This window comes from Boleophthalmus pectinirostris, unplaced genomic scaffold, assembly GCF_026225935.1.
Source record: "Boleophthalmus pectinirostris isolate CB_2022bp ecotype Guang Dong unplaced genomic scaffold, ASM2622593v1 HiC_scaffold_1, whole genome shotgun sequence".
NCBI classification, from domain to species: Eukaryota; Metazoa; Chordata; class Actinopteri; order Gobiiformes; family Gobiidae; genus Boleophthalmus; species Boleophthalmus pectinirostris.
In genome coordinates, this window is record NW_026570970.1 from 6,319,304 (window position 1) to 6,463,482 (window position 144,179).

At 41.3% G+C, this 144,179-nt stretch overlaps 1 protein-coding gene and 2 long non-coding RNA genes across 3 annotated transcripts; 1 reads left to right on the forward strand and 2 right to left on the reverse strand.

The window, feature by feature from the left end:
- The first annotated feature begins 61,313 nt into the window (after positions 1 to 61,313).
- gypc (glycophorin C (Gerbich blood group)) lies at positions 61,314 to 115,416 on the forward strand. The gene is made up of 4 exons (XM_055150944.1): positions 61,314 to 61,435; positions 69,938 to 70,029; positions 111,432 to 111,476; positions 114,580 to 115,416. Exons 2-4 carry the CDS (start codon positions 69,963 to 69,965, stop codon positions 114,774 to 114,776), a joined length of 309 nt encoding a protein of 102 aa, XP_055006919.1. The 5' UTR covers positions 61,314 to 61,435; positions 69,938 to 69,962; the 3' UTR covers positions 114,777 to 115,416.
- A 17,122-nt stretch (positions 115,417 to 132,538) lies between these two features.
- LOC129408365 (uncharacterized) lies at positions 132,539 to 133,124 on the reverse strand. The gene is made up of 2 exons (XR_008631913.1): positions 132,991 to 133,124; positions 132,539 to 132,953 (listed from the first exon to the last, which is right to left on the reverse strand). It is a non-coding gene; the product is annotated as an uncharacterized LOC129408365 (long non-coding RNA).
- A 93-nt stretch (positions 133,125 to 133,217) lies between these two features.
- Positions 133,218 to 134,587, reverse strand: LOC129408925 (uncharacterized). Its single transcript, XR_008632179.1, has 3 exons — positions 134,543 to 134,587; positions 133,701 to 133,850; positions 133,218 to 133,313 (listed from the first exon to the last, which is right to left on the reverse strand). It is a non-coding gene; the product is annotated as an uncharacterized LOC129408925 (long non-coding RNA).
- Between the last annotated feature and the right edge of the window lie 9,592 nt (positions 134,588 to 144,179).

Sequence of the window (144,179 nt, forward strand, 5' to 3'; positions counted from 1 at the left end):
AGTGCGTCCATATGAATCGATCTGAGGGGAAAAATAAATAAATAAAAAATTCTGCCGAGCGTGATTCAAAGCGCCGATGAAGACCGGTCGTGGTCAAAACATGCTGGATTCGTTCATTTAAATAAAGGTCTTTAATAGGGGTGTGCAAAAATATCAAAATATCGACATATCGTATCGTTTAATGTGATGATACAGTATCGATATCGAGGGCTGGTGTATCAATATATCACCAAGAGTATATTTTTGGTATTTTTTTACTAAATTATTTTGTTACAGAGCTACAGATTTGTTGTTTGTTTAGTGGAAGGAAACTCATTTATACGACACATTTGACATTTTCACTGTTTTTATTATTAAAAGGTTTGTGTTTCATATTCACTTTGCACAAGAAGTGGTTTAATAAGACTTTTAGTATCATAGCCACGATTTAGCCATTATTTTTGATTGAATCGAATCGATTTGAAATATATCGTATCAAACTGTATTGAATCGAAAGCTCACTGTATCGAGATATGTATCGTATCGTGGCCCATGTATCGAGGTATGTATCGTATCGGCAACTTCTTAATGATACTCAGCTCTAGTCTTTAAACTGTGACGTGGCGTGTCTTGTAACTTAATGTTTCTGGAGGTCAAGGTTAGGGTTGACCCGGAAGGTGAACGCTTGCGAGTAAAAACAACAAAATATTTGATCAGAAGTGCCTTTCGTTTAAACTTTGACGGCGTTTTTGGGACTTAAAAACGCAAAAATCTGAAACCACCCTCCAGAGTGGAAAAGTTGAAAACTCTCTGCCATAGCGTTTCCGTCTACACTGCCCAAGATGCAAAACACTGGTCAGATTTGCTCACGTCATGTATGCATTTACTTCACATACATCACCATCTCGCCTGGCATGCATACACAATCGAGTTCCACACACTTTTGCGAAACCGTATGCACGCAGATTTCCTCCCGAGAACTCTCGTCTAAACATGGAATAAAAAGGGAAGACGCGACGCCACTTTTGCGTCTTCTGTTCAGACCCGCATCATAAAAACGCAGTCACAGTTACTACAATATATAATCATGTCTACTTTAAACAGCGCAAACAACATAAAACTGTCCGAAATCACCAGCTCATTAGATCAGCCGTCATTAGAAAGATATAACGCTGAAGTCATCATCCTGGGTTGTGGAATAGACTATCTATCTACTCCGGACGAACCACTTTGTCATTCTAATCAACACTCGCTCTGTGCCCAACGTCCAATATCAAGATATTTATAACCACTTTATTTATTCTACATCGTCCTGCACCAACCAAGAACTGAAAAGTTACAAGGGGTTAGAGGCTTATAAATATTTTGTAGCAGGATGCGTGAGATCTTTGTTGATCACCAAACATCACATCTGATCTGATAGGGATGGGCATTGAATGAAATTGCATTAATCGATCGTTGGGAGAATTAACTATCGATTATCGATTAATCATTAATGGTTTTATGTTAAAATTATCATCATTATTATTACTACTGATCTGCATAATTAAATGAAACTTTACTACATATAAACCTTAATCACTCTAGAGCCACATCAGCCCGTTTGACATTATAATGTGTTTAATGCAGTTTTGTGCAAGTCTCACAGAAACTAAACTTAAAACCGCATGACTCATTTGCATAAACTAAGTGAAGAAAAAAACAGCCCTGTCCAAACCAGGACACCGTACGGGGGGTGGGAGGTGGGGACTCGTCATCAACATTGAGCTACTCTCACCTGGTAAAGCTTCTAATGTTTTTCTGTGTCCTGGTGCTTTGAGTTCCCTGGCACCGTCACTGGACACCGACACATATGTGCTGCTTTGCACACAGTGTGCACATGGCCTCCCACTTGTCCTGACAGAAAGTGGGGAATTTCTTATGCAAGTCATTGTTAAATGCGCATTTGTGCTTCGGCGTGTTGCAGGCTGACTGACTGTTTGTGTCTCGCTCCTTCTGATGCACAGAGCTACGAGAGACGCTCAGTTTAATGGCCCAATGAAAGATAATGAAAACCTGAACATTTGCATCACTTTATTTAAAAAAAAAAAAAAAAAAACGTGGACGGCCAGGACAAGATGTGGAAAACGGACATGTCCGGGGAAAAACTGACATTTGGTCACCCTACGCTACGCATAGTGACCTACATTTGGTTTGTTGATTAAAAATGAACATAATCGATGAAATTCTTAATGTTCAATTATCGATTAATCTACTAATCATGCCCATCACTAGTTCCTGATAACAGCCAGGGGAAGTAGAATGGGGGTGAAAATCAAAACTGTAGCGACCCCGGGCAGTGGAAATTGATAGGGAGGTTCCGTGCCGCCGGACGTGAAGACCGCACAGCGCGTCCTTCTTATTTTATCGCACACAGATAGTAGTTTGTACCTCCAGTATGGCGGTATAAACAACAGGTCACATGCTTTTGTGACGGAGACGCAAAACCTTAATTGCTGGGTTTAAAATTGTTAAAATGCTAAATTATGTTGTAATACAGTGAGTTTTAGGGTTTAGTCACATATTGACAATACCAGATTCAGCATTTGCGAGTTTATCTTTTGGATATTTTATGGCAAAGTTACACTCTAGAATCTAAAAACCACCAATACTTTTCCTCGTGTGGCTTTTACTTTTCTGGAGTGTTTGGATTTAGTTTTGTCTAAAGTTTTGATCCCTTTCCCAAGAGCGCCCTCAAACAGCCACATTTTAGTTTTTCTCTAAATTCTGCCAAGTTTTGGAATTGTATTTAAACGGTTCAAATCTGGTTTCTGTTTAAATATAAATTTTTAAACACCTCCAGGAGCATTAACCGTGATTTTGAATTTTATAGAGACCTACCTCCTGATGGACTTTAATGTTTTATTATTATTTTGAATTTAAATTTATTCATGGAAATCCCTTGAGATGCAGCGTCTCATTTTCAAGGCGGACCATTGTATTAACAACATGAAGATTTAATCTGCTGGGACATACTTTGTGGTATTTTATCTTGAAATACTGACAGGAACTTTGCCAAGTCAATAACCAGTACATTTTGTTTTGAGGTTGAACAAATTGCATAATTACAGCTTCCATGTGCATCCATCCACAGAAGCCACGCCGGTTCCTGGAGCTGAACACTACGCGCTCACATGTGACATTGAAGGTATAATCAATGTGGCTTTTTAATTGATTTTCCAGCTCATTGTTTACCTGACCAGGGCAAAGCTCTGGAGGATAGACGCCGTTGGAAGGCTTGCACAGTACATGCATGTTATGTCAACAGAAGCACTCGAGATCCTTAAGCAGCTGGGCTTTAGTCTGAGCTGAGGGAGGAGGACACTGGAGGAGCCGACAAGAAACATGGAAGTAGATGTAAGCGACGCAAGAAAAGGAATTTGAATAATACTGTGAGTCTACTGTAGAACTTTGTCTTGTTTAGCTGTAAATCCAGGATACAGTTTTTCAATACTTTGACTGGGGCAAAAATAAAAAATATGAATTGCCTTAATCGCATGAGTTTGAGTGCGATTAATCGTGATTAATCACTTGTTATACACAAAACCAATTAATGAATTAAAAAGTAGTGTGTAGTGCACTTTTATTGGAAATGTAAATGAAGGAGCCATACAACTTGGACCGATATTTCTTGGGAAACAAAGGGTTAATATATTGGAATGGAAATGGACCAATCACAGTTTTTCTTCTAATGGTATCTGGGTAAATCAGTGACTGAGTTATGGGCGAGATCATATCGCGAAATCTTCCGGGCCTTCGTGAATAATGTGATAGTAACCGAGACCGCAGCAATGAAAACCACACTGGACACCTCTATTTGGACGCCTCAGGGGCGTCTGGAAGAAGGAGAAGAAAGAACCAGAGCCCGCAACCCGGTCGGAGCTAGAAGCCCACAGAAGCTCAGAGCCCATGGCTGGTCCAGTCCGGCCGGAGCCAGAACCCGCGGCCGAGCCCGCGACCCGCGGAGTCTCAGACAGGTTGCATCTCACATGGTCAGAAAAAAGTGAAAAGAGTGTAAAGAAAAGATGTCAAATTTAAAGAAACACACTACATACAGTATCCTGTAAATTAAATATTATAAATTAAGGGCAGGATTAAATAGGATGCTCCTGTTTTGAACATTTAAAAAAACAAAAACTATAAAAAAATCAGAAACAACACTAGTTACACCCTGTGCAACTTCACTTGGGCAATTTTTGTTCAATACTTAAAACTCTACAGAAAATGAGTTTTCTGATTTTATAACATTTCTTCATTATCAGCACATCTACAGAGTCATTAGTAAACAGCGCTCTGTAACTCTTCCTCATTGGTTTTCTCCGTAAATAACTAAACCCAAACATGCTGCTGTTTTTCTTCTTTTTCCCCATGCAGTCTCCTGTCTGCTGGTGTGCGATCAATTGCCTCCCTCTGAAATGTTGCGCTGCTCGGCCTCGTGGGATACGAGGGATCAATGGCTACACGCCGCCGCCGTGCTAGGACACGGCACAGACTCACACTCCTGTCCCATTGCATCAGCCCGGCGCGCTGTGAGGACCTCGCTGCCATTTACGTCACGTCTTGTTGCCCCGTTGGTCGCCATTCATGAACTTTTGAAATACATTTAAGATCTCCTCAGGGTCCAAGATAGATCTGTCTGAAATGCCATTATAACCGAAGTCTCTGGGGCTGTATTTTCCAATGTGTAGATTTTGATACTTGAACGATTTGACCAAGTTTTATGAAGTGAAATGTGCAAGAAAAAGGTCAAATGTGGATTTTCTCTGAGGGCTGGGCACCCCTCAAAGGAACTACTCTGGTATTGGAAAGTGAAGTTTTGTGGAGGCCAATAATATAATATTGGCCAGTTTTAAATGGAAAAAGCCAATCTTGCTACAAGCTTTAAAAATGGCTTCAAATTGGTGTTCCTTTTTTGTGCCTGTTATGTTAAAGATACTAACCCTGCTGTATTTTCATATATCACTAGATGCTGTCTACGTTACTGCTGTCTGATCATGTGCCAGCTTTTGCCTGGCAGAAGAAGACTAGTTTTTAAATAGCGTATGAACACGTATTGCGTTCCTCCCCCTGTGTCCTGATTGACTAAGGGCCTCCTGGTTCCTGTACAGTACAAAATGTGTGCAGCCAAATTGACATAAATGCTGGATTGCTGCAGTGTGATTCTGGGTTTTCTCCCCGACAAAACCCACAATGTCAACGAAATGTTCTGCACCGACAAAGGCTCCAGCGCTCGCACTAAAAAGGCAGAGGAAGACGCAAAACATCGCACAAAAAGTTGGACTTCTTGGAGGTTGCACGGCTGTAGGAGAGTCCTGCGCCGAGTCGGGTACCCGCAAATAGTTGCTGAAACCGGGATTTTAAGTGCAATTGGGCGATTGCCGCGCTTACCTTCGTGAGGTGCGGAGCTGAGCCGGTCCTTTCTCCTGCGGTCACCTTCGAGCCTGTTCAGACGGTGAGTCCTGTTTCAGTTCTGGTTTAGTCCTAGTTCAGTCCTGGAATCAGTGCTCGGTTAGTCCTGGTTTAGTCTTGGTTGAGTCAGTTCAACAGTTTGATATAATCTCGGGTTAATGGGCGGGTGCGGTGTTGTACTGCGCAGGTGCAGGTCTCCAAAACTGGACCCGTGCAGGACTCTGCGCTGTAGGGCTCCATTTACGGAATAAACGGATCTTCGGTTCGTTACATAAGGAATAAAAATAAAAGGACGACAGCAGCAATAAGTTTTAAGAACTCGGTAGAAGGGTTGCACCAGTCCTGTCTGAGAAAAGTGTATAAAGTGTGTATTGAGGGGTTTTACAGCCTTAAAACAGATATAATAACTGTAAAATATAAAGTTGACTACTTTGCGGATTTCACCTATCGCGGGTTATTTTTAGAACATAACCCCCACGATAAACGAGGTACCAGTGTATAGAAAGTGACGAGGCAGTGTCACCAGAAATTACTGCTAAAAACTAGAACTTTTTTTTTTTCATTGCAGAAAATGATGACTATACATTAGCATAGTTACTGCTGCAGGCATGAGCCCAGCATTTCAAACAGTCAAGTCATTTTACATAAAACAATTTAATGGATGTCACTTTTCTTGTAAATACAATGTTTATCTTTGACCTATGCTTCTGTCCCGCGTTACGCAACAGAAACACTCTCGTTCCTTTGGGCTAGTGCAGTCTGCGGTTTGCCAAAATATTTCTAAAATTGGAACCATGCAAAGGAGATTGGCCTGGCCCAGTGCAAGGGTGACACAAACATTTGGAAAAGAGATACTCAATTTTGGGGAGAGTGGAGCAATGTGGAAAACACAATTTAACAACCTTCATGTTCACAGTTTAGTACGGCCAGACACGTAATAAAATATTTACACTGTACCTTAAATGTGTTGTGTTGTGTCTGCGAAGATGCACGGTCCGGTCACTGGAGAATCTTCCAGAATTCAGAAGGGCGTGATTGACAGGTCTTGATCAGGTAACAGAAAAACGCAGTGGACTTCTATAACATCTAAAGCACAAAACTGTTCATTTGAGGTTTGAAAAATATTCACAAAAAGCTACTGGAAAGTTTTCAAGTATGTTTCACCCTGTTGCTCTTCAGACTTGGGATCAGAGTCATTTTAATTAAAGCAAAAATGGAGACTTCATCATGGCAGGTAGTGATGTGGCGTTCCGTATCGAAGCTTCGAAGCGTGTGCCGAGTAGGGAGCAGACTTGGAGAAACTTATCCATGCGTTTGTCTCCAGTAGGTTAGATACTGTAATGTTCTGCTCACTGGTCTCTCCAAACGAGCTGTGAGACGCTGCAGAACATCCAGAACATCCAGAACATCCAGAACGCTGCAGCTCGGGTCCTTACTCGAACTAGGAAGTACAAGCACATAAGTCCTGTGCTCAGGTCTCTGCACTGGCTCCTGTGCCTCAGAGACTTTAAAGCAGCTCTGCTTGTACAAGTGTCTCCATGGCCGAGCACCAAAGTCCATCTGTGACATGTTAGTGTCATATGAACCATCTCACACTCTGAGGAGCTCAGGGACCGGCCTCCTGCTGGTGCCCAGAGTCACGACTAAAACAAGGGGAGTCAGAGTTTCAGGTTCATGCAGCTAAAACCTGGAACAGTCTGAACATGTGAGACAGACTCTTCTGTGACGCTGTTTAAATCCAGGCTCAAAACATTTCTGTTTAACTGTGCAAATAACTGAAAGGTTTTCATTCCGCACTCTTCTCTCCAATTTATGTCTCTCTTTTTTAATTTTAATCTTCATGATTATTTATGTTTTGATTTGTTTTTATTATGATTTTAATGTATTTCTTATTCTGTAAAGCACTTTGAATTACTTTGTGTACGAATTGTGTTATACAAATAAACTTGCCTTGCCTTGCCTAGGGAGGGGGTGTATCAAGGCTCGCTTCATTTAGGGGAGGAGCTGAAAATGATGATGTCCGAAGCCTCGCTGCCCGGCTGTACCACGAGACTGATTCAGGAAGTGGTTCGGATTTTGCTGCGATTTCCATTTTCATCATTTCCAAATAATAATTTTCCATACTGCCAGTACATAGATACACAGTACACTGCCATCACTACAATATACATGTTCTGCTTACATCTTTATTTTGCTGACAGTTTTATTCACAGGCTTTCTGCAAAATGCCACACACTTCAAATTTATGTCAACTGATATTTTTGTGTCCAGTAGACGTCCTGCTAGAGCAAATGAAGCTTTAAGAAGCTTTGCGCTGGAGTGAACCAATTGGATGAAAGGCTTCAACGTTTCATGAAGCTTCATCTGCCCATCACTAGTTTTCAAGTATGTTTCACCCTGGTGCTCTTCAGACTTGAGATCAGAGCCATTTTAAAGCAAAAATGGAGACTTCATCATGGCAGGTTAACAAAACAAAATGGCTTCTTCTTTTTCTTATGAGGTTTTATTGGAAGTTGGCAAATTTCTGGTGCATTACTGCCACCGACTGATAAGGAGCGTGAAGTGAAATGCGACTCGGTGATAATCAAAACAAAAATAAATAAGTAAACAGCAACAGTGATCAACTGATAATTAAAGCAAAATAATAAATCAAACCCTGTTAATCGAATTTATATCCCTGAGAAACTTGAATTAAATTTTAAAACTATTATTCCCTGGGTGCTGTTGTAATAATTCTATCAGGTCAAATTTCATTTTTTTGGTCTTCAATCCTTTTCTTCATGTTACTTCTTTCTCTTGTGTACTTCCTACATTCCATTAATACATGTTCTATTGTTTCTAGTTGTCCGCAGTTTTTATGTAATGAATAGTTTAATCCTGTGTGTCCGAATCTTAACCTTGAAATTAGTGTTTCCATTTTCCTGTTTCCTGCTGACTTGCTTATTGCTCCCGCTTTTTTCTGAATTTTATGGCACCATCGACCTCTCCTCTCAAGTATCCCATTCTTTTTGCCATTTATTCTTTATTTTCTGTTTAATTATAGTTTTTACCTCCATTTTACTTAGTTTTACTTCAATATTCACATTTGATTTCTGGCTAGATTTCTTTGCCTGTTCGTCTGCTGCTTCATTACCTTCATTACCGTCTTTCCCCTGTTTATTTTCTACACTCAATAGATCCATGTTTTACTGTTTCTGGTTGTCCACAGTTGTCACAATGCCCAGTATTATGTTTTCCTATTTTATGTAGAGTATAGTTTTGTGGGGAAGCTGGCCAAAGTGGTTACAGTAGGAGGCAGATGACACAAAAAAGGTGTCTTTACACAGACAAATTTTATTTTAGAACAGACATCTAGAGTTCACCAACAAAAGTACGAACAGACAAAAATATAAGTAACTCAAAGCAGAAACACCAAACACCTGCACAGAAGTCTCTCTCTTGCCTTGTCTTGGTGACACCTGCTTTGCTTTTACAGCCCGCCCAACAGGAAGTACCTCCCCCTAGGTGAGTATTCAGGTAACTCCCAAAGCAAAGCAAGTCCCCTTTCAAAATCAAAATGTTTAACGTAAACTAACGTGAGTTTAAAATACAGACAAAGGCCCACTTTGTCACAAGTTGAATCCTGAATGTCCAAATGTTAACAAGCAAAATGGTTGGGCTTTTTTTTTAATTTATTTATTTTTTAATAAAAGGAAGTCGATGATATGATCCATCACATGACTGAATCAAAGAGTCAACAGTGAACAAGATACTAACATCAACAAATCAACAAAGTCACGATGATTTAGATTGTATTCCTTTTTTGTGAACTGTTATATCCTGCTCTTTGTGGTTGTATCGTATGAACTTAGATCATAAACTTGTTAATTTAATGAATTTACTGATGATTTTGAGATTTCTATCTTGTTCACTGTTGACTCTTTGATTCAGTCACGTGATGGATCCTGTTATAAAAGCCCTGGCAGCCATTTTGTCCTAATGAAGGCCCAGTAATGCTGAAACTTCTGAGAAATGTGTTTTTTTTGTTTGTTTTTTTTTTGTAAATGACAAGGAACCAATGAGCTTTGTTTTAAATACTGAAATCATGTTTGTTTCTGACTCGTCAGAGGGCGAGATGACCACACTCAAGTCCATCTGTGCAAAAACACAGAGCGATATCGGTTTGGATTTGCCGTGCGACGCTGTGTGGTCTTTTACTGTAGGTTTCTCTAAGCAAGAAGGACGCCCTTGACTCAGCTCTTCTCCAACTCTTTGTTCCTGTCATTGTTTCAGCTTTTCTAACAGGTACAGTGGAGCGACGGTGGCAGAAGGGCACCGTCTCTTATGAAGGTATGTTTCCATGACAACGTCGAGCCGTAGGGAAAAAGCTGTAAGTCTGTTGGGACACTTTGCAGATCTGAGGGTCAGAGTAGCAGAAAGTGTCTCCCGGTGGAGTTGGAGGTGTTCTTTTGTCTCATTTTGTCCTGAGGCGAACAGAAAAATGCTATTAATAACTTTAAGAGTAATGATAAAAATACTGCCTTTCACACAGAGTCCACCCTACCCCAGTGATGTGATAATTGTAGTAGGCCTAATAATGTTGACTACTGGTACTAATGTTAATATCTAGGTTTTTTTAATTTGTTAAGATGTTTTCATTGTAACCGGGTGTTTAGACTATATTTTCTGATCGTAGTGCGTCCGTGAATGCGTCCGCCTGTGTGTCGCTCCTGGCATCACTGATTGACTGAGTGATTAGAAAAGGTTGCGCACGCCGTAGTGTGGGAATCGGGGGTTTTGGTGGGTTACTCATGTAGAGTAGGCCCATTCTAGAATCAAGATTACGCTGCTGCTGTTTGTTTCTGCTCGCAAATTCTCTTGATATTGTCTCGTTAAATCTCAAATTCTATCGGAAAGTACTTACTATAGTGTATATTTATTGGCTGGGGTGGTTTGTGCAATAGTGCAGTGTAGTAGCACCTTGCACTTTAAAACCTCTGAATTCGCAACACTTAGGACCACGCACCACCGCTTTGGATCTGAAGGAAATATACTACAGCACCTTTTTGAATATACTTTTTTTTAATGTGTAAAATTAACTCTTTTAATATTAACTCAAATAAAGAATTTTATTTTTTTGCCACTATTTACTGCCTTTGTCCTATGTTTTAGCCAGACTCACCTGTGTTATAAGGTGTCAGAGCAACTTGTAGGATCGACGCATGGAAATGATCCGACACGTTTGTTTCTGTGAACTGTATGTATGTGACGTAAACTCGTACGCAACGTGAGCAGATTTGACCAGAGTTTTGCGTCTTGGGCAGTGTAGACGGAAACGCTAGGGTGGAGTGTATTCAACTTTTCCACTCTGGAGGGTGGTTTCAGATTTTTGCCTATTTAAGCCCCAAAAACACCCTAACTGACTAAACCAGGGGTGTCAGATCCAGCTGTCCAAGACCTTTAATCTGGTCCTCGGATGATTTTCTACTAAAATATTTACGTTATATTTTCTATTAAAATATTGGTAATTTTCTGCGCCGCTGAGCACTGCAGCATCTCCAGCGTCTCTGTACGTGGCCCCTCCCACCAGAGCAGCACAAATGAAGACTTGTCTCTTTCCAAACGCTCTTAAAGGACGATCGTTTTGACTGTTGACCGTGACACCCTCATCAGAAAAATGTCAAAAATGAGAAAAGTGGACGCCGACTGCAGGATTTTCCAATAAAAATTGACTTATTCCTATTTGCATAGTTAAATAATATTAGATAAAGTTAAAACATTGTGTTGAAATTGCATTTTTCTTAAAGTTTCAGGTTGTTCATAATATTATAATATTTTGTAAAAGAAAGAGTTCATCAATTAAAAAAGATTTCTGGACAAATATTTGAACTTATTGCTATTTTTGGGGTTTATATGCCTTCTTTTTTTTTTCCCCCGGCCTTTTTGGGATCAAAGTATTGTTGGATACGGCCCCCGGACCAAAATGAGTTTGACGCCCCTGGTCTAAATGAAAGGCACTTCCGATAAAATATTTTGTCGTGTTTACCCACAAGCGTTCTCGTGTAAACAGGCCCTAAGACGAGGTACAGCACCTTTAAATCTCCTAAAGGTTGATTTTGCACCCTCCCCTTCAGTGCAAAACCAAATCTTCTCGAGGGATCGTCACATCTAGACCGCACCGCCCCGCTTCCCTTCTGTCGTCATTGGAGGCTGCGCATGTAACTTTCGCTCGTGTACATGTCAGCTATTATCTGCAGCGTGTCCTGGCTCGCGGTGTTTTTCGACAAGGTCAGAGCCGGCGACTGCAAGGCATGCTGGGAAGAGCAAACAGCGTGCAGTAATTGATTTAAAGTGCCGTGTTGGAGGCTCCCACACCCCGAGCTGATTTATTACCTATCTGTGCATTTGTGAACATGGCTCGCAGCTGTGGATTCATACGCGTTTGAAATATGGCGAAGCGCGTGGGGCAGGGGACCGCGGGTAAGCTCGTCTCTTGGGTGGAGCGAGGAGAGCGCGAGCATAAATACAGTTTAAGTCCTCATTAAGAGAGGTTTTAAAGGCATGCGATGGCGGCGTTATGTAAATGTATGCATCTTTAATTTGTCTGTAATTGGAGCCATTAGTAAAGGTATAAATTGACCAGGGAGACGGGCGGAGCTGCGCGGTTTGCAATAAGCCTGATTGTATTTTTTCAATACGGTTGGACGGCTGAATTTATTTGCATGTAAATTAAAGGACATAGATTACACAAAATTGACTCTTGTGACGTTTTTATCTTTTCATAAACATACACATGGAGTTGTGTTTCTGTTTCACTGTCGACATCTCCAAAGCTCAAAATGCTCTGTTTCTCCTTGTGATGTCATGTAGTGGTAGTTTTCAAGTTAACAGCTACATTTTTAGTTTTAGTTCAGTAAAGATCGGCAATTCCAGGGCTGAAATGACCCAAATGATTCCAGTGAAGGTGTATGGAGTTTAAAAACACAGTGGAGCTCTTTCCGTACTACCACTATGTCTGAATGAAGCGAAACACAACTCCAGGTCTGTTTGTGATGTGAAAACAACATTATAAACTTAACTTAAACGATAACTTTTAAAACATAAATGGAGTTGTAGTGCAATGAGGTTCGTTTGGTCTTCCGATAATATATGTTATTAGGTTCTTTTTTCAGACCGAGAGTTTTGTTTTTTCATTCCTGACAGTTCCGGCTGCTGACTGTGGTCTTCCTCAGAGTCAAGTGATGTTGTTGTGATGCGTCCCTCAGCTGATTTAAACTAGGGTGACCATACTTCCGTTTGTGAAAACTCGGACACCTTACCGGGGCTGGGGGGTGGGACCTCGACATTGAGCTACACTCACCTCGCAAACTGTGCACATGGCCTCCCGCTTGTCCCGACCAGGACGGAAACGAGGAATTTCTTGTCCAAGTCATCGTTAAATGCGCATTTGTGCTTCGGCGTGTTGCAGACTGACTGACTGTTTGTGTCTGCTCGCTCCGTCTGAGTCACAGAGAGCTACGAGAGACGCTCAATTTAATGGCCCCAGTGAAAGATCATGAAAACCCGGACATTTGCATCACTTTATGAACGCCCACCCTAATTTAAACAGGTTTTGGTGCTGTCTTCCTACCTGTGGAGCAAGGATGACACCATCTGCACTCCCACTTCCTCAGGACAGAACCAAGAAAGAAGCACGTTATGGACTGGGACAGAGGAAAACAAACATCGCTGCTGGATTAAAGAGGCAATCGGAAAACGGAAATGTGCTCACGGGACTATAAACCGGGACAAGGGGGCTTTGTTACTCTCACCCACCTGGAATACTGTCCTGAGGAAGTGGGACTGCAGATGGTGCTGTCGTCCTGCCTCCACCGGTAGGAAGACACTTAGAATTATTCGGGCCTTTCTGAATCCCGACAGGATGGTTTCGGTGTCACTGAAGTCCAGGCTTTGTCCATCCATCCAGTGACTTCAGGAAAGTTTCATGGTGCACCTCCTGCTGTCACAAGTTTCTCTCTCACTCCAAACTTTCTTTCTGCTGCTTGATTATCGTTTTCAGCTGCAGATTTCACGACTTGCAGTTTGTAATCTGCAAAATCTGATGTTCTTTTTGGGGGCATTTGTGTTCAGTCGTCTCCTCAGTCGTCTTTATAAGTTTGTTTAAACGTTAAATTTTCAGCGGTGCAGAAGTAATGGTGTGAACGACTGACATGATACAGACAGGACAGAGGCTCTTTCTGCAGGAGACATGCGCAGTAGAGCCAAGTGACAGTGGTACAGGAGGAACAGGAGCAGCAGATACTGACTCACAAGACTAGAACCTCTCCACGCTGCACTCAAACATTTTAATATATAAGTCACACCAGAGTATAAGTCACAGGAAACACCCATTCCATAAAAAAAGTGACTTATAGTCCGAAAAATACAGTAATTCAAGGCAGACAGCGCACAGTGATCTCTGTACTGAGGCAAGCTAAATGTTACATGAAAAGACTTTAATCTCACCTCTTTCACTCACTTTTTCTTTTTAGTTCAAGAATTATATAAAACTGCTTTTCATAACTATGTAGCCTCAGTTTAAATAGGCTTTTTAATATAGTTGAATCTACTGTATAGTTCTAACTTTTTATTCACATTAGAAATATATTAAACTTCAGGGTCCCTAGAGCTCTTATTGCGTTATACTGTAGAGTTACAATCACTATTACATTTGTTGTGGAAAGGAAAACTACTTTAATCTTATCTGGTTTTGCCCACTGGGATTTTGAGTCTTTATTTGACAGAAAAATGTCGAAAGAAATGTGATCAGACGAGGGCAGGGACATTATCCTGTACTCTCTACAGAACAGGCAACATCAGCCGTGGAAGAAGGAGACAATTTAAAGTCAAAAATACAGCTGAACGGACAGAAATTACTGAAGTAAATGTATCACAAGAACAATGTTTCTCATGTACACATCTTTGTTTGCTCAAGGTTGGTACTTGAACTGTGCTAAAAATACCCCAAATCAAGGACTAAATGAAAAGGACTGTTGAACTTCACTTCAAAAATGACAGTACAGATACCAAAAAGATTGACTAGAGTCCTTTTACGTTTGTACCTTATTACTTTCCACGTCTGGCAGACATTTCAAACTCATAATTATGGTGTTGCAAAGGTTGGTACTTGCCAAAATCAATCAAATCAGTTAAAAGTACTTTTTACCTTTTTAGTCCATTTTCACTTAAGTTGAAAAATTGCTTCAGTTAAGTACAGATACTAAAAAGTTGGACTTAAAAACGTCTACTTTTGTACTTTATTACTTAGCACCACTGGCTGACGTTACAAACTCAAAATGATGGTGTTGCAAAAGCTGGTACTTGAACTGTGCCAAAAATACCCCAAATCAATCAAAGGTACTTTTTACTTTTAGTACATTTTCACTTAACTTCAAAACTTACTTCAGTTAAGTACAGATGCCAAAAATTTGAACTTAAGAACTTTTACTTTTGTACTTGATTACTGTCCACCACTAGTTGACATTGGAAACTCAAAATGATGGTGTTACAAAGGCTGGTACTTGAACTGTGCCAAAAAATACCCCAAATCAAGTATTGAGTGAAAAGTACTTTTTATTCCATTTCAACTTCACTTCAAAAATGAGTGCAGTAAAGAACAGATACCAAAAAAAAAAAAAGACTTATACACTTTTACTTTTGTAATTTATTACTTTCCACCACATTGCAAACTCAGAATTGTGGTGTTGCAAAAAGCTGGTACTTGAACTGTGCCAAAAATCAATCAAATCAATCAAAAGTACTTTTTAGTTTTTAGTCCATTTTCACTTAACTTCAAAAACTACTTTACTTTAAGTCACATTTTTTGGTATCTTTACTTAAGAACTTCTACTTTTATGCTTTAATACTTTCCACCAATAGCCAGGCTGGCGCCACCTAGTGCCTCCACGCAATTCCTTTTCTCTCCAGCGACTAGGTCAGAAATCAAAATACACTAGACGGTTTGCAAGAACTCAGGAAGTTGTAGACCGTGCATCATCGAAGAGCTGAACCAACCCGAGTGATGATAGCAGACTGCATACGCTCTCCTTCTTTGGACTTCCTCTGTCAAATACAAACTTTGCATTTTTATTGTACCTTTAATTCACAAGTTCACCTCGCAGAATGATCGTTGACAGACATGTTCGCTCTCTGCTTTGTTTGTTGTTATGCCGACAATTACTTGGACACCTCTGGGTGTTCCGGCGCATTACATAAGCCTTGACCAAATAAATACCCCCGGATGAGCTGGAGGAAGTGTCTGGGGTGAGGGAAGTCTGGGAATCCATGCTTAGACTGCTGCCTCGGCAACCCGGCCCCGGATAAGCAGAAGAAAATGGATGGATGGACGACCAAACAGCAGTGATTGGTTAAATAAAAAAGTTCCCGCCCACCGTCGAGCGAACGAATCCTAATGCTGATGAATCAAGCTATTACACCACTGACAACACTGTAAACTCAAAATTATTAAGGCTGGTACTTAAATTGTGCCAAAAATACCCCAGATCAATCAAAAGTACTTTTTACTTTTTAGTCCATTTTAACTTAACTTCAAAAATGACTTTAGTTAAGTACAAATACCAAAAGTTTTGCTTTTGTACTTTATTACTTTGCACCGTTGGCTGACACTGCAAACTCAAACTGCAAAAATTACTGCAAAGGAGAAATTCAATTTGTCAACTGGACAAAAGTTTATTTGGTCGAATACATTTCGCTGCTCCTCCAAGCTACTTCTTCAGTTCTGGTCAGACGCCGGTGGATACTTCCTTATGTCTGTCTGCAGGAAGGAGCTAAATAACTACTCTGAAACTAACACAACTTCTTGTTTACAGTTAACCATTTTTTCACCCAACTCAAAATTATGAAGTTGCAAACTCAAAATGATGGTGTTGCAAAGGCTGGTATTTGAACTCTGCCAAAAATATCCCAGATCAATCAAAAGTATTGTTTATTTTTTAGTTCATTTTCACTTAACTTAAGTACAGATACCAAATAAATTGACTTAAGAAGTTTTACTTTTGTAGTTTATTACTTTCCATCACTGGCTGACATTGCAAAACTCAAAATTATGAAGTTGCAAACTCAAAATTGTTGATGTTGCAAAAGCTGGTACTTGATATGTGCCAAAAATATCCCAATTATTAGTCCATTATCGCTTAAATGTTGTATAGAAGATTTTCCAAGGAACGAGAAATCCAGCGACTGTTTGTCCTTTTTCAAATGTTGCACATGCGTGAAACCACCCCCCCCTCCCCTACAGCTCCTACGTAGAAACGCCTCCTCCCGCCTCCTCTTTACGCCAGAAACAGGTTTGTTTACAGCCGGTGAGCTGCACATGACTTGTAAACAACTAACTACAGTGTTGGTTAGGCAAGACGGAGAAGTGAGGAGCGGGGGGAGCGGGTGTGCGGACATTTCGTTCGCGGACGAGAAGTAAGGAGCAGGGAGAGAGGAGAGGGGAGCGGTGCACGGAGATTCCGTGCCCGGAGAAGTGAGGAGCAGGGGGAAGAGCGGAACGGGCAGCGGGGAGAGGAGCAGGAAAGGGGTGCAGAGAAGGTTGCGCGGAGATTCCGTGCGAATGAACTAGCTACAACACGCAGCAGCAAGCGGACTCTTTCTTTGCCTTGAAAATTACGTTTTCAGACATAGGATATCGCTTTCGTGTCCTGAAAAACGTTTCACTAGCTCTTGTAAATAAAGTACATTTTCATAATAAGCAGAAGTTTCCTGTCCAGTAGTAATTTGTCGACCAGTGCGTCAGTCTTTAGACCCTTCGTCTGCTTCAGTTGCGCCATCGCTGGAATGAATCTTCAAGAATCACCTTAGATCGGCTTCGCTGCTTTTCCCCTTGTCTTCTTCTTTCAGCGACCTCAAAAACTGACTTTCTTTTGCGGCGAACTGCTCCTGGATTCTTGTCGCCATTGCAACAAACTTTGTGCGAACTGCGAGGAAGATATAGGTCAAAAAAGCCGCTAAGAACTGTTGCGTTGGTGGAGTAAACAGCGTCTGTGCGTCTTGCGTCTGTGGACTGCGTGACAGACGTACGTAAACCACGTACCGGCGGCGCGCAGGCAAGTCAGTTACACTAGAAACATAGGGAGATTGATTGACAGCCTGTCAGCTAACAGATAACGAGGCAGTGTCATTATCTATTGGCAAATGTTTAGCCCCACCACGTCCAGAGTTGATGAATTTTTATTCTCTTTTTTTTTGGTCATCATAATTACAAGGCTACTGCACCTCTATAATCTATCATTGACAACTTGAAACAAAAAATCCTCCATACAACCTTTAACTTTAAAAATGACTTCACTTCAGTACAGATACCAAAAAACTTGGACTTAAGAACTTTTACTTTTGTACTTTATTACTTTCCACCACATTGCAAACTCAAAATTATGAAGTTTGTGTAATCCCTCAGTTGTTTCCTCTGCTACCAAAAATTATGATAATCAAAAAGTTTCTTAGATACAAAACTGAACTACTCCTTTGAGCTCTTCTAATTTCTTTCATTTGTTTTATTAAAAAAAAAAAAAAAAAAAAAAAAGTCTTCCCCCTGTCTTAATTCTCAACTTGGAGCTACTTCTGTATGTTCCGTTTTTCTTTTTTCACCTCTGTGGATAACCCAGCCGGGCGACGCGTTCAAACACCTGTCAAGGATTTCTTTTATGAATTCATGTCTTGTGTTTTTTTTCCAGGGCAGCTGCTGATGCGATCTATAGGAAACCGCGCAGCCCTCGCTCGTGTCTCCAGTGTCGGCGAGGTGTTTACTGACCTCCGGCGCTCTGTCACTCCGACTCAATACATGTATGAAGCTCGGGCGCGCTGGAAGCTGATTGGCTGCTGCTGCTGCTGGTGACCTTGAGTGAGGTGAGATGGTTTGAGATGAAGCACAGAGCAGCGCAAAGAGAATTAGCAGAGCAGAAACGGATAATGATGGAGGAAATGGTCAGGGATGGGTAAACGTCTGTATTAGCACGAACCATAGACGTATCAGAGTCCTGCACGGGTCCATTTTTGGAGACCTGCACCGGCGCAGTTCAACACCACACCCGCCCGTTAACCCGAGATTATATCAAAGTTAAATCCACACTCGCCTGGACCCGTTAACATTTCACCCGTTACACGTCCATGCCTGTGATAAATCAGGGTAAGCCCATTAGTCCAACAGCCCAATAGTCCAGGACTAAACCAGGACTAAACCAGGACTAAACCAGGAATAAACCAGGACTAAACCAGGAATAAACCAGGACTAAACCAGGACTAACCTATGCCATGTCATTCGCGGATTATAAAACCTATGCCGTGTCATTAGAGGATTATAAATATATACACGCCGCAACCGCCGAGCCGATCGCCAGGACTGGACCAGGACTAAACCAGGACTAGACCAAGACTGGACCAGGACTGGACCAGGACTAAACCAGGACTAAACCAGAACTTAACCTATGCCGTGTCATTAGAGGATTATAAATATATACACACTGCAACCACCGAGCCGATCGCCAGGACTGGACCAGGACTGGGCCAGGACTGGACCAGGACTAAACCAGGACTACACCAGGACTGAACCAGTGTCATTAACATAAATATATGCACAAAGCAACCGCCGAGCCTATCGCCAGGACTAAACCAGGACTGAACCAGGACTACACCAGGACTACACCAGGACAGGACAAGGTCTAAACCAGGTCTAAACCAGGATTTAGCCAGGACTAAACCAGGACTGAACCAGGACTGAACCTGGGACCATCAGTGCCATTAGCTAAACATATACAAGCCACAACCGCTGAACCAGGACTAGACCAGGACTGGGCAAGGTCTTAACCAGGACTACACCAGGACTGGACAAGGTCTAAACCAGGACTAAACCAGGTCTAAACTTGGACTAAACCAGGCCTAAACCAGGACTGGACAAGGTCTAAACCAGCACTAAACCAGGACTAAACCAGGATCACCGATCACCTTCGCTGATGGTTTTATGTAATAAAAACACTAAAGTCTCTCAATCTGGTCCATAGTTCCAGGAAAAGACGAGAAATGGCGTTTGTTTCCAGCGTCCTGGATGTGTGTCAAGTATTTTTCTCCCGTTCGTCGTTCATTTGACTCTCCTGACTCACCAATTCCAGAACATTAAACTGGGAACTGAACTTGGGAAATCAATCCCCATTTTTCCTGCTTTGTTGTTTATAGAATTAAAATGACCAAATGTCTATCAGTTGCTGTTGCTCAAATTGTGTCTGACCAGCGTTTATGCAGCTTCTAGTAGTTTTGCAGTTTGGTTCGTAGAATTTTAACCGGTATTTTTGGCTTTCTGGGCAGCTGTGTGTTTCGAGCGTCCGCCCACCAACCTGAAGGTCAGCGGTTCGATATAATATTGTGATTGGTGATGGTCGGGGATGAAGATGAATTCAGTTTGTCCTTTTGTAGTTGTGCCTATAGAGGTAGCCATAGGAACTAGGAAATGAGCATGGGGGCACTTCCGGCTCCATCGACTCTGGCTCCAGTTGTCTTTACATTGAAAAATTGTCACTGCTTTCTCTAACTGCTGCATTAAACCTTGTCATTTTAGTCTTAAAATGTTCATATTAAACCTCTCTTTCTCTTGCAATTTTGTCCATAAATTCCAATTCCAAATAAAGATCTAGCGCCAAATTCGCTCCTGTAATTGCTTCCATCATGAGCTTCATTTGACTGGACCAGAATGCTGTAGGTGACGTCACTCCCTTAGTCCACTTCTTTATAGTCTATGATTACAATCCAAGCCTTATTTTATATATTTTTTTCTTGTTGTTTTACTTTTAATATGTGTAAATTAAATCAATAGCAATTTATTAGTAAGAGAAAATTAATCTGCTTTTCATTGCACAAGTCTGCTGAAGATTTATGGACTTAAAAACTCGGCAGGAGACCTCTGGGGCCTTGTTTATAAATCGTGAGTTCGTTCAGAATTGTTAGACTTTTCCCATTAATGCTGTGATTTATAAAGACACAGTTTGACCGCAGAGACTGACGAGAAGTGAGGAAGTTTATGGGTTTTGTTGCTGAGGGAACAGAGTTATAACATGGTCAAATTTAGCATATGTGACCTTTTTTTTTTCTGGGGACCCATATTTTAAAAATCACAAACCTTTGCGACCCAAATCAATGGACATTATTCATAAATCAAAAAATTAAAGTGGATTTGACCATTATTGAACATTAATGAAGATATTTTATTGTTGACCGAGTGATCGTGTCGCTGAACATTTAGTTTTACTCAAGTTTTACACAATGAAAAACAGTCATTGAACCAGCAATAAAAGGATTCATAAGTTGGACATTAAGTGGCAATTTTGGGGTTTAAAAACGCAAAAATATGAAACCACCCTCTAGAGTGGAAAAGTTGAATATGCTCCGCCGTTGCATTTCCGTCTACACTGCCCAAGACGCACAACTCTGGTCAGATCTGCTCACGTCACATACATCACCACCTAAGAACGTTCATCTAAACGCGGAATAAAAAGTGAAAACGCGATGCCATTTTTGTGTTTTCTGTTCAGACTGTGATCATGTAAACTTAGCCTTAAATGTAGCCCATTTCTTTTTCTTTTCAGCATTCAATTGAAGCAGCAATATTGGAACAAAATAGTCAGAAAATAATTACAAAAAGATAAAAAATGATACAAAACATGTCTTAAAGGTTGTATGGAGGATTTTTTTGTTTTTGTTTCAAATTGTCATTGAAAGTTTAAAATATCATTACAGAGACGCAGCAGCTTTGTAATTATGATGACCCCAAAAAAAAAAAAAGAATGAAAATCTATCAACTGTGGACGTGTTGAGGCCAGATAAACATCAGCCAATAGAAAACGAGGCTCCCTCTTTATCTATTGGCTGTTAGGTTGTCAATCAAACTCCCTACATTTCTAGTGCAACTGACTCGTCGGCGCGCGGGGGTTACGTGGTTTATGCAGCGGTTCTTAGAGGCTTTTTCAAACTGTCGCTTCGTCGCAATTCACACAAAGTTTGTTGCGACGGCGGACGAGAATCCACGACCAGTTCGCCGCAAAAGAAAGTCAGTTTTTGAGGTCGCTGAAAAAAGATGAGAAGGGGAAAAGGAGGAAAGACAAACTGAGGTGATTCTTGGAGATTCCTTCCAGCGATGGCGCGACTTAAAGGTTGTATAGAGGATTTTTTTAAGGGAAGAGAAATACAGCGACAGTCCTTGTGCGCGTTCAGAATTACTGTTGAAGTTTCCTGTCTAGAAGTAATTCAGCGACCGACGCGTCAGTTTGTAGACCCTTCGTCTGCTTCGGTCGTGCCGTCGCTGGACGAGGTCTCCAAGAATCACCTCAGTTTGGCTTTGCTCCTTTTCCTCTTCTCTTCTTCTTTCAGCGACCTCAAAAACCGACTTTCTTTTGGGGCGAACCGGTCGTGGATTCTCGTCCGCCGATGCAACAAACTTTGTGCGAAATGCGAGGAAGTGACAGTTCGAAAAAGCCTCTAAGAACCGCTGCATAAACCACGTAATCCCCGCGCTCCGACGAGTCAGTTACACTAGGGAGTTTGATTGACAACCTAACAGCCAATAGAAAATGAGGGAGCCTCGTTTTCTATTGGCTGATGTTTATCTGGCCTCAACACGTCCACAGTTTATAGATTTTCGTTGTTTTTTTTTTTGGTCATCAGAATTACAAAGCTGCTACGTCTCTCTAATGGTATTTTAATCTTTGACTGACAGTTTGAAACAAAAAAAAATCCTCCATACAACCTTGAATATTTCAACATGTGTCAGAACTGTATATTGCAGAACTTCAATCCAAGGTGAACCAAAAAAAATCTCTTGCGACTCACTTGAGGATCACAACCCAGTCTTTGGGAAACAAAGTTCTTACATTACGCAAAATTGACTCTTGTGAGCTTTTCAGGCCCCGTCCACACTAGTTCGTGTTCGAGTCGTTTTCGTTGTGGATGCAGTGTTCGTTCAAACTAATCCGATGGAAAACGGCTTCAGAGACGGAACGATCTGTCACCTCCAGCTCCCACGAATTCATCTGAGTACAGATCTGATCCGGCACCGTGTGGACGCCTGAAAACGCTGATACTCTGATGTAGGAGCTCTAGTTGCTTCCTTATTGGACCACACCACTGTGACTTGCACCTTCCTGATTGGCTGGGTTCGTGACATCGGCCATGTAACACTATTGTGGAAAACAGTTTAAACAAACCAGAGACAAACGGGAAACAGCAGAGCTACAACTACCGAGCTAGAAACAACGTGTCTGGACGCAAATCGTTTCTGATACGGCGACAGAGTGATCAACTTCAGTGTAAACATAACCTTAGTCATGCCATAATGCTGTTACCACCTCAAAAATATATCCACAGTTGTGTTTTGTTTCAGTCACACATGTTTGAGTAACACTTTATTATTAATAGTCTGTGCATCTCCAAAGCTCTAAGTGTTTTGTTCCACCTTGTGATGTCATGAAGCAGTACTTTTTATGTTAACAGCAATCTAACAGCTATTCCAGAGGTTAAATCATCCAACTGACTCTAGTGAAGGTATATGGAGTAGACTTCTGCGCGGGACAGAATTTTCAGTCCCACTCCCACCAGCACCCACAAAGAATTGTAATTTTCAGTCCCTCTTCCGCCCTCATCTGTGATATTTTGCCCTGCTTCCATCTGCAAATCCTGCAAGAGGAGGAGGTTTGCTTTCTTAAGCTCTGTCAAACACGGAGAAGAGCTACGCTGGCTATAATCTTTACATATTTACATTTTAAATATTCATTAATATGTGCTGTCCCTTTATAAATAATTAAATAAGAAATAAGAAGGAACGGAATTGTCTAAAATGTGTGTGATTCACAAGTTTAGGCTGCTTAAAATGTTTTAATTAATGCCAAATAAAATCTCCAGCACAAATGATGTATGATAGACAAACATGAATCATTTGTATTTTATTTTACACTCATATTTAGTTTGAATCATTCGTTCATTCGTTTTTCAATATAAAACCAAAAATAGGAAAACGGAAAACAGTTTTCTTCATTATTTGTCTCCAAAACCAAAATAAAATAACGGATAACGATTCGTTCCGGGACCAGAGCGGGACTGAGACCGAGACCAGCGGTCCAAGGTTCCATGTCATCATCTGCGCGCTGGTTCCGTGCGGGGAAAGCAAGAATGCTCTGTGGACTACAGGTCCAGACGGGCTGCTCCAGTCCTCCACGCTCAAGAACCGCGGCTGGTTCCGAGGTGGTGCAAAGCATCCAACTGACGCTTTCACACCAATGAAAATGAATGGAACTGAGAGCTTTTGGTTCAAATGGACCAGGTCCGGGACCAGACTGGGACCAGACCGGGACCAGAACGGGCCTGAGACCGAGACAAGACCAGGACCAGACCAGACCAGAGGCTCAGAGCCCACGGCAGGGCCGGAGCTCGAAGCTGAGGCTCGGACCCTGCGGAGGCTCGGAGTCAAAGCTTGGAGTCCGCCCTGGTCCCGGTCTGGTCCGGGTCTCAGTCTGGCTCTGGTCCCGGACCTGGATCAGTCCTGGTTCAGTCCGTACGCGGTGCAAAAGTCCGGCATCGCAGTCACGGAAGTCATGTGAACGGAAAATGGTCGTTATCCGTTTTTTCCATTTTTCATTTAAACACAAAATCGAAAACTGAGAAAATGAATCATTATCCGTTTTTTCGTTTTGGTTTTGACAAATAATGAAGAAAACTGTTGTTTTTTAATTTTCTTATTTTTGATTTTATATTGAAAAACGAATGAACGAATGACACACGGATTAGTTTGTGGGAGTCTGCAGTTTATCATCAAACCCGCCCACTCCCGCATTGTGCAGTCCCGTACCTTTCAAAATGTGTCCCGCGCCGCACTGATTTGTGTCGAGTCCCATGGGTGCAGGGCTCTAGTATAGAGTTTAAAAACACAGTGGAGAGCTTCCTTTATTATCACATGATATCACAAGGTGGAACAGAAGAGCTGAGCCTAAATATACAGAGTTTGTGTTAAACGTGTGAATGAAACATATTTTTGATGAGGAAACATTATAACATAGATTAGAAAATAGAAAACAGGCCCTTTAACACACACTAACTCACAATATAAAATAAAAATATCCCATCTCTTCGGTGGCAGACGTGTTTATATTGTGTCCTGTCCCGAGAGAAGTGTCCTGTCAGCTCCAGAGCTTCAGAGCGATGGAGTGGAGCCTGTCTGGGCGGAGGACGGTTCAGTCTTGTCCGGGGGGCCGTGGAGGTCAGGTTAACGATCGAGCTCTCCTGGAGACGCTGCCTCTGTTTTCTGATCACTCAAGAATGGACCGGACAACTGCGGCGGGAGAGAGTGCAGTCTGGAGACGAGGGAGGGCTGTGCCAAAGTGTGCCCAAGTGACCTGCTGCAACGAGGACAGGAGGACAGGAGGGCAGGAGGGAAAGAGAAGAGATGAGGAGAGAAAGAAAAGAGATGAGAGGAGAGAACGGGAGAGGAGGGGACGAGGAGGCAAGGAGCGGATTCAAGGAGGGGAGGGGAGGAGAGGAGAGGAGGTGTAGACAAGAGATGAAAAGAGAGAAGGCAAGGAGGGGAAGGGAGGGGAGGAGGCAAGAAGAGGAGGCAAAGAGAGGAGACAAGATTAGGTGTGGAGAGGAGGAGGTGAAGAGGAGGTGAGGAGAGGAGGCAGGGACAGGAGGAGAAGGCGGGGAGAGGAAGAGACAAGGAGGAGACAAGAAGAGGCAAGAAGAAGCAAGGAGAGGAGGCAACGAGCAGAGGCAAAGAGGGAAGGGGAGGAGAGCATGGAGAAGAGGCAAGAAGAGGAGGAGACAAAGAGAGGAGACAAGATTAGGAGGTGAGGAGATGAGGAGTCAAGAAGAGACAGTGAGAGGAGGATGCGAGGAGATGAGGAGACAAGGAGGAGGCAAGAAGAGGCAAGGAGAGGAGGAGACGAGGAGGCAAGGAGGAGACAAAGAGCGGAGGCAAGGCGGGGAGGGGAAGGGAGGATAGGATGGAGAGGAGGCAAGAAGAGGAGGAGGCAAAGAGAGGAGATAAGATTAGGAGGTGAGGGGAGAAGGAGATGAGGAGGCAAGAAGAGACGAGGAGGAGGCGAAGAGGAGGTGAGGAGAGGAGGCAGGGCGAGGAGGAGATGAGGAGACAAGAAGAGACGGTGAGAGGAGGAGGAGAGGAGGAGAAAAGGAAGAGGCGAGGAGGAGACAAGACGACGAGGAGACAAGAAGAGATGAGGAGGTGAGGAGAGGAGGCAGGGCGAGAAGAGGAAGCAGGGAGAGGAGGAGAAGAGGAGGCAGGGCAAGGAGGTGACGAGGAGACAAGGAGAGGAGAGGGGGAGATGAGGAGGCAAGAAGAGACTAGGAGAGAAGGAGGTAAGGAGAGGAGGCAGGGGGAGGAGGAGATGAGGAGACAAGAAGAGATGAAAAGAGGAGGAGGTGAGGCGAGGAGAGGAGGAGACAAGGATGAGGCAAGGAGATGAGGAGACAAGGAGGAGACAGTGAGTGGAGGCGAGGAGGGGAGGATGGAGAGGAGGGCAAGAAGACGAGGCAAGTAAAGGAGACAAGATTAGGAAGGTGGGCAGAGGAGGAGATGAGGAAGCAAGAAGAGATGAGGAGAGGAGGCAAGGAGAGGAGGAGAGGAGGAGACAAGAAGAGATGAGGAAAGGAGGCAAGGAGATGAGGAGACAAGAAGAGACAGTGAGGGGAGGAGGAGGGGAGGAGAAAAGGAGGAGGCGAGGAGAAGGTGAGGAGGCAAGGAGAGGAGGAGACGAGGAGGCAAGAAGAGGTGAGGAGAGGAGGAGGCAAGGAGAAGAGATGAGAAGAGAGAGAGGAGGCAAAGAGGGGAGGAGAGGAGGAAAGGAGGAGGTGAGGAGAGGAGGCAGGAAGAGACTAGGAGAGGAGGAGGAAAGAAAAGAGGAGGAGAGGACGCAGGGCGAGGAAAGTAGGCAGGGAGAGGAGGAGATGAGGAGGCAAGGAGAGATGAGGAGGAGGTGAGGAGAGGAGAAGAGGAGGTGGAGAGGAGACAAGGAGGAAAGGCGAGGAGAGAAGCGCACTACATCCGTCAAGAGAAGTGTCCTAAAAAGTTGTCAACTATCCCGTATATTTCACGTGGATGTTTCACCTTCTGCTTGTCTCCACGGGAAAGTTACTGCTCCGCCTGAAACGTTCCGCAGAGTGGCATTAAATTTATGTCGCCATGGAGATAAGCTGGTGACACTCTACCAGGCTAATTTACAGCTCCCACATTTGGAGAGGCGAAGCATTTTTAACAAACAAAAACACCTGATTAAATAAATGCAATGTGTGTGTTTAATGACGTTCGGACACGTGCCGTACTGCGGAACATTCCAGACCAAGGAAAAACGTCGCCATGGAGACAAGCAGGTGGCGAAAGATAAAAAAAAAACTAAGGTGGAACAAAGTAGAGTGAATTTCTCTTTTAACTGTAAAAACGTAGATTTGATAAAAGACCTTTTCAGATCAGTTTGTGCAACTAATTTGTCTTTTTCAAAATGGATTACTTGGAATCCCCACTGCTGCCAGCCGCTGTTCCTGCCCAATTTACACTAAGAAAAACAAAAACAAACAAAAAATGAAGAGAAGCTTTTTAGAAAATTAATTGGTTGTACCTGTTTGTTTTGTTTTGCATGTAGTTCTAGTTTTGTCCTTGTGAAAACACCTCGGCGAGCTTCCTGCATCTAAATATCGAGGTATTTTATTCTCCGGGAATTAGAAAGACCACTGTTTGCATGCTAGTTGTTTTTAGCCCTGCCCACTCCGCTGCCATGACAACAAAACGCAGCGCTCTAGCCTTTTGAAAGTTGTGAAAAGTGCTTATAAACTCATCGTGATGAATAATTACCGTATTTTTTGGCCTATAAGGCGCATTTAAAATCCTTTAATATTCTCAAAAATCGACAGTGCGCCTTATAATCGTCTTATGTATTAATTCTGGTTGTGTTTACTGACCTCGAACTGATTTCATGTGGTACACGGCACTCAAAAATCTGTCAAAATGTTTTAGTACGACTTTGGTAAACTATGAAGTCGCACCGCTTGATGGACTGTCAGGGTATTACGGAAACTGTAGTCAGGAGCCTCGCGGAGTCTGACAGAAGCTGAACCGCATCAGCAGCACAAGGAGCAAACACATTATTTTATATTTGACCTCCTCGTAGGAAAAAATAAAAATAAATTAAGCTAAAGTACAGCAAGTCTGCGAGTCTGCGAGCAACGTGATATTGATCTGCATTGTTCATAATAAGTGCATATGCACATCAATGGTTACGATCAATGCGCACTAACCTGGTTACAAGAATGTAAGTTGAGTGCGAATGCATCCAAAAGATGAATACTTCTGAAATACTTTCCGGGGCACCATCTAGTTGACTGAGTTGCAACACTCCGCTGTAAACTAGACTAAAACCTTTTGACACTTTCTGCAATTATTACGCTGTTCACGACTTTCATTTTACACCTTATGAGTGGAAACAGTGCAGTGTTATGTCTTGAACACTTCTGCCTCGCTCATGGTCCGAATACACTGACCATGAATGACTCTTGTCACTAGCTAGTCCGAAAGAACACTTTCCCATAAAGCATTGCGGCCAACATAATAAGCTGCACCCAAATGTATATATAGTGCGCCATCTACTGGGAAATGCTGAAAATGCAGGAAAAATAAAACATTAACAAGGTTTATTACTATAATTTATTCAAGTTCAGCGGGCCGGATTAAAAGGTTTCAAGGACCACATACGGCCCCGGGCCGTAGTTTGCCCACTCCTGGTTTAAACAAACCAGAAACAAATGGGAAACAGCAGAGCTACATCTACTTGCACAGAACAGACTCAGCATCAGCAGAACACCCCTCTGTCACAGAAAGAACACTCATATTCCACTGAGTCGTGTCCTACAACGTGAAAAGTAAAGGAACGGAGAAGTTGGAAACATAAGTAAAAGTAATTTATTGTTTTATCATTATTCCTTTCACGTTGTAGTTCTTCTTCTTCACTTGCCGCTTGATCGGTCCGTCGGAAAATAGAGTCCTGCGGTCACTTCTGTTGTGGCTTTTTAATTTGTTGTGGCTTTTTAATGTGCTGCGACATTTACGTTTGTGTTGTGGCGTTTGTATTTGTTGCGGCGTTTGCATTAAAATAGAGTCCCGCGGTCATTTCCGTTGTGGCTTTTTTTGGTGTGTTGTGGTTTTTTGTTGTGTCGCCACATTTGTATTTGTTGCGGCGTTTGCGTTTGTTGTGACCCCACTCGGCTTCTGTAGGCTAGAGGCTTAAGAGCGCGCCTAATAGCCCGGAAAATACGGTATTTTTGAGCTGTAAAACCACCTCTAATTTAATAAATATACAGTAGAGCTATTAAAGCAGTGTGGAACATTTCAGGCAAAGCAATGATGTATCCATAGAAACATAGAAACACGCCGGTATGTTACATAGTGCACCTTTAAGGCAGTAAAAATCAGGTGCGACGCTTTTAAGATCACACACAGTACATACAATCCTACATCCAAGCAAATATGACAATGTACTTAAAGATTTTTTTTAGATTTGTTTTGTTTTGTTTTGTCATAAATTGATATCTTTGCTTCCCGAATGTTACTTAGACAAACTATATTGATCCACAAGTGAAATTATTTGGACACAGTAGCTCACACTAGGGGTGTCAAATTATCGCGTTAATTGCGATTAATTAATTACAGTCATATTTAGCGCGTTATGTTTTTTAATCGTGTTAATCTCATCTTTAATCTCTAACTTTACTGTTTCTGTATGCGAGTTTCTTTATTATAAAACCTGTTTTTATATGTTGTTGGGACAACAACACACACACACAAAAAACACATTTATACATTTTTTTATTTCGGTAATTCCACTCATTGTCGGAAACCCACACAAAACGCGCGCAGTAAGAGCGATGTAAACGTCATGTTGGCGGCGTCAGTCGCACAATGGACGAGGTCGAACAGCCAGTAGAACAGAGGCAGCAGTGCACAGGTAAAAACGCATTCGTGTTTTGGAAATTATTCTCCCGACGTGAAATATAAAAGAAAATAACAAATATAAAATCGCCTACAACAACAATGTCACTGGTGAAAACAACCTGCATAGGCTCATGATGTCTGCACTACTGTCCTATAGTGACCTGCCACATGAGGGGACACGCACACAACACACACAAACACACACAAACACACACAAACACACACACACAAACAAACACACACAAACACACACAAACACACACAAACAAACACACACCTTCATCATCGTCATCAACCTGAGAACGCGCGGACCACGTTTCCTTCCGTAGACACTGCGCGGACACCGACGTGCTCCCGTGAGCCGCGTGTGGATCGTGTTTTCTCGCGTACGCGGCGTAAACCGCGCTTCCTCCTGTGCGCCTCTAAACCAGAACTAACACCAAGACTAAAACCAGGACTAATCCAGTCCAGGACTAAACCAGGTCTAAACCAGAACTAAAACCAGAACTAAAACCAGGTCTAAACCAGGTCTAAACCAGGACTAAACCAGGACTAAACCAGGTCTAAACCAGGACTAAACCAGAACTAACACCAGGACTAAAACCAGGATTAATCCATTCCAGGACTAAACTAGGACTAAAGTAGGACTAAAGCAGGTCTAAACCAGGACTAAAACAAGGACTAAAACCAGTGATCTCATATATAAAGCATTTCTCTATCAATAATATTTTTAATATGGTTAAGGAAAGACTGGACTTTTTACTGTCTTTAAGTAGACAAAAGTTATTATGTTCAGATTTCCTCGTCTTTGCTACTTTACAGCAAACAGTTTCTAATTCATGGAGACTTGGGCTCAACAACCAAATTGGAGAGATTTGTTAAACAATAAATGACTTTATAAAGTCACTTTTTTTGTTCTATATCAGTCTTTTGATCTGCCACAATAATGTAATAATGAATTTAAATGAAAATACCTCAAATTGAAGGCTTTTCTCAGCAATTTTTAGGTGAGATTAAAATGAGATTAATTAGATTAATTAATTACAGATCATAATTAATTAATCTCTAAAATTTTTTTAATCGCATGACAGCACTAGCTCACACATCACAATATATTAAAATAACAAAGGGAAAGAATGTAAATAGTGATAATAAATTCAAAATAAGTAGTGAAAATAGCAAAAAACTGGCGTCAAATAAGGCATAATGATGTAATCGGATACAGATGAGATCATCTTGTGTTAAAATACACTTGGTGGAAAAGGTAGCAGCCTCGGATAACATCAGAGAGGACAAATGCGTCTGAAAATCTGCTTAAAATGTAGAAGCGCGTGTCGTTGTGACAGCTGATGGGAGAGTGGGCGGGGCTAACACTCAGGCGGCAATAGGAGGCGGAGCTAAGGCCTGTCGTGGATTATTGAGGGGGCAGAAAAAGAAGCATGTTAGGTGAGTTAGACGTCTGTTGTTTGAAGAGGAATGGCTAGGGGTGTCATTAGAGCCACAGCTCCCCCTAATGGTGCTCTTGTGTACTGCACGTTTGTGTACTGGAGATTCTTCTATACATTATGGTACTTTATGGATTAAATCTGTCAGCACGAGTAAATTATTTGATCTTGGATTTCGATTTTGATACGAATAGGCTCGATACTCAATACATTTTTTTTTTAAACCAACTCTTTAGACAATAGAATGTGATTTACAACATTAAATAATAGTACTTTCTTTTATATTTGTGTAATCTCTCACTGGTCCAGGTACGTTCTAGGTTTTTAGGGATGTAACAATAACCGAAATTTCGTGATATCGTATCTTCAAAAGTCTCTCGATAATATTGTGGGCCATCACAATACATCGAATTATAAGTCTCTTTGCTTAAAAATGAAAAATTATATTGGAATGACTAAAAAGCAGAGAGAACTACACAGACCATGATCCTTTGCTCTATTTTTGTCCAGACTAAATGAAGAAATAATTGTTATATACGCTTTTAAATGTTAGTTGTTTGGATTATGACAGAACCAAGGGCATTTTTAAAAGGGATTATTCACAATTTTTCGTAGTCTCCACAAAATATCATAATAAATATTGTACCGTGAGATGCAATATTGTGAAAATATCTTACCGAGAAATTCCTTACATCCCTACTAGTTTTTTATTTATTTTTTTTTATGTTTATGTATGTTTTTCAGACGAAGATTTAAAGCGGAGATGGATTTTATTTTTGTTTTTTTATGTTTAAATTTGTTGAAAAAGAGCGAGAATATGAATGAGTTGCATGAATTCTTCCTCTTCCTGAACCTAACACATGGTTATTTCTGCTGAGTCAAATAAATCTGTTTGTATATTTTAATCTTGCTGCTAAAAGACTAACTTGTAATTTTTGTCAATATAATTTTAAAGGGTCTCAACAGTCCAGATTGTGGAGGTTTGCTTTTAACATTTATCTGATTGTTTTATTTTGATTGATGTAATTTTTATATTAACTGCACCATTTTTCAAGCTCAGAGCTGGTTGCCCGTTTTTTGGGATTTTAGTATGAGTTAGACTATTGCCCAGCGGTGGGACTTGCAAGTTGTGACCTGGACTCGAATCGGACTTGAGTCGCAATTTTTAGGACTTGAGACTTGACTTGATAAAATGGACTAAGACTTGGGAATCGACTTGGACTTGAAGGTCAATGACTTGGGAATTTAGGCCTGTGACTTGAGAAGATGTGATGGTTCGCCTTCAAAATATTTTTCTAGAAAATACTTTTCTCTTTACAGTTGATAAATGTGGTGCTAAATTTTACAAAAACAAACTGGAACATGTCCTTCCCACTTCTGTTTGTTACTTTGGATGTAACTGAAGTACTGTGATACTCAAATGTACTACAGTAATATACAGTACAATACAGTAAAACAGAAGGAACTACACAGAACATGATCCTTCCATTTCACTGCAGACAATATGACAAAATAACTCTTACTAAGCACTTTTAAATCTGAATTCTTTCTCTTCTGACCATAATGATTCATACTAAGATCTTGTCAAAACATTTAAAAAGGAAAAATTTGCCTTTCTACAACTCTTATATAAATACTCATATATAAATATACCGTGACCTTTAAAGTAGAATTTACTTTAAAATTCATATAAATTGCAAAAATCTAAGGTACTTTGGTTTAAAGACTTGAAATGACTTGAAGCTCAAAGCAGATGACTTGGACTTGACTTGGACTTATGGGCCAGTGACTTGAGACTTGGCTTGGGCTTTTCTGTTTTTGACTTAAGACTTGACTTGGACTTGAGGTCGAAGACTTGAGACATACTTGAGACTTGCAAAACAACGACTGGGCCCGGAGCCTACATGGTGCGCCCGTGTAGACCGTCGCGTGACCTCGGGCGAAAGGACCGACGCAGAACTCCACGTTCCACGGGGCGAATCGCAGCTAATGCCCGAACGCTCTTTACAAACACCTTCCTCCACAGGCTCGGGGTTCTCTGGGGCGGTCCTAGATTCCAAGTCCTAGTCCAAGATTAGTCCTCGTTTAGTCCTGGTTTAGACCTGGTTTAGTGCTGGTTTAGTCCTTGGTTCAGCTCTGGTTCAGTTCTGGTTTAGATGTGGTTTAGTCCTGGTTAACCCCTGGTTTCGTTCTGGTTCAGTCTTGGTTTAGTCCTGGTTTCGTCCTGGTTTAGACCTGACTCTGCCAACTGAGCTCCTGATGGTTCGGTTGGTTTTTTGTAGTCCCAGTAATTACAGCGACATTAACCATAAACCAGATCAAAACATCAACATCCTGACAGACGACAATCGATTCTGGACTCGATCTCAGTTTGAACCTGTTTTCTCTTATAAACAAAACCTTTTCAATCACGTTGTTAATTAGCTGTTTGTTGTTTCACTGATTGATTTGATTCCTCAGTTCAGTCCTGGTTTCATTCTGGTTTAGACCCGATTTAGTTCTGGTTTAGGCCTGGTTTAGTCCTCGGTTCAGTCCTGGTTTAGTTCTGGTTTAGACCTGGTTTAGTCCTCGGTTCAGTCCTGGTTTAGACCTGGTTTAGTCCTGGTTCAGTCCTGGTTCAGCTCTAGTTCAGTCCTGGTTTAGACTTGGTTTATTTATGTTTTAGAACTGGTTTAGTCCTGGTTTGGTCCTGGTTTAGCCCTGGTTTACACCTGGTTTAGTCCTGGTTCAGCTCTGGTTCAGTTCTGGTTTAGATGTGGTTTAGTCCTGGTTTAGACTTGGTTTAGACCAGGTTTAGACCTGGTTTAGTCGTGGTTTGGTCCTGGTTTAGTCCTGGTTCAGTTCTGGTTTAGACCTGGTTTAGTCCTGGTTCAGCTCTGGTTCAGTTTTGGTTTAGATCTGGTTTAGTCCTGGTTCAGCTCTGGTTCAGTCCTGGTTTAGACCTGGTTTAGTCCTGGTTCAGTCCTGGTTCAGCTCTGGTTCAGTCCTGGTTTAGACCTGGTTTAGTCCTGGTTCAGTCCTGGTTCAGCTCTGGTTCAGTCCTGGTTTAGACTTGGTTTATTTCTGTTTTAGAACTGGTTTAGTCCTGGTTTGATCCTGGTTTAGCCCTGGTTTACACCTGGTTTAGTCCTGGTTCAGCTCTGGTTCAGTTCTGGTTTAGACTTGGTTTAGACCAGGTTTAGACCTGGTTTAGTTGTGGTTTCGTCCTCGTTCAGTTTTGGTTTAGACCTGGTTTAGTCCTGGTTTAGTCCTGGTTTGGTTTAGTCCTGGTTCAGTCCTGGTTCAGCTCTGGTTTAGACCTGGTTTAGTCCTCGGTTCAGCTCTGGTTTAGTCCTGGTTCAGTTCTGGTTTAGACCTGGTTTAGTCCTGGTTCAGCTCTGGTTCAGTTCTGGTTTAGATGTGGTTCAGTCCTGGTTTAGTCCTGGTTCGGTCCTGGTTCAGTCCTGGTTTAGTCCTTTTCAATCACGTTGTTAATTAGCTGTTTGTTATTTCACTGATTGATTTGATGAATCCAGTTAGTCGCCGTAACCTAATGGACCCAGCTCTTTGTCATATTATATCGGGGCCCGGTTGCGTCACCTGATCCAGCAGAAGTCGTTCAGCCCGCAGCCAAACCCTCGTGTCCTCGCGCTAATTGACAAAGGAGGGATATTGTTCTCCGGTCGCCATGGAGACGGTGGCCCCGGTCCGGACGGATGAATGGATCTGATGGGGCTTCCTGTTTCACATTGATTTTCCTCCGCGCTCGTGGAGGGGAGAGAGAGTGGCTTCGGAGTCAATTTCAAGAATAAAAGCGAAGGTGGTCGAAGTACACGAGTAGTAGCATTTGAGGAAGTAGTGAAAAATACCTGTAGGACTAATGTACACAGTTAAACCCAATATGTGATGTTACATAATGAAAAACAATCAGGACTAAACCAGGACCGAACCAGGACTAAACCAGGACTGAACAGGACTGAAACCAGGACTGAACCAGGATCGAACCAGGACTAAACCAGGACGAACCAGGACTGAAACCAGGAAACCAAGGACTTAAACCAGGACCGAACCAGGACTAAACCAGGATCGAACCAGGACCGAACCAGGACTAAACCAGGACTGAAACAGGACTAAACCAGGATCAAACCAGGACCGAATCATGACTAAACCAGGACTGAAACAGGACTAAACCAGGATCGAACCATTACCAAACCAGGACTAAAACAGGACTAAACCAGGATCGAACCAGGACCGAATCATGACTAAACCAGGACTGAAACAGGACTAAACCAGGATCGAACCAGGACCGAACCAGGACTAAACCAGGACTGAAACAGGACTAAACCAGGATCGAACCAGGACCGAATCATGACTAAACCAGGACTGAAACAGGACTAAACCAGGATCGAACCAGGACCGAATCATGACTAAACCAGGACTGAAACAGGACTAAACCAGGACTGAAACAGGATTGCCCAATCGCACTTTGTGGACACCCTGCTCCTTGGACTCAGGGTTCTCTTTCTTCACTCTAGTCCTGGTTTAGACCTAGTTTAGTCCCGATTTAGTCCTGGTTTAGTCCACGTGCAGTTCTGGTGTAGTCCTGGTTTAGTCCACGTGCAGTTCTGGTGTAGTCCTGGTTTAGTCTTGATCCGCTCTTTTGTTATCACTACCCGCCGCATCTGTATTGATACTTTGCAGGTGATGTTATTAACCTTCCTTGGAGCAGATTTGATGATAACAAAGTTAAACTCGTACCCACCCGGACCTGTTAAAATTCCACCCTTTACCCGCCCATGCTCATGCTAAATCACACACAAATTAAAAACATTCTAAATGAAGCATTTATCAGAATGCGAATCGAAAAGTTACGACTTCAAGAAAAACGATCACAAAATGAAATGAAAGGGTTTCGCTTTCTTCAGTACAAAAACTAATTCACGGGCACGACTCGACTGTCATCACTTCACAGGCTTTATTTACTGAGTGATCGAGATGACGGACTTTTATGCCGTATACGGACTGAACCAGGATTAAACCAAGACTAACCCAGGACTAACCTAGGACTGATTCCAGGACTGAACCAGGAGGACTAAACCAGGACTAAACCAGGACTGAACAGGACAAAACCAGTACTAATCCAGGACTAAACCAAGCTTAAAGCAGAACTAAACCAGGACTCACTGTCGAAACAGGCTCAGAGGTGCGGCCACGTAGAGTCTTGACTCCATGATTCATCAGCCGGTTTCACTTCGTGGAAACCGTCTGATCTCGCAGCATTAGGATTTGTTCGCTCAGTGGTAGGTGGGTACTTTTTTTTTATTTAACTAATTGCTGCTATTCGGTCGTGACGTATGTAATGCGCCAAATCGCATTGGAAGAAGTGCAATAACGTCTTTCCCCTTGATAAAATTCACCAAACATTTTCTTTGTTCTGGTTTTAAATCCTCGATCTCGAGAATCGTTGCCAACACAGAATGTCTGTCTTCATCTACATCCATCTTGAGGCACGACGAGTTTGACGTCATGGCTTCACAGCTCTTCTCTGATTGGCCAGTGCACGGTCTACAACTTCTGGGGTTCTTGCAAACCGTCTAGTGTATTCCGATTTCCTGACCTAGTCGCTGGAGAGAAATTAAATTCGTTAGCTATTCACAAGAACTTGCACAAAGTTCAATATAGGCAAGGCAAGTTTATTTGTATAACACAATTCGTCCACAAAGTAATTCAAAGTGCTTTACGGAATCCAAATCTAAACATAACATATCATATCTTCTCTGTCAAAATAAATAAGTGGAATTATGTGATATCTCTAAAGACGTGGTCGTTGCCAGTTGAAAATACTTTAAGACATGAGATAAATACGGAGGTTTGTGAAGCAGATCTGTAAGTAATAAGATTTATGCACAGTTATCCAGCCATCCCCTCTGTGTGAAATCATGACATCATCCAAAACCTACTGAAGGGTTTCGGGCGGTTTTCGTTCTTTTTATTCGTTCGATTTAAAGGATTTTGTGAGGACCTTCCGCCATTCAGAATTTACATTTCAATTTGAACTGCTATAACAGAGGACTGCTGCTACGCCAGATCCTTCAAATCAAGACGGAACGCTTATGTCGGGAATCCATGAATACTGTTTTATAAAAAAGACTTTCGTATATCTGCACGTGATCTGTCCCAGTCGTGAGTTCTGTTCCAGCGTGTGAGTTTGCGCTGGTGCGGTCTTCGCCTGTAAGAACATTTCATGGTCCAAATTACGTTTAATCTACATCGAATGTTCAAGTGTGAAATTGAGTGAATTCGGTGTCTGAACTTTTACGCTTTTTAAATGAGGCATGCTTCAGACTGGGACTTGGTCAGGTTTACGTGCTCCATTTACGGCATCCCGGGAAGTAAAACGTTTCAGTCGAGTTATTAACGCAGTAGGAGCTGAACACCCTCCAGCGACAATATTTGATGGAACCGTATGTAAGGTTTCGATTTTAAATTCCATAAACATGACCCTGAAAATATGAAGTAAACATGCTCAAATCAAATATAGCTTTTACTTAAAACTATTGTAATGCTGATTTATTCTGAACTACAAAAATACTGGACGTGCCAGTTCCATTGCTCAAATCCACTCGGTTTAAACCTAAAATGCCTCTCTCTGATCTGAATAGTCATTACCTAAACCAGCACTTGCACCAGTCCTGAATCATTGCTCTCAGCAGCTCAGTGAGTGAATTTTGGAGATTCTGAGCTTTCAATTGAGTCTGTCATTATACCGAGAATGAGAAAAACCTGTACTGTATTCTTTGGACTATAAGGCGCACTTAAAATCCTGTAATCTTCTCAAAAATCGACAGCATTATAATCCGGTGCGCCTTATGTATTAATTCTGGTGGTGTTTACTGACCTCGAACCGATTTTATGTGCATTACAACTACCGCAGTCAGGAGCCTCATGGAGCACGTCCTCTGTCACAGAAAGAACACATAGAATCCACTGAGTCGTGTCCTTTAGTCCAACAGAAGCCGAACAGCATCAGCGCACAAGGAGCGAGCTGCTTTTTCAGCGCTTATAGTTTATGCAAATGAACCATGTGGTTTTAAGTTTCGTTTCTGTAAAACATAAACAAATGTGCCCAAAGCTGCATTAAACACATGATTACTCAATGTATATTTGAGACCTTCTCGTAGGAAACAAAAAAACTAACTTACCGCTCCACAGTATAAGTCACAAGCCTGACGGTGGACCCACCCGGTTGCCGCGAAGCTGTGTTCTCCATCCCCACTTTCCACCAGTCCCTCACAAGTTTCTTGATCACTCCAGACTTTCTTAATCACTCCAGACTTTCTCGATTACCGTTTTCGGCTGCATATTTCATTACTTGCAGCAGGACAGAGTCTCTTTCTGCAGGAGACACGCGCAGTAAAGGGCAGATACTGACACACAAGCCTAGAGCCTCTGGCGGCTTCAGTGTGAAAATTGATATATATATAACACCAGAGTATAAGGCTGCGTTCAGACTGCAGCCTGAAGTGACCCAAGTCCGATTTTTTGGCTTCTATGTTCCTGTATCTGATCTTTTAATGACAGTCTGAACGACACAGATCCGATTTTTTCAAATGCGACCCAGGCCACTTGGAGATGTGGTCCTAAAACCGATACATATCCAATCTTTTGACATGCGACTTCAGTCTGAATGGCCAAAGCGCATTCATTCGACCTACACGTTATCAACAAGCCCCAAACATCACTATTCTGCGCTGAAGTAGGCGAAAATTGTTAATGAACTCTGTGTCACTGAAGCGAAGCACATCACCACTCACCACTCTTGGCTCCGTCTCCACATCCACACGTTCCTTTCAACAGACGTCGCTGCCGCTGTCCCACAAAACACCACGGCCAAAAACCTCGTCCTCCTTCAAACAAGTAAGTTGTTCATGTTCTGGCTCCGGTACGAGAGGAACATGTTTAGACAACTTCCGTAAACACAGAGACGCTCGCTGCGGTTGACGTCATCGTGTCTCCAGTGCACATGCGGGACACTTTTGGGCCGTTTAACGTTCACACTGGAGTCACATACAAGTCGCATTTAATTGGAAATGTGAACGACCTCGCAAAAACATCGGATTTCACAAAAAAATCGGAATTGAGCGTTAAGCCCTGCAGTCTGAACTTAGCCATAGTCGCAGGAAACACCCAAACCTTGAAAAAAGTGTGACTTATAGTTAAACAAAATACAGTAAATTATCCGCCACATTCACATTCATAATCCACATTCGCCAAGAATTACACCACGATCTGCCGATGGATCGTGAACGCCTGGACTAAGGATCAGTCTCAAGTGTCTGTCTGTTTGTTTCACTTAATACGCCTTATAATCCGGTGCATCTTATGTATGAAAATAGATGAGAGAATTCAACATTATATCAATAATTGCACTTTATAATCCAAAAAATACATGATGTGTCCTTAATCTGCAGGTTACGACAGGTTCAGCTGTGATTGTAACACAAAACTAATACATTGTGAGTTTTTATAATTGTGCTACGTAATTTTGTGGTTCTAAAAGGCTCAGTAAATGCATATATTTAGTATGTTTTGATGTGTGTTTGTAGTATAAGCAATATTCACCCAGGGCAAAAAATAACATCAAAAGCGTTATCGATGTATTTGCTGAGAGTTTGTGCATAAACCTGTTGAACCAAATCGAAAACCCACCCCCCCCCGCAACTTCAAGTGTGTTTTGAAGCTCACTTTGCCGACACCGCTGTTAAATAAATGACTGGATGCAAAAGTTATTATTTTTACTTTTGCATCTGTGCATAAAAGATCTCTTTGACCTGTTTTGTCTCACAAAAAGTTGATTTTTCATCTAAACTTCAAACACGGTGCTTCAAAAGACACTCAAATCCAGATCCGCACAAGAGGAAAATTACCCCGAGGCTGCCTGCAGAGGAGAAGCGCTTTTCTGTCGCGTTTTTATTTTCCGTCATGCAACAACAAAAACACCGAAACGGAATAATATATGAGGAAATATCAGAAATAATTGTGTTTTTATTCTTACAAGAGCTTTGGAGTTTGTGTCAGGATAAACAAAGCCGAGCGAGACCTTGCAGCAGTTCAGATTCAGAACACAGGCAGATGAAAGCGCAGGGAGGGTTTTTGTTTTGGAAAATCAGACACTAAAGAAAGTGAGTATTTGAAGTGTAGTGCGTGTAACCTGGGAGCCGATCAGAGCCAAAGGACGAGGAGTCAAACCAGACAGGCGAAAACCGAAAAGTGCTTTGGTGAATGGGGGCAACCTTGAGCTTTTGGCAGAGCGATAGTCATCTGTCGTTAAAGAAGACATTATGCTTTTCTACGGTTTTAAAAAATATACTTGTGGACGCCCTGCTCTTTTCGTGCTTTTTAAAGGATGTATATTAAAGGTTCTATATTAGCCAGGACTAAACCAAGTCTAAACCAGGTCTAAATGAGGACTACACCAGGACTACACCAGGACTAAACCAGAAGTAAACCAGGACTACACCAGGACTACACCAGGTCTAAACCACGTCTAAACCAGGACTAAACCACGTCTAAACCAGGACTAAATGAGGACTAAACCAGGTCTAAACCAGGCCTAAAAAAAGATTAAATCAGGTTTAAACCAAGTCTAAACCAGGTCTAAACGAGGACTGAATGAGGATTAAACCAGGTCTAAACCAGGTCTAAACCATGAATAAACCAGGTCTAAACGAGGACTACACCAGGACGACACCAGGACTACACCAGGACTAAACCAGAAGTAAACCAGGACTACACCAGGACTACACCAGGTCTAAACCAGGACTAAATGAGGATTAAACCAGGTCTAAACCAGGTCTAAACCACGAATAAACCAGGACTACACCAGGACTAAAACAGGATTAAATCAGGTCTAAACCAAGTCTAAACCAGGTCTAAACGAGGACTACACCAGGACGACACCAGGACTACACCAGGACTACACCAGGACTAAACCAGAAGTAAACCAGGACTACACCAGGACTACACCAGGACTACACCAGGACTAAACCACGAATAAACCAGGCCTAAACCAGGACTAAACCAGGTCTAAACCAGGTCTAAACCACGAATAAACCAGGACTAAAACAGGACTAAACCAGGTCTAAACCAGGTCTAAACCAGGACTAAACTAGAACTAAACCAGGTCTAAACCAGGTCTAAACCAGGACTAAACCAGGACTAAACCAGGTCTAAACCAGGAAACCAGTACTAAACCAGGACTAAACCAGACTAAACCAGTCTAAACCAGGACTAAACTAGAACTAAACCAGGTCTAAACCAGGACTAAACAGGACTAAACCAGTCTAAACCAGGACTAAACCAGGACTAAAACCAGGTCTAAACCAGGACTAAACAGGACTAAACCAGACTACACCAGACTAAACCAGAAGTAAACCAGGACTACACCAGGACTAAACCAGGTCTAAACCAGGACTAAACCAGGACTAAACCAGGTCTAAACCAGGACTACACCAGGACTAAACCAGAAGTAAACCAGGACTAAACCAGGTCTAAACCAGGACTAATCTTGGACTTGAGAGACAGAGAGGGACAACCCCGAGCCCATGAAGCAGGGTGTCCGCAAAGCACATTCGAGCGATGGCTGCTGCGCTTTGACACGGAGCTCTGCGCCGGTCCTTTTGTCCGCAGTCACCTGACGGTTTCCCTGTTGAAGATGTGTGGAGTTTAAAAACACAGTGGAGCACTTCCCACATGACATCACAAAGTACGTGTTTCTGTTTGAAGAAGAATTCAGCCTAAATCTGCAGGGTTTGTGTGAATGAAACTAAACACAACTCCAGGTCTGTTTGGGAAGAGGAAATATTATAACAGAGATCAGAAAATATTGTAATAGAGGCTCTTTAATCAAAATGCTCTTCTCTCATCCAAAACATACCCGGAGTTGTATTTTGTTTCACCTAAATGTTTGGAAAACCTCTGTAGTGCACCTTTAATATATGAACCAAGATGCTTGAATTGCATCCATCTCCAGCTCTACAGTAAAGCATCGCAGAGTGGAGTGTTGTTGCCAGCAGCAGCTTTTCTGAGGCTGATGGGACGATAAATAAAGACAAGTGGTGAATGCATCTGTAATGGTCGCTCCCGGTGCCCCTCATCTCTGGGTCCTTCCTCTCTGAGATTCTCCTTTCTGGTCCCCCACTTGCATCCATTGCCCTACCATTTAATTATAAATTCTATTAGGAATTAGGAGTGTAATGGTACACAAAAATCATGGTTCGGTACGTACTTCGGTTTTGAGGTCACAGTTCGGTTCATTTTCGGTACAGTATGGGAACAAAATGCAAAACCATTTGCTTGTTGTTTATTTGTGTGTTTATTAAACCAGCAATGCAGGGCTTGGGCGGAGATTCCTTGCTGATGAAAGGTGAAAGTGAGGACTGGGGCGCGAAGGCCGTAGTTTTGCGATGTAGTTCGGAGGGACGTAGTCAAGGCGAGGGACAATTGTTGTCAAGGCGGCTGCCCTAACTATAAAGCGCTGCAGGAAACACTGCCCCAATCACAGAGGAGTTCCTCGTGAATATTAAAGAGCAGAGCCTTCATGCAGCTGCACATGTAGTGGAGAAATGTCTTACCCACCCCACTAAACACCCAAAGCAAATATATGATTGCGACTGTCAATGTAAATGTCTGTGTTGATAGAATAATGTTGAAATAAAACTAACCTTGCATCGCATGAATCGTCGTATGTTGAGGGACTATTTTCGCAGCAGCAGCGGAATTTTACTTTACCGGTAACATATGTACTAGGTGATATCAGTCCGCCGCTGCTGAGCTTTCTATCAGGAAGTACAACTCACTGCTGCTGCTCAGACATAAATCCTTCAAATGCAAGACTGGTTTTAGGTCTACAATTATTCTATCAACACAAACATTTACATGGACAGTCTGGTGTAATAACAGATTTACTTTGGGAGTTTTGTGGAGTGGGTAAGACCAGTGCACCAGTGACCTCTGCAAATACAAGGACTGGATGGAATATTTTAAAAAGAGTCTCCACACGTCTCCAACACTCTGGTTCAGTAGAAAATGAGCTCCTATGTCCAAAATTTCGGACTGTGCCTTTAAATTCTCGCTCTGGTGAAGTGTCTGGGATAGTGTTGTGTATTTGTTTCCCATGATTCTTAACAAAAACATTCCTGATTGGATGAAAATAAGTGTCCCTTTAACTCTAGCTTCACTTTTATAGTTATTGCCCAACAAAACACTTTGAAAACGGTTGTCTGCATTTACAATACAGTGCAGAGTATAATATAACGGCAATTTCTCTCATCCAGGAGACATTAAAATCAGATACTGGCCCTTTAGAATCATAGTAGTAACTTTTTGGCAATTATCGATGTGTTTTTTGCCGCTGAAAAACACAGAAAATACGCGTCCTTGCTGTGAGCGGGCTTGCATCTCCACAAAACGGACTCTTATTTAGCCTGGAGGAGGACCTTCTGCTGCTTGTTTCCATGGAAATGTTGTTCCCTTGGCTCGAATCCTCCACACAGCACGGAATAAAGTGTGTCTAACTGCTCCGAGAATGTTCCGAAGCATGGTCTGACTTTATACGTCCATGGAATCGGGAAGTTTACTTTTCATTTCCAGAAAGTTACAAACTATCGCTTTAACGCTTCATTTCTTTCTCCAAAGTCTGCTCCAAATCACCGGCTGTAAACTTCTGGATTCTAAAGACCCAGTCATAACATGTTTTCATGATTAGAAATAACTGAATCTTGATTAAAATTTGATTAATTACAGTGTGCCGTCCTCTCTCCTCTCCTCCCTCCTTCCTCTCCTCTCCTTCCTGTCAAGTCCTTCCTCTTTTCTCTCCTCCCTGTCTCCTCTCTCCTTCCTCTCCTCTCCTCTCTCCTCCCGGTCTCCTCCGCCCTCTCCTCTCACCTCTCTCTCCTCTCCTGCTCTCTCCTTCCTCTCCTCTCTTTTCCCTCTCCTCTCCTCCCTCTTTTCTCTCCTCGTTGTCCTCGTCTCCCTCTTCTCTCTCCTCCCCGCCCCTCCTCTCTCCTCCCTCCTCTCTCTCCTTCTTCTCCCCTCTTCTCCCTCTTCTGTCTCCTTCCTGTTCTCTCTCTCCTCCTTCTCTGTCCCCACTTCCCTCTCCCTCTCTCTTCTCTCTCCTCCCTCTCTCTTCTATCCTTCTTCTCCTCTAGCCTCTCTTTCTCTCTCCGCCCTTTTTCTCTCCCTTCCTCCTCGTTCTTCTCTCTCCTTCCTCTCGTCTCTCCTCCCTCTCCTCCCTCTCCCTCTTTTCTCTCCCCTCTCCTCCCTCCTTATCCTGTCCTCCTTTTTCTCTTTCCTCCCTGTCCTCTCTCCTTCCTCTCCTCTCTCCTTCCGGTCTTCTCCTCGCTCTTTTCGCTCCTCGCTGTCCTCTCCTCCCTCTCTTCTCACCTCCCTGTCCTCTCTTCTCCTTCTTATCTCTTTTCTCTCTCTTCCCTCTCCTCTCTCCTTCCTCTCCTCTCTCTCATCCCTCTCGTCTCTCCTCCCTGTCTCCTCTCCTGCTCTGTCCTCTCTCTCATCTCTCCTCCCTCTTTTCTCTCCTCTCTTTTCCCTCTCCTCCCTCTCCTCTCCTCCATCTTTTCTCTCCTCGTTGTCCTCTTCTCCCTCTTCTCTCTCCTCCCCGCCCCTCCTCTCTCCTCCCTCCTCTCTCTCCTTCTTCTCCCCTCTTCTCCCTCTTCTGTCTCCTTCCTGTTCTCTCTCCTCCTTCTCCTCTCTCCTTCCTCTCCCCTCTCTTCTCTGTCCCCACTTCCCTCTCCCCTCTCCTCCCTCTCTCTCTCCTCCCTCTCTTCTATCCTTCTTCTCCTCTAGCCTCTCTTTTCTCTCTCCGCCCTTTTCTCTCCCCTCCCGTCCTCCTCGTTCTTCTCTCTCCTTCCTCTCGTCTCTCCTCCCTCTCCCTCTTTTCTCTCCCCTCTCCTCCCTCCTTATCCTGTCCTCCTTTTTCTCTTTCCTCCCTGTCCTCTCTCCTTCCTCTCCTCTCTCCTTCCGGTCCTCTCCTCCCTCTCTTCTCACCTCCCTGTCCTCTCTTCTCCTTCTTATCTCTTTTCTCTCTCTTCCCTCTCCTCTCTCCTTCCCTCTCTCTCTTCCCTCTTCCCTCTCTCATCCCTCTCTTCTCTCCTCCCTGTCTCCTCTCCTCTTCTCTCTCTCATCTCTCCTCCCTCTTTTCTCTCCTCTCTCTTCTCTCTCCTCCCTCCGCCTTCTTCTCCCTCTCCCCTCTCTTCTCTCTCCTCCCTCTCTTCTATCCTTCTTCTCCTCTAGCCTCTCTTTTCTCTCTCCGCCCTTTTCTCTCCCCTCCCTTCCTCCTCGTTCTTCTCTCTCCTTCCTCTCGTCTCTCCTCTCTCTTTTCTCTCCCCTCTCCTCCCTCCTTATCCTGTCCTCCTTTTTCTCTTTCCTCCCTGTCCTCTCTCCTTCCTCTCCTCTCTCCTTCCGGTCTTCTCCTCGCTCTTTTCGCTCCTCGCTGTCCTCTCCTCCCTCTCTTCTCACCTCCCTGTCCTCTCTTCTCCTTCTTATCTCTTTTCTCTCTCTTCCCTCTCCTCTCTCCTTCCTCTCCTCTCTCTTCCCTCTTCTCTCTCTCATCCCTCTCGTCTCTCCTCCCTGTCTCCTCTCCTGCTCTGTCCTCTCTCTCATCTCTCCTCCCTCTTTTCTCTCCTCTCTCTTCTCTCTCCTCCCTCCGCCTTCTTCTCCCTCTCCCCTCTCCTCTCTCTTCCCTCTCCTCTCTCCTCCCTCTTCTCTCTCCTCCCTGTCTCCTCCTCTCTCCTCTCACCTTCCTCTTCTCTTTCCTCCCTGTCCTCTCTCCTTCCTCTCCTCCCTCTCCCTCTTCTCTCTCCTCTGGACAGTGGAGCCAGATGTTCTCCTGTCACTGCACCCGTTCTTTTTAATGACACCCGGCTCGTTGTGGTGGCGCTCGCAGGCTGCTCACTTCACAAAACCATAACTTCATGTGGAAGAGGAGGACGACAGCTCGACAGGCGAGCGATACGAACAGTTAACGGCAAAATTAACCATGTGTGCTTTTCCTCATCATAAGCTACTCGCGGTTTTATTTCGATCGATTCGCGCATGTCTGAGTAACACCCTACCCCCTACCCCCTGTCCCCGCCCACAGCTCTGCACTTCTGACTATTCACAAAAGTTGGACTCCAAATCAAACATGTAGGGTGGAAAAATGTCACGATTTTTCAATAAAAAGCCTCCATGAAAATTGGCTGGCTGCAAAGCTGAAATGTCATAAAGAGACGGGCCTGTCCGCTCTGCAGATTTGAACAGGAAGTCAATAGATCTGTTTCTGTTTCTGAACCTTTTTTATATCGATATTGACGATTACAATGAGAAAACTGTAAAACTGTGATCCATATGTTACAGTTTCAAACCTGAAAAGGAATAATCTGTCTGTCTGTCTGTCTGATAAACAGATAGACCAGGGGTGGGCAAACTACGACCCGGGGGCCGTATGCAGCCCTTTAAACCTTTTAATCCGGCCCGTCGCACTTGAATAAATTACAATAATAAACCTTGTTGATGTTTTATTTTTCCTGCATTTCCGGCGTTTCCCAGTAGATGGCGCACTATATATACATTAAGGTGCGGCGTATTATGTTGGCCTGGAAAAGTAGTTTCGGGCGGCATATTCGGACCATGAGTGAGGTAGAAGTGTTCAAGACATAAGGCTGCACTGTTTCCATATGGTCTGGGTTAAAAACAATGTTAATGATCTTTCAAACGCCGTGTTAATAGTTTTAAGAATCTAGTTTGACTGGCCGCGGAAATGTCAACACGTGCAACCTCGTGGCTTGGGCTCTATTTCTCGCCGAAATGTAAGTAAGTCGGACTTACGTTTACCTGTGGTGTGCGTAGAGAAGTAGATCTCAATCAATTTTCGTGTGATGTGAAATGTATGCGTCCAAAAGTTGCGCGTAGTGCAGAATATGTCCTTCATGAGCGTAAATACGAGTGCAATGGAGCCGGGTTCTTAACACGTCATGTCCTGTCTCCTGTCCGGCCCTTCAGTCAAATTTTAGAACCCTATGTGACCCCCGAGCCAAAAAGTTTGCCCACCCCCTATTACTGAATGATTAGACCAGGGGTGAGCAAACTTTTTGACTCTTGGGCCACAAAGGGTTCTAAAATTTGACGGAAAGGCCAGACCAGGAGCAGATGGATGGAGTTTTTTGGTAATCCACCTCATAAGAGAAAAAAATAAGCATTACAACAAAATATCTGTCTTTCAAGTCCCACGGTATTTACTGTATTTTCCGGGCTATTAGGCGCTCTGGATTATAAGAAGCACTGTCATTAAATGGTCTATTTTTGAACTTTTTTCACAAATAAACCACACCAGACATTAAACGAAACACAACAGTTGGATGGGTCAGTGGGACTTTGTTTGTTTGTCACGTTCACGGTGACTCTGGGCTTTGTTCAGTTGTGGAGTGTAGGGAGGGTGCTGTCTGGGACCTCTGGATTGTCGGCGTGTTGTGCTGACAGTTTCGACGGCTCCGTGCGCTCTTCCTCAGAGTCTTGTGATGTTGTTGTGTCGTCTCGCTCAGTTGATTTAAACAGGTTTTGGGGCTGTTTTCCTACCGGTGGAGGCAGGACGACAGCGCCACCTGCAGTCCCACTTCCTCAGGACAGTATCCCAGGTGTGTGAGAGTAAAAAAGCCCCTCGTCCCGGTTTATCGTCTTGTGGGAATGTTTCCATATTTCGATTGCCTCTTTAGTCCAGTAACCCAGTGACCACTCTGAGGAAGAAAGGCTAGTGAGCTGTCGAAAACTGTCAGGTATGAAAAAAACTAACTCTTGGTCTGAAAAAAGAACCTACCATATTTTCTGGGCTATTAGGCGCACTGTCATTAAATGGTCTATTTTCAAACTTTTTTCACAAATAAACCTCACCGGACTTTAAACGAAACACAACAGTGTGATGGGTCAGTGGGACTTTGTTTGTGGCGTTCACGGTGACTCTGGGCTTTGTTCAGTTGTGGCGTGTAGGGAGGGTGCTGTCTGGGACCGCTGGATTGTCGGCGTGTTCGCAGTGACTCAATTGTTCAGTTGTGTCTAGAAGCGGCACATCGCACTCGCTTTTTCGGTTCGTTCCTCTGTTCCGTTCCTCGTCGGCGTGGAGTGATGAGTGTGTCTGTGTGTTTCGCCGTGCGGTTGCTGTCTGCTCCGTGTGTGTTTGCGTGCACTGCGGGTGGTGCGGCTTTGTAGTTTACTAAAGTCGTGCTGGGACACCTGAGTGGATTCGTGTATAGGGTGCTCTGGATTGTAGGGCGCGCGGTCGTTTTTTGATGGTGTTAGAGGCTTAAGAACGCGTCTAATAGCCCAGAAAATACGGCACTAATTACTGAAATGACTTATAAAACACTGAAAAATATTATTATTATTATTATTACTATTATTGAAGTTCGGCGGGCCGGATTAAAAAGATTAAAGGCCCCCGAGAAGTAGTTTGCCCACCCCTGGATTAGATCTACAAGTTTGATCTCTGCTCAACCCAGTTCATATATTGTCATTGTATCTTTGGGCAAGACACCTCATCCACCTTCCCTAGTATGAATATGGGGAGTGATTTGAGTGATCGGTGTTGGTTGGAGGAGCTGTGGTGCAGATCTTCAGCCTTGCTTCTGTCAGTCTGTCCCAGGGCAGTTGTGATTACAACAGTATGTGTATGTGTATGTGTATGTAAATGGTAAATGGTCATATTTTTCTATAGCGCTTTTCCACCTTCAAGGTAAACAACAAGTAACAACTCACCCATTCACACACACATTCACACACCAGTGTACGCAGACACTTGCCCAAGGACACAACAGCAGCATTCATCTGTGGTAGCTCGAATCACACCAGCCAACCTGTGGGTCAGTGGACGAACGCTGAGAAAATGCCGCCCTACTTGAAATAAAAAGATTTACCAGAAAAGCTGATCTTAGGGTCAAACTGAGACAGTTGTTTACTGTCTGCTCAGACTTTTTTATCATCTACAAACCAGGAAGGCTGGTGCCCTGTTAGAGTGCAATGTTTTTGTTTTTTTTGTTTTTTATTTGTGATAGTGAAACTCCTCTCCACTGGCCTCTGAAATCAGTGAAAAGCTTGCCTGACCTGATACCAGCTAGAGAATGAAAAACCTTTTATTCAACGTCCAATCACAACCACAATTTGTATCACATGTATCTCAAAAGCAGAAGACTTCCTTTCATGCAACATCTGCCACAATAGGCTCTATTCACGCTTAAGACGGGTGTACACTGTGTGATTTTTGGCTCTGTTTGAGCCAATTTTTCACTCGTGTGACTGTTTTTGGGATAAGGCCAACTTTTGGCTTAATCGTGTGTCGTGCTTTGTGTAGTAAACATGGGGTAACGAGAACCGATTAATCACGAGCCTCACGCCCAGCTCCCGATCGGCAGTCATAGGTTGCAAGAATATCAAACCTGTTTGAAACAGCCTCTCCTGAGTATTTTGCTCTGTTGAAGTAGTTCCAGGAGCTGTGAACTTTTAAACCATATGATTTGGTCAAACAGTTTGAGCTGGGACTGAAACTATCAAAAATATTGCACAGTGTATGTCCGGCATTACAAAACCAGAAAGACGTTTGGAAACATGTGATGTGTAGTTCCCGACACTGGACTCGCCGACCGACTGTGATCAAACTCACTGAAGTAAATGTGATTAGCAGTGAAATGAAGACTGCAGACGTATGTGCTGTTTGGAATCATCTCGAATTTGGTGCCTCATCTCTTCTAATCACATGTACCAGTGTGCTCGGAGTTGTGCGTCAGTGGGAAAATGATGAAAACTGAGGCATTTTCTCATTTTTTCTAGATTTTGTCTTAGACTTACTACCAGAAGCCAGAGTGCTGCTCGGGTCCATTTTTGGAGACCCGCACCTGCACAGTACAGCACCGTATCCGTCCGTTAACCTGTGAATATATCAAAGTTAAACCCACACCCACCCGGACCCGTTAACATTCCACCCATTCCACCAGCATTCTAACTGAAGCATCCATCAGAATACAAATTGAAAAGTTACAACTTAAAGAATTACAATCACGAAATTAAATGAAACGGTTACACTTTCTTCAGTACGAATACAAACTCACAGACATTATTTACTGAGCAGAAGAAACATTGCTCGAGATACCGGACTTTTGCACCGCACACGCCACGAACTGAACCAGCACTAAACCAGGACTAACCCCGGACTAACCTAGGACTGATTCCAGGATTGAACCAGGAGGACTAAACCAGGACTAAACCAGAACTGAACCAGGACTCACTGTTGGGACGCACCTAGAGATACACCCACGTAGACTGTCGGGTGACCGCAGGCAAAAAGACTGGCGTAGAGCTCCACGGCCCACGGAGGTAAACGCAGCCGTTGCAGACACCCTGCTCCACAGACTCGGGATTCTCTCTCTCTCTTGAGTCTATAATTAGTCCTGGTTTAGCCCTGATTTAGTCCTGACCCGCCCAAGTTTAACTACTACTCGCCCGTAAAATTTCAGAATGTTAAAACCCGCCCGTTTTAGCAACTAATTGCCCGGAACCTGGTGCAGGACTCTTCCGCGAACAGAGCCCGCCGGAAGTTATCATCGCATGTTTCCAAACGTCTTCCTAGTTTGTCCTGGTTGCCTATTGTTTTGACAAGATCTGACCATGCATCTCTCTGATTGGTTAATCTGCCTGTCAATCACGCCCTCAGAAATCAGAGAGACGGGACACAGCTCCAAATCCACTTGTTTTTTTAAAGTTTTGTCAGCGCGTGTGGTTCTGGCTGATCAGGTAAGTAAAAACCACTTATAATCTCATCACTGTGAATAATTAAAACGGTTTAACCCTTTAACCCTTTACCACTTTTGCCTCTTTGGGTCTGAAACCTTCATGAGAGGCAAAAATATAGACTGCAAAGTAGCACTTCTCGGGCCCCGTATTTCCCGTGGACGTGGTCACCTTCAAGCCCAGACGAATTCATAACGGCTGATAGTGTTTCTGAAGTGGAGATGTAGAGATGCCGCAGGGCCGTAGATCACCAGCAGGAGGCAGCGCTTTCCTCCCCCGGCCCTGTCAGCTTTTTTACTGCTCTGCTTTATGCCCCCGGTCCTCCACACTTAAGATAGTCGGCCGTAAACGCGAGTATTTAATCAGCCAGAGCTCGCGCCGCTGTCACATTAGCAGTGAAATACGGAAAGGAGCGCCCTGCCAATATTTAAATAGAGTCATTTCATCGGATTTAACGCTTTGACCTAAATGTGATGAAGTCTTAAAAAAAAAGGGAAAAAAAAAAAAGAAAATCAAATCGGAACAGGCTGGGTGTTACGGTGCTAATGCTAAAAGCGCGTTTAGAAATGGATGTCATTAAGAGTGTGGATGTGTGTCAGCTGAGGAGACAGGACATGACAACTCAATGCTAAAGCAGAGGAGACATTAAATATAGGCCTCGCAGTGCAGGATCAGTCAACACTTAAACCTGATAGATGCTAAGTGCAAAGATGTCTGTGCTATTAAAGGACATATTTTATGCATTACTTGCGTCGCCACTGGCCTTTAAACATGCGCTCAGCTACTTCTGTTTTGGCATTTCATGTTTTATGACTAAAAATAAAGGCTATTTGTAGAAACCAATTTATTTTCCAGCTAGAGTGCGCCTCATACTTAGCTGGCGCCACCTAGTGCCTCCGCTCAATTAAATTTTTTCTCCAGCGACTAGGTCAGGAATCAGAATACACTAGATGGTTCGCAAAAACCTCAGAAATGCACGTTTGGGCACCAGTCAATCAGCGAAGAGACATTTATTTACTGTTGTCAACGATTCCCGAGATCGAGGATTTAAAGATGGAACAAAAAGAATGTTTGGTGAATTTTAGCAAGGGGAAAGTCGTTATTGTCCTTCTTCCTACGGGATTTAGGAAAAGCTTAATATACCACTTAGACCCCTTAGCGCTGCATTACATACGTCACGACCAAATAGCAGCGATCGGTTAAATTTAAAAAAGTACCTGCCTACCGTCGAGCGAACGAATTCTAACACTGCAAGGTCAGACGGTTTCTACGAAGTGAATTTGGTTACACCATACTGGGATTTAAGGCCAAACCTCCTTGTCAAAGCCTGATCTTGTCAGGTCTGAGGCTCAGCAGGACTAGACTTGGTTAGTACTTGGATGGGAGATCGCAGGGAGTACCAGGTGCCATAGGGGGGCGCCAGTGGGAAAAAAAAGAAACAAAAAAAACAGTTGTTGGCAGCGGTGTGCAAAAGTATTGAAATATCAATATATTGTATCATAAAATGTGATGATACAGTTGTTTTGTTGTTTGCTTGTTTTTTTTGTTGCTTATTGAGAGGAAGGAAATTTGTTTATGCGACACATTTGATATTTTCGCTGTTTTGATGATTAAAATGTTTGTGTTTCATGTGAACTTTGCACCAAAAGTGGTTTAACAAAATATTTTTTAATGTCACAGCCTTGATTTAGCCTTAAATTTTTTATTGAACCGTATCAAATCGATTTGAAATATATCGTATTGAATCGAAAGTGCACTGTATTGAGGTATGTATCATATCTGTAACTTCTTAATGATACCCAGCCCTAATGTTGTTGGCTCCTTAGGCGAAACACTTCACCCATGGTGCTTAGTCTGAAAGTGGTGTGCGTGGTGTGTGTGTGTGTGTGTGTGTGCGTGTGTTTGGGTGTGTGTGTGTGTGTGTGTGTGTGTGTGTGTGGTGGTCGGAGCGTCTGGAAAAGCTCTATATGAGACTAATGCATTATGACTAATCCATTAATACATGCTAATGAGGAACGTGCCACAACATGCCACAACATACTGATGTAAGCTTTTAATAGTAAGGAACGCAGTGTGACACCAGAACTGCCTTGATAAGTCTAGCCATGATTTATGGACCTAAAAACTGCACAGGGCTTCTACCTGTGACGCAACAATCCAGGGACATTTGTATATTTTGTGTGTATTTTGTGAAAATTGCTGTGTATGAGCATGGGTGATGTACTTGTGGGTTTTTGATGAGAAAACAATATTGGGAACATGGTAGAAAGCTACAAAAAAGTTGATTTTGCACAATACACTTCCTTATACAATTTCCTTCCATGGATTTGAGCAAATATGTCTTCCCCAGTACAGATACAGTGTGTTGGATAAGCAACTCTTGAAATTGTGCTGGTCCGATGTGGCCATGGTTAGGACTCGGAGGGGAGACCACTGGGAAAATCTGGTGCCACAGTGGGGAGCCAGTTGGAAAATAGTTGTGTCCTTAGGCAAGGCACTTCGCCCACATTGCCTCGTATGAAAGCGGTGTGTGCGTGAGTGATGGTGATAGTTGAAGGAGCCGATGGTGTAGATTGGCAGCCTCGCTTCTGTCAGGACAGCTGTGGCTACAGAATGAATAATGATCTGTAAAGGCCAATTTAAGGTCCAGTATCAAATTGTCTGCATGAAAACACAGACAATAAGGGCTGTGATTGGTCCTCTCTACAGCCGCTCTACATACATTTCCTTTTCTTTCAGTAGACATTAAATAATAATGTGTTTAATGCAGCTTTGAGCATATTTGTTTACACTTTACAGAAACGAAACTTAAAACCGAATGGCTCATTTGCATAAACTCAGCACTAAAAAAAAAAGCTCGCTCCTTGTGCGCTGATGCGGTTTAGCTTCTGTCGGACTTAAAAAGGACACGACTCAGTGTAATATGAGTGTATATTCCACACACACACACACACACACACTCCTTTCTTTCTGTGACAGAGGGATGTTGTGCTGATGGTGAGTCTGTGCTGTGCTTCTATTGCGTTGGAGATGGTTCATGTTAAACTTTTCAGAGATTATACATCTGCAGGTCGTACGCATAGACCCTATATATATATATATGAAAGGACATATATCCTAACCCTGTAGCGTTTTGGCGGTGAATTACTTCGCAGCACATAGACCTCGACGCAGATCCATAAATCAAAAACAACAGCAACAAAGTGACGGCGGAAGTGTACGTTGAGTCGACGCAGAACTATACTTCGCCCTTTAAGCGTCTTTGAGTGTCTAGAAAAGTGCTATATAAAACTGATACATCATTATTATTATTATTAAATCAAAATACTTCTGTACTGTCTGCATCTGATCATGAAGTGTTTTATTGTCCAATAATTAGGAAGTGCACTGGTAGCATGCTAGTTGATAGTAACTTTACCGTCATTGTAAACTCTGTTCTGGTCTCTGAACGTTATGAAACACACTTCTAAACCTCATCGTGGTGAATAACAAGAATGTCCGGCATGAATAAGGTGAACACTGTAAACCACTGAACTAGTTTTGTTTTTCAGTTTACCGTCTGAAAAGTTAATAATTTTAAAATGTGAAATTCCACTGCTAAGGTGCCCAAAAGTAAGTTTGATAAAAGCATAAAATCAGGACTTTAAGGTTAATAAGAATCACAAAAGCCTGGCCTAGAGAAATTCTTGCTCTTATCACCGCTGTGTGCCTCTAGTTAAAAGTCTGTGACCTTTTCTCCAACTCCATCAGTGCAGAGTGGACAGCAGTCACAGAGAGACTTCTACCTCTGACAGACTGCCCACAAAGGCCAAGTGCACCAATAGAAGACCATCAAATAAATCAAACAAACAAACAGGAGACTCGCTCTTTGAAAATGCTATGTTTGTGTTTTTGCGTATTCTTGTTTTAAAGGTAAACTCTTCTGGTGGGGGGTCCATTACCTCTTCTTCTACATGGATTTGTTCTTGCTTTGTCCAGACTTTTTTTTTTTTCTGGGGACCCATATTATAAAAGTCACAAACCTTCGCGACCCAATCAGTGGACATTTTTCGTAAATCACAAAATAAAGGCGGATTTGAACATTAACTCTTTCCCCCCTGGACGCCCACTAGGAACAACCCATACATATGTTACTAGTTCTACCCATAGAGCATAACTTGCATAAAAGAAAACAGACTTCCACGAGTGATTATAAATGATTTTTACACTCATGAACTTAATTGTAACACAGACATATTTGTATCTCTGGAAACCTCAGACTCTGAACTATTCATTTATGGATGTTTAAATGTGATTCAACTCATTTATAGGTTTATAACAGCTCACTGAAAATGAGAGTTTACCTGGTCAGGTGCAAGCTCGAAAACAAAAAAACTACATTCAGCATCTGATATCTGCATGTTCTGAGTACTATATTCATAAAAAAATTAAAAATATACTTTGTCAAAGTATTTAAACAGATTTCATATTTTATGCACCTGTTTTTACCTGTTGTGCACCCAATAATTTTTTTTCCATTTAACTTATTCAACTCATTTAGCTTATTCAACTCATTATAGGTCAGTGTGTGTCCAGTATTTGTCATCTTGGCTATTTTCTCGTGTGCAGAGCTCCACATAAGCGTTTTTTCTGTAGTTCTGTTATACATCGCATCTTGGAAAAAAACACTGAAATATTTTAAAGGACTGGCCTGGGCAACATCCAGATTTCAGGGCAATTTTGGTTCATAATCGAGTATAAAAGCTCAGATAGTTTGTTGGGACATCGCAGGACTCCACACAGACGCATCAGCGGCATTCTCACCTTCTCCCCGAAAGTCCGTCGCTATCGCTGTTTTCCACTTTATAATCAACTTCAACATCATCACTTTGAAATCTATAAAAGTCACTTTCTCTAAACTTATTCATAAAACACGTCCGCTCCTCATTATTTCTAAAACTGTGCGCCGCAGCGACGCGATCTTTCCATTGCACGTGTTTCGTGTTGTGTTTTTTCCGGAAGCTACCATCGTCACTATTTCAATTAACTTCGGAAAAAATCGGCGAAAACATATCCTTGAATCCTATTGGTCAGTCTAGTGTGGGTTGTAGTGGCCCCGACCTATCACAGTCTCTGTTTAAATGTGAAAAACCGAGCCATTTCTAAAGGTCGTCAAATCTCGTCTTTAGTGATACGGCGGAGGAGTCAAAAGTCGTCATTAAGGGTTCAGGGGGGTCGTCAAATGTCGTCTTCATGGGGGAAAGAGTTAATGAGGATATTTTATTGTTGACTGAGTGATCGTGTCTCTCTGAACGAAAACAGTCATTGAAGCAGCAAAAAAAAGATCCATAAGTCGCCTACTTGGACATTAAATTTAGCCTGTTTCTTTTTTTTTTTTTTTTACATTCAATTGAACCAGCAATACTGGAACAAAATAGTCAATAAAATAATTACAAAAAGATTAGAAATTATACAAAAAATGTCTTAACATTTCAACCTACATGCAGATTGTGACTAGCCTGATTCATCAGCCAGTTTTACTTTGTACAAACCGTCTGACCTCACAGTGTTAGAATTCGTTCGCTCGACGGTAGGCGGGTACTTTTTATCATTTAACCAATCGCTGCTATTTGGTCATGACGTATGTAATGTGTCACTAATGGAGCTAACTGGTATATTAAGCTTTTCCCAAATCCAGTAGGAAGAAGGACAATAACGTCTTTCCCCTTGATAAAATTCACTGAACATTCTCTTTGTTCCAGCTTTAAATCCTTGATCTCGGGAATCGTTGACAACACTGAATCTATGTCTCTTTGCTGATTGTCTGGTGCCCGAACTTGCACTTCCGGGGTTTTTGCAAACTGTCCAGTGTATTCTAATTCCTGACGCTGGAAGTCTATTTGCTGGAGAGGCGAATGGAGGCACTAGGTGGGGCCAGCCTAGCTACCAGGCGACCCCAAAAAAAAAAATCTTTTGCTACCCAGTCTTTGGGAAACAATGTTCTAGAGTATTGCATTAAAAGTTTCTTAATCTTAATGAAGACACACAAAAAAGTTACAGTAGAAAGGCGACCCTGCCTGTGAATATTTAAGCAAAAAAAATAAAAATAAAAACACCTGTTATTGAGTAAACACAACATAGACAAGTTTAAAGGTGCATTACGCAACTTTTGTGTGTCTCTTGTTTCCATGGAGATGTTATTGCTTTGCCTGGAATGTTCCACAGTATGACAATAAACAAATCGATCATACATTTATCCAACTACAGGTGGTTTTATTGCTTCAAATATACCTAGAAAACAGGGATTCTGACTGTGAGCGGGGTCGCCTCTCCGCAGATCTGACCTCTAACTTGGTCTGGTTTGGTCTCCGTGAAGATAGAAGAGCTTAATGCCGTACTGTGAAACATTTCAGACAAAGCAATAACAGCATTTGATGGACGCTACACTAGAAAAAGTACATAATACACCTTTAACTTAGCATTTTTCATTTGGAGAGAACACACACAAGAGCGCTGAACTTTAACTATATAGCTATATCAGTGCGGAAAAAAAAAGAAAAAGTAGCCCCCGAGCAAACATCCATATCGACCGAACAGACGCTCCGCTCGGCTCCGCGAAAGGCCAGATCCAGCACCGCCTCGTAATTATCACAATTCAATGAGGCTTGAATTATAAGAGCTAAGTAAAAATGTATCTGTCTTTAGCAGGACAGGAGAACCCCAAGGCAGGATTAAGAGAGCGCGAGCGTGAGGAGCTGGCCTTTAAAACGTCTTATGTGCAAAGTTAGAAGTATGGTACTCGAAAAACATGAATTTGGACCATAGATTTTATATATATAGCCGCCACGGTCCAAGCAAGAACTGAACATGAGGGCGCTTTAGGCTCCTTCGACTGTTTCCCGTTTACTTTACATTGAAAAAATTGTCACCCCTCTCTGTAACTAGACTGACACTAGGCTGTTCATTTTGGTCTTAAAATGTTCATATTAACTCGCTCTTTACATCAGTGTTTCCCAAACCTGTCCCAAACCTATTTTAAAAGTCACAAATGCTCACGACCCAAGACATTATTCATAAATCACAAAATAAAGGTGGATTTGACCAATATTGAACATGAATGAGGATATTTTATTTCTGACTGAGTGATTGTGTCTCTATGAACAATTAGTTTTACTCAAGTTTTAAACAGTATCAACAAGTTTCCTATTTGGACATTAATAATAGCCCTGTATATTGCAGATCTACATGCAGAACGTGACAAGTCGACCCCCAAAAAAATCTCTTCTGACCCAGTCTTTGGGAAACGCTCCTCTACATGATCCTTGTGTTTTTATTTCACTATTTTGTAAGTATGTTTTTTATTTATACAGTGCTTTTCACAGACATATGTCACAGAGACGCTTTACAGATCATTATTCATTCACTTCACACTCAGTGGTGGTCAGATACTATTGTAGCTACAGCTGCCCTGGGACAAACTGATGGAAGCGAGGCTGCCAATCTGCACCATCAGTCCCTCCGACCACCACCAACACTCATGCACACTCCACTTTGATACTATAGCTTGATTCATCAGCCGGTTTCACTTCGTGGAAACCGTCTGACCTCGCAGCATTAGGATTCGTTCGCTCGACAGTAGGTGGGTACTTTTTTTTATTTAACCAATCGCTGCTATTTGATTGTGACGTATGTAATGCTCCGGAACGCTCAGTGGTGTTCAAGTAATTGCCGGCACAACAGCAAACAAAGCAGAGAGTGAACACGTCTGTCAACGATCATTGTCGTTTCTGCGAGGTGAACTTGCGAATTAAAGGTGCAATAAAAAATGTGAAGTTTGTATCGTGTACATCCATCTTGATGCTTTGTTTACTGTTGTGCTGCACCCATAAAAGGGACACAGACGGTGCTTGAGTTTGACGTCATGGCTTCACAGCTCTTCACTGATTGGCCGGTGCACAGTCTAAAACTTCTGGGGTTCTTGCAAACCGTCTAGTGTATTCTGATTCCTGACCTAGTCGCTGGAGAGAAATGAAATTGAGCAGAGGCACTAGGTGGCACCAGCCTGGTTATTCATACTAGGCAATGTATCACCTGATTTTCGTAGTGGTCTCCCATCCAAGTACTGACCAGGCCCGGTCCTGCTGTGCTTCTGAGATCTGACGGGATCGAAACTTTGATAAACCGGTCTAGCCACAAATCAAAGTCCGTAATTAAAGTCCTCTCCTCCAAAATCGCCCCTATAACTGCTAGCTTCGTGAGCTTCATTTAACTGGAGCTGAACACTATCACTTTGTACACTTCTTTACACAGTCTAAGATTATAAAAGGATTTACCAGTTTTCAAAAATAAAATATCACATAGAATTAAGAAAAACATAGGGGAAGTTGAAAACAGTATAGGGACTTAGTGGAGTTTGAATATTCTCCCTATGTCACTATGTCAAGGTTGATTTCTTCATTCAACCTCAAGCAATATTACACTTTTTACACTATTTTCTGACCTGTTATAATGTTATTTCCTTGTCACAAACAGACCTGGAGTTGTGATTTGTTTCATTCACACATGTGTAACTCAGAAACCCTGCAGATTTAGGCTGAGTTCTTCTCTCAGAAAACACTTCAACTTTTGATGCCATGCGGTGATACAAGAAGTCTCCACTGTGTTTTTAACCCTTATATTGTGTTAGAAAACTACACGCGTCTTTAGTGTTACCGGGCCAAATTTGACCCGTGATTTAACTCAGCCTGAAAATACTTAAAAACACTAGATATCATCCAATATTGTTTTTCCCCTCATAACTAACTTAGTATGTGTTCATGTCCATGGAAACATTTTTATTTATTTATTTATTTTTGGCTGCACAGACCTTTTATCTTAAAATATACCACTCGTTTTTGATTACAAAAACTGCTTAAATTCACTAATTATATTTCCTATAGTGATAAAATTTGTAATTATATTATATAATTATACTATAATCATAATAATTTTATATATAATACATATAATATAAATCTAATTTATATAAGTATAATTATATTGGGTGTCAAGAGGCTTGGTGACCATGAACTGTCACTTTTTCTTGACTTGAAGACGTCTCTTTCAGTCTTTGTGACATCTGGGTTCTCCTCACCACATGTGTGTGCTCTTGTTCAGGGTCATACTGAACCTCATCCTCATCCACAGACGTATATATGAATGGACATAACTAACGCTGTAGCCACCGCGTTCCAAATAGAAAGTTCTCCAGGAGGCTCTTCCGGCTCCTTCTGACTCTGGCTCCAATTGACTTATGTTAGGATCTTGTCGTCCTTCTCTCTGTACCTGCTGCTGTGAACCTCCTCATTTTGGTCTTAAAATATACGTATTAACCTGCGACACATGATCCTGATTTTTTTTTATTTTTTTTTGGCTGTTTTGTCCGTCCAAAAAATCCTATTCATAACATATAACTTGGCTCTAGATTCGCTCCTGTAACCGTGAGCTTCATTTGAGCGGCGCCAAACGCTGTGGGTGACGTCAACACTCACTTAGTCCACTTCTTTTATTCAGTCTGTGCCCTCATCCTCATCTTCAGATACATCTTCCTCAGCTTCACTTTCCTCTCTGTCTTCAGAATCACTGTCATGACCAAAAATCTGATCCAGCGCCTCATAAACAGTGAACCTGCTCATGTTGACTGATGCTGCAACAGATACAGCTGATAATATCTCACTAAAACCCTGTTTATATGACAATGTTTATTTTAGATTAAAAATGTATCAATGTGCTGCAAGAAAGAGAAGAGTTCACGTGGGTGAAGACGACCTTTTTGTGTGTGTGTGTGTGCGTGCGTGGTGTGTGCGTGCATGCGTGTGTGTTGTGGGACACACTGAGCCATATTTGATCCACAGAGCAGCCTACAGCTTGTAAGCGATGCATAAAACAGCCACTATTCTCTGCCGGGTCATTTTTGACCCGTAACACCACAGATGTCACTTTTTTTTTTCAGACCTTTACAATTTACTAAAATGGTGAAAATTGATTTTGTTGCGTTAAAATAGTTGTGTCTGAGGATTAGATGAAGCCTCATTCTGGTACAAAAAAGCAAATGGCAGTTTTTACATACCTAAACTTGAAAACGGGTCAATTTTGACCCTAACACAATATAAGGGTTAAAGAGATTTCTCCAAATGATTACAGTGAAGGTGCATTTATTACTCCTAAATATGCAGAGTTTGTGAGTTAAACATGTGTGAATGAAACAAAACACAACTCCAGGTCTGTTTCTGACGAGGAAACGGCATTATAACAGCTCAGAAAATAGCCTAATATGAGCCCTTTAAAAAAAAAAAAAAAAAATCTATGCCTTTGCTTTGCTTAATTCAATTTCCTCCTCTCTCCCTGCAGTCCTCATTCTTGTCATTGCAGAGGGCCCATCCACTTCCTGTTTCCTGTGGGCCTATCGCAGTCCCGGACAGCTGCGGATCACTGATAGATGCGACTCTCGGCTCTTGTGGTGCGCTCCGAGTCCCCAACCCCCTCCTCCTCCTCCTCCTCCTCCTCCTACCCCAGAACAGCTGAGGGCTATTTCCACCGCGGGCGAGGAGAGGGAGGGGTCCGACCGTCTCCGCGACAACACAGGGGCCTATAGCCAACTGCCAAAAAAAAAAAAAAAACAACCCCTACACCACGTTCGTCGTAACTGCTCTCACATGATGACTGCGCTGAGACGCGTCCGGAGATCCAGCAGTATTTTCACGTGAGAGTTTACGGAGACACGGCGAGAAGGGTGAGTGCAGCTTGCAGTTTCTGATACTTTTTTGGACGTCGCATGCAGAATGTTGTAATTAGGGACGCGCTTGTCACTTTAAAAACTGCGAGACAAGTCTTTTTATAAACCGGAGAGGCAGTGAGGCATTGTGGGAGGAAAATGTTCTCCCCCCCCGGGCGGAGAGGATGTGTACGCGGAGAGAAACGGCGTGTTCAGCACAAGTACGGAGAGGCCGGGACAGTGGAGAGTGGGGTTGTCACGGCAACTTAGAGCGAGGAGTGGAAGTTTGAGCGAGTGTTGGTCGAGTTTTACGGACGAAAAACAGAAACGATGAGTTATTTTAAATGTGTAGCGTGTAAGTTTCCCGGTGGAGGGTCTGTCAAATGTTTTTTTCCCCATGGTGATCTTATTTCTTTGTCCGGAATGTTTCACAGTATGGCATTAAACCTTTCTATCTTCAAGTTACAGGTCAGATCTGTGGAGAGGCAGCCCCAGTCACAGTCACAGTGTTGTTTTTCTAGGTATTTTCGAGCTATAAAACCACATGTAATTGAATAAAAGTAAGGTAGATCTGTTTAATGTCACACTGTGGAACATTCCAGACAGAGCACGTGAGCGACCCCCACCCAAAAAGTTACGCAGTGCAGCATTAAATAACTTTAAAGAAGTAATGTGCTTCATAACTTGGTTGCAGAGCCCAAATAAGTTGATTCTAGTCTGATAAACTATCATAGAGCGACGTAACGAGGGGGGATTATGCAAAATCGAAAACATTTCCTCATCAAAAAACAGAAGAGGTTTCATATGTCAACCATGCATGTTTGAGTAATCTAGCGATCTCTCACGGGCCCTATTCAAACCCTCTCTTCAATTGTTCATATGTATTCAAAAGCACGATACAAAACAATACACTACAACTTCACAAATGTGCAGTCGTTTTGTGAAGCACTCTGAATGGGAGGGGACTTAGCACAGAAAGCAAAGGAAGGGGGGAGTGAGAGTGTCAAAAACAAAGGTGAAACTTATTATACAAACAAATCACAAATTAACATCGAAATATGTTATGTGCTAATGGAAATTTGAACATAATGATCCATGAGTGTCATAGATTTTAACTAGTGTATTTTGCGGGCTGTAAGTGGCACTTTTTTTCATGGTTTGGGTGTTTCCTGTGATTTAAACTCCGGTGCAACTTATATATTAAAATGTTTCAGTGAAGCGTGGAGAGGCTCTAGTCTTGTGTGTGAGTATCTGCTGCTCCTGTTCCTCCTGTACCACTGTCACTTGGCTCTACTGCGCGTGTCTCCTGCAGAAAGAGCCTCTGTCCTGTCTGTGTCATGTCAGTCGGTCACAACATTACTTCTGCACCACTGAACAATTTAACGTTTAAACAAACTTCTAAAGACGACTGAGAAAACTGAACACAAATGCCCCCAAAACCAAAATCAGATTTTGCAGATTACAAACTACAAGTCGTGAAATCTGCATCTGAAAATGATAATCGAGCAGCAGAAAGAAAGTTTGGAGTGAGAGAGAAACTTGTGACACCGGGAGGATGCACCATGAAACTTTCCTGAAGTCACTGGATGGATGGACAAAGCCTGGACTTCAGTGACACCGAAACCATCCTGTCAGGATTCAGAAAAGCCCAGATAATTCTAACTGGAACTGATGCTGAGTCTGACGACAGCGACGCAGAAGAGGAAGCGGCGCTCTGTTTACCTCCGGAGGTCGAGGCCGAGTTGCTCAGAAGTGACACCGAGGATGAAGAATTGAATGGATTTAGTGATTTGGAGTGAGATGGAGAGTTTGTTAAACTTGTTCTGTTCTGTTGTTTATGTTATAGTTTATCTGAAGAACTGTTCATATGTGACGTTAACAGTCTGTTGTTCTCTGTTCTATTGTTATTACTAGAACTTGACTTTCAACATGAAGTGCCTGGTCTCTGATTTTATAAAATACATTTCCCCCAAAAGTGCAACTTATACTCCGGAGCAACTTATAGTCCAAAAAATATGGTATATAGCAGACACAAGCACAACAGGTCTTCTTTAACCAAAAAAATTGTGTTTATTCATGCGTCTTATTTATTTTTACTGTAGTTTGTCTACACGAAGCTGCAAGATACAAGTTTGAAAGGCTGGGATAAGATCTCGTGCCACAAGATCTCACAAGACAAAATTGCCACAAGATTGTGCACACATGCTGAAAATGATCTTGTCAGATTTTTCCCCATGTTTTTATGTTTGGATTGGATAAAAGTGCTGGCGAGATACATTTTTTGAGAAACTGTAGTCACAAAAAGCAGTGCTAGAGCAAGAATATTAAGTAAAGTATAAGTATAATAAAAAACATTGCGAATACAATTGAAAACTGGATTGTACAATTGTTGTCTTGTTCTCGTAGATCCAGTCTCATGTGTCGTCTCGTCGTGTGGAAACCGTGTCTCGTCCCGCCCCTACAAGTTGGTGTATGTCTATAAATATCCATGTTCACTTTGTAATCCAATGAGCTTCACTTAACTGGAAATGACAAGATCGTCCAATTACTTGAGATGTAGCCGCGTGAACACTGCGTCTGATTATCATGCTATTAGCAATTCAATCAACTCTTTGATTAACTTATGTAGAGACACAATATATGCTACAGACGCTGTATTCATTACATCACACACTGAGTCAAATCATTAGACAAAAACATGGCAGCAGCAGCACCAGTTTGGTTTGAAACATGTTTTCATTTAAGCTGAAGTTAACTTGATTATTACTCAGTGTATAGATAGAGGTTTGCCTTCGTGTTAAAGGTGCTGTACCTGATTTTTACTCTATAGACTATGAGAAACAGAACTAGTTCATTTTAAATGGTTTGCAGAAGGGATGTAACAATAACCGAAATATCATAATATCGTATCGTCAAACGTCTCACAATAAAATCGTGGGTTATCACAATATATCGGATTACAAGTTCCTTCGCTTAAATGCATGGTTTTATAGTAGCAACAGCTTCTGAACATCGGAAACTACATATCCCATGATTCATTTCAGAGCAGACAACATGAAGAAATATGTTTTTGACTTGAATTCTTGGGATTATGACGGAAATAATTCACAGTAAAATCTTGTCAAGGTATTTTAAAAGCAAAAAAGTGTCCTATCTACAATTATATGAGCCTCTCCAAAATATCGCAATAAATATCGTAAGGTGAGATGCATATCGTGATAATATCGTACCGAGAGAAATGCTAGAACAACAATTAGCATGCAAACAGCGCACTTTAGTACGACTACTTGAAACATCTATGAGTTCTGAACAACGTTAAAAAGGCGTTCTCTCACCATGAGGGTCAAAGTTGTATTTAGATTGATTCATGCATGTTTGAGTAAGAATGTATTGTCCTGCGTTTAAAGGTGCACTGTGTAACATTTCTAGAGGAGGGTCCACCAGCTGTTTACTTTGTCTAGAAAGTTTTAATGTGTGTATACTGTGGAACAATCTATCATAAAGGAGAAAAGCAGGTTACAGCAGGATACATTACAAGTCAAATCTGTAGTGCGTCGCCCCTATTCACAGAAGGAATTACTGTATTTTTTGGACTATAAGGTGCACCGGATTATAAGGCGCATTAAGCGAAACAAACGGACGACACTTGAGACTGATCCTTAGTCCAGGCGTCCACGATCCATCGGCAGATTGTGGCGTAATTCGCCTGGCATTGCCTCTCTGTCTTGGTGAATGTGGATTAGGAATGTGAACGTGAGTGGATCATTTCAGTTTGTTTTATTATTTCCTACCAGAACGACTCAAATATACATTGAGTAATAATGTGTTTAATGGAGTTTTGCGCATATTTGTTTACATTTTACAGAAACAAAACTTAAAACCACATGGCTCATTTGCACAAACCAAAATGCTGAAAAAAACATCTTGCTCCTTGTGCGCTGATGAGGTTCAGCTTCTGTCCGATTCTGTGAGGCTCCTGACTACGGTCGCTCTAACAATTTATCAAGTCGTAGTTTAACAAAGTCGTATTAAAACATTTTGACAGATTTTTGAGCGCCGTGTACCACATAAAATCAGTTCGAGTTCGGCAAACACAACTAGAATTAATACATAAGTCACACCGGATTATAAGGCGTACTGTCAATTATTGAGAAAATTAAAAGCTTTTAAGTGCGCCTTATAGTCCGAAAAATACGGTAATGTATTTTTGAGTAGAAACAAGCTAGATGGATATATTTAATGTCATACTGTGAAACATTCCATGCAAAGAAATAACATCTCTACGGGGACTAAAAAGTTACCTCCATGACGATGTTATTGGAGATGTTATCTACCAGAAAAGTTGCGTAGTGCACTATCGTTCATTACTTACTTATTATGAAAAAATAAAAACTCCACGACTTAAATAAAAGGTTCAAAAAGTGACCACTAAGTGACATTTTTAAACCATAAAAATGCTTAAATATTCTGTTTTTACAATGAACACAATGTAAATAATGGCACACGGTATGTTTGTTTTCATTTCATACTGAATACTTGCAGGAAAAAGCGTGTATTATGTCTTCTTTAAAGGTGAATGGAGTGTTTGGGGTGTAGTTCTATTCTTAGCAGTGCACTATTGTCTCTTGGCCTAGTTAGCTTGTGGCCCTGACAGTTTTAAGCCCTGGTCACTCTGGTATGTGGAGCATCTGTGTGGGCTTCCTCTACTTTCTCTAACAGCTGCCACCAATCGTCAACATCATAATTACACGAGTCACTTCTGAAATTGAAACACGAGCAGGGCTGAGCGATAAGGTTTAAGTTATTCTAATGACGATAAATAAAATGACACTAGCAGCGAACGACGGGAAATGTGTTAATGTTGTTTAGGTTTAAAGGTACGGAAGCCGAGAGGGGTCACAACAAACGCAAACGCCGCAACAAATACAAATGCGACGACAAACCAAAAAAAGCCACAACGGAAATGGCCGCGGGACTCTATTTTAATGCAAACGCCGCAACAAATATAAACGCCACAACACAAATGCAAATGCCGCAACACATCAAAAAGCCACAACACATTAAAAAGCCACAACACATAAAAAAGCCACAACACATTAAAATGCCGCAACACATCAAAAAGCCACAACACATTAAAAAGCCACAACACATTTAAAAAGCCACAACACATAAAAAAGCAACAATCACACACAAATGCAAAAAGCCACAACACATCAAAAAGCCACAACACATTAAAAGCCACAACACATTAAAAAGCCACAAACACATCAAAAAGCCACAACACATTAAAAAGGCCACAACACAAAACAAAAAGCCACAACACATTAAAAAGCCACAACACATCAAAAAGCCACAACACATTAAAAAGCCACAACACATCAAAAAAAAGCCACAACACATCAAAAAGCCACAACACATTAAAAAAGCCACAACACATCATAAAAAGCACAACAATAAACAGCCACAACAAAAGCCACAACACATCAAAAAGCCACAAACACATTAAAAAGCCACAACACATCAAAAAGCCACAACACATCAAAAAGCCACAACACATTAAAAGCCACAACACATTAAAAAGCCACAACACATCAAAAAGCCACAACACATTAAAAAGCCACAACGGAAATGACCGTGGGACTCTATTTTAACGCAAACGCCGCAACAAATACAAAGCCAACACAACACAACGCACAAACGCAAACGCCAACAAATACAAACGCCAACACAAACGCAAACGCCTCAACACATCAAAAAGCCACAACACACATCAAAAAGCCAACAACGGAAGTGACCACGTGACTCTATTTTCCGACAGACCAATCAAGCGGCAAGTGAAGAAGAAGAACTACAACGTGAAACGAATAATGATAAAACAATAAATTACTTGTACTTATATTTCCAACTTCTCCGTTCCTTTACTTTTCACTTTGTAGTTCTTCGTCTTCACTTGCCGCTTGATCAGTCCGTCGGAAAATAGAGTCCCGCGGTCACTTCCGTTGTGGCTTTTTGATGTGTTGTGGCTTTTTAATGTGTTGCGGCATTTGCATTTGTGTTGTGGCGTTTGTATTTGTTGCGGCGTTTGCATTAAAACAGAGTCCCGCGGTCATTTCCATTGTGGCTTTTTTTGGTGTGTTGTGGCTTTTTGTTGCGTCTTCACATTTGTATTTGTTGCGGCGTTTGCGTTTGTTTTGACCCCTCTCGGCTTCCGTATAAAGGTTCTATACTACACAAAATTGACTCTTGAGTGTTATGTCATGTTAGAATATTGTTACATCGTAAACAGACCTACAGTTGTTTTGTTTCATTCACACATGTTTGAGTAACACTTTTTTATTAGTCTGTCTACATCTCTGAAGCACAAAATGCTCTGTTCCACCTTGTGATGTCATGAAGTTTACATTTTGTTGAGTAGACATCGATAATTCCAGGGGTGAAATTATCCAAATGATTTAAGTGAAGCTGTATGGAGTTAAAAACAGAGTGGAGCACTTCTTGTATTGCCACATGACATCACAAGGTGGAACAGAGTATTTTCAGTTTGAGAATTAAGCCTAAATCAACAAAACACAACTCCAGCTATGCTTGTAATGAGGAAACATTATAACATTCCATATTTTTCGGACGACCAGCCAAAAAATGTGCAATGAAGAAGAAAGAAACATAAGTCGCACTTTTTGGGGGAAGTGTATTTTATAAAATCAGAAACCAGGAACCGACATTTCCTCTTGAAAGGTAAGTTGTAGTAATAACAATAGAAGAGAGAACAACAGACTGTTAACGTCACATATGAACAGTTCTTCAGATAAACTATAACATAAACAACAGAACAGAATGAGTTTAACCAAACTCTCCATCTCACTCCAAATCACTAAATCCATTCAATTCTTCATCCTCGGTGTCACTTCTGAGCAACTCGGCCTCGACCTCCGGAGTTAAACAGAGCGTCGCTTCCTCTTCTGTGTCGCTGTCGTCAGAATCAGCATCAGTTCCAGTTAGAATTACCATATTTTCCAGGCTGTTAGGCACTCTGGATTATAAGATGCACTGACGTCACTGAATGGTCTATTTTCGAACTTTTTTCACAAATAAACGGCATAGGACTTTAAATGAAACACAACAGTTGGATGGGTCAGTGGTTTTGTTTGTTTGTGGCGTTCACGGTGACTCTGGGCTTTGTTCAGTTGTGGCGTGTAGGGAGGGTGCTGTCTGGGACCGCTGGATTGTCGGCGTGTTCGCAGTGACTCAGTTGTTCAGTCGTGTCTAGAAGTGGCACATTGCACTCGCTTTTTCGGTTCGTTCCTCCGTTCCGTTCCTCGTCGGCGTGGAGTGATGAGTGTGACTGTGGGTGTTTTTCGCTGTACGGTCGCTGTCTGCTCCTGTGTGTGTTCTGTGGGTGGTGCGACTTTGTAGTTTACTGAAGTTGTGCTGGGACACCCGAGTGGATTCGTGTATGGGGCGCTCTGGATTGCGGGGTGCAGTCATTTTTTGATGAGGTTGGAGGCTTAAGAGCGCGTCTAATAGTCCGGAAAATACAGTATTCCGGTCTTTCTGAATCCTGACAGGATGGTTTCAGTGTCACTGAAGTCCAGGCTTTGTCCATCCATCCAGTGACTTCAGAAAAGTTTCATGGTGTCACAAGTTTCTGTTTCACTCCAAACTTTCTGTCTGCTGCTCGATTATCGTTTTCAGCTGCAGATTTCACGACTTGCAGTTTGTAATCTGCAAAATCTGATTTTGTTTTTGGGGGCATTTGTGTTCAGTCTTCTCAGTCGTCTTTATAAGTTTGTTTAAATGTTAAATTGTTCAGTGGTGCAGAAGTAACGGTGCGACCGACTGACATGATACAGACAGGACAGAGGCTCTTTCTGCAGGAGACACGCGCAGTAGAGCCAAGTGACAGTGGTACAGGAGGAACAGGAGCAGCAGATACTCACACACAAGACGAGAACCTCTCCACACTTCACTCAAACATTTTAATAAGTCACAGTAAACACCCAAACCATGAAAAAAAGTGTGATTTATAGTTTGAAAAATGTGGTAGATCAGAAAACAGAGTAATATGGATTGGACCTGTTATGTATCACAAAATGGATTGTCAATAAACATAATATTTTCACTTTTATATTTAATCAGATGTTTATGCTGCCTGTTTTTGTTTGTTTTTTCCCAATATACAATTCATAGTAAACTACACAACCCTTTGCAATGTTATATTTACACCCACAAGCATAAATAAAGCTGTTTGGAAGATTAGATTGCTGCATGTTTCTATTCATTTTATTTTAAGACAGCTTTTTGGAGCCTTTTTGAGAGTAGTTTTTACGATTGAAATTCAGACGCTGTAATCCCCCATTCCTCCAGGAGCGGTTAAGTGTAGAAAATTTAGTTTATTAGTCACCTGGACACTTTTTTGTGCACGATACTGACACATTGGAAGTATACCTTAAAACCGTATTTGCACAGTCTGTCCCAGGTCCGCCTAAAATGTCCCCGACACGTTTGCTTTTGTTTTCACAGATCGGACAGAGCGCTTCGGCCTGGGATGGACAAAGGAGTGACGACAACGCCCGCTCTGCAGACAGAAACAGCCACAGTCTCACTACAAACAGGTCTGTCACCACACGAACCAAAGAAAAGGCTGTAGAGGAAAGAACATTGTAAAATACGATGTGCATTTAATCAGAAAGACTTTAAAATCACACACGGGCACTTACTGTTTGCAGTTGGTTATTTGGATGAGACTAAACGAAGCTTTTTGTTTACTTCAAGTGTGTTATAAGTAAAGTACGTGGCTTTTTATGGAGATATTTGTGTTTTGTCTATACCAGAGGTTTTCAGTAGGTGACAAACACATGAAGAAAAAATAACGGCCCACATCTGTACACATCTGCGACAGGATTGATATCTGTAATTGCGCGCGCTTGTATTAGCTGTAAAATGATGTTGCCATTCTGACAACATACTCATAGTTTGGAGTGTCACCTTTTTGGTTTCGTAAACACTGAATGGACCATGTCTCTAAACCAGAACTAAAAAACAAGACTAAACCAGGACTAAACCAGGACTAAAATCAGGATAAAAACCAAGACTAAACAAGGCTTAAACCCAGACTAAAATCAGGACTAAAACCAGGTCTAAACCAGGACTGAACCAGGTCTAAACTAGGACTAAAATGGGACTAAAATCAGGACTGAAACCAGGTCTAAACCAGAATTAAACCAGGTCTAAATTAGGACTAAAACCAGGACTAAAACCAGATCTAAACCAGGACTAAATCAGGACTAAAACCAGGACTAAACCAGGACTAAACCAGGACTAAATCAGGACTAAAACCAGGACTAAACAAGGACTAAAATCAGGACTAAAATCAGAACTAAAACCAGGTCTAAACCAGGACTAAATTAGGACTAAACCAGGTCTAAACCAGGATTAAAACAGGACTAAACCAGGACTAAAATCAGGATAAAAACCAAGACTAAACAAGGCTTAAACCCAGACTAAAATCAGGACTAAAACCAGGTCTAAACCAGGACTGAACCAGGTCTAAACTAGGACTAAATGGGGACTAAAATCAGGACTGAAACCAGGTCTAAACCAGAATTAAACCAGGTCTAAATTAGGACTAAAACCAGGACTAAAACCAGATCTAAACCAGGACTAAATCAGGACTAAAACCAGGACTAAACCAGGACTAAAACCAGGACTAAACCAAGGACTAAAATCAGGATAAAAACCAAGACTAAACAAGGCTTAAACCCAGACTAAAATCAGGACTAAAACCAGGTCTAAACCAGGACTGAACCAGGTCTAAACTAGGACTAAATGGGGACTAAAATCAGGACTGAAACCAGGTCTAAACCAGAATTAAACCAGGTCTAAATTAGGACTAAAACCAGGACTAAACCAGGACTAAAATAAACAGGACTAAAACTAAAACTAAAATCAGGACTAAACCAGGACTAGACTAAAACAAGGACTTAAACAGATCAGATCTAAACCAGATGGAGTAAAAAAAAATTTGCTTTTTCAAGATATTTTGAGCAGCAAAAACACATGTAATTGCACAAACGTAAACAGACACATGTAATGCCATACTGGGGAACATTCAAGGCGAAGCAATGACATCTCCATGGAGACAAGCAGGTGGCAGACACTTTATGAAAAAAGTTATTACATTTGATTTATTTATGTATTGCAAGTGTAAGCTTTTTGCCCTGCTCTGCTGCGAAAGGGGAGCTGCTCATTTGAACGTGACTGCGGCGAACGCTCCACAGTCCACTGGGCACGATCATCAGACGCTCCTCTGGGCTCCATCACGCCGTCCCGCTCTGTCATTATCGGGTCGTTTGGAGACATTGTTTTGGTACGTTGTGGTGACAAAACGTGGACAGCGTTCACCTCAAAGTGCACTCAGCTGTCGGCAAGAGCTTCACCGTAACTGCGCAGAGATGTTATCGCACGTAAAGCAGAAGGATCACGCAAAACCGACTTCTCAGAGCTTTTAACCGTGTTGTAGTCGTTTCCAATTCTCATTCATTAGATTTTGTTTCTTTCTAAAACAAGACTAAACCAGGTCTAAACCAGGTCTAAAATTAGGTCTAAACCAGGTCTAAACCACGTCTAAACCAGGTCTAAACCAGGACTAAAATCAGGTCTAAACCAGGTCTAAAATTAGATCTAAACCAGGTCTAAACCACGTCTAAACCAGGTCTAAACCAGGACTAAAATCAGGTCTAAACCAGGTCTAAAATTAGATCTAAACCGGGTCTAAACCACGTCTAAACCAGGTCTAAACCAGGACTAAAATCAGGTCTAAACCAGGACAAAACCAGGACTAAAATCAGAACTAAACCAGGTCTAAACCAGGACTAACCAGGATTAAAATCTGGTCTAAACCAGGACTAAAATTAGGTCTAAACCAGGTCTAAACCAGGACTAAAATCAGATGTAAACCAGGTCTAAACCAGGACTAAAATCAGAACTAAACCAGGTCTAAACCAGGACTAAAATCAGGTCTAAACCAGGACTAAAATTAGGTCTAAACCAGATCTAAACCAGGTCTAAACCAGGACTAAAATCAGGTCTAAACCAGGACTAAAATTAGGTCTAAACCAGGTCTAAACTAGGACTAAAATCAGATGTAAACCAGGTCTAAACCAGGACTAAAATCAGGTCTAATCCAGGACTAAACCAGGACTAAAATTAGGTCTAAACCAGGTCTAAACCAGGACTAAAATCTGATCTAAACCAGGTCTAAACCAGGTCTAAACCAGAACTAAAACCAGGTCTAAACCAGGACTAAAATTAGGTCTAAACCACGTCTAAACCAGGTCAAAACCGACTTCTCAGAGCTTTTAACCGTGTTGTAGTTGTTTCCAATTCTCATTCGCCGTCTTGAAGTTGTATTTGGAGTGATTCATCTTTAATCGCTTATTTTCAACATGTCATATTGTCCATCAGCTCCCATTTTCACCACACTGTAAAAAACAAAACAAAACAATATCTTGGTAAGTTTAATTAAGAGTAGAATTTGAGTAGGTTCAACTTGACAAGTAAAATGATCTACCAATGGAATAAGTGTGTTTTTCTTCATTCAAGCAACATTCACTTTTGTTTATTTTAAGGGCAAAGTTATTTGTTTTCATATTTTAAGATCATTTTACTTGTCAAGTAAAATTGACTCAAATTGTGATAAAACTTTCTTAATTCAAGTCATCTTAACTTGACTAGATTTTGTTTCTTTCTAAAACAAGACTAAACCAGGTCTAAACCAGGTCTAAAATTAGGTCTAAACCAGGTCTAAACCACGTCTAAACCAGGACTAAAACCAGGTCTAAACCACGTCTAAACCAGGTGTAAACCAGGACTAAAATCAGGTCTAAACCAGGACAAAACCAGGACTAAAATCAGGTCTAAACCAGGACAAAACCAGGACTAAAATCAGAACTAAACCAGGTCTAAACCAGGTCTAAACCAGGACTAAAATCAGGTCTAAACCAGGACTAAAATCAGATCTAAACCAGGTCTAAACCAGGTCTAAACCAGGACTAAAATCAGGTCTAAACCAGGACTAAAATTAGGTCTAAACCAGGTCTAAACCAGGACTAAAATCAGATGTAAACCAGGTCTAAACCAGGACTAAAATCAAGTCTAATCCAGGACTAAATCAGGACTAAAATTAGGTCTAAACCAGGTCTAAACCAGGTCTAAACCAGGTCTAAACCAGGTCTAAACTAAAAGGACCAGGTCTAAGCATCAGCTGCGATTAGCCCTGTGGAGCGTGGAGTTCTGCGTCGGTCCTTTCGCCCGCAGTTTCTCGACGGTCTACGCGGGCGCACCTCCGGGCCTGTCCCAACATTCAGAACCGTAACGATGACGTTTTACTGCTGCTGATATCGTGATGATTTTAGCGAATTTGTATGAAGAAAAACGAAAAACCCACCAGTTCAGTCCAGGTTAAAAAAGCATTGTGACGCGCGTTACTCACATTTGCAACGAGTAATTTTAATTTTTTATTTTTTTTTTTTTTTATTAAAGACAGCAGAACATAACATTCAAAAAAAACTAAAACAAACATCAACGTTTAACAATTGCAATATTCAACATAAAAACAAAAACATAAAGCAACAACCACAACACCACAACAAATACAAAAAAAGCCCCCCCATTTCCCCCAACCACCCACACCAACACAAAGTCAAAACAAAATAAATGTGATAGTGCAACATAAACACACCGCTAGGCTCCCGAACACTGATACACTGCGGCCAATTTATAATTGAAGTTCCTTTTGTCTCTCTTCCTTCCCTTTTTTTTTTTTTTTTTTTTTTTTTTAATTATAATTTTTTAAATGTATTAGTCCCTATACTCAAACTAATATTTATTTTCACCATCATCAGTTCCCCTCATCATCTTTCACCATATGTCACAATCTCAAAAAACATAACCCTAAAGGCATTTCTTTTTATTAATTATTATTACTGCTATTATTATCACTATTATTCCTACTATTATTTCCACTACCTTTCATCACTATTACTATTTTTATTATTATTAATTATTATTACATCCATAATACCTATTATTATCTCTACTATTAATTACAATAATTACAACAATAATATTTCATTATTATTATTATCATTATCATTGGTAGTAGTAGCAGTAGTAGTAGTGACAGTAGTAGTAGCAGTAGTAGTAGTAGTAGTAGTAGTAGTGTCAGTAGTCCCCAATAGTAGATATATGAATATTATATAGATCCCTACTTTAAATCTTTATGGCCGAATTATTTTTTTTTTCCTGTAATGCCACATTACTGCATTACAGCAAAAAGCAACACATTACAGTAATTTGTTGTGTTACTCCCAACACTGGTTGTGATCATGTTTCCAGCGACGTCAGCTCCCATCAGGCACTGCAGTTTTTGTAATGCAAAAGCCGGCAGACCTGTTTCTTTAATTGAGTTGTTTTAGATGATGTTATGTTGTGATTTCTTTCACATTTCTCTCATCTCAGAGTTGAGTGCTTCGCTCATTGATTGATTCATTGATTCTACTGAAGTTTGTGATGTTTTTCAGTCCTGTGTTTTTTTTTCTTTTCTTTCATTTTTCTTTATACGCAGCCACAGATGTTTTGATTTAACTCATCTATTCCCCTGGAGACACCTTCAGGCGGAGTTACAAATAAGATCTGTGAAGAGGAGATACAGCTCGCACAAAGACTGCGTGTTTTTCAAGGTATTTTTGAGCACTGAAAAAAACACGCCATGTGAAAACAATGCAAGATAAATACGTTAAATGGCAGATGTCACACCCTCCACCGCAAATGTTACACAGCGCGGCTTTAAAGTTCAGAATAGTCCTTTTTTTTGCATAACGTAGACCATTCAAACGTCTTAAAAGAACCCGAATCCCCACACTGAAAGCACACCTGCTCAGCGCCCCTTCCCTCCGCCGCTTGAGTCACCTGGATCGGAGCTGAAAAGACCTGCCATCCTTTCACCTGTCGCTCCAGGTGGTCCCCGTCAGCCCGACCCGCGTCTCCGCACAACGCCGCACAATGAACCCCCGCCGCCGCCTCAGCTCTGGGTGATTGGTGGGCACAAAGTGGAGTTTTGGAAGACAGATGTTTGTGAGCGAGAGAGAGAGAGAGACAGAGAGACTGGAAGTGAGTTTTAGAAATTGTTCTGAAAATGGCTTCACATATGCGGGAGAATATAGAATGAGGCGCTTTGAGAGTTCAGAGAATAGCCCTGGCAGATGGTTTTTAGAAAGAGTTTTAAATATGGGAGCGATATAGAACATATGGACAGGGTCAGGGCACAGAAGGAGAGGAAATATTTCAGAGCAATACAGTTACATTTGAACTTGGCAAAGTCAACAAGGCCAGTGTTCGCTTCTATTTCAGCGTGAAGTGAATACTACGGAAACCCAGAGAGGCACGATCGCTGAAGACTCTCATTTACGTTTATTAGTTGGGGGCAGGTGTAATACAAGCACTTCACAAGAGTAAATCACTCTGCTGTTTTGATTCTACAATTAAATTACACATATTACTCTATTTTCTGATCTGTGTTATGTTTTTTCCTCATCACAATCAGACCTGGAGTTGTGTTTCGTTTCATTCACAAATGTTTAACACACAAACCCTGCAGATTTAGGCCGAGTTCTTTCCTCAAACTGAAAACACTGGGTTCTACTTTTTGATATCATGTGGTAATACGGGAAGTGCTCCACTGTGTTTTTAAACTCCATACACCTCGGAGTCTTGCACCGGGTCGGGTTTCTGCAAATACCTGGTTTAGACCTGGTTTAGACCTGGTTTAGTCTTGGTTTAGTCCTGGTTTAGTCCTGTTTTAGTTCTGGATTAGTCCTGGTGTAGTCCTGGTGTAGACCTGGTTGAGACCTGGCTTAGACCTGGTTTAGTCTTGGTTTAGTCCTGGTTTAGTCTTGGTTTAGTCTTGGTTTAGTCCTGTTTTAGTCCTGTTTTAGTTCTGGATTAGTCCTGGTGTAGACCTGGTTGAGACCTGGCTTAGACCTGGTTTAGTCTTGGTTTAGTCCTGGTTTAGTCCTGGTTTAGACCTGGTTTAAACCTGGTTTAGGCTTGGTTTAGTCCTGGTTTAGTCCTGGTGTAGTCCTGGTTTAGCCCTGGTTTTAGTCTTGGTTTAGTCCTGGTTTAGACCTGGTTTGGACCTGGTTTTAGTCCTGGTTTAGACCTGGTTTAGACCTAGTTTATAACTGGTTTAGTCCTGGTTTACTTCTGGTTTAGTCTCGGTTTAGACCTGGTTTAGTCCTGGTTCAGTCCTGGTTTAGACCTGGTTTCGTCTTGGTTCATGTGTTGTAGTCTATGATTTATGTTGTAACATCATTTTGAGTAAAAAAAAAACCAAAAACATCAAATATTAGGCAAATATTATCGATTTATATGATATACTTTTATTTTTGACGACCTTATATCGGTGGTTCTCTGGAAACCAAATATTATCTAAGGTGATAAAAATGTCATTAATTTTATCTGGAGTTGTGTTTCGTTTTTCATTCACAAATGTTTAACACACAAACCCTGCAGATTTAGGCCGAGTTCTTCCCTCAAACTGAAAACACTGGGTTCTACTTTTTGATATCATGTGGTAATACGGGAAGTGCTCCACTGTGTTTTTAAACTCCATACACCTCGGAGTCTTGCACCGGGTCGGGTTTCTGCAAATAGTTGCTGAAACAGGCGGGTTTTAACATTCTGGAATTTTACTTTTTTATTTTAATTAGTCCTGGTGTAGTCCTGGTGTAGAACTGGTTTAGACCTGGTTTAGTCTTGGTTTAGTCCTGGTTTAGACCTGGTTTAGTCTTGGTTTAGTCCTGGTTTAGACCTGGTTTAGTCTTGGTTTAGTCTTGGTTTAGTCCTGGTTTAGTCCTGTTTTAGTTCTGGATTAGTCCTGGTGTAGACCTGGTTTAGACCTGGCTTAGATCTGGTTTAGTCTTGGTTTAGTCCTGGTTTAGTCCTGGTTTAGTCTTGGTTTAGTCTTGGTTTAGTCCTGGTTTAGTCCTGTTTTAGTCCTGTTTTAGTTCTGGATTAGTCCTGGTGTAGTCCTGGTGTAGACCTGGTTTAGACCTGGCTTAGACCTGGTTTAGTCTTGGTTTAGTCCTGGTTTAGTCCTGGTTTAGACCTGGTTTAAACCTGGTTTAGAACTGGTTTAGTCCTGGTTTAGACCTGGTTTAAACCTGGTTTAATCTTGGTTTAGTCCTGGTTTAGTCCTGGTGTAGTCCTGGTTTAGCCCTGGTTTTAGTCTTGGTTTAGTCCTGGTTTAGACCTGGTTTGGACCTGGTTTTAGTCCTGGTTTAGACCTAGTTTATAACTGGTTTAGTCCTGGTTTACTTCTGGTTTAGTCCTTGTTTAGTCTCGGTTTAGACCTGGTTTAGACCTGGTTTAGTCCTGGTTCAGTCCTGGTTTAGACCTGGTTTCGTCTTGGTTCATGTATTGTAATCTATGATTTATGTTGTAACATCATTTTGAGTAAAAAAAAACAAAAAAAACATCAAATATTAGGCAAATATTATCGATTTATATGATACACTTTTATTTTTGACGACCTTATATCGGTGGTTCTCTGGAAACCAAATATTATCTAAGGTGATAAAAATGTCATTAATTTTATCTATGACAATAAAGTGTTGAATCTGAGCTGAGGCCGAGACATACAGTTTGTTTTTTTTGCTTTTTCACATCTGCCCAATCACGAGGCCACTTCCCTACACGCGGCGTAAAGTCACTCAGCTGTACATGTATTTTTAAAGATATTTTTGGTGCCGTATTTATTAGTATTCCTCACCGAGTGCGCTCAGCTCCAAATGTAATCGTGGCATGGGTTTGTGGGTGTTTGCTGTGAAAATGTGTGCGAGGCGAATGGCAGTCTGGAGGTTTGGACTTGGATAAAGATGAGTGGAGTCCGGGGCTGCAGGCTGTAGACTCAGAGGAAGAAGAGGAGGAGGAGGAGGAGGGGGAGGAAGAGGAGATGGGTTCAGGCGCACTCTGTAAAAGACATTGCTCCTTATAGTCTATCTCAACTAAAAAATAAGTAGTAGTATGTATTTCTATCACTGATCGCTGCAGTTTTATTGTTTTGAAAAGGCCACATTCGCTCTCTGCTTTTTATTATTTCTAAACAACAACATTTGAGACAGAGAATTGAGATTTGTTTTTACTGCACTGAAAAGCACAGAAAACCACGTGTCCTTACTCTGACTGGGCTCGGATCTCCACAAACCTGACTCTACTTCTGATTGTTTCCATGGAAATGTTGTTCCTCTGACCTACGTATCAAAAAGTGGAGTGATAAAATTGACTCTCACAGAATCAATTTTAACATTTTCTCAGGGTTTATACGAGTCCAATCTGTTCTAGAGTTAATTTGACATTTTTGGAAATGTTCATTAAGTAACACTGGACCAAAGTTCCTGTTTAACCCCAAAATAAAGAGTTATAATAATGTTTTGAGAGTAAACGGAAAACACTTTGTAGGGTTATCCTGATTTTTCTAAACAACACACAGAGGTGTTTTGATTACACTTTATTTTTGTTCATTTAAGATGAAATTGTGTTCAAAACTGGTTCAAACGGGTCTTCGCCTGCAGGAGTTTGAAGTGGTGGGTGGGAGGTGCCAAATTAACACTAAGGAAAGTTAAATTAACTTCAACCACATCAACTCTGGCAAATAACCTCAATTTCTCAAACCCCCCATTTAACTTTCAAATAGTTAAAATTACACTTTTTGTGTTAAAAACAACTTTTAACCCTCCAGTTTTTGCTGTGTAGAGCCTCCACTCAATTTAATTTCTCTCCAGCGACTCCAGCAAAACTCTGGTCAGATCTGCTCAGGTTAAAACATGCAAAGTGAGGGCGTGCAAAATACCACAACACACGAGGAGTGATGAGCCCGAAGTGGGGAACTCCGACACCAACCCTCCACCAAGTGGGGCAACCGCGCCGCGCCAACCCTACGGGAAAACAAATTCATTTAAAATATACACAGGAAAAAAACTGGGTATCTAACATATAACTAAAATCGGAAAGGAGGCAAAAAATATCAATAAAATTGAAGCTTGTCAGGGGCCGTGGAGCACGCGACGCAGGGGATAGTCAATCTAAAAAAAACACACACAATAAAAACCAAGAAACATTTCAAACACCCACTAATATGCCTAATATGCAGTCAAATATTGATAATATATACAAGCGGACAAGTGCAGCCGAGCAGCAGCTTGGCGATACCCCTGTACCCTACTATAAATAGTGCGAGTAATTTGGCAATACGGAAGTGAAAGCATTGAGAGGGGGGTGACCCTATGTTGGCCGGCAGTGGCCAAACTATGTGAGGCTACATACAGTACACAGAAACAAACATGTTGGATCATTTCCAAGTGTTGGACCTTCAGCTCTAATAAACTTACAGGAGGCTCCCAACAAATGTGGAGAATCTGCAGAGACACTGTTAGTGAACAGAGAAGGATCTGCAATCACCTCTGTCACATTCTGGATGCACCAGGTCAACGCAGATGAGTCAGGTGGTTATGGACGAGACCTGGAGAACCAGTCGATGGTGCGACAACTTTGTGGAAGGAGGAGCTGATGTAAATGCATGTCATGAAAACTTCCGTATGTCCAAAGACGCTCTTGTTGCTTTAAGTACAAACATACACAATCCAATTCCACACACTTTTGCGTCAAAGTATGCACACAGATTTCTATGGAAGCCGAGAGGGGTCACAACAAATGTAAACAAATACAAATGCGACAACAACAAAAAGCCACAACAAAACAAAAAAAGCCACAACACACCAAAAAAAGCCACAACAGAAATGACCGCGGGACTCTATTTTAATGTAAACGCCACAACACAAACGCAAATGCCGCAACACATTAAAAAGCCACAACACAAGTGACCGCGGGACTCTATTTTCCAACGGACCGATCAAGCGGCAAGTGAAGAAGAAGAAGAACTACAACGTGAAAGGAATAATGATAAAACAATAAATTACTTTTACTTAGGTTTCCAACTTCTCCGTTCCTTTACTTTTCACATTGTAGTTCTTCTTCTTCACTTGCCGCTTGATCGGTCCGTCGGAAAATATAGCCCCGCGGTCACTTCCGTTGTTGCTTTTTGATTTGTTGTGTCTTTTTAATGTGTTTGTGTTGTGGCGTTTGTATTTGTTGCGGTGTTTGCATTAAAATAGAGTCCCACGGTCATTTCCGTTGTGGCTTTTTTTTTGGTTTGTTGTGGCTTTTTGTCGTGTTGTCGCATTTGTATTTGTTGCGGCGTTTGCGTTTGTTGTGACCCCTCTCGGCTTCCGTAGATTTCCTCCCGATAATGCACGTTTAAACGCAGAATAAAAAGTGAAGACGCGACGCCACTTTTGCATCTTCTCTTCTTCAGACCGTCATCATATAAACGTAGCCTAAGACAATATTTAGTCAGGAATGTGCGGTAGAGAATCAAACATTGCACAAAAAGTGAATGGAGTGGAAAATAACTACAAAAGTGTTGAAATTTCACTTTACAAAGCTTTTTTTTTTTTTTTTTTCATTTTTAACCTTTTATTTTTGCTCAAATTATAATATTAGGGTGTAGACTATTATAATAACGTTTTACCCATTAATCAAATTTTGCATGATCTCCAAATCACCCATTTTCACATTTTTCAATTTAGTTCTTTTTCCCTCAGAGAATCAGTGGCACCGGTAATTTGGCTAAAGTTAATGCCAAAATTAAAAAGTGGAAATCTGGGTTGATTTCTGTTCACAGTTTGCACGTTCTGCCTGTGTCTGAATGGGTGGTACTGCAATTACTCACATTAACCTAACAGTGAAGGTAGTGGCTCCAAAAAGGGGACAAAGATTAAAGGGGCTGTATTTTACTAGTTTCTGATTTCCTCATCACAAACAGACCTGGGGCCTCATTTATAAAGCTCGTTTACGCACAAATCCTTGCGTACGCGCTCTCTACGCCAACCACGGTATTTATGAAACTCAACTAAAGCGTGGCTCTTTGCTTAACTCTATGCCACCTCGGGACCTCCTGAAAGCTCTGCCCAAAGTCTGGAGACAAGGGGAAAAAGCGACACTCGTGAGGAGAAGCAGAAGTGAACAAAGTTTGAGGAAGAGTTTGATCAGGAATTCATCAGAAAATCCACGTATATAAAATAATTACCTTCAGATTTGTGCATTTAAGTGTTGGGTTCGCCAAAACACGGAGAAGGGCTGTTTATTCCACTCATTATTCTCCACAATATTATACATTTGAAACTCGTGCACGAGCGCGGCCACGTTCCCGGTGCAGCGCAGGGTCTCCAGCAGTCCACACCGCGACCATAGACTCCTATAGGCGAGTTTCATTGTTGACAAAAGCGCGCGTTGCATGCTGGGAATTATTTTGGTCGGCGGCAAGAAACACTAATTCAACATGACGGACGGAGGGAGAAAGCACGTAAAGGGTATTGATCCCGGTTATTTATCCACTCTAACGGCAGAGGACCCAAGACCATTTGACCAGAAATTGGTCATAAGCATCGACGGAGCCAAATCACCCTTTTCAACCCCGACAAAAGGTGAAACCAAACCAAATTTCTGGTCAGAATCGCCAACTACCTGGACAAATATTCACTTGGGCGATATCCACAATGACTTGGTGGAAACTCCTGGGCCATTCACAGCAGAAAAGATGAAAACCTCCAAGAGTCTCGATGTGTTGTTGAACTTGTTGGAGTCCACGGTTTGCTAGGATCTTCTACGTTTGCTCTGCGGATGTTTGAAAGCCGTTTAATTCACCGTTAGTGGTTCTTTTCACTCGGAATACGAAAAAGACATTTTCCTTCTTCCGTGCTTCTATTTGTGCATCCGATAATGCAGCAGGAATTTACCATTATCGGGGATAAATACGCGAGGTTACGCACTGTGTTTGACGATACCGTGTTTCTTGCTTCCGACCAAAATATTTCCCAGCATGCAACGCGGGCTTTTAATAACAATGACGTCAGCTGAAACTCGCCTATAGAACACAGACTGTGACCCAACACAGAGGATGAAATAATGACCCGACCTGAGAGAAAACTCTTCCCTCGGACAGAGCACAGGAGCTTTTTTGGTTTAATGAAGCACTGGGACTAAACGCAACTTTAACACTTTTACTTTAGTCTTTATGCTTCGAGCTCCAGAGTGGCCTGAGTCTGCGCACGACACAAAGCTGTCCGAACCTGACCCGAAACTTAAATATTCCCTACATTTTTGTGTAATCTGAAGTTCTTGCAAATGAGAGCTGCTCTTTGACAAGATTACAATAATGTCTGTGCCCGCCCCAGCCCCCGCGCACACTCACAGGTCAGCAGTTTGGATGTTTCGTGTGGACTTTTATTGGCAGAATAACAGCGACGTGTTTCGTGCTAAATCTGTGTCCTCGTATCCTCGTATTACGGAAGCCGAGAGGGGTCACAACAAACGCAAACTCCGCAACAAATACAAATGCCACAACACAACAAAAAGCCACAACACAAACGCAAAACACCACAACACTTTAAAAAAGCCACAACGGAAGTGACCGCGGGACTCTATTTCCCGACGGACCGATCAAGCGGCAAGTGAAGAACTACAACGTGAAACGCATAATGATAAAACAATAAATTACTTTTACTTACGTTTCCAACTTCTCCGTTCCTTTACTTTTCACGCAGCTCAAGACACTGTTATTTAGACAGGCTTTTAGTTGACTGTATCTGTAATTCCTCTGTTCTTGTTTATGTTGTTTTTATGTTGTTTGTTGCTCTGTAAAGCACTTTGTGATTTTTACCTCCGCCAAGGAGGTTATGTTTTTGCCGGCGTTTGTCTGTTTGTTTGTTTGTTTGTTTGTCTGTTAGCAACATAACCGATTTATGGACCGATTTTGATGAAATTTTCAGGATTTGTTGGAAATGTGAAAAGGAAGAACTGATTTCATTTTGGGGGTGATCCGGAAGAAATCCTGGATTCTGGATCACTTTGAAATTTTAGTTAACATTGTGGTAAATGGGACCAAACATTTTGTTTCTCAATATCTCTGTTAATTATTGACCAAACCCCATGAAATTTGACTCAGGGATGGACAATGGGATCCTCTTTCATATTCCAAAGGCTGATCCGGATCTGATCCAGAAGACTGATTTTATCGCAATTTATATAAAAAATGGGGGTAGTCCTTGGCGGAGGTCTGCGCTCTCTGACTGCTTTTCTAGTTTTTATCTGTGAAATGTGCTATATAAATAAAGATTTACTTACTTACTTACTTTAAGATCTGTAGAAGAGTTAAAAACAGAACACATACTTTCTTACTGACATGTAATTTGGTCTTGGTGGTGTCTGTGATTGTCTCCATGGGGATAGTGATTTAATGCCATACTGTGGAACATTTTAGGCAAGTATTAACATATCTGTGGGGAGAAAAAAACACTATATTATGTCACCTTTTTCCTTAAAATATTCTATGTTAAATACACATATTTATTTTAAAGATAACACTTACAAATCCGACTTATCTGCTCTGAATCAACATAAAAAAAATTTAATAGAAAAATATAGAAACATAGGCCTTTAAATCAAGTTAAACTTTTTTTTTCTTCTTCGTCTTCTCTCTTTTTTTTTTTTTCTTCTTGAGTCATAGCCATTTCTGAAGCACAATCCACTTTTTTTTTTCCCCCTCTCCACTCAAGGGCAACTTCAATATTCTCCGTTCACTTGGAGATGATTTTGTTTGGTCTTCATCTTTTCCTGCCGGTGGCCTTGTCTGACACCTCTTCACTTTCTGTTCCTGGTGTTTGCGAGTCTTTGTTTTTCCCACTGTCCTGAAGGCAGCACGGTCCTGTTTGAATGTGTGAAATGCAACTGTAAGCACTGGTCTGGTTCAGCGCTCCTCCTGCAGTGACTCAGCAGCAGTGGACAGTTCACTTTTGAGTTTAGTTTGAACAAAAAGCACATACTATAGTTTATTTATTTATTTTAGAATATGCAGTATGTTATTTTTTCCTAGACTGTAGCTTTTAAACATATTTTTGGACATATTTACCTTAATTCAAAAATCCCTTGGCAAGCAACTTGGAAGGGGGTGGAGCTCTGTTGATCAAGTGACTTCAAAACTGTAATGAGTTATTTTGTTACTTGTTAATGTCATTTTAAATTAATTGTTAAATTACAATATTACTGTGTTTAAAATGTAAAACATTACATGACTGTTACAGCACTTTAAGTTACTCTCAACAAAATAACTGTGCGAAGATGCTGAACTTTTGCGTCGTATATGGACTGAACCAGGACTAAGCCAAGGATTGAACCAGGACTGAACCAGGTCTAAACCAGGACTAAACCAGGACTGAACCAAGGATTGAACCAGGACTAAACCAGATCTAAACCAGGACTGAACCAAGGATTGAATCAAGACTGAACCAGGTCTAAAACAGGTCTAAACCAGGACTGAACCAAGGATTGAATCAAGACTGAACCAGGTCTAAAACAGGTCTAAACCAGGACTGAACCAAGGATTGAACCAGGGCAGAACCAGATGGGGAACAGTTAGATGCTTATAAAACATAAACCATTGTCCATTTATCAGTGCACTAAGTCAGGCATCAAAATGATACATTTACAATGGTAATTACTCAAATTTGACTGATTATGCACAGTACATATAATTAAAAAATCCCTTGGCGAGCTACTTGGAAGGGGGTGAAGAGCTCCTGGTAACTCCCGAGCTACACATTGGAGACCCCTGGCTTAGAATAAAGTACATGTAAGGTATATATATGTTTGTATGTAACTTGCGCCTATGGTGTTTTTTTTGTTTTGTTTTGTTTTGTTTGTTTAATGTATCACAATCACAACTTAAACTGTGTTGCCAAAGCCTTAACTCTTTCCCCCTTGGACGCCTACTAGGAACTACCCATAGAGCATAATTGCATGAAAGAAAACGGACTTCCACTCATGAACTTAACTGAAACACAGACATATTTGGTATCTCTGGACACTTAGACTCTGAACTCTTCATTTATGGATGTTTAAATGTGATTCAACTCATTTACAGGTTTATAACAGCCCACTGAAAATGAGAGTTTACCTGGTCAGGTGCAAAATCGAAAACAATCAAAGCTACAATCGTCACTACTTTGATGAACTTTGGAAAAAATCGGCAAAAACATATCCTTGAATCCTATTGGTCAGCCTAGAATTAGGTTGTAGTGGCCCCCACTTACCGCAGCCTCTGTTTACATGTGAAAAACCGGAACCGTTTCTAATGGTCGTCAAATCACGTCTTTAATGATACGGCGGAGGAGTCGAAAGACGTCATTAAGGGTACGGGGGGGTCGTCAAATGTCGTCTTCATGGGGGAAAGCCTTAACCTGCAGATAGAGGGCACATATACAGATTTTAATCAATATATGGACAGGCCATGTCTCGCTGAGCTGCAGTGGCTGCACTAGCACTGATTAATGAATCCTTTAAGATTAAAACCAACTGGATGACAGCAGAGAAACTGGCAGCCCAAATGAGATCGATAACTGTCTTGAGAACCAAACTTGTTTTTGTGCTTCAGATGTTTTTCCACTAATCCAAAATTTAGCGGAATGATTCCTGCTCCGACCAGTTCATACTGTCCTTGTGCCTTGAGGCAAGACACCACTCACTTTGCTTATGTATACACCTGGTAGTAAGGCTGTGCATTTAATCGAATTTTGATTCAAACAATCAAATTATCTCCAAACTCATACATTGTAGTTGAAATGATAAAGCTTAAAGTTTATTTTGGGATATTTTTGTGTATAAATAAGTATATTTATTTCATCTTTTAAATATAAAGATTGTAGAAGAGCTGGATATATAGTTTATTTTGGATACATTTATGTTTTTCTACACCTTATCTCATGTTCAAAGTACATTTTATCCATTTTATGTTTCATACATCGCAGAACTGCTCATCATTTGTGGCCTGTATTTATTTTTTATTTGAAAGTTTTGCATAAATGATCAGTAACCAAGTGTTGTGTTTTGTTTGAGAGAGATAAATGCTGAATAAATGCATTGTGTAACTAAAAATAATCGTATGAATAATCTTGATTTCAATATTGACCAAAATAATCGTAATAATGATTTTTTTTCCCCATTATCGAGCAGACGTACCTTTGGATGTGTGTGTGCCGTGGCTTCAGAGACTCGCTGCACTAGATCACATCCAGTATCAGATTCAGAATCATTGGAGCTTATTTATTAATGTACGATAGCTACATGGTGCAGTTGGGTGAGGCTGGGGTTTGGTTAGAACTCAAAAATAAAGTATTCAACCAGAACTGGAAGAATTGGAGCTCCAGTCTCTCTTCTCTGAGTGACTGCTGGGTGGAGGTTTATGGCACAGACTGAGTGCTGTGTCAGTGTCTCACCATCACCAGGAGAGGAAGTGAATAATACAGCACAATGCTCCTTTGTGTGTCCTAACGATAAGAGCATCTCTGGAGAAGGTACAGAGAGATCTTCCTGGTTTCAGCTGCTTACATTAGTCCCCTTTCTCTCTGAGAAGTGCTCCACTGCATTTTTAAAGGCCAATCTCCAGACTCACTAAATGCCCCGCACTATAATAACACACTTTGACTTTTCTCTACATTGAATTGTACTTTTCCCCTGATACATATACACTACAAAAGTTTGGACACACCCACTCATTCATTTTTTTTCTTAAATTTTACTACTGCCTACATTTTAGATACATACAGAAGACATCAAATATATGAAGCGCGATATATGGAATTATGTATTAACAATTAAAACAGGTACTAAACACTAAGGCCCCATCCACACTACTATGTATTCGAGTCATTTTCGTTGTGGATGCAGTGTTCGTTCACACTGATCCGATGGAAAACGACTCCAGAGACGGAACGATCTGTCACCTCCAGCTCCCACGAATTCATCTGAGTACAGATCTGATCCGGCACCGTGTGGACGCCTGAAAACGCTGATACGCTGATGTCGGAGCTCTAGTTGCCGTCCTTATTGGTCCACGTCACTGTAACTTGCGCCTCCCTGATTCACTGGGTTCGTGTCATTGGTCATTCACACTCTGAGCCGCTATGCTGGTCTTAAAATCCGGTATTACGTTCATTAACAACTGAACCTCGTTGTCGGGCCACGAAAAGACGCTTGCCATCTTCCCCGGCTCGAAATCGGCTGCTGCAACTTCAAACACGGTGCTTCACTTCCTCGTTTTGACCGCCCACGTGACATTGTGACCTCGTGATGCCAGCCTAGTCATGTGACTTGCGTTTCAGGCGGAGGGAAAGCTTTGATTGCGGACACAGAATCGACGTGTCTGGATGCAAATCGTTTCCGTTATGGTGATACAGTGATTCATTTCAGTGTAAATGTAACCTAAATATGTTTGGACAAAGCAAAGGAGGCTTACTTTGAAGATTTTATTTTAAAATGTAAAAAAAAAACTAGGGGTGTGCAAAAATATTGAAATATCGATATATCGTATCGCTTAATTTGATGATACAGTATCGATATCGTGGACTGCTGTATCGAGATATTACTGAGAGTACTTTTAAGTATATTTACTGAATTATTTTGTGTAAGAGCTACGATTGTGTTCATATTTTCGCTGTTTTGAGTAAAATGGGTGTTTTTCATATTAACTTTTCACAAATTTAGTTGACTTATTGGACTTTTACTTTCACAGCCATGATTTAGCCTTTAACCGTATCAAATCGATTTGAAATATATCGTAATTGAAAGTGCACTGTATCGAAAAGCGTATCGTATTGTGGCCTATGTATCAAGATATGTATCGTATCAACTACTTCTTTAACGATACCCAGCCCTAAAAAAAAAAAAAAAACATTTGGAGCTTGTTGACTTTTTCTTTACCACATAACTCCGTATATCTACTATATATACTTATACTTAATATACTTATACTTAATTATACGTAATATATATACTTCATATATTTGATGTCTTTTGTATGTGTATCTAAAATGTAGAAAGTAGTAAAAATAAAGGAAAAAAAGCATCGGATGAAGTGTGGCATCCAAACTTTTGACTGGTAGCGTGCATTATTTCAAGTTAAAAAATATACTTTCTTTCCAATACTACTTCAAAAGATCAAGATTGTCAGAGTTCAAATGACAGACTGACCACATATGCAAGCTAACACAACTCACTGTAGCCTGTTCTGTTTTCAAATCGACCTTTTCAACTCTATCTTGAATCTCAAATGCGTAGGATTTTTTGGCGATGGATGAAGAGTTTTCCATCAGTCGTGTGTATGTCCAGTTAGACCCTTCAACTTCACCTTGACCTGTCTACCGTCCCCCTCCAAAAAAAGAAAAAAACTTGATATGATCTGTATTTCTGTGTGTTTGCGAGGCTCGCGTTGATACCATCTGTAAAATCCGCCCTGGGACACTCCCCAAGTTTATTTTTCCAATATGATTGTTTTTCTGTCTGTCTCCAGAGTCATATTCTCGGTTCATTAAAGGCGAGTGTGGCCGGGCGGCTGGCAGGTCACATCCAATTTCACCGAGTCACCTCCACTCTCCGCTGCCTCTGTGTCGCGCTCCTCGATCGATCCCGCGCCCGATAGTTATTCAATATATAGAGAAATGGCGGCGCGTTTTAATCAAACACTTTATTGACTTTTGGGCTGTTCGTAAACAATACGAGATGTGAAGATTCGAAGGCAAACTGTACCGCGGAGAAAATGGGATAAACCGTCGAAATGCCAAGTCACGCGTAGAGAGGACAGTGCCAACCGCCAATCATCGCTAAAGGAACCATTTTGTTATTTAAAAGGTCCATTTTATTATTACACAAAATTGACTCTTGTGAGCTTTAAGCCATGTTAGACTGCTCCACTTTATGACATTATGTAGTGGTCATTTTCAGGTTAACAGCTACCTTTTACCTTTAGTTGAAGTAGAAATTGGCAATCCCAGGTCTTAAATCATCCAAATGTTTCTAGTGAACATGTATGGAGTTTAAAGGTTGTATAGAGGATTTTCCAAGGAACGAGAAATCCAGCGACTGTTTGTCCTTTTTCAAATGTTGCGCATGCGTGAAACCACCCCCCCTCCCCTACAGCTCCTACGTAGAAACGCCTCCTCCCGCCTCCTCTTTACGCCAGAAACAGGTTTGTTTACAGCCGGTGCTGCACATGACTTGTAAACAACTAACTACAGTGTTGGTTAGGCAAGACGGAGAAGTGAGGAGCGGGGGGAGCGGGTGTGCGGACATTTCGTTCGCGGACGAGAAGTGAGGAGCAGGGAGAAGAGCGGAGCAGGGAGAGAGGAGAGGAGAGAGGAGAGGGGAGCGGTGCGCGGAGATTCCGTGCGAATGAACTAGCTACAACACGCAGCAGCAAGCGGACTCTTTCTTTGCCTTGAAAATTAAGATTTCAGACATAGGATATCGCTTTCGTGTCCTGAAAAACGTTTGTCTAGCTCTTGGAAATAAAGTACGTTTTCATAATAAGCAGAAGTTTCCTGTCCAGGAGTAATTTGTGGACCAGTGCGTCAGTCTTTAGACCCTGCGTCTGCTTCAGTCGCGCCATCGCTGGAATGAATCTTCAAGAATCACCTTAGTTTGGCTTCCCTGCTTTTCCCCTTGTCTTCTTCTTTCAGCGACCTCAAAAACGGACTTTCTTTTGCGGCGAACTGCTCCTGGATTCTTGTCGCCATTGCAACAAACTTTGTGCGAACTGCGAGGAAGATATAGGTCAAAAAAAAGCGGCTAAGAACTGTTGCGTTGGTGGAGTAAACAGCGTCTGTGCGTCTTGCGTCTGTGGACTGCGTGACAGTCGTACGTAAACCACGTACCGGCGGCGCGCAGGCAAGTCAGTTACGCTAGAAACGTAGGGAGTTTGATTGACAGCCTGTCAGCTCACAGATAACGAGGCAGTGTTGTTATCTATTGGCAAATGTTTAGCCCCACCACGTCCAGAGTTGATGAATTTTTATTCTCTTTTTTTTTGGTCATCATAATTACAAGGCTACTGCACCTCTATAATCTATCATTGACAACTTGAAACAAAAAAAAAATCCTCCATACAACCTTTAAAAACACAGGTGGAGCACTTCCTGTATGACCACATGACATCACAAGGTGGAAAGGGTGTCATTATACAGAGAAAAGCTACAACAACTAATGCCAAGATCTATGCCGAGAAGTAATGCTCTAGTTTACATCATGAGTTTCAGAATTATGTCAATTTGGACTTTGACAGCTCGAGGGCAAGTGACAATTTAAGACTAATTTATATATTTTTAGATGTAAAAAGTCCATAAAATGTCACATTTAACAGGTGACAGCAGAGAACTAAGACAGTGACAGTGAGCTAAACTCTGTCACGAGACAGTTGTAATTTTTGTAGATTTAATGCTTATCTTATAAATGCAAAGTAAAACTGCAAGAGAAATACAAAAATACAATCAGCGATCTCTTAATAATGTCACATTCCATTACAGATACATTGAGAGCTCAGTAATTTGTAATTGAATACACTGGCCATACAGTTGGCTTAGTTTAACATGAAAATAAATATATGAACAAACACAAAATCAGATCTGTTTTTATTATTAGCATAATATCTGAGTCTGCGTGATACAAAGAAAATAAAAGTTAACATAAATAACAGCTGACTACTTAAAATAATAACAGCATCTTTTTAACTTTACAATTTAGTTTTTTAAGTTATTTATACACCCATAAAACTACTCAGATTAAATGCCCAAGCGTACATACAGGTGTTGCTTCTGTAGGAGTTGTACTAAGTTTGATTTTTAACGGTATGAGTCCGTTTTGTTGCCTCTTGTTGCCAACTTGCATTTTCATTTCTCTCCAAATGAACCAAAATGAAAGCACAGATTTCAAAACAAAAGTGTCTACTTTAAAATGAACTAAATAACATCTGAAAGACAGAACAATATGCCTCATCCAAAAACGTTCATTTTGTCTTCCTATGTACATTAACTTATTGGGTTCTTTTTAAATATAATACAGTGAAGTGTATTTACCTTGTTGACATGTTTCTGCTGCTGCTACATCTTCAGAACTGTCCCCAGTGTTGATGGTGACGTGGGATATAAGACCACTGTAAAAGAAATAACCACATTATTGATTGGGATGAGGCACGGGTCATTGGATCTGAGAACAGCAAGTTCAAATGGTGGATCGGGGAGGACAGAGAAATCAGGAAAACGGGGGCATGAACAGCATTGACCTCCACAGGAGGTGTGGTCAGTCTGAGCGACCTGCCAGGCCCATCAGACTGACCACGCCTACAGGAAGTAACAGCAACCGATTTACGACACGTCACCACCAACACCGGGGACAGTTCTGAGGATGGCTTGCAGATAGCAGCCAAAACATGTCAAGAAGATAAATACACCTTCTACTGTACTGTCTTTAAAAAGAACCCAAGAAGTTAAGATAATATAACTATTATCTAATCAGTGGTGATCCTACACTGATTGGTGCCCTGGAAGATCCCCTCCTCCAAAAAATGTGAAAGAAAATTTGTCAGGACCAGCCAACTCTTCCCAACAAAAAAAGACCTCATGTTGCATCAAATATACTGAGATCTGTTAGCTCATCCTCAACACAGACCTGACCCATAACTTGGCCTGATGGTGGAACACTGCACACACAAAACACCCGAAGCAAATCTATTATTACACCAGACTGTCCATGTAAATGTTTGTGTTGATAGAATAATGTTTGAAATAAAACTAACCTTTCATCGCATGAATCGTCGCATGTTGAGGGACTATTTTCTCTATTTATCTATTTATTTATCACCCCGTATTTGTTTGTCTTTGCGTTCATTCTTCACAGACTTTTTCCTTCTCAAACCCCCCTTCTGCTACGTTGCATTCATGGTCCCTCTGATAATCTGACATCCACGCGGGATTACAACCCTAATCGTGAGCCTCCCCACGATATCGTGAGCTTTCCCATGACATTGCAATAAATATCGTACCTTGAGGTTCATACAGTGACGATATCGTATCATGAGACTTCGATATCGTTACACCCGAGTCTCCACATGTCTCCAACACTCTGGCTCACTAGGAAATTAGGTCCTATGTCCAAAATTCCAGACTGTCCCTTTAATATGCACAAATGAAACAAAACAAACCACAATTCCAGATGTTTTTTTGGCTTGAGATTCAAAACATTACAGCATTTGCTTAATACGGGACCTTCAAAGCCCCCTCTGTGAAATGTCAGCGTGGATAAATGCAAACGTAGAGAGCGGTGAGCCGGCCGTAACTCCTCTCTTCCTCCTGGGCCCTGTATACATTTATACCTGCTCAGATATGGATCTCTACAGCGGCACGGGGCCAACCGAGCGTGACAATGACACCGCTCTGACAATGCCTCTACATCCTCCCCTGACCTCTGCGCGCCCGCCGTCCTTATCCGTTACCGGGAAATATTAGGGAATTCGCTCGAGACGGATGCAAAGTTAAAAAGAGCTTTCCCCTCGAGGTTTCTTCAGACTAACTATTTTCTGCTTTAATTGCCTGATGGTGCGGTGGAGCGTGCAGAGGCTACTTTGAGAGAGCGGGGTGGCATCAGTGGGAATCACCTAGAAACAATGAACCATGGCCGACTGCAAGAATGGTTTAAGGGACCATATGCCGTTGTGTCTTTTTGAGTATTAAGCCATTTAAAGAGTCTAAATCATTGTTTCCTAAAGGCTCTAGAGTTTTTTTTGGGGGGGGGGCTCGTATTGTCGTGATCTGCATTGAAAACGTTATTTTGCAAAATACAGTTCTGATCTGTGACCTTAGTATTATTCTGCATCATCATTTCATCAGAATATCCTGTCCTCAGTAGGGCCAGTACTATATTTCTATGCTTATTCCTTTAACTACTTCATATATGGGCGAATTGGGATTTTCTGTTCTCACAAAAATGAAGACAAAGCACAGAAACAAACTAAATGCTGCATCTGATCTGCTGCTGTGCTCTCCTCCTGCAGCCCGGACTGGAACGCGCTACAGGCCCACCTATCTCATAAGAAATGTTGAAATGTAAAGACATGTGTTGTATAATTTCTAATCTTTTTATAATTATTTTATTGACTGTTTCGTTCCAATTTTACTGGTTCAATAGAATGTTGAAAAGGAAAAGAAAAAGGCTACATTTAGGCCCCGTCCACACTAGTACGTATTTGAGTTGTTTTCGTTGTGGATGCAGTGTTCGTCCACACTAATCCGGTGGAAAACGACTCCAGAGACGGAACGATCTGGTGCTGCCAGCTCCCACGAATTCATCTGAGTACAGATCTGATCCAGCACCGTGTGGACGCCTGAACACGCTGATACACTGACGTCGGTTTATGCACCTTGAAGTAGAATATATGTCCATTCATATATACAGTCTGTGTGTACGACCTGCAGACGTATAATTTCTGAAAAGTTTGACATGAACCATCTCCAATGAGATAGAAACACAGAACAGACTCACCATCAGCAGAACACCCCTCTGTCACAAAAAGAACACTCATATTCCACTAAGTCATGTCCTTTAGTCCGACAGAAGCTGAACCGTATCAGCGCACAAGGAGCGAGCTGTTTTTTTGAGCACTTAGTTTATGCAAATTAGCCATGCGGTATTGTTTAGTTTCTGTAAAACGTAAACAAATATGCTCAAAGCTGTGTGGATAGGGAAGGATTGCGAACACAGAAACGACGTGTCTGGGCGGAAATTGTTTCTGATACGGTGATACGGTGATTCGTTTCAGTGTAAATGTAGTCTTAATGTCCAAGTTGCTGGGTTTCAGATGACATCACAACATTCTACAGGCCAATATTATTTAATACAAATGGGGCACAGCTAAAATTAATGTTGTTCAACTGCAGATTTTTGTTGCAATGTGACATGGTCTTGGGTCTTGTCAATAATAGAAATGATCAGGTTCCGTATTTGGGAATTTACCTTTCTGATATTTCTTGGTAAACTACAATATAATTAGTAGGAAAAACTGGCTCTTGCCCCCATCTGGAAGTATGACATCATCACATTACAGAATCTGAAAACCACCAATAGGCGACTTATGGATCCTTTTATTGCTGGTTAAATTACTTTTTTCATTTTTTTTCACTCAGTCAACAATAAAATATCCTAATTAATGTTTAGTAACGCACCTTTATTTTGTGATTTATGAATCATGTCTATTGACTTGGGAAGGTTTGTGACTTTTAAAATACGGGTCCCTGGAAAAAAAAGTTGGGGAAAACACTGATCTACATTATATGCTGCTTCTTAATATATTTTGTAATGTTTCCTCGTCATTTTATAATGTTTCTTCATAATACAAAACATGCGTATACATACGTAAACATTCCCAATATGTAGAGATTGGGAATTCCAGGGCTGAAATCATCCAAATGAAGCTATGTTTATATGATGACGGTCTGAGCAGAAGACGGAAAAAGTGGCGTCGCATCTTCACTTTTTTTCGCAAGTGTGTGGATTTCAATTGGGTATGCAGATGGAAACGCTATGGCAGAGTGTCTTCAACTTTTCCACTCTGGAGGGTGGTTTCAGATTTATTCAGATTTTCAGAGATCTAAATCTGGTTTTCAGGTTTTCAGAGCGATTGGTAATTCCTGGGATGAAATTATCCAACTGACTCTAGAACTTATTTGCTCCATCGACTCTGGCTTCAATTTATTTATTGGAAACATCATCTCGACTCGCCCTAACCACTGCTCTCAAACTCTTCATTTTGGTCTTAAAATGTTCATATTAACCCACTCTACATGATTTTGAGCCCCCAAAATGCTGTCACCGTTTCAACGAAAGGCACTCCCGATAAAATATTTTGTTTTTTTTACCTGCAGACATTCTCGTGTAAACAAACCCTGATTCTAGTGAAGGTGTACAGAGTTTAAAAACACCGTGGAGCTCTTCTTGTATTGCCGCATCACAATTTAGAACAGAGAATTTTCCATTTGAGAGCTGAACTCAGCCTAAATCTGCAGGGTTTTTGTGTTGAACGTGTGTGAATAAAACAAAACACAACCCTGGCTATGTTTTTGATGAGGAAACAACATTATACCAGATCAGAAAATGGTGTAAAACAGGCTCTTTAACGGCTCTGTTCCCTCTGAAAAGGTCATCTCGGTGAATAAAAAGGCTGGAGACATTGGTGCTCAGGGAGGGTTTCTTTGTGAAGGCCTGTAACCTTGTGCATCAAAATGAACTGTCTCGCGAGAATCCATCTTGGCAGCTCCATTAGTGCGATTGGGCCCGGGCCACCGGCGCTCGGAGATCGGACCAATCACGGTGCAGCTCCGGGGTTTGGGCTTAAGCCAAAGACGAAGCACTCAAACCAAAACAAACATGGCGGCGCAGACAGACATACTTCAGCCTATTTTAGTGAAAATACAGACGGTTTTGTTTGGGGAAAAACACTTGTGTGCATTTGTGGACAAGGACGATGTCTGGATTCAACTAAAGTTTGAATTTGTTCTGTTTTGACCAAGATGTTGGATGATTAGTTTGCCAATTAATAATGTTTAAAGTAAGAGAAACCAAAATAAACACAGACATGAGGACCAATACCACATACATATTATTCATGAACATTGTCGGGCAAGTTACTTCAAAACTGTAATGTGTTATTTATGACTTGTTACTGTCATGTCAAAGTAATTTGTTACATTACAATATTACTGTGTTTAAAATGTAAAACATAACACGACTACTGCAGCACTTTAAGATACTCTCACCAAAATAACTGCAAATATGCCAAACTTTTGCGCCGTTTATGGACTGAACCAGGACTAAACCAGGTCTAAACCAGGACTGAACCGAGGACTGAACCAGGACTGAACCTGAGCTAAACCAGGAATTTAGGACCGCTCCTGAGAGAACCCCGAGACCATGGAGAGTAGAGTTCTGCGTTGGTCCTTTCGCCCACGCTTACCCACCGGTTACGTGGGGACACCTCTGGGTCCATCCCGACACTCGGAACCGTAATGATGGCATTTCACTGCTGCTGACGTCGCAGTGATTTTAGCAAATTTGTTTGAAGAAAAACGAATCAATCCAGGTTAAAAAAGCATTGTGACTTTACAGACATTTGTACCGAGTAAAATATTTTTTTCCCTGTAATGCCATATTTCTGCATTACAGCAAAAAGCAACGCATTACAGTAATTTGTTACTTTTATAACACGTTAATCCCAACACTGTTCACTGTTCACACTTTTGTTTGATAAGCAAAGCCAGTAAACTAGTATATATTTCACATGAACTAAACCAGTCTTTTTTGAAAGCATAATTGATACATTTAGGCTGAGTTCTTCTCTCAAAAACAGAACACTCACCACCTTGTGATGTCATGCGGTATTACAGGAAGTGTTCCATTGTGTTTTTAAACTCCGTACGCCTTCACTGGAATCATTTGGATGTTTTTAACCTTGGAATTGCTTATTTCTATTGAACTAAAGGTATACACTAAGCAGGGTCAGAATCTATTGTTGTTTCCTTGGCAATAAGGTGCCTAGTATGAAAGTAGTGCGTGTTCCAGTGTTGTGGTGGAGATTGGCAGCCTCAGGTGAGGAGTGAAGGAATAATGCTCTGTATGTGGGATGTGCATTTGATTAAATTTTCTTAATTGATCATCGGGAGAATTAATGATGGATTTTCAATTAATCATTAACATTTTTTGTATTCAAATTATCATCATTATTATTACTAATCTGCATAAATAAACTCAACCTTACAACATATAAATGATAACCATTCTAGAGCCACATCAGCCCGTTTGACATTATAATGTGTTTAATGCAGCTTTGACACATTTGTTTACGTTTTACAGAAACAAAACTTAAAACCACATGACTCATTTTCTATAGTAGTACTTTGCTATAAGTGCTGAAAAAACAGCTCTTTACTTTTGCACTGATGCGGTTCAGCTTCTGTCGGACTAAAGGACACGACTGTAATATGAGTGTTCTTTCTGTGACAGAGGGATGATGATGATGATGATGATGATGATGGTGAGTCTGTCCTGTGTGTGTGTCGCGTTGGAGATGGTTCATTTTTTTCAGAAATCAGACGTGTGCAGGTTTAGTGCAACTTTTTATTTAACATCATTTCACTTTATTTATGCTGGTCACTTTATTATTTTGGCTTCTGTTGTGATGAAAAGACTGAAAAGTGAACCGGGATACTGCCTTTACATGCACCATGACGACATTCAAAAAACTGGAGGTGTCAGAGCCGAAACGTGGGACTGTGAGACACAACTCCAGTGTTTGTGTCAGACTCAGTCTCGTCTCCTTACGCTACAGTACGCACAGCAACCTGCATTCGGTTTGTCTATTAAAAATGAACGTCATTGAAGAAATTCTTAATGATCAATTATCGATTAGTCGACTAAACATGCCCATCCCCACTCTGTATAGCACTTCAGGGATCTTAATAGGCGCTATGTAAATCCAATAAGCAATCAGTTACTTTTGCATAATAGGCAAGTTTCATTGTTGACAAAAGCGCGCGTTGCATGCTGGGAATTATTTTGGTCGGTGGCAAGAAACACTAATTCAACATGACGGACGGAGCGAGAAAGCACGTAAAGGGTATTGATCCCGGTTATTTATCCACTCTAACGGCAGAGGACCCAAGACCATTTGACCAGAAATTGGTCATAAGCATCGACGGACGCCAAATCACCCTTTTCAACCCCGACAAAAGGTGAAACCAAACCAAATTTCCGGTCGGAATCGCCAACTACCTGGACAAATATTCACTTCGGCGATATCCACAATGACTTGGTGGAAACTCCTGGGCCATTCACAGCAGAAAAGATGAAAACCTCCAAGAGTCTCGATGTGTTGTTGAACTTGTTGGAGTCCACGGTTTGCTAGGATCTTTTACGTTTGCTCTGCGGATGTTTGAAAGTCGTTTAGCGGTTCTTTTCACTCGGAATACAAAAAAGACATTTTCCTTCTTCCGTGCTTCTATTTGTGCATCCGATAATGCAGCAGGAATTTACCATTATCGGGGATAAATATGCGAGGTTATGCACTGTGTTTGACGCTACCGTGTTTCTTGCCTCCGACCAAAATATTGCCCAGCATGCAACGCGGGCTTTTAATAACAATGACGTCAGCTGAAACTTGCCTATACAGAACCTTTAAGTAGTGGATACTGCTGGGGCTTTTCTGCACACTCTGTCTATGCCAGTGAGTAGTATTACTGGTGCTGTTGGTTAAGCGGGCATCATCTGCTTTGCTGTAATTGACACTGGCAGAAAAACAGCAATTTCCCATCTGAATCTTGAATTATCAGCTGGCAGACCCGTTCTACCCCACACCCCCTTACACCCTCAAGTGCCCCAGCCCGGCCCACTATCTCTCTCCCCCCCAAGGTCACATCTTTACAACTTTCACCAGCGTCCCTGAAGTGGAGCTAATCTTCCTGGGAGCCCTGATGAAAACGGGGAGAAGAATGAGGCGAGGGTCTGAGGGCGCCCGGCGGAAAAGACTGTCACCCTTTGGCAGATGGTAAACACATACATGAAGAGGCTCGGTTAAACGGAACGCTCATGTTATCAGCCCGAGCAGACGCCGTCACAAAGGCTCACAAGGAACTAAGGGAGAGCCGGGGTTCTGGAGGGTCTAAGAAAGCCACAGTCATATGTATTGTATAATTTGCATGTTGTTATCGAGAAGAAGACTGTCATTTCTGCATTTTAAAAGGTAATATATGTAGTTTGACTCAGATAAAATTTCGTTTGCAGAAGAAAATGAGCTAAAAATACCACTTGGCATCATCTAATTATATTCCAGAAAGCTCCTCCTTGTTTTTAAAGTTCATTTACTTTTACAACAATCATTCTGATCATTATAGTATTACAAATAATGCATCAGACCACTTTGGTATTAGCAGCTACTATTTTATCCTGCTTAAAATTGCTTCGTTTACAACCTTATGCACTGGCACTTGGAGTACCTGCGCCCTCTGCTGGCTTTTGATACAACTGCAAAACCTCCAGTTAACTGTTGGTCACTTCCAAGTTATTCAACACAAAGAATCAAAGCAACCGTGCTCCAAAGTAGATTCTGAATTCTGAAAAAGACAAGATATAAAATTGAGGATGGGGATTGGGATGCACCGATGGAAGCAGCAATAATGGGCCATTTTTTTCGGGTTTTTAATTCACATCTCTTAACACTGATCCAATCCACCAATCAGACATGTAATGGGTTAAATAATTAATAAAATGAATATATAAAAATGTGAAAAATAAATAAATAAATGAGGATGGGGCAGTAAGAAAGTGCACTGCTAAAAAACTAAATCTAGTCAAGTTAAGACGACTTGAATTAAGAAAGTTTTATCATGATTTGAGTAAATTTCACTTGACAAGTAAAATGATCTGCCAGTGGAATAAGACTTTTTGTACTTAAAATATGAAAATAATACATCTTGCTACACTTAATATAAGAAAACTTACAACTTTTTGCACTTAAAATAAGAAACAAAATCGAGAGTTGCTTGAATTAGGAAAAACACACTTATTCCATTGGTAGATCACTTTACTTGTCAAGTTGAATCGACTCAAATAAAGTAAAATGTTCTTAATTTAAATCATTTTAACTTACCTAGATATTGTTTTTTTCCAGTGTATGTTTCTTTACTCCTCCTTTTAATCACTGCAACCATGCAAAAGAAACTCCAATGCAGAACAGCTTTGATGAAATATACAAGGAACGTCACCTAGTATTACATTTGTTACATACCACTACTTTTACTCCTATTTGAGTAATATTTGTTTGAAGTAATAGTACACTTACTTTAAAAGTTTTGGTCAGTTCCCCACTGTGGGTCTACAAGTCACACAGGCTTAAATACATTACATTAATTTATGTTTTATTTGTCTGATTAGATTAACTCACAACATTTTAGATACAAAAATATGCAGCACTCAAGAAGTAGTTTCTCCAAATATGTTTTTACTTAGGCAACAACTCTTTACTTCTAAACGAGCGTCATTAAAGGTCCCATATTACGCTATTTTCTGATCTATGTAATAATGTTGTTTCCTCATTACAGACAGACCTTGTAGTGGCCCTGGTTTTCTTCGCAAATAAAGCACTTCACGCTCCATATTGTCTTACTACTAGTCTTGCAGTTCCTGTGTTAAATGTTCTTTAGAAAGTAAAGTTTATTGATCGTCAAAAGGATGTATTCGCATTTTTATTCCACGGTCATTATATTAATTGAAAATAGTCTCGAAATGTCAATATTGTCATTTATCGCAATAAATTCCTGGTCAATTATCCAGAAGGCCTACTTTGTACACCTTGAAAACTACTGCTTCATGACATCACAAGGTGGAACAGAGCATTTTGAGCACTGGAGACTGAATTTCTCCATTGCTACTGGAGATGTAACAATAAAGGGTTACTCAAGCATGTGTGAATGAACTCCAAGTGTGTTTCTGAGGAGGCAACAGCGTTTTAACACGGCTCAAAGCTCACAATTTTGTCAATTTTGCATAATATAGGACCTTAAAAGTAACTGAAAATGTCCGATTGGTGAATTTCCTTTATAGAAAAGCTCTTTGTGCATTGCTAAACATTTTATTTACATATGCAAAACTTGCCATTTCAATAAACAGAAGATATATGCTGCTAGACAATGTGGACACTTCACTTCAACATTTGGGAACATCTTATTCTATGGGTTTTTCAACTTATAGCAGAGCGACGGGGCTTGCATCACCAGCCCAATTCCAGGAGTAGAAGATGGAGAGTGAATTTGAAAGTTGTAGCAGAATTCTATGAGTCAGAGTGAATATTTGAGTTTCCTCCAAAGGCCCTGGCTTCAGACTGGCTTTATCTCCACCCCATGCTGTTTCCTCTTTGCAGTGTAGAAAGGCCAAGTTTATCTAGCGCCGGGCTGCCACTTTCAACCAACTATTTCAATCTTTGCCAGAATCTGCTCCAAAAGAGGAGAAAAGATCATATTCTAACTGTATAGGTCCAATCACCAGACTTCTTTTATATACTGAAGGAAGTGACGCAAACCTAAAGGTGCGACATGTAACTTTACAGGTTGAGGTTCGGCCAGTTTCTCGTCATCGTGGAGATATAACCTCGAAAACATGCATTCTTATAAGTCCTATATTGACTCTTGTGAACTTTGAGGCATGTTTGAGTAATCCTTTATTATTAGTCTGTCTACATCTCCAAAGCTCAAAATACTCAGACCAGACGCGCATCCTTGTAAAATATTTAAGAAGTGTGTATTTTGGATCCAAGGCAATCAATCCCGACCTCCAACAGAAAAGATACAGGGAGCCGCTTTAAAGGAGTTGACCGAAAACATTTCTCTTCCATTTCTCTCCAGCGACTAGGTCAAGAATCGGAATACACTAGATGGTTTTGCAAGAATCCCAGAAGTTGTAGACCGTGCGCCGGCCAATCAGCGAAGAGCTGTGAAGCCGTGACATCAAACTCAAGTGCCTGTCTGGGTCCCTTTTGTGGAACAGCACAACAGTAAACAAAGCGTCGAGATGAATGTAGACGAAGACAGACATTCTGTGTTGGCGACGATTCCCGAGATCAAGGATTTAAAGTTGGAACAAAGAGAATTTTTCGTGAATTTTTTCAACGGGAAAGACGTTATTGTCCTTCTGCCTACGGGATTTTGTGCATTACATACGTCACGACCAAATAGCAGCAATTTGTTAAATAAAAAAAGTACCCACCTACTGAGCGAACGAATCCTAATGCTGCAAGGTCAGACGGTTTCTACGAAGTGAAACCGGCTGATGAATCTGACGAATCTAATGAATCTGACCTCGCAGCATTAGACTTTGTTCGCTCAACGGTGGGCATGTACTTTTTTATTTAACCAATCGCTGCTATTTGGTTGTGATGTATGTAATGCGACACTAACATGGCTAACTGGTATTTTAAGCTTTTCTCAAATCCCGTAGGAAGAAGAGCAATAACGTCTTTCCCCTTGATAAAATTTACCAAACATTCTCTTTATTCCGTCTTTAAATCCTCGATCTCGGGAATCGTTGCCAACACAGAATGTATGACTCTTCGCTGATTGGCTGGTGCCCGAAATTGCCCTTCCAGACCTAGTCGCTGGAGAGAAATGAAATTGATTGGAGACACTAGGTGGCGCCAACCTGGCTAAGTATACATGCCTCTACAAAAAATATGTGATTTAAAGGTGCATTGTGTCACTTTTCTGGTGGATGAAATTCAAATTGTCAACTGGATAAAAGTTTATTTGGTCGAACACATTTCACAGTTCATCCAAGCTTGTTCTTCAGTTTTGGTCGGACGCTGGTGGACACTTCCATATATCTGACTGAAGGGAGGAGCTAACTACAATGAAACTACTCTGAAACTAACACACCTACCTGTTTACAGTTTCTGTTAGTTAGTTAGTCCTATTGATCTTGCACTGAGTGTGGGGTCTTATTAGCAGAATCACTCAGGGCCATAATGGAGCTTTCACACCTCTGGGCCTGACCTTTTGTTTTGATTTAGGTTTGAGGATGGAGTTGTAAATAGGAGATAGATGGTGTCTGAGTCCTCCATTTCTGTTTAAAGATGAATTGTCTTTCTTAAAGGGGCAGTCTGAAATTTTGGACATAGGGCCTCATTTCCTAGTGAGTGTTGGAGACGTTTGAAGACACTTTTTTAAATATTCCATCCGGTCCTTGTATTTGCAGAGGTCACTGGTGCTAGACTAGTGCATGTCAATGGTCATAGTTATCCTTACCCACTCCACAAAACACCCGAAGAAAATCTATTATTACACCAGACTGTCCATGTGAATGTCTGTGTCGATAGAATAATTTCAGAAGTAAAACCAACCTTGCATTTGAAGGACTTATGTCTGAGCAGCAGCAGCGAGTTGTACTTCCTGATAGAAAGCTCGGCAGCGGCGGACTGATATCACCTAGCACCTGTCTTACCGGCAAAGTAAAATTCCGCTGCTGCTGAGAAAATAGTCCCTCGACATGCGACAATTCATGCAATGCAGGGTTAGTTTTATTTCAAACATTATTCTATCAACAAGCCTAGCACCAGCGACCTCTGCAAATACAAGGACTGGATGGAATATTTTAAAAAGTGTCTCTACACGTCTCCAACACTCTGGCTCACTAGGAAATGAGGTCCTATGTCAAAAATTCTGGACTGTCCCTTCAACAAAAGCAGCTTCTTTAACTCCCCTCTCAAACCAGTACTTTTCTGACTCAGACCTGTACCTCACTGTCCTCAAAAAAGTTTCCCGTGGCTTTTAGATGAAGATTTACAGCAGACTGAGGTCCTGTGTTGCTCTCTCGTCTGTGTTGGTTCATCCTCTTGTGAAGTGGCTGTTTTCTCCAGCGTTGCTTTGTTTGCGGCTCGGTGTTTTGTCCTTTGGGTGGAGGCGTGTCTCATTTGAGGTTTGTGTTCCTCTGTATGGTATTAAACTTACGTATCTCCACGGAAACAAAACAGATTAAACCACTAAACCAAGAGGTATAAGATAGCTGTTATCTTTATGATGTAGTAAAGATGTAGACAGACTAAAAATAAAGGATTACTCAAGCATGTGAATGAAACAAATCACAACTCCGAGTATGTTTTTGATGAGGTCACAACATTCTAACATGGTTTAAAGCTCACAATAGTCAATTTTGCGTAATATAGGACCTTTAATCTCTTCACCTTTACAAAAAGTTATAACACTCAGTTTGATGCACCTATTAAAACCCAGTAAGGGAGCTCATTTTGAAAACCGTGAAACCTGGAATGGCCCGTTAAACTCTTTTGTCCTTTCGCCGAATACAAAAACGTTTATTTCCCCAAGTTTAAGTCCCTCCGCGCCGTGTCCCAGATGATAAAGTCCTGTAATTCTCCTTTAATTGCGGCGTCCTCATTGTAAACAGTGCTTCACAATGACGATTTAACGAGTGGGCGCTCCTCCGCGTTTCAGGTGATTAGCCATTAATGATCCCAGCTGCTAATTGCGCGAGTCAGGCAGCGCATTCATAACGAAGCAGTGGCACCGTGGGATACAAAATACACAAGCTCCGGCGCGGGTCGTCCTTCAGAAGAGAGCTGGGCGGAGGCGACGGGTGTTTCCTGAGCAATAATTCAACAGACTTTAATGACTTTGTGTAGGGAACGTGTTGGTGACGCGGATCTGGCAGAGCACAGCAGGCCTCCGCAAAGTTTAATCAAACATTTACAAGTGAAGTAGGGCGGGGAGAGGAGGGGAGGGGTGTTCAAAGTTTGTGAATGGTCTTCATAACTTTTCTGTGTGGGGTTTGCGAGATTGACCAATGTCTGGTAGATGTCTTTAAAAGCTCTGCACCTGATTTTTGATGCAGTTTTTAACATCGTACCATGGGATTTTAAAGGAACAGTCCAGAACTTTGGACATAGGGCCTCATTTCCAAGTTATCCAGAGTGTTGGAGACATGTGGAGACACTTTTTTAAATATTCCATCCAGTCCTTGTATTTGCAGATGTCACTGGTGCTAGACTAGTGCATGTCAATGGTCATAGTTTTCCTGCCACTAAAAACAGTCTTACCCACTCCACAAAACACCCGAAGCAAATCTATTATTACACCAGACTGTCCATGTAAATGTCTTTGTCGATAGAATAATTTTTGAAATAAAACTAAGCATGTTGAGGGACTACTTTCTCAGCAGCAGTGGAATTTTACTTTGCCGGTAAGACAGGTGCTAGGTGATATTAGTCCGCTGCTGCTGAGCTTTCTATCAGGAAGTACAACTCGCTGCTGTTGCTCAGACATAAATCCTTCAAATGCAAGGTTGGTTTTACTTCTGAAATTATTCTATCGGTCAAAATGAGTAACCTAATTCATCGGCCGGTTACATTTGGTGGAAACTGTCTGATCTCACAGCATTATGATTCATTTGCTCGATAGTAGCCAGGTACTTATTTAACCAATCTCACGTCAATATTTGACGTCTGTAAGAGAATTTAAGTAATTTATCTTCCACGTACATCTCAGTTTACCACTGACCCACAAAAGCTATTTTTACACCATGATCTTCCCTTGACATACCATTGGCATACCACTATCTAAATTGTGGCATATTGCTGACTAACCGGTGTCTACTGGCCTTCATAGTCTCACCGCTTGCTTTATAAACCTCCTCTTCCGGAAGCAGAGTAAAGGGGCTTGAATGCTCAAAGATCACACTATGTTCTCTTTTGAAATCATACTATGTTGACTTCTCAATGTCTCTGTAACCGCAGTGTAGAACCTCATCATTCTTAAAATGTTCGTATTGTAAACTATTTTTTGGCAACATTTCATGACTCTTTAATGAGATTGTGTACAGAACGTGTCGGGGTGTCACAGATCTGGCGGGGCACAGCAGGCTCCAGCAAACTCTGATCAAACATTTAGTGAAACAGACAATAGGAGGGTCTGTTTGGATGCGCTGTGCAGCAACTAACACAGAAACTAAGCCTGAAACACGTAGGCGAGGTGCAGGGTATAGTTTTTTATTTGATTAATTATAAACTTGCGTGTGGACCGTGGCAGTTCGACGTCAGTGATGTGATAAAGGGAGAGAGTGATAGATTTGTTGAGGAAAGCTCCCCACAGGAAACACCGGAAGAGGAGCGGGGCTTGGATCTTCTTTGACGGGAGCCAGGGGTTATTTCCTGAGCAATAATTCAAGGATTCTTTAATGACTTTGTGTACGAAGCGTGTTGGTGTCACAGATCAGGCGGCGCACAGCAGGCCACAGCAAACTCTGATTAAACATTTAAAAGTGAGCAGACGAGAGGAGGGGCCGGGCTGACTTAATGTGATCGAGCCATGCACTTTTCATACGGACAACACGCAGCAGCAGATGGAACATGTTTACCCCCGTGACAATACTCAACTCCGACAATAAAGTATGGATCAAACATTATTATTAACTTTGAATGTAACAATAACCGAAATATCGTGATATCACATCGTCAGAACTCTCAGAATTATATCATCGTCCATCACAATATATCGAATCGAAAGGTTTTTCATTTAAAAGTATTAAAAAAGAGCGAACTGCATAGGCCATGATCCTTTACTTACTTTACTACATAATAAAATAACAGTTACAAGTACTTTTAATTCGTATTTCCTTGGAATATGTCACCGATGATTCATACTGAAGACTGGTCAAGGTATTTAAAAAGGAAAAAAGTAGCATATGTAGCATTAATTCTATTAACCCCTCCAAAATATCGCAATAATTATCGTACCGTGAGAGGCATATCGTGATAATTATCGTACCGTGAGATTTGGATATGGTTACATCTCTATTAATAACTGCGCTGCCCTCAACACACGCTACTATATGAAGCTAGACAGCCAGCGAACTAATAAAGAAATCTCTGTACAGCGGCGTACTTTTCTTGATTTTTATGGAGATGTCTTGTATAAATTTGTAACTGAAACACACAGAAAAAGAAGAACATATAATAGTGCAGTAGTAGCTCCGTGAAACAACAACAGATTTACGATTTACATGACCAAAATAAAATACAATATGAGATCTCAAAGTGCTTGTGAACATATAAAACTTACAAAGAAGGAAATTATCCAAGGTTCAAATGTTAGAAAACACTCAGCATGAACAAGATATTCAGACTTCATTTGGCAGTCGCCGTGGAAACAGCTGACACAGGAATGCTCACTGTGTACTGAAAATAAGCGATCCATAAAGGTGAAGATATTTCACTCTGGTGATTTTACCCAAAAATCTTTTCAACATTTTGCAAATATGAAATGAACATTGTTGATTTCCAAGAATGAACTTATTTATATATATATTTTTTACTAACTTAATAACCTTTTTAAAATGTAAATGTATTTTAAACCAAAGACATGTTAATAACAAATTTGCACCTAAAGTAATTTTCTGGAGGTGGTGTCCTGTATGATTCCATGGAAATAGGATTATTAAAACCAAAAATAGAATCATTAAAACCATATCTCTTTACCTTTAGCCAAAGGAACAGCATTTACAAAAAAATAAATAAATAAAAAAGCAGGTGGAAGCCCTTGTCCAGCCCAAATAAGAGCCAGGTTTGTGGAAATGCAAGCTCAACAGCTCAGTGCTGGATTATAGTATGGACACATAACATTCTGTTTTTGCAATAAAAAGTTACATACTGGGGCTTTAAGGTCATCTTACAAATATTTAATGGGAGTACTTTGGTGATTTTCATCTTGTCAGTACAGTTCTGAGGATGACATGTGATAATACAATATAATAATGACTGTGATACATGGAGTTCAGTCTTTTTTGACTGACAAAGTTCTTTTGAAAGAACATTTCTCAAGAACAGAGATGAAGACACTTTTCACACTGGACAAAAAACTAAATCTAGGTAATTTAAAATGACTTAAATTAAGAACATTTTACTTTACTTGAGCAGATTCAACTTGACAAATTATCTGCCAATGGAATAAGTGTGTTTTTCTTAATCTAAGTAACATTAGTCCAATGAGATTCATTTGGTCTTCCGATATTCTATGTTATTAGGTTCTTTTTTCAGACCAAGAGTTTTATTTCATACCTGACTGTTTCGACTGCTCACTAGCACTCCAGTCTTTATTCATGCTAAGATCCTTAAAAACACACAATAAATCATTAATATTAGCTTTATCAAGGTAGATTTACAAAAAAAAAAAAAAAAAAAAAAAAAAAAGTTAATTTTTAATTGATACAAGGTAATTTGGGCCAATTCACCTGGAAGTCTGAGGGCCAAGAAAAAATTGTCTGAGGGTCACATTTTGCCCACGGGCCATAGTTTGGACATGCCTGTGTTAAACTAATAGAAGAAAATGAATAACCACATTATTTGTATAGCATCAGTGGTTATTTTATGGTGAAGCCTGAAAGTGTCACACAGTCTGCTGCACATCTCCTCAGCCTCCCTCCTGTGAACGAGAGAAAAATGCAAATATTCAGTACTTCGCTTCTGTAGTTGCTGGGTTACATAATGCTCCACGGTCTTTAATAATAATAATAAAACAACAAACAGTGACTGCGTATACATGCACATCAGTATCCCGGTTATGATTGGGTTTTTGAGTGTCCCGGTTTCTTCATGGTGCATGTAAACGCAGTAACCCGGTTTCAGTATCCTGGTTATTAGAAACTGGGATACTGCAGCTGGTATTTTCCGATAGTAACCGGGATACTGGTGCATGTATACGCAGTATCCCGGTTACTGCAACATAAAGTTGAGTGCACATGCATCCAAAAGACAAACACTTTCCAGTCTTTTCACCACAACAGTAGCGACATAAATAAAGTGACCAACATAAATAAAGTGACCGACATAAATAAAGTGACCGACATAAATAAAGTGACCACATGAGCGAAATAACAGTAAAATTAAGAGCTGCGCTATACCTGCACACGTACAATCTGCACTCATATGACCTGCACTCGTGTGATCACTGAAAAGCTAAAACATGAACTATCTCCTATACTGTATACGCACGGAACACACTCACCATCATCAACGCCTCTTCTGTCACAGAAAGAACACACATAATCCACTGAGTCGTGTCCTTCAGTCCAAAAGAAGCTGATCGCATCAGCAGCACAAGGAGCAGCTGTTTTTATCTCCGCTAACAGTTTATGCTAATTAGCCAAGCGATTTTAAGTTTTGTTTCTGTAAAACGTAAACAAAGCTGAATTATATTATCAAACGGGCTGATGTGGCTCTACAGTGGTTATGGTTTATATGTTGTAAAGTTGAGTTTATTTATGCAGAAGATTTAATGTGGAATTTAATTGTGGGATATGTCGTAGCTTCTCACCGCTGGTTAAACCTCCCGAGCTTCCTCTGCTAAAGGAGTTCGTGGTTTGTATTTTTCTTGGTTTATTAAATTGATTTAAGTAAATTTTTGCACTTGCGCATTTGCAAGATTATGGCAAGAAACCGGGATACTACATTTGATCATGTGCACACGAATATGATGATCCCGGTTTCTCAGTGCGCATGTAAACACAGTATCCAGAATATAACATAACCGGGATATGGCTAATAACCGGTATACTGATGTGCATGTATACACACTGAATATAAACAGTCAGAGGTGATGCAGCCTCTATGATAATGTCAGTGGTTTGGATTGAAGAGCCACGGGAGGGTCTGGGACGAGACGCTCAGCCAACCAGACAACAGCCCTGTCAAGTCTTCACGATGCAATCACAGCCGCTTGTTTGTACTGAACGTCTCTCAAACATGGAAGACTCCTGACAGAGCAACACTTCAGCTCTCCGTTCAGAGTCTGCTGTTTGTCACTCCTCCGCGTTCTGTTTTTCTTTCTTTTTTATCTTAACATAAGCCGCCATGTTTGTTTTGACACCGACAAATTATGTTTTTCTCAAGTTGGTTAAGCCACGTGTCAATCATACACACTGGAACTCAGGGAGAAAGGAGCCACTTCACAGCTGGACATTTTAAAGGTGCACTGTGTAACTTTTCGGGAGACGCCTGCTTGTCTCCATGTAAATTACATTGGTTTGTCTGGAATGTCCCAAATTTGTGTGTCATTCGTTCATTCATTTTTCAAAATAAAACCAAAAATAAGCCAAAAAAAAAACTACTATTTTCTTCATTATTTGTCTAAAAACTGAAATGAAAAAATGGATAACGAGTTGTTTTTTCAGTTTTGGATTTTGTGTTTAATGAATAATGGAAAAAAGAGTAATTTCCCTTTTTTCGTGACATAAACTGTAATGCCGGACTTTTATGCCACATATGGACTAAACCAGGTGTAAACAAGGTTTAAACCAGGTCTAAACCCGGACTCAACCAGAACTGAACCAGAAGTGATCCCAGGACTGAACTAGGACTAAAAAGGACTAAAACAAGACTAAACCAGAACTGAACCAGAACTGAACCAGGACTGAATGTCGGGACGGACTCGGAGCCCATGAAGACCGTCGGGTGGAACTCCGCGCCCCATGGGGCTCAGCGCAACCACCGCCCAATCGCACTTTGCAAGACACTCTGCTCCACGGGCTCGAGGTTCTCCCTCTTTCTCAAGTCCAAGATTAGCCCTGGTTTAGATCTGCCTGGTTTAGTCCTGGTGTAGTCCTAGTGTAGTCCTGGTGTAGTCCTGGTTTAGTCCTGGTTTAGTACTTCTGCTTCAGTTCTGGTTTAGTCCTGGTTGAGTCCTGGTTTAGTCCTGGTTTAGTCCTGGTTTAGACCTGGTTTAGTCCTGTTTTAGTCCTTGTTCAGTCCTGGTTTAGTCCTTGTTCAGTCCTGGTTTAGTCCTGGTTCAGTCTTGTTTTAGTCCTTCTCCTTAAGTCATGCTTCAGTCCTGTTTTAGTCCTGGTTCAGTCCGTGTGCGGCTCACAATCCCGGCATCGCAATTTAAGTCACAGAAAAGGGAACCAGTCATTATCCGTTTTTTCATTTTAGTTTTGGAGACAAATAATGAAGAAAATAGTCGTTTTTTACATTTTCTTATTTTTGCTTTTATTTTGAAAAACGAATGAACGAACACTACACGGACACGGCATTAAATGTGTCCATCTTGAATTCATAACAGTGTTTTTATTGACCAAAAAACCTGCATTCTTACTGTTAGTGGGCTCTCCTCTCCACTGATCCGACATGTAGCTTGGCTTTTCGAGGTAAACAAGTGTAATGCAATAGTGCGGAACATTCCCGGCATTATTTCCACGGAGAGAACGAGGTGACGGACCCTCTGCCGGAAAAAATACGCAGTGCACCTTTAAGTCTGGCAAATGTAGTCTTGGCTAGTATTAAATCAACATGTTTTTTTTTATAATTTTTTGATGGAATATATGAAAACGTCCACATCCGGGAGCCATTTCACCTACAGAAAACCATACATCACTGATATGATCCCATTCCCATGCGTCTAATGCTCCATTTGTTTCTCCACAGCGGGATACAACATGGATGACGGATACCTGGAGGCCGTCGTGGGAGGTGAGCTCTCGTTTCCTCTTCGCTCTCTCCTCGTCACTATCTCTTCTCCGTCGCCAGATATCTGCCTTCCCCGCTTCTCCGCACCTCATTTCTCGTGGATGAAGCAGAGCCGAGGGGCAGGAGGCAAGCATCTGCATCTGCCAAATGTCCCAGAACGGAAGCTTTTAGCGCGCTTCCACCTGCTGCTAAGAACGCGCTTTTATTTGGCCTTCAAAGCGTCTCCTATAGCAATAACAAATGTATTCATCAACGCCGGGCTGTCGACATGTCAGTTATGTCTGTATTTTATCTCGCGTGAAGGCTGAGCGCTTCACTGAGCGGTAAACATTAGAGAAGCAGCGCGCTAAAAGCTTCTGGCACCAGATGATTTTTATATCCACATAAAGATTAAGTAAAGTACCATGTTGTGAGGGATAATGGTAAAGCATGGACCAGTATGGATGTTTGTTTTTTTTACGCAGCAATTTAAACAAACAAATGGTTGACAATGTGATCACACTGCAAATTTCTCTGATCTGGCCATGATTTTAAAACTTATATCAGGTTATTCATCTTGTTTTCAGATTTATTGTCTACTTACTTGCTCTGAGACGGCTTCATTCTAGTCTAGAGGTGCCGTATTTTTCGGTCGCAGTGCAGCACTGAGGTTTATTCAGAAGCGAAAGACGACGTGTGCGAGCAAACAAGGCGACACCCACATACTTCACCCATTTTAGCAAATTTAGTGGCTATTTAGTTTATGAAAAATGAGCAGAGGGAAGCGCTTTGTGCATCTGTGGACAGGGAAGATGTCTGTGCTTTTCTCTCAACTGGATGTTACAAAAGTTATTTTTCAACTTGTTCTGCTGTTGTGACACTTCGATCAATCAGATTCAAATACTAATCACGATGTTCCGTGTTTCCTGATCGTTGTCAGTAAGAGTCATGTTGATAAACATGTAAAGTGGAAACCAAGGGTGGAAAATAACAAACGTTTACATTTACTCATGTTACTGTAATTGAGTAGATTTTATTATTCATTTGTAATTTTTAAGTAGTTGTTAGGTCTGCCTAAACATTGTAAACAAGAAAAAAGACAAGAGATTAATTCAGTTTTACTCGCGAGGAGAACGGGCAGAGAGTGGGCATCAAAACCAACAGTCTCCACACGTTCTGATGACTCAAGGCCGCTCTCTCCTCTTTTTATTTCATTAGGAGGCCCTAGTTACAGAATGATAATTCTCAAGGGGAAGGGGAAACAGCCAAGACATAATAAGAAACTGATGAAGCTATGCATAGTCCAAACACATAAAACATGATTAACAATCAGGAGGTGCCTTAGGTCAGACACCATCATAACTCTTGCATGTGTGACAGTGGAAGTTGGCTTCATGTGAGGAATCATCTCGAGGTTCACAAGAGCGATAGGACACTGCACACAGTTGTCAAACACACAGAGGTTATTCATTTTCATACAAGTGATTGGTACATTATAAATCAAAGAATTGTAGTACATAAATGGTTAACTCATAGGCCTAGAATATCACACAAGTATTTAGCAAATATGGGATAATAAAATTATTCTGACAGTAGTTTTTGATGTGGGTCCATTACACTGGAGCCCACCCTCGTAACTGAGTAAAATCAGATTGATAGAGGAAATAAATGAAATGCAAAAAAACCCCCAAAAAAACCAATCTGCTGGAAATTAAAGTAAATAGTGTGGGCTGCACACGCGGCTTTTTCACCATAGACTGTGGAGTCATTGTACAGAACCGTCAGTCTGTCTTGGATCAACTTGGATGCTGCTGGTGCTGAGCCACAGATCGAGGTCGACATGGACGATATTCAAAAAGAAGGTGAACTGAATAATTCGAGAGGAAACAGAAGAAAACCCTTGGCCACACCTCAGACAGATATTTGTGTTCAAACTCAAAGTAAGGAATAACATAATAATACAACACATGTGGGACGTACCTGCTGAGGTGCATGACTACCTCACGCCCGGGACCGAGCTGCTGTTGGAGCAACTGGTGCAAGTCATGGGTCAGTGCCGGCGCCGAGTGGAGCAGGAGGTGACCAGCTCAGCAGTGAGCCCCAGCAGCAGCAGCAGCAGCAGCAGCAGCAGTGGTCAGTGCGCTCTCCTGCCCGCACTGGGGGCAGAACACGGGGCTGCGGGGTTTAGAATAGATCCGGCCTGGGTCTAGCTTTGCCCTCACAGTCCCACTTCACTGTGGGCCTGATAAGTGGAAAAGGGTCATTGTGTCAGACACAGGAGGCTCTTTGATCCACTAATGATATCATGGTTTGTATTTTCTGGCTCTGTTTGTGCAGTAGACTCAACACCACTGGACTCAGCTTGGGTGGGTTAGACTTGGTATAGTATACAAGGGTATAGTCTGGGTTTAGTTTGGTCATAGTTTAGTCCTGGTATAGTCCTGGTTTAGTCCCGGTATAGTCCTGTTATAGTCCTGGTTTAGTCCTGGTATATTCCTGGCACAGTAATGGTTTAGTCCTGGTATAGTCCTGATTTAGTCCTAGTTTGGTCCTGGTTTAGCTCAGTTGTCTCTCAAATGGACAGTACAATGTAAAGTTTGCAGTGTATCATCTAAAAGTAACTTTTACTCAAATTACCTTTTGAATTAAGTACTTTTTTACTTTAAGTTGAATAGATTTTTAGATTTTTACTTTTAATTGAGTAGAAATTAAGCAAAATAAAGATACGTTTACTTAATTACAATTTTTCAGTATTTTTCCCCCTCTGGACGTCACTTCAGTGTGCTAAACATGAGCCAGGTTACAGATGCACTTTCAAAAAGGCAGTGTAACAAAGACAAAATCTGTACATCTGTTTTGTAACGTTTTATTTTGTGTTTCATGTGCATGTAAACACGCCTCTGATCATCTACTCACATCTGCCTTGACCGTGTTGGTTCTCACTGTCTGTGTCGCTGTCCTTCAGTAGCAGGTGTTTGCAGACCCTCTGTAAATCTTTCCTGACAGTCCCCACGATGTCATTATCATGTGTCTCAATGATGGAAGTCCTCCGTGTCTCCGCGCGCTCGTCCATCTGTGCCTCTGTGGTTCTGAGCCCTGTCGTCTCTCTCTTTCTCTCCCTCTCCAGCCGTCATCGCCACCGTGGTCGTGGTCCTCCTGGTGGTGGCGCTGGTCGTGGTCCGGTACATGTTCCGGCACAAAGGCTCCTACGTGACCAACGAGGCCAAGGGGACGGAGTACGCGGAGACGGCGGACGCGGCGCTGAGGAGCGATCCCGCGCTAAAGGACGCCGTGGATCAGAGCAGAAAGGAGTACTTCATATGAGTGTGTGGACTGGTTTTGACACGTTGGTCCAAAGACACATAATAAGTCAAAGCGTTGGCAATTTTGCACTGTTGTACTTCACAGTTCTAGCTCTAGTTCTATGTAACAAATGGAAATCTACTGTTTGTTTTGTGATTTATGTTACAATTGCAGCAGAATTTTGAAGGAGCTGTATCTGATTTCAAACCATGAGTCAGGAACATGTTATAGTTTGAACTTTTTCCCCACCCACTAACTTTCTGACGTCACCAAAAGCAGATGGAGGTCAGGAAGTAAACACAGATGCGCAGAATCCCATTTACCTCTGTGGTTACACCCTTATCATCAGAAGGCCCCCCTAGTCAGAAAATCATGACCTCTTCTATTGGTTTGTCAGCAACATATCTCTTGAACAATTGAATGTATGTTTGATGAAAGCAACAGGGAATAATCCCTAGGTACAAGGGAAGAATCAGTAAACTTTTGGATGTATACTGATTAAAAATGGCTGCAACATCAAAATTTTTAGAGATATTGACAGGAAAACACATAATCATGCATAACAGCATTAGCTAAGGCCAGCATTACTTAATTTGTTGGTTTACAAACCCACCAATGCCATAAGAAAAAGATTTAAAATAAATTTGAAATGAAGGTTGTAGAGCTCGAATTACTGAACATTTTGCAAGTTGTTGCCTGAAAATCAGACAATTATTAACCCTGTTACACTTAAGACAGCCATTTCCACCCAAATTATTTCCTCAAACATTTAAAATATTTAAAACTTGAATTACAATTTAATTTGTAAGAATTTGTAAGACTACCTGAACATGGATTTTCTGACTAGAGGGTCTTCTGACTAGAGGGACTTCTGACTAGAGGGACTTCTGACTAGAGGGACTTCTGGTGATAAGGCTGACCCCTACCTCTGCTGACTCGGTGTCAAAATGTCTAAATTCTGTGCAGTCTGTGGTCGCTGCAACCGCTCTAATCAGGAGAAAGACAAACATTTTTGTGCGTGTGTACCGAAAGTGTTGCGTCACAAGGGAGTTAAGTTTTAAAAAACATACAGAAAAAAGATGAAAAAGTGAATTTCGGGCTAAAAACAGGAGGCGCAGAAACGGACAATGCAAGAGTTTGCAGCAACTAATTTGTAACAGGTAATGATTGTGTCATTTATTAATATTTTTACAGTTTTTTTGGACAGTTATTTAGAAAGACAAGCATAGGGTGACCAAACGTCCCTATTTCTCATCCTGTCCTGGCCGTCCGGGTTTTTTTTTTTAAGTGATGGAAATGTCTGGGTTTTCATTATCTTTCATTGGGCCATTAAATTGAGCGGCTCTCGTAGTTGTACACAAATAGTCCGTCAGCCTGCAACATGCCGAAGAGCAAATGCGCATTTAACGATGACTTGAACAAGAAATTCTCCGCGTGGGGAAGTGGGAGACCATGAGCACAGAAAGCAGGCGTATATGTTTTGGTGTTCAGTGGACCTCATAGCTCACCAAGACACCGATAAACATTACAAAGCTTTGCCAGGTGAGAGTACTTCAATGTCAATGACGAAACCCCACCTTCCACCCCCATACGGTCTCCTGGTTTTGACAAATGGAAATATGGTCACCCTAGACAAGTGCCGGTAAACTGTTGCATTATACCTAGTCCTAACTCGTCACGCCAAAAGCTTTATGTGGTGTTAATTTTATTGCCGTTTTATACCTTTTTTAAATCATTATTTTAGGTTATCCTAGTGCTGCGGGTGATTTTAATTCTAAATAATTGTGCACCTCCAGACTTTTAAAGGCTTTCATTTGGCTCAGTGTAATACGAGATCTGCAGCACCAGATCATTTATTATATCCATGGCCTCAACGCCGGGAAAATCCTCCAAATTGTATGAAAAGTCCAACTTCTCCATATCGTACGGGTCATAACATATATTTAGACTTATTTTTTTGTGATATCAGGTCTTTGCCTCACCGTCTTACTCACTGTAACCCACCGTGCAGTTTAGAAGCTGAGCAAAACACCTGCCTCCATGTGAATTTCGTGCGTCATCAGGGTCACGTGAGTGAAACCCGGCAAATGCACCGTGACACACAAACAATTGTCTGGGATAGTGTCAGCCAGTTGTTTTCTCATAGTTTTCTAATCTCTGCCCATTGTTATTTATTGCCACCCTTGAAAATGCGCCTTGATAGTGAATAGAGTGTGCGACAGTGTCAGGCAGTTTCCCATCATTCTTAGTAACGTGTGATCAGTGTTGGGAGTAACGTGTTATAAAAGTAACAAATTACTGTAATGCGTTGCTTTTTGCTGTAAGGCAGTAATGTGGCATAACAGGGAAAATATGTTAATATTTTACTGGGTACAGATGTGAGTAACGCGCATCATAATGCTTTTTTACCCTGGATTGAAGTGGTGGGTTTTTCTTCATACAAATTTGCTAAAATCAGCAGATCGTCGGATGACCGCGAGCAAAAGGACCGGCGCAGAACTCCACGCTCCACGGGGCGAACCGCAGCTGACGCCCGATTGCGCCTTGCAGACACCCTGTTCCACGGACTCGGGATTCTCTCAGGGGCCGTCCTAGATTCCAAATTCTAGTCCAAGATTAGTCCTGGTTTGGTCCTGGTTTAGTCCTCGTTTAGACATGGTTTAGTCCTCGGTTCAGTCCTGGTTTAGACCTAGTTTAGTTCTGGTTCAGTACTGGTTTAGTTCTGGTTTAGTCCTGGTTCAGTCCATATATGGCGCAAAACTTCAGCCTCTTCACAGTTATTTTGTTGAGAGTAACTTAAAGTGCTGTAATAATCATGTAATGTTTTACATTTTAAACACAGTAATATTGTAATGTAACAAATGACTTTGAATTGAACAGTAACAAGTCATAAATAACACATTACAGTTTTGAAGTAACTTGCCCAATAGTGCATTTGCCTGATTCTGACTGAATTATTACATGAGAAAATTCTATGTAATGAAGTGAATGCATTATATTTTGCAGCCTACCTACATTTTTTTTTCTCCAAAATTGAGCAAATTTTACTGTATAATGCATTATGTAAAGAGCATTATTTGACTGGAATAGATTGAAATCAGGTACAGTTTTTAAATCAAACACTCCACAGTTTGCATTATTGCCTCAACATCTTTCCTGATTTTGAGCCAAAACTTATAGACATGAATTAAGAGAAAAGTGTAATATATTAACCACAGAAAACTACCTGTTTATGAGTTTTTATAATTTGTATATGCACTGAAATCCTGTGATGTAGGGATTTTTTCAGTTTGGATGGCAGATTTTTCTAATTTTTTTAATTCGAGTGTCTGACAACCAACAGATTGTGCCTTTCTGGACCCTGTTTCCCCCGAGACAGGCAACTCAGACTGTTCAAAAAACATTTTATTCAGCCAGCAGCCCAACAGTACTGCAGAAACCGTGTACTTGCTCCACAACCCCACAAGCCAGGAGCCTGTTGCCTCTTAAAACAGAGAGCTCCTGCCAGTAAGCTCCCCATATGGTACACATGTTTGTACATTTTTGGTTTGTTTTTTTGTGAAATATAAAATGTTAGAAGATGTTTCACAATGTTAACGATGACTATATGTTGAGCAACTGCTGAAAGGTCCTATATTATTACACAAAATATATTCTCGTGAGCTTTAAGTCATGTCAAAACAGACCTGGTGTTGTGTTTTGTTTCATTCACGTTTGAGTAATCTTTTTATTATTAGTCTGTCTCCATCTCCAAAGCTCAAAAATGCTCTGTTCCACTGTTTGCCAAACCAAAGAGCTTTCTAGAATATGAAAAAGTGCCTTTCTCATAAACTGCTTGTACTTTGAACATTGCTTTTCATAAAATCAATACAATTAAGAGCCTTGATTTTTTCCCCCATGTATCTGAGCTAAATTTGTCATGCCATTGTACATATATTTTGTATAAGCAGTTCTTGAAGTCAGTGTAAGTCTGTGTGCTGTCTGCATATTATCAGAAAACATTGTTGTCTAATGTTTGTCTACCAACAACATTCACTTAAAATCAACAATAAAATATAATATAATAATAAAATACAATAATGTATGTACAGTATGTTTGATTAGTGTGGAACCTCTGTGAAGTTTTTTTATCTGATACCTGTATTTGAGAATTTGATTTTTCTAATATTTTAATTTTAATCATAGACCTGTTGCTAGAAGCTGGATGAACGTTCTCCGAGTTGTGGAATGACTTCTGAGTTGACCAAATCAAACCAACGTAACCTGCAAAACTATTGGTTCAAATGTTGACTCTTTTCTTCGTCGAGTGGAGGAGTTCAAGTATCTCGGGGTCTTGTTCTCGAGTGAGGGGAAGATGGAGCGTGAGATTGACAGGTGGATTGGTGCAGCTTCAACAGTGATACGGTCGCTGTATTATTATGATTATGATTATGATTATTAATGTATTCTTTATTTATTTGAGACAGGGACAGAGCACAATTTTTACATTAACCTTAACAGGAGAGATGCATTGTACCAGGTTGTAGCACCAGTGTTTCCACCGGTAGTCCCTGGGCAGGTTCACTGATTGATTGTATTTAACTGACCTTGGTTATCAGCTGTTCTTCCTGTAGCATGTTTTGGGTCGATTATCGGACCATTGTGGGGAAGAGGGAGCAGAGCAGAAAGGCAAAGCTCTCGATTTACCGTCAGTCTATGTTCCTCCCCTCACCTATGGTCATGAGCTCTGGGTAATGAAAGGATGAGATCGCGGATACAAGCGGCCGAAATGAGTTTCCTCCGCAGGGTGGCTGGGCGCTCCCTTAGAGATAGGGTGAGGAGCTCAGTCACACGGGAGGAGCTCGGAGTAGAGCCGCTGCTCCTCCACGTCGAGAGGAGAAGTTGAGGTGGCTCGGGCATCTGTTCCGGATGCCTCCTGGGTGCTTCCCTATGGAGGTGTTCCAGGCATGTCACACCACTAGGAGGCCCCGGGGAAGACCCAGGACACGCTGGAGGGACTATGTCTCTCAGCTGGCCTGGGAACGCCTCGGGGTCCCGCCGAAGGAGCTGGAGGAAGTGTGTCTAGAAAGGAAAGTCTGAAGTCTGGGAGTACCTGCTTAGACTGCTGCCTCTGAAACCCGGGCCCAGATAAAGCTGAAGAAAATGGATTGATGGACTCTTTTTAATGAGAGAGGGCGGATAAGAGTCCGCTGACTTTTGCGTTACAAAACTGCAGTGCTCAATGGGAGCTGGTATTTTTTTTATTTTTTTTTTTATTTGCTCAAACTAAACCTGAACATAGCTGAACTAGACTTGACAAGTGACAAAAGACAAGAATACAAGAATCACATTTGAGAACATTTGTACAGATCTTTAGAAAGTTTTACGCAGAATAAGACAGGAGATGTTTTGTCATTTGGAAAGGTAAATATGGTGCTTCAAACATCCATTAGGCCTTGCCAACTGCGTCTATTCAAACTGAAGTTCGAATGTGATTATTATTGCAATCTTACAACAGACAAAACTCTCCTGACTCAGACCCCGCGTACAGTACATGTTCCGTTTTTTGTTTTGCTAACCTTGCCGCCTCCGACTCCTTTGCTGTGAGCTACATTACTTCTCGAACAGCAAAAACTCAAATGTGATTTTTTTTCTACTATTGCAGAAATTAATTCCCAAGAAAAAGCGAGAAAAATACTGGTTTTCGGCAGAGCTCTGACACACAAGACAGTGCACCTTTTTACATATTTAAAGTGTCAACACAAACCTCGGTCAACAGGATTAGTGTCAAAACATTTCCTTGTCGTCGGAAACATGCAGCCGATGCAAAATGAGGTGAGGTGAAGACGAGAAGTGAGCACCCAGGCGATTAATAGGGTTTCCGAGGATTTAGTCACGGTTAAAATGTGGCGTATGTACCTTTTTAAATACTGTCAAAAGTGTATTGACAAGGATATTATGAAATTACACCTTTTTAGCTTCTTGTAAACATTCAAAACCCCACTTCAGTCCACTAACTTGTAATAAGAAAAGTGCCAGTATGCATAACACTCTTTTCCGGTTGCTTCAGTAGATTTCTTAACAGCCCGAGGTGTGTTTCGTTGAATATAGTGTTTTTAAGTTGTATTAAAAGTTTTAAAGGGTTCAGTGCAGTTATGGCTGTTATGGAACACGTGACCAATGATTTTTTTTATTTTTCTTTCTCCAGGTGTCTAAGTTTCAAGGACTCGTAATAATAAATTAACTCAAAAAGGCAGAGGTTTTGAGGAAATTTTCAGGAGCTGCTGTGATCCTGGTGCCACTCCCTCGGGCGCTCAGGGTGTGGAAAGGTTTCAGAACGTGTACATAATGTCTTGAAATTGAGACAAAGCCTGCACACTTACTCCCAAACGACATTTAACTCATGAAGTGGAGTTAATGTGATTGACTGAGATTCAGGAGCAGGACCACGGACCCCCTCCACTCTCTCAACCCACTTCCTACCGCCCCGTGTCTCTTGTTCATCCTTCAGCTCAAAAAGGAGGGGAGTCCTGAATCGGGGGCTGATCACCTGAGACAGAGCCCCTATCCTCAGTCTCCTCACAGCCATCACATCGATCCATAGTCAATAGATATCTTTACTGTATTCAATTGATGTGACAGGGTCCTTGCTAGTGAAATACAGTTTGAGAGTAAGTGTGCAGGCTTTGTCTTGATTTCTATGTTCTATGTACGTGACCTTTGGTTCGGTGCAGGGCTGTGTAGGAGTGAGTTTGCACAATTTGGGTGTGTTTACATTCTGCCACTACATGTGCAGCTACACAGGAGGCTCGGCTCTTTCATATTCACGAGGGAACTTGTCCATAATTGGGGCAGTGTTTCCTGCAGCGCTTTATAGTTAGAGCAGCCGCCTTGACAACAACTGCCCCTGACCTTGACTATGTCTCACGTGAATCCTCCCAAAATTACGGTTGTTGCACCAGGCTCCTCACTTTCACTTTTCACCGACTCGGAATCTCTGCCCCCCTGCCCTGCCTATATATATAACTGTTAGAATAATTGTATATATTATCCCATATTTGCTATATTTGCTATGTACCATTCTTTGTGTATTTGAATAATCTTTTGTGTTTGGAAACTGTATGCAGTCATGTGTGAGCAACGGCGATTCGGCTCTCGGAGCCTGGGAGCAGACACTCTCAAGGCCCTCGGAGCATGAGAGCAGACGACTTTCAAGGCTACACGAGAAAGCTGTGTCTGAAAGCTAAACGAAACATATGCACCTGCTGTTGATAACACATATTTGTCATATTTGTATGTCTGGTGTTTCCGCTGTTTTCACCCCCTCTCCCTGAGAGCGGAGACACGCATTGTAACTAGGGACCCTCTTAAGACAATAAAAAGAGGAGACGCAGAGAGTGCATCAGAGCGGGTCCAGATTGTAACGGTGAATGCACTCTCTGTCCGCCCTCCTCATGAGAAAACGATTCTAATCTCTTGTCTTTCTTCTTGTTTTACAATGTTTAGGTGGGTTTAAACCTGACATTAACTTGGTCTTTCGAGCCAGATCCCAAGACACCTGAGGACTCCAACGGACGTTGAGAATCCAGAAAGACCGTGGCCACGGCGGATTCGACAGCGAGTCCTTGAGTCCCTTTCCGGGCTGGTTGTCTTTTCGTCGGTTGGAGTCTGACGGTTGACGGGAGTCCGAGGAAGAAAGTCAACAGACAGTGAGTAGGACTTTTGTTAAAAAGCGAGTGACTGAGGGTCATTGCGCGTAGAAAAACCCTATCAATCCTAGGCTCTAATAGGTAAAACTAAAGGAAGGCGGAGTCCAACTACTAGATGTGATGTAACAGGCTAGGGAGTAAAATTCCGTAAATACAGGACGGCGGAGTCCTCTTTGTGTTAAATTCTGTAACAAAAAAAAAAAAAAAAAAGTCTTTGAGTGTGAATGGTCATGTGAATGGAAGATAATAACCACTAGGTTATTGTCCTCATACCAATCGATTGAGAAAGGAAATAGTGAGTCTTTGTGGATGTAAAGACAAGATTTCTCCACCTTGACGGGTTGAAGTGAGAAATACCACAGAGATAATTTAATCACTATCTCAATCAAGAAATGTTAAACCAGTTTTTAGAGACCTCCCTAGGAGTGACAAAACTGGTCCAAATTGTTTCAAAATGGGAAACAACCAATCAACAGGGAGATCTACAGATAGGTTAACATGTAAAGACTACAAGATAATGGAAGTTAAAGACAAAAACAACGTCAAGTATCTAGAGAAATGGATAACAAAATACAATTTTAAATTTTTTTGTTAAAGCAAATTGTAGGTTTAATAAATACACAAATAAACAACAAGAAAACGGTTTTGCATTTTGTTCCTATACTGTAACGAAAATTAACCGAACCGTGACCTCAAAACCGAAGTACGTACTGAACCGTGATTTAGAGCCCTGCAATCCCGCAGGCCTCCCGCAGGACCTGACGCAAATCATTGTGGCGTGGGACACATTTTGAAAGCTCACTGCGGGCGCGGGCGAGACTGTACAACACGGGAGCGGGTGGGAGGGATGATAAACTGCAGTCCCGCAAACTAAATATGACTGTAAAGTAAAGTAAAATATAAATGATGAATGTAAGCCTATCGTGGATAATTTGTGCTGGATATTTTATTTGGCATCAAAAACATTTTAAGCAGCAGACCGTCCCCCCTCCCGTATGTTGCGCGGATAGTCCTTCCTGTTCTGTATGTCGCGCGGGCTGCACCACTAAACCAGAACTAAACCAGGTGTAAAACAGGTCTAAAACACAGGATTTAGCCAGGACTTAACCATGCCGCCGGACCGCCCACCGCGCCTACTCCCATACACAGACCAATTCCTTTCACTTCTTCGTGTTTGATAGAGCTTAAGAAAGCAAAGGTTCCCATCCTGCGGGACTTGCGGGCAGGCGCGGGACAAAATATCGCAGATGCGGGCGGGAGCGGGACCGAAAATTACAATTCTTTGCTGGACCGGGCGGGAGCGGGACTGCACGGTGCGGGAGCGGGACTGAAAATTCTGTCCCGCGCAGACCTCTACCGTGATTTTTATGTACCGTTACACCCCTAGCATATACGTATATCTTTTATTATATAATGTCTTGACCCCATATGCTGTGAAGTGTAAGGGTGAAGAGGAGGTAGAGACATTTGACAATTTGTCATAGAAACAAACTTAGGGACTTAACCACTTTTAGGTAAGGTAAGGTTCACTTAAAGAGCCCATTTTACGCTATTTTTGATTATCTGTGTTCTAATGTTGTTTCCTCATCACACATAGACGAGGAGTTGTGTTTTGTTTCATTCTCACACATTTTAACACAAAAATCCTGCATATTTAGTCCAATGAGATTAATTTGGTCTTCCGATATTCTATGTTATTAGGTTCTTTTTTTCTCTCTAGGTCTGAAAAAAAGAACCTAATAACATATCCTGCATATTTAGTCAGATTTTCTCAGACAGAAAACACTGTTCCACCTTGTGATGTCATGTGGTAATACAGCATTTTCAAATCAATTTAAGACAACAGCGTGATCTAAATATGTTGTGCATTAGCCGTTAATACCCCATAGAAGTGTAATACTTCATCTTTAAAGGTGCATTGTGCAGCTTTTCTGGTGAAATCATGACATTAAACCTTTCTATCCTCATGGAGACCAAAACAGACAAGTTACAGGTCAGATCTGTGGAGAGGTGACGCCGCTCACGTCAGAATGTCTGTTTTTCTAGGTATTTTTGAGCAATAAAACCACCTGTAACTGGACAAAAATAAGGTAGATCTGTTTAATATCAATATATCATAATATTTTTAAGGTCCTTTTTAAGGAGTATTTTTTTGAAGTTTGAAGTCTTTCACTTGTGTTTTGTTTATGTGTTAGAAGTTGGTTTCAAAGTTTGTAGTGGCTATTTCATAAAGTATAGATGGTAAAGTCATCAATAATCTGTCTCTTTTCAACTCTCAGGCTTTCTGGAGGTAAACACATGTGGAAAACTGCAGCTGCATTCCTCTATAGCACTGTACGTTTTTAAATCCGATCTGAAAACGCAAGAGAGGGGGGGAAAAAAATCAACTCTTAACAAGTGAATCCAATGAATAATGCATGAACCTGTATTATTTTGATGCTTCCATGTTTTATTTATCACTGGCGGAGTAAAAATTCAACTAAAAGCAAATAAAAGTGAATCCTCGTCCAACAAGCGCCATTTTCAGTTGGAGATGAAATGTAGAAATGTATGAATAAATAAAAGGATGCTTCTGGAGTCCATCTACAGCAGCGTTCTTCACCTGTGACCGAGCACAAATGGAACGCCGTGTCAAAGTTTCACTGAAAATGCAGGATGAAATACGATTTTGCTAATAAAAAAAAAATCTGCGAAAATAGTTGCAAATCAAAAAGTCAAACCTGTTTTGTTGGGTTTACACCAATTCAAATTAGAATTCCAATTTCCTCTGCTTTTCTCTGATTCTAACTTGTTTTCTAACCCCAAAAGTGCTCCAAAATGATTTTCTTTATTCCATTTTTCAGCTCAAAAATTGTCACTGGGCTAATTCTGATAATTTTTTACAGTTCCACCTTTGGTTTGACCACAAGGAATGAACCTGCTAAAATATTAAATTGTCAAGAATGTTGATCACTTTCTCTCTTGCTTCATTTTTTTCAACATATTCCCAGTGTTTTTCTCTGGCTTTCCTCGTACTGGTGTTTCTCAGGGGGCAAGAGTCAGTTTTTCCCATTGATTACTTTGTATTTTCACAAAAAATATCTAAAAAGTAACTTAGAATTACTATTCATGAGTAGACTTTTTGCTGCCCTTCATCTGTATTAAATATTTTACAATACAAAATCAAACTTAGTGATTCAGTCATTGAAAAACGTTGCAGATTTGAATTGAATCAGTCTGTTTTATGTTTTTCCTTTCTTTTTTACTCATAAACAGTCACATTTATTTTGATACAGACTATAGACTGTATATATAAAAGGACATACTGCAGCTAACCCACCAGCCGCTGCGTTCCAAATTGGAAGTGTTCATGGGAGAGCTTCTGGCTCATTTCCGACCCTGGATCCAGTCGACTTTATTGGAATATTGTCGCCCTTTTCTCTGTAACTGCTGTAGTGAGCCTCGTCATTTTGATCTTAAAATGTTTGTGTTAACCCACTCTACATGATCCAGAGGTTTTAATTTTGTTATTTTGTCTGTATATTCCTATTGCGAATGGGAATGTGAAGTCACACGGCTTCATGCGTGGGAAGGAACCGACCACTCAGTGCCACACTTTTTCCATGTTCGGTATAGACTTGTTCAGTAAAAGTGATAGATAACATGCTGTCGGTCTTTCCGCCACGCGACAAACTTGTTCTGTTGTCTGGTGTATGGTCTGTTCACGCAATCGGAAGGGCAAGAAGAATATTTTATTCTTTTCCATTTGTGACAGCTCCTTAGTTGCACTGAAGGCAGTACTGGGCGAGCAGATAACTGTGCAATAGTTGAGCAAGGAGTCGTTGCCCAACAGCAGAACTTGCTGTTTCATGGTAATCATGAAGATTTATCCCAAACATATTACAAATATTTGAGAAGCCCTACACCAGTTGAAAAGGCTTTAGAGAACCAACACACTTACGTTGGTATGAATGACGGTGTTTCCATGAGCTCTGGTGTTTGATGATTTCCACATCATGTACCCAACCATTCGTAAATTGAACGTGGGCTTCCAAAGACTTATAATTCTGAAACTGAGCATTGGTATAAGCTCTCACTCCGCATACTAAATACGCCACAATATCTGAGAATATCAGCAGAGGTAAGGCGTCGGGGTTTTGAGTCAAGTGTTTTGCAGGTATCTCATAAGGATCCATATCACCGACCAAACGGATTTTTTCCAGAGAGCATCTCCTCACGTCCTGCAGGAGTTCGTCCCTGTACAGGCCATGGCGTTCTTTTCCACTAGTTTTAAGTATTCCAAACTAAACTAAACTAAACTGCAGCTCCTATCTCACTCGCTTTTCACTCAGTTCTTCGTGCAGACTGTCATGGCGACACAAATTGTTTTCACCCCAGAATGCACTGCACAGCCCACTTCCATTCCCATTTCCTATTCCTAATGACTGTTGGGCAAGTTACTTCAAAACTTTAATGCATGATTTATGACTTCTTACTGTCATTTCAAAGTAATTCATTACATCACAATATTACTGCATTTAAAATGTAAAATATTACACGACTACTGCACCTCTTTAAGTTACTCTCAACGAAAGAACTCAGCGAAGATGCCGAACTTTTGCGCCGTATGTGGACTGAACCAGGACTAAGCCAGGACTGAACGAAGGACTGAACCAGGACTGAACTGAGGAATGAACCAGGATTAAACCTGAACTAAGCCAGGACTAAGCCAGGACTGAACAAAGGACGAAATCAGGGCTTATCCAGGGCCATACCAGGACTATACCAGGACTAAAGCAGAACTGAACCAGAACTGAACCAGGTTTAAACCAGGACTAAACCGAGGACTGAACCAAGACTAAAGCAGGTCTAAACCAGGACTAAACCAGAAATGAACTAGGTCTAAACCAGGACTAATCTTGGACTAGGACTTGGAATCTAGGACCACCCTGAGCCCGTGGAGCAGGGTGCTCAATTGCCCGTTGGCTGCGATTAGCCCCGTGGAGCGTGGACTTCTGCGTTGGTCCTTTCGCCTGCGGTCACCCGACGGTCTATGCGGCTGCGTCTCTGGGCCCATCCTGACATTTGGAACCGTAACAATGACGTTTCACCGCCGCTGACATCTAGATGATTTTAGCGATTTTGTATGAAGAAAAACGAAAAACCCACCACTTCAGTCCAGATTAAAAATGCATTGTGACGCACGATACTCACATTTGTACCAAGTAAAAAATTCTTTTCTGTAATGCCACATTACTGCGTTACAGCAAAAAGCAATGCATAACAGTATTTATAACACTTTACTCCCAACACTCTTCCTAATATAAAACTTAACTCCAAATTCGTCTCATCATCACAAGCATCGTGAGCTTTATTTGGCCAGATCCAAACGGTATCGGTAACTCCACAAACCCTTAGCCCACTTCTTTATACAGTCTATGACGCGGACAGACCATGCGTGTCCCTGATTGGCTGATCCACCTGTCAATCACAGCCATCTGAAAACGGGGAGATTCACCGGTGACCACTCGCAGCTTTTTAAAGTATTGAATTGAACAACCTTGTATTCTGAACCCCAGGCAAAAAGTGAGTTAAATTGATTTTTAAAACTACATCTCCATTAAGTCATTTTCGTGTTCATAACATCACTGAAATTGCTTTTACTAGAGGATTTTTTGATGCCCTAACACAGTCATATTGGCCTTTTTATATCCAAAGTTTTGATATGGCAATCCTGCAGGAACTTCCAATCTCTCTTTTTTTTTTTTTTTTTTCTGTACAATCACGCCTCATTACACTCTGCATTATTCTATACAATTTCCCCACTGTTTAACACATTTCCTTGTCCTTCCTTTAGTCTGGTCCAAGCTTAGCGTTAGCATTGTGGTGGCTCAGATGAACAGAAAGTGCTGAGTCGGCCTGTGATCTGGCCCCTAATCAGTGCGTTTGAGGCTCCCAATTATGTGCAGCCCACAAATCCCCTGCAGACACAATTATCAGCGCGAAGAGACCAGCGTTCTGTCATTTACCCTCCACACACATCCGCTCCACAAAAAGCCATCTAAAAGTTTAAGGCCTTAGTCATTATGGGAGCCTCATCACGTAAACAGCACATCAATTTCAACTTGCTTTCTGGGTAATTTGGTTAAGCTTCCATTGTGATGCGATTTTCCCTAATACCATGACCTCTCAAGTTCATTATACAAACAGAAAGCAGTCATTTTTGTATGTGTTCCGTCTTGGAGCTAATAAAGGCTTTGGTATTTTTTGGACACCAGCAGAGTTCACGCGAAGTTTTCTCGGTGGAAATTTTGATAAATGATAGGTATGCTTCAAGGCAGAGGTGGGCCCAAGTCATTTTTTCGTCGTTTTACAAGTCTCAAGTAAGTCTCAAGTCTTTTATGGAATCAATTTTGAGTCATATAGTTAAAAGAACGCTTGTAAAACGTCAAGCAAAAACTTATATCGAATTGTTAGTGCAGTTGTGTAAAATATTTGTCTTTGCCTCTTTTATTTTTGTTCCACGTCTTTCTCAGTTTTGTCTGTTGGCGTTGTTTTGTTGTTGTTATGATTCCAGTCTTCTCGTTTGCACTCCCTGAGTTTTTGGTTGCAGTTTTGGCATAAACATGACAGGTGGGTGGGATTTCCTGACCTAGTACCTCTGCTCAATTTCATTTCTCTCCAGCGACTAGGTCAGGAATCGGAACACGCTAGATGGTTCGCAAAAACCCCGGAAGTGCGAGTCCGGCACCAGCCAATCAACAAAGAGCCAAAGATTCTGTGTTCACAACAAAACGAAAGAGAATGTTTGCTGAATTTTCTCAAGGAGAAAAACGTTATTGTCCTTCTTCCTATGAGATTTGGGAAAAGCCAGTTAGCCCCGTTAGCAGTGCATTACATACGTCACGACCAAATAGCAGCGATTGCTTGAATAAAAAAGTACCCACCTACCGTTGAGCAAATGAATCCTAATGCTGCGTGGTCAGATGGTTTGCACGAAGTGAAACCGGCTGATGAATCAGGCTAGGGATTTCCATGGGTTCATTCCCCTTGACTAATTTATGTTTGATGGACAGCTGAGCTCGGAGCTTCGGAAGCTCTTTTGGGCATTTCCTGTTAAAGTTCTGGTGCTCAGGGCTTTTCTAATATTCACCGTTCTCTGCTGGATGGTTCTTCTGGAAGAGCGTTATTCTGTACAGTGTAAGTACTGGACCAAAACTACAACAGGAAATGTCTACAGCAACTTTCAAGGCAGGGTCCACGCTTCAAGCAAAAAGTTAGGGAGTGCAAATGACAAGACTGGAATTGGAACCAAAGAAAATGGCATCAAACACAACCTTTTTGTTTTTGCTTGATTTTTTTTATTTTTTATATTTTTTGGTATTTTGATTTATACTTTTTTGCTTAATGGCTTTTTTGCTTAACAGTTTGGAAAAACTCCGGAAGTTGTAGACCGTGCACCGGCCAATCAGAGAAGAGCTGAACCAACTAGAGTTGCGATAGCAGACTGCATACACTATACTCCTTTGGACTTCCTTTTTCAAACACAAACTTCGCATTTTTTATTGCTCCTTTAATTCACAAGTTCATCTCGTAAAAATTACAATGATCGCCGACAGACATGTTCACTCTCTGCTTTTTTTGCTGTTGTGTCGACAGTTACTTGGACACCACTGAGTGCTACGGCGCATTACATATGTCACGACCAAATTGCAGCAATTGATAAAAAAAGTACCCACCTACCATCGAGCGAATGAATCAAAACGCTGCGAGGTTGAAACCAGCTGACGAATCAGGCTATGATACCTGATTTAGTCCTGATCTGCAAACACGCTAATCAGGCTGACGCCACCTAGTGCCTCCGCTCAATTTCATTTCTCTCCAGCAACTAGGTCAGGAATCAAAATACACTAGACGGTTCACAGAAACCCCGGAAGTGCAAGTTCATGCACCAGCCAATCAGTAAAGAACCATTTATTCAATGTTGGCAACGATTCCTGAGATCGAGGATTTAAAGCCGTAACAAAGAGAATGTTTGATAAATTTTATCAAGGGGAAAGATATTATTGTCCTTCTTCCTACGGGATTTGGGAAAAGCTTAATATACCACTTAGCCCCTTTAGCGGCGCATTACATACTTCACGAACAAATAGCAGCGATTGTCTAAATTTAAAAAAGTACCCGTCTACCATCAAGCGAACGAATCCTAACACTGTGAGGTCAGACGGTTTCTACGAAGTGAAACCGGCTGATGAATCAATCTACAAACACGCTGCTTTAACTTCAACAAATACAACGGTGGTGCCTCACTTTGTAGATTTATTTGCAAAAAAATAAAATAAATAATGACCTAAAATGTGTGGGTGTTTTAATGTTTTTATTACACTGTAAAAACATGGATCCTTACCATAAATTGTGTATAGAAGTGAACAGAGAGAGTGTAACGTCACCCAAAGCGCTCAGCTCCAGTCAAATGAACCCAATCAGTGCTGACAGTTCTAGCTTCTAATTTGGAGCCGAGTTTCATATTTACAATTAAAATACTCCATCTTTAAAGGCCTCCTCCTGCTTGTTTCCGTGGAAAAAAACGCAAACACAGTGCTTTAACTTTAACAAATACGACGGTGGTGGCAGAGGCGCATGTCCGTGTGAGTTTCGACGGGGGACCTCCTGCTGCTTACATAGCACAAGCAGCAGGCTCTCCCTCAGATCATTAGCAGGGATCATTACTCTGTCCTTCCCCCTGGCTCCACACACTTCCACTGTGATGTACGAGCATGTGTCCGCAGACAACTCCACTACTGACTGAGGCCATACCGTCAGGCACTAAAAGAACTCCACAACGTGCACGCATCTCAACACCAAACAACACCAGCTTTGATTCATTGAGTCACCAGCGTCGTGCTTCTTAGATGTTTATGAGGTTTGGGGTTATTAAGTGCAAACACTAAACAATATTTAGTTAAAGGTTAGGGTTTTGTTTTATGCGTTTAATGAAAATCTACCAAAAACTACTTATTTTCCCTCAAAAACCATTTACATTCCCTCAAAGCCTCACTATGTTATTAGAAAAAAAAAAAAAAACATGAATTCTTACCTTAGACCAGTGCCCCTCAATTACTTTCTATCATGCTCCCCCTCAGGAAGAAGAAAATATTTCATGTCCCCCCACTCCTTAGAACCACTACCAAACGTGAACAAATCGCACCCTCGCCTTCAGTCGCCTACATACGAGAGCAAACGTTTTATTTGCGTCTCCGTAAGCGACTCCGGGGACACGTATTCCACGCTGCGCTCACCTGAGTCATGGGGCGGCCTGCTCCCATGTCCTCCTCTTCTTTAAAGATGGTGTCCATGGTATACTTCGGGTCACTTGTGTCATCCAGCATAACAGGAACCATCCCTAACACTGCAGCAGTGTCAGCTCCAATATGTGGTACGCCACCTTGTATGACACTAACAGAGCTCGCTGGTTTACTGAAGAAGCATTCAAAAGTGCAATGATTGTTGGTGATATTCGTCATGTTTTTGCTGAAAAAACTCAAGGGTCTTATCAGCGTGATTGGGGTGTAATGTCTTTATGCAATTCTGTAATTTATTTGGCTTCATGCTGTCTGCTGCCAACATTTTTAGACACAGTGGCTGTGTCCCAATTCAAAGGGCTGCAGCCTCCGAAGGCTGCGAAGGCTGGGTCCTTCGTCGGCCGCGAAGGCTGCAGCCCTTGAACTGGCCTCCGCGGACGCCAGGCCGTTGCGGAAATGGGACAGGTCTAGCCCTCGGAGCCGCTCCCCCGTCGCCCAGCAACCGAGGGACGCTGCTAGAGCTAATGCTAATGCTAACACGCTCCGCGCAGATTACGCACACGGATCAGTAAAAAGAATACGCACAGGTCATCAAACTGTCGGATTTTGTGACCAAATTATTTTAATAATTCGCATCCAAATCTTATGGCCAAAAACGAAAATGTATGTTTAACTTTTGCAAAACAAAACGGCTATATTTAAGGGATACATCTTAAATAGACTAAATTATCTTAAAGTTTACAAAAACTATGATGAGATATGCATTACTAAATATTATCATTATTAAGGATTTGTAAAGAAAGAAAGACATCTCTCCTGAGAAAAGCTGGTTTATTAAACAATCCAAGGAACTTCTGGAAATACTTTATCATAATATGAAGTCAAATATTAAACCCATTACACACACTCTGCATTAACAGGTTAGTACAAACAGCTGTATGTCAGTAAATCTCATTGTGTTCCCTTTTTGCTGAAGCAAGTGACAATCAAAAATGAACAAAATATCTTTGCCAAATATGATCATGTGGAATACCACAGCTTATCTGCAGTACAATAGTACATTCTTATAGTACATGTAATTAGTTACTATCAAAAGAGACATCAAATAAATGGCACATTTCACCATAAATCAAATGTCAGTACAGACTGAAAAACATTCAGAAAAACTTATGAGCAGATGTTTTCATTTCTGTCTCACACACTTGTTCAGATCATATGAGACTCTGGACCTCCTCCTCAGAGACTCTGGACATGGACATTGGAGACATGGACATTGGAGACATGGACATTGGAGACATGGACATTGGAGACATGGACATTGGAGACATGGACAGTGGAGACATGGACAGTGGAGACATGGACAATGGAGACATGGACAGTGGAGACATGGACAGTGGAGACATGGACACATGGACATTGGACATGGACATGGAGACATGGACACATGGAGACATGGACATGGACATGGACATGGGACATGGACATGGACTGGACACTCAGTCTGATGTGTCTCTCGTCTTCTGGAGGAGGAAGAGCAGAATGGGTGTTAGGTCTGATTGATTCAAAGTTCTGTCCTGCAGAGTGAAAACCTGTAATGACAAACACATTAAGAAAACTACAACACTATTAGAGGAAAATAAGTTTCACAGAGCATGCAGCCCCAAAGAACACCTGGACTCCCCCCGCACTATTTACATTTATTATTATTTATTTATACGCAAGGGAGTGAGAAAAACAATTCTTTATATGTTTTTCGTATGAAGAATTGACAATAAACAATTTTAACGTTGAACTTAAACTCTGATGTACATTCAGATTCAAAGGCAGTTTATATCTGAAACAGCTAAATGAATAGAGGAATCCCACACATTTGAGAAATGCATATTTTCACAATTTAAAATCATAATTTCAACATGAGCATGATTCATTTGCAGCTCTTATTATTAGTAGAATTTTCATTGTAACATGCCCCATACCTAATCGTTGGCAGGAGTCTGGGTCAGCACCTCCAGCTCAGTGTTGGCTTTACTTTGTCATCTGCATTTGACCCATTTTATGAATCACAAGCATCTTGTCAGCCAACAGTTCTGTGGCCCCTGCAGTGTGCTGTGTCCTCATACAGGAGGCTGCAGATGAGAAAAGAAAATTCATGTAAAACAGATTTCTCATTGTTATAACATTAGATGTGATAGACTTAACAGACAGTCAGGTCGTATCTACACCAGGTCATATCTACACCAGTGTCTGCACAAATCTGTTAAATGAGCCTCATGTCCATCATAAATCTGACCTGTCCAGGCAGGATTATTTACTCTTCACTTTACAAACATGCACGTTTTGTTAAAAGCAGATAATGTATTCCCTGAATGAAATGCACACGTTGGAGGCTTATATTATGTGATTTACAAGTAAATATGAGCTTTGATAGAGTCAAACTGAGTCTTTTTCAGTTGAATGTATGAAATAATGCGTGTTTTCATCTTAACTCCGAGCTACACTGACCAACTGTTTACATGTTTACACTGTCCGTGAAAACGTGGAGTTTTCTCCTCGTAGCTTCTTTAAATCACTCTGTGGGCTTCTTTTCCCCTAACAGTAAAAACATCATTAGTGTTTGATGGAAATCTGTCCAAATATGAAAGTTTGAGCGGACTTTTCATCGCATTAGCTGCACATCACTAGGCAAACTTTAGCTCAAAACTCCGCGGTTCACGCAGTTAAAAACAAACTTATTTGACAGTTTTGTGGGAGTTATTGTCGTATTTTACGTTTACAGTTGTGTTAATAATGATTTCCTAAAGTTAAAAGTGTTACTCACATGTTTTTCTCCGCTCTCCGGACGGGCTTTTTGCTCCGTGTTTTCTCGTGTTTTCGCTCCGTTTTTTCGCTCCGTGTTTTCGAACATCTGACTGCCACCGCGCGGTGCATGCTGGGATACTGAAGGCTGCGAAGGATACTCGGATGTGTCCTCCGTTCGCGGCCCCATCTCCATGGAAACGAGGCCGGTTTTAGGGCTGCATTTGAAGGCTGCATGATATAAAAATGAAATGGGACAGGCCTTGTTTCACCCGAAGTGACGTATGCGGCCTTAAAACCAGCCTTCGGAGGCTGCAGCCTTCGAATTGGGACACAGCCAGTATGTGACCTGAGTCTTTGTTCTGTGTGTGGACGTGGGCGGAGTCTGCTGGGAGCACCTGCACCCCATCTGCAATCAAGCCTGCTACAAAGGCCCAACTCTCCTGCCAGACTCTGCCAGATTGTTTTCGTCTACCTGACGGTGATTTTTCAGTCGGCTCAGGTTTTGATTCTACCTTACTTTCAGTATACTTACCTGCATTTTTGTATTCCTAGTTCCCACTGTTGAAGACTCCTGCATTCCGACTGCTGGCTCTTCATTCCTCCACCGCCTATCCTCCCTGGCCAATAAACCTTTGTTACTTTTGCATTTTTTGTCCTTGTTTTCAGTCTTTTTTGGGGTCCACTCCTGTGGTGCGTAACACAGTAAACACAGCAGTCTTTCCTTGTTTCCCGCCGTAGTCACAGTGAAGCTGGGCGCTACATACGCTTTACATCTCCTGCTCTGCGTGCGTTTGCTCAGTACAAAAAACCCGATACTATAGCGTTAATACTACTTTAGTTGATGTGCAATTACAGTTAATTCTAGTACAAAAAAAAAAAAAAAAAAAAAGCATGTTCCCTGAGGTCACACTGGCCTCCAGCATTTCACCCACTATTTGAGAAGGACTGCCATAGACTGTGTAAGTAAGTGGACAGAGAGAGTGTGATGTCACCCATATAGCGCTCAGCTCCAGTCAAATGAAGCCAATCGAGGCTAGGAGTTAGCGGCTAATCTGGAGATTACTGTTCTAGACATAAGATTAATATTTTGCATTTGCTGATTGCCGGACCAATTGCATAACAGCATTTAGGTTTGGGTGGAAGCCAAAGGCAAGGTGCCCAAACAAAACCAAAACAAACATGGCAACACTGACAGACATACTTATTTTAGTGTGTACATTAGTTTAAACATGCAAAAGGTTAGAACTTCTGGTAAATGGTCATATTTTTACAAGTGCTTTTCCACTTTCAAGACACACAAAGCTCTTTATGCTTATAGGCATTTTTGGACCATGAAGCTGTCTGTACTTTTCTCTCAACTGGATGTAACAAAAGTTTGATTTTTCAGCTTGTTTCAGTGTTGAGAGGCTTCGACCAATCAGACGGAAATATTTGCCCTGTTTTATTGTGATCACCACACACATGAATCTGGTCTGAGCCAGGTTAGTTTTAATTTTTTATTTCCATGAAATCACACAGGACAGGTGATGCGCCTCCTCCAAAATGCTGCATACTGTTAGTTTAAAGTGGACAAGTTCTGCTGTATCTCCAATCATGAACTTGTATTATCTCCGCGTACAGGCCCACCATACCATCACCACCCTACGTTTATTTTAGACAAAGCTTTATAATTAAAATCTAATCAGAGACGCTGGAACACATGAATATTTAAAGGCCCTTCCCTGTGAAACCTAATGAAATGCTAATTTATGAAAGCTGTAGGCATCGTTTGAACCGCGGTGCAAATTTGGATTTCGAGAGATTCCCTTAAGTCATTTCCTTTACCGCTAATGTTTACAGCACTTTATACAACTGTTTCTGTATCCCGTAGACGCTTTACGAACATTTGATCTGCAGCGGCATAGACAATAAGAAGAGAATAAGAATATAGGATTGCCAGACATGGTTTTGAGAAGGTAACAACGTTCTAACATGACTTAAAGCTCAAAAGATGGTGTGATGTAGAAGCTTTCACCTAGTTATGTCTCCTCCGTGTCGAGGTTTCGAAGCATGTGCCGAGTAATCCAGGAAGTCTTTGGTGAAGCGGGTATCGAGGCTTGTATTGGTGACGCATGTGGTGACGTTCGAAGCCTCGCGAACCGCCCGTACCACGTGACTGGTTCAGGAAGTGGTTTGTGGATTTGGCGTGTGATTCGAAACATAAGAACTACTGAAACGCAATGGATTCTCGGTCACATTTTGTGGTTTTGGGTTATTGTGAGTTTGGTACATTGTATTTGAGATTCTATCTTTTTTTTTTTTGCGATGGAGCCAGCAAGAAAAAGAATATTTTCCCCTGTTTGGGAACATTTTGAGCTGATATCTCCTAATAAGATGTATAGTAATAATGACGTCAGTAAATAAACAATATTACTAAATACACACATTTGACAACACATTGTTTCCCCTGCTCTAATTTCTGTAAAAAAAAAATAATAATAAAATTCTATCTCCAATTTGTTCCTGTTGTCGAAGATTTCAGCTTGTCCAAGAAAGGGTGGAAGTAAAAGGCTGGAGACCAACTGGACGTCTTACGCAGGAGAAGTTTATTTACCATCAATAATACGGCAAGGGGGACTTGAAAAATCAACATAATATGAGTTCAAAAGAGAACATAGTGTGATCTTTGCGTGTTCGAGCCCCTTTCACTCTGCTTCCGGAGAAGGAGGTTTATAAAGCAAGTGGTGAGACTATGAAGGTCAGTAGACACCGGTTAAACAGCAATATGCCACAGTTTAGATAGTGGTATGCAAATGGTGCATCAAGGGAAGATCATGGTATAAATATAGCTTTTGTGTGTCAGTGTTAAACTGAGATGTACGTGGAAGATAAATTACTTAAATTCTCCAGTTGATCTCCAGCCTTTTACTTCCACTCTTTCTTGGGCAAACTGAAAACTTCGACAACAGTTTCTACTTTTTCTTTTAACCGTTAGATCATGAACACAGACTCCATGTTAATAAATTCACAGTTTGTTTATATCACAAACTTTCAAATATTTAATCATTCATTTGTTCAGTATACCATATTTTACAGGCTATTAGGCGCTCTGGATTATAAGGCGCACTGTCATTAAATGGTCTATTTTCTAACTTTTCTCACCCATAAACCGCACCAAACTTTAAACGAAACACAACAGTTCGATGGATCAGTCGGACTTTGTTTGGGGCGTTCACGGTGACTCTGGGCTTTGTTCAGTTGTGGCGTGTAGGGAGGGTGCTGTCTGGGACCGCTGGATTGTCGGTGTGTTCGCAGTGACTCGGATGTTCAGTTGTTTTTTCGGTTCGTTCCTCCATTCCGTTCCTTCGCTGTGCGGTCGCTGTCTGCTCTGTGTGTGTTTGCGTGCGCTGTGGGTGGTGCGGCTTTGTAGTTTACTGAAGTCATGATGGGACACCCGAGCACAGCCATTTTTTGATGCTTAAGATGGAGTCTAATACCCCGGAAAATATGGTAAGTCTTTCCAGCAGAACCACAATGATCATGTTGATTGTATCGTATTTTCCGGGCTATTAGACACGATCTTAAGCCTCTAACCCTATCAAAAAACGACCACGCGCCCCACAATCCAAAGCGCCCTATACACGAATCCACTCGGGTGTCCCAGCACGACTTCAGTAAACTACAAAGCCGCACCACCCGCAGAACACGCAAACACGCACAGAGCAGAAGGCAAAAAACACCCGCAGCCACACTCGTCACTCCACACCGACGAGGAACGGAACGGAGGAACGAACCGAAAAAGCGAGCGCAATGTGCCACTTCTAAACACAACTGAACAACTGAGTCACTGCGAACACGCCGACAATCCAGCGGTCCCAGACAGCACCCTCCCTACACGCCACAACTGAACAAAGCCAAGAGTCACCGTGAACGCGCCAAACAGACCCATCACACTGTTGTGTTTCGTTTAAAGTCCGGTGAGGTTTATCTGTGAAAAAAGTTCGAAAATAGACCATTTAATGACAGTGCGCCTTATAATCCTAATAGCCCGGAAAATATAGTATTATTATCACTCTGCCTGTTATACATTTTTTGACTGCTTGATGGCGCAGTGGAGCAAATGAAGCACCTCGAAGCATCAGCTCAAGAGTGGAGCAAATGGATGGAACACTTCAGTGCTTCGCCATCACTGCTTTCACCTTGTATTACCTGTCACAATATTCAAAGCTGAAGAAACATTACCGTCATAACTCTCATCACGACTATTTCTTCTAAGACTAATAGTAGTGACCGGCTAATGAAGCAGGTTTGGGAGTGGAATATGCAGGCGCTGTAGTTCACGTCGCCCCTCGGAGGCTCCCTACGACTGCGCCTGTCCTATTATCTCCTCATAATGATATGGAAGGTCAGGCCATGTGCTCTGTCTGCATCAAGTACATTCATTATCCCCCATTCTCCAGTGGACCGCGTCATTCTCCACTACTGTATCATCCCAATTATAATGGGGATAGATTATGCGTGACTTAATCCTTTCCTGGTTTTAAAAAAAATTAAATAAAAAGAAGATTGGCTTAATGGGGTGTTGTGTTTGTTGATTTTTTTCTGCACTACGATGCAATGTGATGAGTCATCTATTTATCCTAATGAAACACTTATTGAAAGGTTATTTTTCTTCACTCAACTTAGGCTACGTTCAGACTGCAGCCTGAAGTGACCCAAATCCGATTTTTTTTTTTGGCCCCTATGTGACCTGTATCTGATCTTTTAATGACAGTCTGAATGACACAGATCAGATTTTTTCAAATGCGACCCAGGACACTTTGGCTCAATTCGGATTTTTTTGTGAAATCCGATGTTTTAGCGAAGTCGTTCACATTTCCAATTAAATGCGACTTGTATGTGACTCCAGTGTGAACAGTAAACGGCCCAAAAGTGTCCCGCATAAAATATTATAAACGCTTTTATTTTAATGTTACAAGATTACCATTATGTACAAATTTAGAATTACATTTAAAAACATAAAATAAAATTAAAACATATTGTAATTAGATACTGATTGTTTATTTTCCAAAGTGATAGGGAGCTAGTCTGATTGATTAGCTGGTTTCACTTTGTGACCTTGCAGTGTTAGAATTCGTTCGCTCAACGGTACGCGGATACTTTTTTCATTTAACCAATCATTGCTATTTGGTTGTGGCGTATGTAATGCGCCGCTAATGGAGCTAACTGGTATATTAAGCTTTTCTCAAATCCCGTAAGAAGAAGGACAATAACATATTTCCCCTTGATAAAATTCACTAAACATTCTCTTTGTTCCAGCTTTAAATCCTCGATCTCAGGAATCGTTGCCAACACAGAATGTATGGCTCTTCGCTGATTGGTTGGTGTCCGAACTTGCACTTCCGGTGTTTTTGCAAATCGTGTATTTTGATTCCTGACCTAGTCGCTGGAGAGAAATGAAACTGAGTGGAGGCACTAGGTGTCTCCATCCTGGCTACCATTTACCTACCAGGGGTCGGGAAGCTCAATAAATCATGCTGTGGCACATATTTTGATGGACAAAAATATTACAAACATTTTATTTTAATGTTACAAGATTACCATTATCTACAAATTTAGAATTACATGTAAAAATTAACAAACAAATACAAATACATTGTAAGTAAATACTCATTATTTATTTTCTCAAAGGAAGGGATGAAAGAGCCACATCTCTGGAGGTGCAAGTTGCTGACCCCTGCTCTAGACAGACTTTATTAATCCCCAGGGGAAACCGAAATACCATTTACTCACATACAAAGTAAGCTACATGCACATAGACAAAAGTAGTCACTGGACATAACAGACCCACTGTAACACCAGAGTACAAAAATACAATCTTCTATCTGACATTTACTTTTTATACTTTTTGATTTACCGATATTGCAACTCTGAAATTCCACAATTCTCACCGTTTTTCACGCTCTGTGGTCCGGCTCCAGACAATTCTGGATTCGACCTGAACGTAGAAGGGACTGACGGGTCTGGGAATACATTTACTAAGATTTCTGTTTGAGAATTTCACTCGTAAGAACGGCCTGAGTACTGAGCAAAATACAACTATAATTGGGGGTTGGTGGAGTAGCAAAGAAGAGTTCTCAAGTACGAGTAAGGTCACTTCAAAATAATATTACTCAATTAGAACTAATAAATCCAGGAAATCACTCAAGGAAGAAAAGAGGACTAGACTAAGATATAATTTTAACTGAATGTAATTTGAAGGGCAAAATTTTAAATAAAACACAAAATCTTTTTAATAAATAGAAAAATGGGAGGAAATATTTTGGTCAAATCAGAAGGAGCAGTGCAAGAAACACAAATGTTCAAATAATTTCATATCGTCAACAAAAAGCTTTTGAAACTTTTGACACTTACTCACGGTGGGAAGGAAGTAATCGTACTGTTACTTCAATAAAAATATGACTCAAGTAGGAGTAAAAGTATTCTGCTCTGAAAAGTACAATTACCTTAAAATGTTACTTAAGTAAATGTAATTGAGGAGTACTGTCCATCAGGCTTTTTTTTTTTTTGTATTTGTTGTGGATGTTGCTTTATGTTTTTGTCTTTTGTTTTATGCTGATTATTGTAATTGTTAAATGTGGATTGTTGTACTTTTTAATGTTATATTCTGTTGTCCTTAATAAAAATAAAATAAAGAAACATCAGGCTGCACATTTATGGTGAGACGTATTTGATACACTATAAATTTGACATTATTTGGTCTGAAAACTCGAGCCTAAAGTGACTGGAGCTTGTCTGTGTCGGTTACTTCATCTGTCACGCTCTCACTTGCTTTATGTTTGTGCTAAAAGTGTGTGTGTTTGTTCAGTCTGTGAGATTTATTCAAAGCACAACAGCGCCTCCGTGTGCACACATTCAGGAACTGCAGCGGACACGAGACATGCAGCTGTTTCAATACAAAACACACAACATTAAACATTTAAGTATAAATGTGATAATGTTAAAATATCAGTCATGATTTTTATATATTATTTGTATTTTAGTCCATTAAAAATACAGACTACAAAAATATTCATAAAACATTAGGCAGAGATGGAAAAAGGACAGTATCTTTACATTACTTAATTCCTACTCAAGTAAATGTAAAAGTAGCCATCTAAAATATCCACTCGAGTAAAAGTAAAAAAGTACTTAATTTAAAATGTAATTTGAGTAAAAGTTACTTAGTTACTTTGAATTATTTGATGTAAAAAGAATGAAGATGAAATACAGCACAAGTTGTTTTAATCGACTTTTAGATACAGACAAACTTTGTTCATTTTAAAGACGTCTGAGCTAAACCAGGACTAAACCAGAACCAAACCAGGACTAAACCAGAACCAAACCAGGACTAAACCAGGACTAAACCAGGACTAAACCAGACTATACTGGGACTAAACCAAGACTATACCAGGACTATTCCTGGACTAAACCAGAACCAAACCAGGACTAAACCAGGACTAACCAGAACCAAACCAGACTAAACCAAACCAGACCAAACCAGGACTAAACCAGGACTAAACCAGAACCAAACCAGGACTAAACCACCTAAACCAGAACCAATCCAGGACTAAACCATGGACTAAACCAGGACTAAACCAGTCTTAAACTAGGACTATACCAGGACCAAACCAGGACTAAACCAAGACTATACTGGGACTAAACCAAGACTATACCAGGACTATTCCTGGACTAAACCAGGACTAAACCAGGACTAAACCAGGTCTAAACCAGGACTATACCAGGACTAAACCAAGAATATACCAGGACTATTCCTGGACTAAACCAGGTCCAAACCAGGTCTAAACCAGGGCCAAACCAGGACCAAACCAGGACTAAACCAAGATTATACCAGGACTAAACCAGGGCCAAACCAGGACTAAACCAGGATCAAACCAGGACTAAACCAGGGTTAAACCTTGACTAAACTAGGACTAAACCAAGACTATACCAGGACTAAACCAAGACTCTACCAGGACTAAACCAGGTCCAAACCAGGTCCAAACCAGGGCCAAACCAGAACCAAACCAGGACTAAACCAAGACTATACCAGGACTATTCCTGGACTAAACCAGGTCTAAACCAGGGCCAAACCAGGACCCAAACCAGGACTTAACCAGGACTAAACCAGGATCAAACCAGGACTAAACCAGGGTTAAACCTTGACCAAACCTGGACTAAACTAGGACTAAACCAAGACAATACCAGGACTATTCCTGGACTAAACCAGGACTAAACCAGGTCCAAACCAGGTCTAAACCAGGGCCAAACCAGGACCAAACCAGGACTTAACCAGGACTAAACCAAGATTATACCAGGACTAAACCAGGGCCAAACCAGGACTAAACCAGGATCAAACCAGGACTAAACCAGGGTTAAACCTTGACCAAACCTGGACTAAACTAGGACTAAACCAAGACTATACCAGGACTAAACCAGGACTAAACCAAGACAATACCAGGGCTGTACCTGGACTAAACCAGGACTAAACCAGGTCCAAACCAGGGCCAAACCAGGACTAAACCAAGACTAAACCAGGACCAAACCAGGACTAAACCAGGACCAAATGGCTCTTTGGAGTGTCTTCCACAGAAAAGAAAACTCCCACCCAGAAAACATCCCAACCATCCGTGGCAGTTTCCTTTCATTTCTGTTTTTTTTTTTTTTTTCTGTCAATCTGATTTTACTCAGTAACGAGGGCGGGTCCCAATGTAGTGAAGTAAAAGCTGTTACTCGAGCTCAGAGCTTCTGCTCCGAGCTGATGTGTGGTGAGGTGCATACAAAGTTCTTCATGCTGCTGTTTTATGAGTTCATGGTGATAATTTGAGATGAGGACGTCATGCGGTGTCGACCTTTCATAATTGGACGTACCTCTGCCCGCCCGGGGAACAGAGGTATGGGGTACATCAGGCTGACTGTCCGGGTCTATGGGATGGTGTTTGGGTCCAGACTCGGATCGCGGTCTGTCAGTTAGCACTGACGCAGTTCCACAAACCTCAGGGCCCACTGGAGCAAAACAGAACATTTTTTTGTGGCCCTTTAGGTGGGACTCAGGCCAATGGTTAAGAATCACTGTAGTAGAAAACCAGAACTGAAAGTAGTTTTATTTTTTTGATAGTATAATTACATTTTTGTTTACATCCATTATATATGATTTTTTTTTTTTTCCCTTCTGATTATTGTTTAAAAGTAAACTACTCTCATTTAATGTCATACTGAGAAAATCAAATTGACCTCAGCGATTAGTGGCACTGAGGGCAATTGGTTGGGGGCCCCTCCAGGTTTGGGGCCCTAGACAGCCGCCTACTTTTGCCTTCTGGTAGCGCCGCCTCTGAAGTAACATTGACCTGGTTCTTCTCACTTTTATTGTGCATATCACCTTTTAAATAATATAATGATTACATCTGACATAAACATTTTGAAAAGGATTGCTCTTTCAATAATGAACTTATTTACTTGAAAGAAGAGTAAACAATAAGTGGCTGGTTTGAGGTTTGGTTCCAGAGCTTTGATACTTTTTTCCAGTAAAGGTTAATTTAATGTGTAAAATGCATCAAGGCCTAGTCACTCATGACATGTACTGCAGGCCTAAGCGTACAACTGTTAACGATGGTGCCTGATGTTTAGTGTTCAAGAAG

Bases quoted from the DNA above. Each gene is read 5' to 3' on its own strand.
- gypc (XM_055150944.1), top strand. From the start codon at position 69,963: ATGGACAAAGGAGTGACGACAACGCCCGCTCTGCAGACAGAAACAGCC. The intron at 70,030-111,431 runs GTCTGTCACCAC...GTTTCTCCACAG, and splicing joins CACAGTCTCACTACAAACAG to CGGGATACAACATGGATGAC. The intron at 111,477-114,579 runs GTGAGCTCTCGT...CTCCCTCTCCAG, and splicing joins CCTGGAGGCCGTCGTGGGAG to CCGTCATCGCCACCGTGGTC.